Consider the following 144,179-nt stretch of genomic DNA (forward strand, 5'->3'; position numbering starts at 1 on the left):
CAACTTTTCTTGAGCTAATTTCGATCTGAAAAATATCACCAAAAATTCTCATCTTTAAAAATAAATATTTTACCATTTGGCAGTACCCTTGGGGACAAGTTCGCAAATTAAATACATTAATTAATCCTTCTGAATAAATCCAGATAGTTGAAATATGCCCCAGAGGACCAATTGTGGATTAATCCGTTGCTGAAAATAGTTCCCAACAAATGCATTTCATCTTCCTTTTGTGAAAGCTAATGACCAGTTGTTATAGAATAAAGACTGAACATGATATACAAACACACTGACTGCGGTCGGCTCCTTTTGCTTAAATTACATCAATCGGTCTGTTTGGACTTGCCTCTAGTGAGATAAGGAGGAATATTTGTCTTCCTTGCAACCAAGAACTCTATATTTTAATCTTTGTTTTGTTTTTTGTTCCGGTGTTTACACCTGTGTTGTTTTTGGCTGTGCTTTTCAAGGTCGTTTTCATGCTCCAAGGTCAACCGCCTGTCTAACATAGAGCTGCAGTTTGGCTGCTGCACCGCTTCCATCCGGTCTAATCGTCCAATCCCTGTAGAAGAGAAACCCCACAACAAAATACTTTAAACACATTTCCAACCTGCTCTGTGTCACTGCATTTAAAAGATCACTGTTTTTTAGCTTTGGCTTTGACTTGAAGTGAAAAGGTTGCACAATAGATCTGTGTCAACATTGTGTGTCTGGACACCATTCACCTCCTTTAACCAACAGCGATACCTGTGTTGAGACTTCGGTAGTTTGGGCCTAATTATTATAAATTATTATCAATTATATTTCACAAAATAAATATTTGATCAAATTAAAAGAAGGCTAGCGTGAAATCATTTGTACTGTATGTTAAAATATCCAATGATTTTTTATATATGTATATATATATATATATATATATTTAAAATCATTGGAAATGTTAGTCTTACAGACTTATTGTATGATCAAATTGTTAGGGAATATGACGAGTGAGTTATGCCAACACAAGAATGTCACATAGCTGTACTATTATACATAGCAGTATTTGTCATTACGTTGTACTGTAAAAATAATTTAGAGGGAAAAATGCAGGTTTTCTTCTATGTTGTGAATGTAAAACACAATGTACAGAGTCTAATTGTTTAACTACTGAATTAAAGTCTGGTGTGAACTTCAATTTGATGCATCTCCCATATTTGTTACGGCCCACAAGTTTATAACAGATATGCTAACTCACAAAAGATGTAGTTCACATAGTAAATGATCGATTCAAATCTCAATAAATTCAATTTGAACAGCATTGAATACTGAACTAAGCCTTTTCAATATGTTGTCCCTCTTGTCTTGTCTTGGTATCCTTTGGTATTTTTCAGAAACACAAACTGCAAAGCTGAGGTGGTTCGGGCATCAATTCGGATGCCTCCTGGATGCCTCCCATGAGAGGTTTTCCAGGTACATCCAACTGGGAGGAGACCCCAGGGAAGACCCAGGACACGCTGGAGAGATTATATCTCCCAGCTGATCTGGGAACGTTTCGGGATCCCACAGAGTGAGTTGGAAAGTGTTGCGGGTGAGAGGGAAGTCTGGGTCAGCCTGCTGGGTCTGCTGCCTCCGATGAGAATGGATGAATGGATGGATGGATGGACAAACTACAAATCTGTATTCTAACGTGGAAGAGAATAGATCTGCATTCTACTCATGATTGACCTGTTCAAGACACAACATACACCTGCAGTCATATTAATCCATGAACAATAACTGGGTCTGCAACAAATTAATGGTGTTGACAAAGTAGTAAGAACATTTGACAGAATCACCTTTTTATCAATTTAATTTTCGATCAAATGCATTGCAACTGAATTGAATTGGTAAACACACACACAAACATTTCTCAGGTCATAGTTCATAATTCAACAGTGACAGCAAAAGCTGAATAGACGGATGGATGGACCTATATACATGAATGACTGGATATGATTGCAACTACATTAATCTCAGATGTAAAAGATAAGTTTTAAAATACATTATTAATCATAATAATAATAGTACTGGAGTAAAAAGTATCGCTGGCTGCCTTGCAACAGGAGTGTCCTCCCGCCGCTAGGGGGCGCGAAGACCATAAGAGGGTTTGTATCAGCACAGAGCGGCAAACGTCTTTGTTCCGGGCAGCAGCGTGTTTGTAGCGTTGCACGCCTGAGGAGGACGTTTTGATGCAGACATAGTTTGTCTTTAACGGCTGTTCTTGTCCTCAACATGGTGAAATTATCTGCGGAGCTGATTGAGCAAGCTGCTCAGTATACTAACCCAGTGAGAGACAGGGAGTTGGATTTACGAGGTTAGTTCAAGTTCCTTCTTAACGTTGTAGCGTTAGGAGAATATATAACGTTAGCTTGCTCGGGCTTTACGCGGGCCTCACACCAAACTCCGTAAATAATTGTTTCTACTCTCTAATACAAGCAGCAAAAAGTTCGTGTAGGCTATTAAAAGTTACAAGTGGTCTACGAACTATTGTCAGCTATTTGTTAACTACAATGTACGGTCCAAAAGTAGCCCAACTAGCGTTAACGTTAGCCGTAAGCACTGTAGCTTTGCGAGTCAACGCTGTAGAGCCAGTAGCATCCTGCTGATCACCAACACTTCGTGAACTTTGGGGAAACACTTTATTGATTCTATCCAAGTTGTCAGTGTCGCAGAAGTGGCGTTGGCGTGGTTCATTAACGGGGTTTCCGGTGCTGTGCCGAGTTCTGTCTGCCCGCCGAGATTTGCGTGCTTCTCACGTTTAAAGTGACCGGAGTGACTTCCATTTCTCAGCAATGCTGGAGCAGTAACGCGTCCCCTGATTCAGCTTTTGGTTGTAGGAAGTTCACAGTCATGTCAAAATGGACCAAAATATTATGCGAAAATAATAGTTTTAGTTGTGTGATAGTTCTTACAGAAAACGCATGCAGTGACGATAGTCTTGACGCATGTGAATACCAAAGATGGTGACGGTGGTAACACCCGTGAACATCTGAAATGGATTTCAACAAATAAACCCATCTTTTTAGAAGAGTGTACAGATTAATCTGCTTTTGTTGAGCATAAAACACACATTGTTATCATTGGTTTGTCAGCTGCATGGTCCAAGCATGAAACTATCTGTAAAGATGACATAAACAACATTTTTTAAAGGATTTGACTGCCAGTTCACAGATGGGATTCACATTCACTTCATAATGTTATATAATGCTAAGCCGGTTTTGAATATATAGCCTACCATTGCAGAACAAATATATGCAACACTGTAACTTTGCAAGGCTCACAGCTTTAACCTTCGCTCTGCAAATAAAAGCCGTAACAGCATGAAAGGTTTTATTCATGACAAATGTATTGGTATTTTGCCTTTTTAAATCACTTCTGTATAGTTATCACCATAACTGCTATAGCATTTCCATAAAAATAATAGAAACCACTTGGTGTTCTATAAACTTGTCAGTCATACGCCATCATTGCCATCCTCATATCTTGATCATGATCTCTGGAAGAAAAAAAAAAGTACTCAAGGAGCATGAACAGGTTCCACCTCAGCTTTCTTTCTTTTTTCCACCTCCATAGGTTATAAAATTCCAGTGCTTGAAAATCTTGGAGCGACTCTGGACCAGTTTGACACTATTGACTTCTCTGATAATGAAGTCCGAAAACTGGACGGATTTCCTCTGCTCAAAAGACTGAAAACATTGCTTATGAACAACAACAGGATATGGTAAGTTAAAGCATCAATACAGATTTGGATTTTAATAATTTCAAGCTTTATTTTTCCGAACATGGTTGACCACAGGAAGGCTTACTTAGTCCGCTACAGGGCAAACATTATTACTGCTTTAACCTTGACAGAGGCAACGTAGACCAGGGCCACTACTTCCATTCTGGCCCTTCACAATAAAGAAACATAGCATTATCTGAACCTCTTAACCTATTTAGGGTCATGGGCGCTGCAGCCGATCCCAGCTGACATTGGGCGAAGGCAAGGCATCCTGGACAGTTCGTTAGTCATGCTCACATTCACACCTACGGGCCATTTATTTTAAGTCCAATTAACTTGAGCTGCATGTCTTTGGACTTTGGGAGGAAGCCGGAGAACCTGCTCTCACGGGGAGAATCAAACCCGGGCTTCTCTTGCTGTGAGAGATGCACATGATCCTAGTTGCATACCTGCAAATTCACCGTTTTGAACTCAAAATAGGTCATCCACGTGAATCGTGGAGATTCGAAGAGTTTTTGTTTTTTTGGGGGGGGTCACCTGGCCCGCTGCCGTTGAGATTGCAGTGAGACGCGGAGAAAAGTGTGAAGTGGTGCTCTTCGCAATGAAACATCTTTGATGGGACGTGTCGTGTCTCGGCCAATCAGCGTTCAGATGTCCACAGCGTTTGGGGGTTCAGGTTAGCTTGAATGTTAGCCCGCTACATCTACTCCTGTCACGCTGCACGGTGTAGCGATGCTAACAAAGTACCCGTACGTTAAACACGATGTGATTTAGCATATTTTTAGTCTCGATACTTCATTAAGAGAGCGATCAGAGCGCACGCGCTGCTCCGTGTCGAGCTGTCTGCGCACACTGCGCTGCGCAGCTCACAGCGAGAGAAGTGGCGGAGCTTAGAGACTTCGGCTTAAAAAATAAAAAGATGCCAGAAGTGAAATGTTTCAGTCTGTAAAGTTCTGTAACTCTCCAGCTGCTCATCCTGATGAACTGTGGATCATCTGGTCAGAGACTAACGGCCTCATAGTGATAATCAATGCTATGATGGAACCATGTAGTTTCATTCATATCTGGCTGTATTAATACTAATATTACTGTCATTTGTTAAGTGTTGAAAAAGTTGGTAAAAAGTGAACCATACAGATGTTTTATTTATTACTATTATAGATAAATATACCAGTCTCGTAATTATGGTACCATATTGTTTGTATGGTGTATTGAATTCTGGTATCGGGTATCATGGTATTTATGGCAGGTATGTAATATGTATAGAAGTTATAATATGAGTATCGTGACAAACAGGTAGAGACAGAACAGATTCAGGGAGAAGTCCATGAGGACTGTTCAGGCAACAAAAAGGAAGTTGGTTCATGAATGACTTTAACCATATTATATATAATGACAATGTATATTTGTTATTACTATCATTATAGGGCTGAGTCAGAGCGGAGAACCTTTTGTTCTTAAACTGTTTATTATCATTATTTAGATTTGTGGTCAGAACAATAAAATGACTGTAGTTGTGGTTCTAAAAGCTTTGAGGCTTCAAACAACGTGGATGTGGTGTGGTGAAGAAGAAAAAAAGTCACCTGCCCCCCCCCCCCCCCCCCCCGTTGTCACCTTTTTCACCCCTGAGTTTGCAGGTATGTAGTTGGACTCCTGTTGTATGTGCAAGTGGACCGTCACAAGTCAAGCTTTCTATTGACAGTTGCCTGCCTTCCTATATCTGGTGAATGCCCTTTATTAACGAATGGGTTAAATGTGACTTCACAGCTATTAACAGGCGGGGCTAACATGCATTATTTGAGTTTCATCGAGAGAAAAAATGCTGCCGACACACTGTACAATTAGATCATGCTGTGCGTGCGCTTTGCGAGATGGCTGCCTTTTAATGAAGTACTGCCTTTTGTTTAAATTGGTCACAGTATACTTGACCAGCCAGGAAATGGCTGTATGCTTGTAACTTCATGGAATGTTTCTCCAGTCGCATAGGTGAGAATCTGGAGCACTGTCTGCATAGTCTGACAGAACTGGTTCTCACAAACAACAACATTCAGGAGCTGGTGAGTACATTTCAGGACCATCTGGACCCATCATTCATGTTTAGAGAATATAAACGTGCGATCCAGAGTAGAGTTTACTGCTCACCTCTGCCAGCAAAAAACGGAATATGTTGCAATAGCATTCTTTTGTTGGTGTTACACTTCACAAGTGTTATATTTCTCTATTTTCTGTTTTTTAAGTATATTTAGTTGTCCCTGTTTATTTAACTAAGTCAGATAGTAACGAATACCCTCTGTATGTTTAATGTGACCTCATAGTTGGTAAAATACTATCAAATGCTGTCCATAGTGTTTTTCTGAATCAATATTGTTTTCATGTGTAGGGTGACTTGGACCCGCTGGCCACAGTAAAGACGTTGAGCCTTCTCAGGTATGATCAATATATGAACCCGGGTAAATCCCGAAAGTGAACACGCCTCCAGTACCGCTGTGGCCTTTCCTGGCGAACTGGAGTTTTTGACTTAACCGTTGCTAACAATACCAGAAAGTAGTCTATACCAGTAACTTTACATGATTATTAAACATTAATTCTCACAAACTTCAACATACACACCTTTATCAGTTAGTATACTTTTTTTATGAATTTATTAAATAATGATTATCTGCTTCAAATGTATTGCCAGAAAGCAAATTTTACAAGATTAGACTGATGGCATTATATTTTACCCTCACACGGCTATGTTGTTACTTTGATCTCTTGGTTTAGTTGCTCCAACTTCCTAATGACCACAAAGTGAATTTAATTTTGTCTGCAAAACAAGACAAACCCGTATTCACGGGGGTTTAAGTGAGGAGAGCCGGTGCTTCTTGGGTGGCCGTCAAAACCGTCACCACTTAATATGGTTGGCAGACAGTCGCTACGACATGCCACCGCAGTGCTGGCTGTCTTCATCTGTCAACAAATATAATTGGGATATTGAATTGTCTTGTGCACTGCTGAATTGTGATGCATGTTTGAAATAATCCTAAATTCCCAGCTTGCTAAGGAATCCAGTCACAAACAAGAAGCATTACAGGCTCTATGTCATCAACAAAATCCCACAGATCCGTGTGCTCGACTTCCAGAAGGTCAAACTTAAGGTATGTGCATGGAGCAGGCATGTTTGGCCATGTGAGATACAGGGCTGCTGACCGTTTTCAGTGAAACTGTTGAGGTGCAAGTCAGATGAACTGTATTGGTGACGGAACAGTGGTATTGCCTTTTCCTTTTCTAACATTACAGTGGTTATTAACAATGTTTTGAACTCTGTTCTAACCTGTTGAATGTCTAAAGAAGTTCCGGTGAATTGTACGTCTCCTGGCCTTTCCCCCCTTGGATGAAGCTCGGTCTGTACTTCATGAGGGTCTTCACTTTAACTATGTGATATTGTTATAGGAACGCCAGGAGGCAGAGAAAATGTTCAAAGGCAAACGAGGTGCTCAGCTTGCAAAGGATATTGCCAGGAAAACCAAAACGTAAGATGAAAGTCTGTGTTGGACAGCAGCTCCTCAGAATCACTGGATCCTGGCTGATGGAACGGGTTAATGTAATGTGTCGCCACCCAAACATCTGTGATCAAAATACACAGTGATAAACAAATACACGTTTACTTCACCTACTCCTCCATCCCTTCCATCGTGAAGGTAATAATCTATATTACGGGGGCTGTCGCCTCCCGTTGCGCCTGAAGTCAGAAACGTGCCCACAGTGTTGCTCAGGACTGCTGTCCGCGGACAATGTATCAGTTTACCTGACTCAAGAAAAGATACTATACATGAGACGACTACATTGGTTGAGAGGTCTGAGAAGCCCATCTGTGTCCATGTCGTCTAAACGAGGTGTGTCCCTTTCAGATTCACTCCTGGAGTGGCAGCACAGCTTGAGAAGAAGAAGACGGGCCCGTCTCAAGCCGATGTGGAAGCCATCAAGGTTCAGTTTGTCGCTTGAAAAATGTTGGCAATGTGTTTTTTTGGGGGACTTGATGTTTTTAGTGTTGAACTTGACTTTCTATCCCTCCATCGTTGAAGTTGTCACAGAATGGTTTGGAATTTAACAAAAGAGCAGATTAATCTGGAGCTTTCAATCACGTTGCTCAGAGAAGTTAACTGAAAGATGTTGGATATAAACTTCGCTGATCGTCCACTCACTCCTGCTCGATGACCTTTTCTTAGTACATGCTCAGAACAATTTTAGTCTGACGTCCATACAGCCAGAGAGCGTTCTTAATCGGTAGCAATTATAGAAAAAGGCTATTTCTTTTTACGACAACAGTGGAGGGAAGCGTTCCTTTACCACGTTACTTTTACTGCGATAACTAAAATGATGATGGGAAGGGACGTGTTGGCTGTTAGCAAGTTTAGTTACGACATCACATCACACATAATACTTCATGGCTTTCGGATTTAACCTCATTCACTTCACACTTGTGTCAAACCTCCAGAAATACAGTTCTCCTAAAACTGATTTAATTTCAACCAAACGCTCGTACTGAATGTCACCTTCCATATTTCTCTCGTTCTTCTTGCTGGTGCCTCACGTTTTATTTGTCTGTATCTTTATTTTTTTGGTTCTTCAGCCTCTAAAAATGTATTTCTGGGTTCTCGACCGCGTTGGTACTTCATCCAACCACACAGCAGCTTTTAGCCATTTCTCTGTGACCTGATGGCATCTTCATAACTGCACTCTTAGTATATATGGTTTATAGATAATCTCTGTTTTAGGCTGTGCCCCGATATTTATATCCATCATATTTTTACAAAAATGAAAACTATTCGATTTAACTTATTGATTTGTATGATTATACCATTGTCATTTTGAAGCGAGATTAGTCTTTAGAAAGTATTTGGCTAGTTTTCATTTATACATTTTTCTATAAACTGTTTGCAGAGTTTTTAAAAATGATTAATTCTAGTTTATATTAATTGATTTTATTTACTGACTGACATTCAATGAATGTGAAGTTGCAGATTCCCAATGAGATCACTTTAATTTTGAAGGCAGTGTTGGGCTGCTTTTTGTTTGAACTCAGTTCCTACTACTCCATCTCTAGCTTGACTGTAAAATGATCCCTGAACCGTATTAGTAATACTTAGTCAGACCTCGTCAGCTGAGAGTAACATGAGTCTGTTTGCGTTTCAGAATGCCATCGCTAATGCTTCGTCGTTGGCCGAGGTGGAGAGGTTGAAAGGGATGCTGCAGGCTGGTCAGATCCCAGGACGAGAGCTGAGACAAGGTCAGTGCTGATCAAAGACGACACCAGAACTCTACTGGTGCCGTAGAGCCGGGCCCTGCAACTACTCTGGGACCACACGCACGGGAATGAATCACAAATGAGTCCCTGATATAGTTATTGTTTAAAAAAAGCTTATGCTTGGTCCTCCACAACAGAGTTTGGACTTGTTTGCAGTTAGGACCGATTGAGAGCTTTAAGGGCGGTTTAGATGTTTGTCCCCAGTAGCAGAGTAGGAAGTCAAAGTATTAGGAAACAGACTAAGATGTGTATTTGCGAGATTGAATAACGGGCACAGAATAATTTTGTTACAAACTAGGCAGTGCAACTTTCTGGCTCTGTTTAGCAAATATTCATACTCCTATATTCCTCAAAACACGACTATCAATCCACTGAGTTCAAGTGTGTGTAGTTCCCCCAATGTATACAGGCTTTACTGCCTTGTATAGTCACGTCAGTTTTATTTATATAGCCCAAGGTTACAACTCACAAATTGGACTTTGATCGCCGCAGCAGACGAGAGAAAAAACCCTCTTCACCCTTGCCATTAACCCTACCATGGAAAAACCCCAGATGTCAATATAATATGTCCTCAAAACGTGTAAATGAATGCGACCCAGAGAGGCCATGAAGTCATAATTATTAGGCTGATGGATCTAGTAGTAGGTGAGATTTGCCATTGACGGACACAGAGATGCACACACACACACACTCAAGCTCACTTTACAAAAATACATGATCTCCTGGCAGAGATGATGAAAATAATAAGATAACGCCAACTTTAGTTTCATCCGAACTTGTATTCTTAATATTGTAATTTGAGATTCATAGATTGATGTTTATGTTATTTTGTCAAATCAGATCCAGCTGAGGAGGAGGAGGAGGAGGAAGAGGAGGAGGAGGAGGAGGAGGAGCAGCAGCAGCAGCAGCAAGTAGAGGAAGACACTGCACATATGGATGGAGGTTCTGTAGAGGAGATGAATAAGGGTCAACAACAACAACAACAACAGGAGGAGGAGGAAGAGGAGGAGGATGAAGACATGGAACAAGAGCCACATGTTAATGGCTCCTGAATACCTGGAAATATCTTTAGTTATTTTCTATGTTGTCATTTGTTTGAGTTGAACATACCCATACCGGAGCTTTTATTTGGTAAAATCCAATCCATTAAAGTTAAATTTCTAATGTTACTGTCCAGATTATTCTAAACTGTCTGGACATTCCCAGCTGAATGCGGTCCATCTGTTTGCCAATGTCCTGTGTTTTGTGTTCGGCATCGCACTTCCATACAGTTGTGGACTCCAAAGGATTCAATATGGTAGCAATCAAAATGCTAAAAGCTTGGCTTTGACGTTTAGTGACTCGTAGGAGCACGATTCAGAGATCGCTGAAGCCTACATTTCCCTAAATGCAATTCAGAGCTTCGGTTTGTAATGTTCTGGCTGGGACCTTTGGAAGTTGTCTTGCTTACAACATTAAATCAGTAATTTTATTTAATTGTTTTTCACAGATTAGCAATTATGAATCCATTAATGTCCAACTGTAAACACATTTCTACAACACCATTGCGGGTTTTTTTTTTCATAAATAAAATTGTTTGCACAATTCTTTGTGGATGGCTTTCTTTTTTTCAGCATTTACACCGTTGAAACTGAGTGTTGTACATTTGGACAGTAGGATTATATCACACTGCAAAACTGCTTAATCTAAGACCGGCTGAGTCAATAGCCATTCAAATTCAGTTTATTTTTTACAATTACAAATTAGCCTCGGGAGGTCTTTAACAATCTGCACATACAACATCCCTGTGCTTTGAACTCGCATCAGATCAGGAAAAAATAAAACCATTGTACAGAAGGAATCATTACAGAGTTACCACACATTCAATGAGTATGACATTAATTATACATAATTAGTAGTAGGCATGGAACACGATCCAGATTTACATAATCATGAAACAGAAGCATATGGACCCTATGAGACGAAGTCACTTTCGGCGTTTCTCAATTCAAAGTACACGACTACAGACTTGTGTTCTTTTGGAGTCTGGTCTTGGGAGTCCAGACTCCGGAGGACGGGAGGACGGTCTTTCTGCGATTGGAACAGCAGCTGACTTGACGTCACCACATCAGCTGTTCTTGCTCCTGGGTTTACTCTAATTATTCACTGGAAATTATGTTTTACAGTCAAATAAACAAAACATCCTAAAATTACATTCCGTGACTCAACAACAGTAGTATTTATAAAAAGTCAACTGTCAGTAGTTTATTTTCTCCTCCGCTACTGTTTCCGGTTGCTGGTGAAATGCATTCTGGGATATCGGCTGGCCAGAGTACGCACAAATCTCCTCTGATGCATCCTCCGGAAAGTGGGAGGATCAAGTCACATCCGGGCATTTTGACCGTGCTTTGCGAGAAGCGAACTTTGAATTGGAACATGTACTCGGGCTGAGACTGATGACGTTTCACGAGTCACGAGGACACAAGTGGAGGAAAGTACGCACAAGTACGCATATTGAGAAACGCCGTCCGTCTGCCTCCCGGACTGAAAGTAGACGCTGGTTCCATAAAAGAGGAATAACTAAGGATGGGTCAAATGCAGAGAAGAATTTCCCCACGAAGATGAATAAAAGTGTACAATTTTTTTATTTACTGCTCATAGCACTAATATAGTTATACATACAGAATTGTTCTTTTGCAAGGATCATGTTTTATAATTTCCGATACAATGTAATTAATGATAATATGTATAATGATTATTACATTGTGCTCGAGCACTATTAAAATCCATCACAAGCTGGTTCTAACTTATAATTGTCCATTGTTTACTTTAAGTAAAGTGAAATCAAAAATTAAATATATACAGATCAACATACTAAGTTACAGTGGTGGGCCGTCAGGGCCAGCAAGGCCTTCTCTGCTGGCCTAAACATCATCAGAATATAATTTTTTTTTGAAATAAATGTTCCCACAAATATGTATTAAATTATTCCCCAGAGTAAGAGTTATACTCTTCATTTCATAGCTTTCCTCTTGGTTGCACTGCTTCCAGCCCCAGGTTGAGATTTGGAGGGCTGGTCTTTATGTTAGATCTTTTATCCAATCATATTCAGCCATCGTGTGTTGCCAGGGGGCTAAAATCTGCCCTTAGGCATTCAGAATCAACATTGCGGGCGCTGGTAGCTTAAAGTGAATGGGAATGACAATTTTGTGTCAACCAATCAGCTTTAGAGTTGGCTCCTGAAGGCCAGCTAGCTGGCCCCGGAACCGGCACAGGAGCAGCTAGCAGGCGTAGTGCGTGCACGTCTTTTGATTGGATTACCAATATTGAGAGGCGGGGCCTATGGGCAGGTATATGCAGAACCTCAGAACTAGGAAACTGAATTTGATAAACGAATTAATTCGCGTACTACTAAGCTGTTTTTTCAACCCACAATGGCGGAAGATATCGATTTGGTCGAGGATATAATTATAACGCCATTCTCAAGACGAACTTTAAGACCGACGCCGACGCTACAAAGCCTGTCACAGGCGGGGAAGGGGTTCGTTAGCCACTTTCAAAGTTCCAACTCCGAGCGCTATCAATGGCTCAGGCTCCGAGAAGCTCTGCACACCGGACTGCTGGGAATGCCTATTATTTGCAAGTGATGGATTTGGTGTTTGGAGCCACACTGGCTTTGCAAACTTGAGTTGTCTAACCAAGGCAGCAACGAGACACCAAAGTACGACTCGGCACTTACAAGCAATGGTGCTTTGAAAACTTTTGGGGACACCCGAGTGGATCTACAGATCAACGAACACGCGCGCAGGGCAACCAATCTGCACAACGAAAAGGTGAAGAACAAGAGGGACATATTGAAAAGACTCATTATTGTGTCATGTGTTTGGGTAAACAGGAACTTTCATCTTCATCATCACGGTGAAACTGCTTTGGGTGACACTGCGCTGTTTAGTGAACACACTGTAAACAAAGTTGGACTTAAAGTTTAAAGTTTGTGGACCAGAAATGGATAGAAGACGAATATTAATATAACTCTGTTGCACTCGACTATGTTCTTTCCTATTAGTTGAACTGTACTGTATTGTACTCTTCCCCTGTAATTATCTGAATAAAAATGTCAATTTCAAGGTGACTCAACGCCTGGTTATCCTGCGTCTCTGTCTAACTGTATAGTCTCTAGAGCCATGGCATCATAATGATAGTAATAAGAGGTGGATTAATTCGGGTGGGACTGTGTAGGACCTCACTGAAGCCCCAGGCCCACGGCACGCCACTGCTAAGTTATAACATTACTTATTAGAATACAGTCAAGAGGGGGGGAAAAGATATCGCCTCTGGAACAGTCTTATAGTTTCCCGCGGTACTGGAACGCAACACGACGACGACACGTCACTGTTCATGACTTGCGTTAGCAAAGATGGTTGACACGGGGAAGGGTTCCCAGCACGGCATGTAACTCAGGAGGCGATAACGTTTGCTGCTCAACGCCGGATATATATATATCATAGTTCTACAGGATATTCTAACAGACGGCGTTACTGAAATGGACGATGTGGAGATCACAGATGTCGAAGAAGAAAACTCGCCTTTTCTGGTGGAGAAGGCACCCCTCGACAACCAGGATCTGAGTTCCGTGAGCCTGCTTGGTAACGTGACATGATAATTAAGATAAGAGCAACTAACAGTTTAATAAATGATGCAGTACTTGTTATTTAACGAGAGATAAACTACTAACTCACTACGTATTTAACTCACGCTAGCTAGCTGTAAACTACTAACGCTACGTATTTAACTAAGCTAGAGGTAAACTGCTATCGCTACATATAATTTCACTAGAGGTAAACTACTAGTCAACTAACTACTAGCTGGAAACTACTAACGCTACGTATTTAACTAGTGGTAAACTAAAGTGTGTTTTGGTAGTTAATCCTTGTAGTTAGCTAGCTACGTTATTTGTTTTGAACGTCACACTCAGGTTGGTAAAGACGTGCAGTCTCATGAGGTGACGTAACGTTACGTCTTCTACCAACTCGTTACTGCGAGAAACATAGTTGTATCTATCTAATACTATTCCTCCACACTCTAGTCGGTGTATATGTACAGTATCTCAAACAGCAATACAGGATACATCTTTATTGTGATTATATTGATTATTATAATAATATATGACCGTTTAAATATGATTATCTTTATGGGTTCATATCATCAAAGGAGCTGGAAATAGTCCTAGTTTTATTTGTGAGTGACTGTAGTTTCTCATAACTTAACCAATATATTTTGTCATCAGTTTTGTTTTAGAAATGTGATCTGGGTTATTAAACCCTAATTGTAAATATTCTCGCACATGGCATATAAAGAAAGCTGTTCCTGCCTCCAACAGTAGGAGAGCTTCTGTCCCAGTATGGATGGTACCTGCTGGTTGGGACTGTTGTCGTCTACCTGCTCATCCAGTATCTGAGCAAGAGGATATCCAGCAGGAGCTCCAGCAGCTCACCCGAACAAACACTGCAAGGTCAGCACCAGCACCTCCCGGGACCTGTTGACATACATACCTGCTCCAAAGGATAAATGATGAGTCAAGGGCCACAAACACAATCACACTCATATGATGGTTCAGTAGAAGGCTATATCATTTCATCTGATGGATGCATCTGGTATCTACTGTGGTTCCAGTCTAGGTCTGCAACAACAAATCAATTAAATTGATTGAAATCGATTTATAACACCAGGAATTCACTTTTTATTGTAATATGTTTTAAAACCAACACAATATATGTTCACTGCATACCAAATTAATGAGAGCACGCAAGGCCCGACTTCCTTCTAATGATGGGTTTCTGACGTAACATTTAGCATTTCATTGAGTCAGTTATTATTTTGTTAAAAATATGATTTCTTTAATATGCCATAAACTAAGATGAACCTCGACAGCTGCAATGTTCCATAGCAGAGACCGTTCCCTCATCACAAACACTATATTTTCACATCTCTAAAATTTTAAATGTAAAGGTTTAACTGTCCTCAACAATTTCTATGACACCAGATAAATGGAATGTGAATCCAAAACATGTCTGTGAAAGGTTGTGTGTTCTAATTTCTACTGTTTAAAAAAAAAATTCTCATAAAGATGCAGCGTTGGTGGCAAAAAGACAAGAAGGCATGGAAGCTTCTCGCATGAAGATGCAACAGGAGCTTGATGCCAAAGCTGTAATCTTCAAAGAGAAGCAAAGACAGGTGCCAGAGTGAAATAAATAAAATTAAATGTTTGAAAGAGAGATGGTGTCAGACCACCTAAATGTGTTGTATTCTGTAAACAGCAAGAAGAAGAGAAGAGGAGGCAGAAAATCGAGCTATGGGAGAGTATGCAACCGGGAAGAAGTTTTAAAAGCGGCAAAACGTCTCGGGTGAGTTTAGTCATCGAAAGCTTTATTCTTTTATTACAGTTCTTTTAATCTGAAGCCTTGCTCAGTCTCATGTTTATTCCTTCAAACTGTATTGATTAGTATTTTGTGCACTTGTTGTAGTATTGGGGTTTCAGAATAATGGGCCTGTCAAGCAATGGCATGACACCACAGGAGGTACTAAGGAAACCTAGAGCTGAGGGAACATAGAGCTGAGGGAATTTATGGGCTGAGGGAACGTAGAGCTAAGGCAACATAGAACTGAGGGAACGTACTGGCTGAGGCAACATAAAGCTGAGGGAATTTATGGGTTGAGGGAAAGTAGAGCTGAGGGAACGTAGAGCTGAGGGAACGTACTGGCTGAGGCAACATAGAGCAATGTGTTTACGTGCAAAACCATGACTCAGTCCCTGCTGGCATCTCATCAAAAATGCCAAAACATAAAAGCTGTTCCGTGTTTTGAGGACTTTCAAAGTGAACGAGACCGACATGACATCGCATAGTGTTGGGTGTCAGCAGGTTTAAGATCCATTCGTCCTCTGATTCTCTGAGATTTCTTGTAATAGTAATCAGTGTAATTGATCACTGCTTTAGAAGACTGCTTGGGTATGAGACTGTGATTTGGTCAAAGGTTGTAAAGAATGTTAAGTAAGGCTAACTACATGAGGTCGGAGTCCCTGGCTGTAATATCTGATGAATGCATATCTGATGAATGTATATCTGATGAATGCATATCTCTGCAGACCACCGAAGAGGCCGACTCATCAACGACCGCGTCCAAACCAAAGTCGGACAAGAAGCCACTTCGCAGTGAGGGTATGTACGTCACATGACAGCAGCTGGAGCACAGTCATAACATCACTGCGTCATTTTAAACTATACGACATCCCAATTGTGATCAGGTCATCTTTTGTGTTTATTAACATAAAAGCAAACGATTCAAATGATTAGGAAATAAAAGATTGTAATTTTATTGATTTACAAATTATTGACATTAGTAGTGATACTAATGTGTTATAAGCTGCTTGGAGCTTGTGTTAAGACGATAATCAGGTCATTATTCATCTCTAATATCTGTTGTACATTAATATGAAAACATCTCCTTCAAACAACTGGATTTATGTTTCGTACAAACTACATTTTACAAAATGACATCATGATTACATTAGCATTTACTTTCAATTAATATTTACTGAACAGATCATAAATGCATTATAATGTAACTCAATGTAACCTCCATTAACATCAGTTGTTGGCATATACTGTATATAATAAGGGTGCCACGTCACCGTGACCCTTTTTTTTTTTTTTTTGCGGTCAGACTTGACACGTGGGGGTGACGCCAAGAAATTTTTATGAGACCAAAATGTTAGAATTAACTTCCATGAAGTGAAAACACGATGTGAACGAGTTGCATCAACTCATGTACAATATTTCACATAAACGTTAACATGAAGCTCATTGTCATTGGGGTCACAGTTAGAACATAAACTCTGTATGGTATATCTCAACAGAACAGCACTCGACACACACACACACACACACACTAAGAGTAACTCCAGAAGTGGGCTCTGTTCGACCTGTAAACACACACCTGTCTGTGTACAGATTGTAAAGCCCGAAAAGGCACATTTGTGATTTTTGAGCGACAAAAAATAAACTCAATTGAATTGATCCTCCAACAATGATGTCACAGTGTAGGAGGACACTGCTGCAGCATTAGCAGTTAAAAATAAAGTGTGTGTGTGTGTGTGTGTGTGTGTGTGTGTGTGTGTGTGTGTGTGTGTGTGTGTGTGTGTGTGTGTGTGTGTGTGTGTGTGTGTGTGTGTGTGTGTGTGTGTGCGTGTGCGTGCGCCAAACGTGTTCTTACTTACGATGGATTGGTTTAGGCTGCTTGGCAGGACATGACGCAGATAACAGATTCTTCAGTCAGGCCATCAGGCTGCTGAACAAGGACTGAGACCCTCATTAACACTATACACCAGAACATATTCTGTGAATATCTATGGCCATGGTGTATATTTTATTACATTGTTTTATATATATATATATATTGTATGTATATACATATATATATTGTCTCAAAAAAGTGTATATTTTATTACATTGTTTTATATATATATATTGTCATGATGTATATTCTATTATATTGTTTTATATATATATTGTTAATACTTTCTTCTTTTTTGTGTGGATATTGTATAGTTTATTCTCATTCTTATTCTTTTTTTAGTCTGCTACTGCTGTCGGGTGTTTTGCACATAAGAATTTCACAAACCGATTATACTTGTATAAAAGGGGATGTGACAATAAAAACTTGAAACTTGAAAGTTGAAATTTGAAACTTGAGATTGATGATTTTGGTCATAAGCAACAGATTCTTCTGATTCTCGTCTCTAGTGAGACATTTTCTTCAGTCTCAAATATTTGTATGCTTCCTGTCTTGTGCCGGTCACACGGAGAAGTCGTCAACATGCTCTCAACACACAATGAGCATTTCTATTCATCCATCTTAATCTTAATCTTAATTTCTCCCACCTGTGTTTCAGACTACAACCCCTTGACCGGACAGGGAGGAAGCTCCTGCGCCTGGAGGCCTGGCAGGAGAGCGCCGTCATCTGGTGGATGAGGGTAAAGAGGGTCAGAGGCGTTGGTCTGTTTGACCTCTGACCTCTGACATCCTGATGCGCACACTGACTGACTAAACCAAGCTGCCAATATCACAAACCCTAAGATATATCACCAATATGTTATATTAGTTTTTTAAACCTGCTCCATATTTCTAGTGGGTGTTGATCAGTTGGCTTCATTAATTGCATCTCTCCCGTTTTCAACTGTTATTTACTTAGTTCACCTTCAAAGGGATTCATTAATGTGGGCGTTGAAAGCTTGTAATGACGCCATTCCTGTAACCGGTGTGAAACCAGCAGGTTTGGCTGATGAAGTTCTCAGTCGGTGTGTTTTTCTTCTCATATATTTTCATATTTGTACCAGCAGAGCTATCGAGTTGATGTTACTACAGTAGCTGCTGGTGGACATGACAAGATCTCGTCCATTCTGATGATGTAGTTAACAGTTTGATCAAAATGTAAGACGGGTATGTCTAGACTGTATACGCATATTTGTAGTCAATAAAGATATGCTCCTGGGTATTTGTGTTTGTATTTGTCCAGCTGGGAACTCCACAAGCATTTCATAGCAAGTAATTCATATTTGTTACCGTGAATTCTTGGAAAGGATCCAAGAGAAAAATAAGGTATTCGGTACTAATTACTGAAAGTACAATTTTGTGTTGAATTCAAACGACATGCTAGTGTCACCTAGACGGACTTGTATCAGATCAGATTAGCTGAACATGAAATAACGATGCAAATGTATTTCCTTAAAATATTATTTTGTATTATAAATTATAGACCCATAATTAGTTTGTGTACAGGGCCAACAGGTGTGTAGACGACATGGCCCTTCACTTCCACTTCATCCTCCAGAACCTACGTCAGGATCCTGTTTGTGGACTTCAGCTTACGTTTACTGTTATGCACCATTTAGGAAGCCAAATGTATTGTATGTGTAATGTACTTTGCAATAAACTTTACCGCTCAATCAGAAATATAATTCTGATTCTGAGCAGTCCCCTCTTCTGTTATATAAGAATGCTCTGAGCCCATAAACAATGCAGTGTTGGAATGAAGGGGCTTTTTAAAGAAGTATCAGGCTAAGTGTTATTGTATTTTCCTCTTTCAATTACTGCTCATGGAATTTGAATCACAAGTAAATATTTTGGTATTTATATTTATCTATTTGAATAGTGACAAAAGTCAAATCTGTGATTACTTGGCCTGAAGTCATTTCATGTACAGCAAGTCTTCCGTAATTGTTCAAAGAATATATGATCTTCAAAAGTGTTTGTGCAGTTTAAATTATTCTTCAAATCAATGAAGGCTACAAAATAAATCAAATAATGAAAGTTTTTTTTAATGCATACTTTGTATTTTGTATGTGTTTTCTGATGTTTTCTTCCAACTTGCCATTCAAGGGAGGGAGAAGATGCTGGAATGAACCGTGGTGAATATCCACTGAACATGTGACTTGGTGGAGAGTAGCGAGGAGTCCTCTACCTCAGTCGCTCATGCAATAGTCAAAACTGATGTTTTCATTTTACTTCAAACAAAAGAGTCGTGAATTATAAAATGTGTATAACTATGTACACACACTCACATACACTGTATGCAGAAAGAAATCAAAGGGAAACAGAAATGCTTAGTCTGCAGTAAAATCTTTATTAATAAGATATTTGTGGGTTTATAATCTAATCAAGCTACAACTAAAAAAGTGTTAAAAGTATGCTAAACATTAGACATGAATACAGGAATTATGTGCAGATGATGTTGATATTGATTCATGTACGACTCATCAGTGTTCATGCTCATTACATTACAAATGGCATAAGCTCGTCAGGTTGGGTCTCATCTCCTGCGTCGATGTGACTTGACGTTTGACATCTCGCTGCCGACAGAACATTCCGTCTTGTGGCACGCGCAGGAGTCGATGTGGATGTAGGTGTAGGTAATCTCCGTTTTGTCAGCGCAAGTGAGCTGGACCTTCCTCTCAGATGTAGCCTCCTCCTGGCAGCAGGAGCAGGTGTGCTGCAGGGATCCCATCTTGGTAGAGTAGCTGATGAGAGAGAAAGGGCGGTGTGAAGAAAGGGAAAAGAGAGAGAGGTGAGGAAAAGAAGAGCGTTCGAATGTAGGACTGCAGAGCTACAATGTTTAGAAGGTTCCTCCATGCGGTCCTTATATGATATGAACAACATTTATACACAACTGAGATTTTTTTTTTGCAATCTACTTTCAGTATTTATAAGTTTGGATGATTTAAAGGAGCACTCCAACAATTCTACAAATAAAGAGCAGTCTTACAGCTGGTGGTTCAGACTACTGTGCTGTCGTACATTGTGTTCTACGGCTCTGGGGGAACTTTATTAAGTCTAATTAACAACCTCTGTCATAGTGATGTCATCAGGCCTGGAGAATTGACATGTAAGCCATCTAATTGTATTGTTTATATTTCAATTAACATATTTTTTTGATTTTCTGTGTGTAGCATGGGGAGGGCAAACACTACCTGTTATTGTCCTCGTGCAAATAATACATAATTGACAGCAGTCAATTATATAAAAAATGAAATATCAATAATCAATAGTCAGGATACCTCTGGCCTCTTCTACACTTATAAAGGCCATTCTTTTTGATTTATTTAATTTAATTCATTTTTTTCATCTGTGTCTTAAAATTCCCCTTTTATGTGCTAAACGTACAACTGAAACACAAGATAAATAAGTAAAAGACGTGAGGGGTACTCACTAGGCGTAGGTGCGACATGCTCCATTACAGGACGTCACATTGACCCGTTCTTTGGCGTGGCAGCCCTGGTTCTCCAGGTACACGGTCGTGGTGGATACGTTGCATGACTGACCCTTTGGAATACCTGAGGCCGGCAAGAGAAACATGTTGAGAGGGGAAAAGCATTTCATTCGACCTGATTCACAGATCATCGTATCAAGAGAGCTCAAAATGCTGCAAACAGACACAAGAGAACAAAGAAACATCTTCGCCAACGAGACGACACACAAAAAGAGATGTTTGCCTCATAAAGATGTCGATGTTTTCTTGTGTCGTCAAGTCAGTGGAAATGTTTTCCATTTGCTTTTGTTGTGCCTAATTTCAGTGCTTTGAGCTCTCAGGGCCACCGAAGATATGTTAATATCAACTGAAAAACAATTACGCATGGTGTTCTTGGGGGTCAATCCCAATGCAAAAACAAACTGCAGAATAAATGAAGAGGCACATCTCAACCTTAAGATTTGGTGATCATTTCTACAAGGCCCATTGTATGACACATCCCTTCATGCATTATTCTGTCTTATGACCAAGACATATTGATTATTAAAAGCTCTAATGGGCATAATGTGTGTGTGTAACCAGAGAGAGAGGAGAGTGTGGTCAGGCCACATGAGCGTGCAGGTATGAAAAAGTCATGGAAGCAATACATACAGACACGGCAGCATCCGTCTGGAGCTATGGTCTCTGTTCTCTGTAGGAGACACACATTCACATCAGCATCAGCATTCATAATTCATTTGGTAAAAATCCGCATTACACTGTGTAGCAGCTCCATGGCCACTACCCGTGGGTTTCCCCCCCCAGCACCAAGGATCAGCCCGGAACCACGAGGTTTGGTTGAAAGCCATCATTTATTAGTCAGCAAACAACGCACAAGCAGACCGCAAAACCTGCGCCTCTGCTCACTCTTCCTTCCCTCCAGCTCTGCTGCCCTTTTATACAGGCAGCATCGGCTGCTGACTGATTGCCAATCAGTCAGAGCAGCTGACTGATTGTCAACCAGCCAGCAGCCGAGGCCAGATTGGGGACAGCTGCCACAGACTGCAGGTCATGCCATCAGCAGTTATCAATGTGTGTGTGTGTGTGTGTGTGTGCAGTCACCGGTATGCATTCTTTGGGGTCGTAGAGAGGACAGACGATCTTGGCCTCTACCGTGATGAATTGATTATCGATCTTCACACACTCAAACTTCACACAGGGATTATTATCTTCAGGGGTCCAAAAGGCACCAGGCTAAAGAAAAACATAACAGAATTTCAGATCAGAGCCACGATCATCTCCATATGAAGGTTTTTGGATTGCTCCTGAGCTCTTTTACCTCCCTGAGAGACTTTTGAGATTTGGTTAAAAATGGAGCCCACGAATTTAAGAAAGAAATGTTAACATTTTGATACCAAGTGCATTTTCATCTGATTGTTTTTCTTTTTTGTTGACTTTTAAAGACGCTAGATAGACGTTAGTCTTCTGGTAGTGTTTGTTCTCCAGCATACTTTGGGCTGACTCTGCTGATACAACTGAGAGCGTCACAGGCCTAATGTTCCTGGTGAGGCAGCTGAAGCACATGTAACCTCCTCTTTCATTTTTCCATATCGTTGTCTGGTCTAAAATGTGTTTTTTCTTTCTATTTCTGACTGTCATCAAATGAAGATGCACTTGATTAACAAAGGTAATCATCCCGTCGCCATCAGGGTGATTTGCAAAGTCTGCACTTCCTTAACATAAAGTACATTTAAAAAGAATAAAAGTTGAAATGAGACTACATTTTTTTTAAACTGTAGCATTATTATTGTATTTAAACGACAGTAGAGCTGTGGGAGACCGTATAGATATATCCAATGTAATCGCTTTTGCTCTCTCCCACACCACACACACACACACAGTATACCAACCGCTAATGTGTTTGTGGAGTTTGACAGCGTGACGATGCAGCTGGTTTGGACACACTTCCCACAGCACTGACCAGCGACGGTCTGATACTCATGACCCTGAATAGACACACAAAGACAAACTTAGCATACAAACAAAATACAAGTATATAAAACCAGCACAAGCTCTGGATGATATTTTATTCTTTCTAATTGAACAGTGTGTTAATGTCAGAATGTGGATTCAGGGTAGATGTCAGCATATTGTTGAGTTTACAGAACAGCTCATATTTTCATTACTTCCGACGGCACTAAATTGCCAAATCTAATCCGCCTTGAATAATTTGTGTTGTTGAAAGGCTAAATCTGTATGCGTGCACTAGTGCTTCAAAATGTCCCTACAAGTGAGCGCGAACCACATTTAAGCTTTAAACATTCTGCAGGTCATGATTTTAGGGTCTTATGGGAGTCTTTTGAAATAGTGACCTGAACCATGGTCAATCTGTCTCCCACTGGAACTTGTAAAATGATCTCTCCTTAAGTAGTTTTGAGCTCTTTTATATGATGTTGCGCAATTCATGTGTTCCCATATAGATGTAATGCTTGATGTGTGCTTGAGTTTGCTGTTATTTTCTTATTCCCAGCAGACTGAAAAAAGAGGTCAGTTATTATGGGCTAAAGTACGAGCTACATAAATATTACCAGTGTTATCTTTTGATAATAAAAAAAGTGAAATGAATGTGTTAATAAGCAGACTGCAAGAATAAGCTTCTGAGTGATTAGGGAGGGAGGGTCAGAGGGACTCATCTTACCAGAGGGCAGTGTGTGTCACATGGTGTTGGCACACACTCTATTATGTGGAATTGGGTGCTTGGATCTGTTTGTTCACTACAACTGCATGTTTCGCATGGCTTCATGATCACCAGGTCTCCAACCTGATGGACAAGGTAAACATGTCAGAACAGCTACACATACTCCTGCTCAGGCACGTGCACAGATAGAGCCCTAGTGGTGCTCAAGCACCAGCCCCTTTGCCCTGGATGAGTAAAGTGCCCTTTTTGCTGGAGACACATTTTTTTAATTCATCCGTATTTAAGAATAAAAGTTACTCTCTCTGTCATCAAGTCCCCCCAAATGTGTTTTAATATCCGACGGGGCATTTATTTGAGTTCTTGTGAGAATTTCGCTCCGACCCGTTCCGCGGCGCTCACGAGCCCCCCCTCCTCTCCCTCCCCCGCCGCGCCCCTCCCTCCTCCACTTCCTCCTCCGCGCAGTGCTCCTCGCGGCACCGAACGGGTGCACCTCCTTCTCCTCTGACCCGCAGCATCAGACACACAGGTCATGACGGTGTTTGTCCCCTGACGTTGTTTTGTGATAAATCAACGACAACATTAGTGCTGCTGAAAACATGACGTCACAACTGGTCCGACGTTTCCTAAAAAAATAAACAAACAAAAACTCCGTGATTTCAAAGCCTCGTCCAGCTGTTTACTGACGTTAGTTATGTTTAGAGAATAGAGAGAGGGAGAGAGGAGGAGGAGAGAGAATTCAAGAGAAAAGAGAGAGAGGGAGAGAGAAAAGAGAGAGAAGAGAGAGAGAGAGAATTCTTATTCCATTCTATTCAACAGGGGCTAGTCTAGGATTTGCGTGGCCAGACTGAAAAAAAAATCATAAGGCCTCTCTTGTTCAGAGGGCCGGGCCAAATGTGGAGGCGGGCCGTATCCGGCCCGCGGGCCTTAGTTTGAGGACCACTGCTCTTGGCTGTTGATGTCTATCAATATCGCTCATTTTGAAAATGACGTCAGAGGGCAATACGGATCCGTATCAGACAAGGAGGGCAATACGTGGCCATTAGCCAATCAGAACGCTTTTACTGTCATTGCTATATAATAATTCATCTTTATTCATAAAGAAAATGTAAGCTAGCTGTCTGATGCATGGACGGATTAAGAAACCACGGCCCCCGCAAAAAAACAACATCGCTAACAAAACAGTCCGTATGGAACTACGGATCGTATCATATCAATACAAAGTTAATAACAGAGACTTCACGCAAAGGCTCTGGCTTAGGGGCCCCCTGAGCTCCTGGGCCCCTGGTGCCGGTAGGCTCGTTCGGTAATCCATCCCTGAGTAGGACGATTGGGGCCCTGTTACTGACATGAATGACTTAAGCCTAGCATATACCGGCTACGGCGCATCGTGTCATATCATCATATTCATATCAATACAATGTTAATAACAGCGACGTCACGAGCTCATGGGCCCCTGGGCCTGGGCCCGGTAGGCCTGTTCGTTAATCCATCCCTGGTCTGATGCTGCCCAGAGGAAACGCAGTTCGAGGACAGCTCCATCAGTGTAATGCTGCTAATGCTTCAACTCGGTCAGAATTTTTTTTTTGGGCATTGGGTGCCCTTTTTTTTGGTTTGAGCACCTGCCCCCCAAAATGTCTGTGCACGTGCCTGCTCCTGCTTATCAGCTCTCAACAGATTTAGTGCAAACATGTAGAGCCTGTGTATGCCTGTAGGTGGCAGTAAAACAGCATTGTCCATTTTAATGGTCATGGGTTATGGCCAAATTGTTTTCATGTAAATCTAAAAAAACATGGGCATGAACTGTTCTCCATTACCACCAGTTAGTATGTCTAGAAAATGTGATACAAACACATATTTTCGATGACATGTGTTTTCAGTTTGACGTGTTCGATGTGAGGTCTCACCTGATATTCATTGTTCTGGAAAACGCACACATTAGGTTTAACCACTGTGAATGAAAGAGAACAACCAAACATTTTTAAATATGATGCAACAATCAGTGGCAAAAATGACACCTGATTCTGCAGTGACAGTAACATGCACAAGCATCGCACACTTACAGCAGGTGACAGTGGAACAGCAGGCTCCCATAGTGATGTGCACAGTGTAACCAAGAGGACAGGTCGGCGCAGCAGGGCACAGCGTTGCATTACACTCTGTTGAAGGAAGGAGGGAATGGTAAATGGTAAATGGAGTGTACGTGTAACGCGCTTTTCTAGTCCTCCAACCACTCAAAGCTTTTAAACTAGTGCTGTGAAAAATAACGCGTTAACTCAGTTAATTCAATTACAGGTTTAACTAGTTATTTTTTTTAACGCATTTAACGCATGCGCAGAATGAGCTTCCAATCCGTCTGTTGTTGGTCGTCGGGACGAAAAAAAAGTCACTTTATCTTATGATGTGTATGGTTAGGTGTATGAACACTCAGTCTATGCATGGATGTTTTGTCAGGTCTTCTCTGTGTATGGAGAGCTGTCTGCACACATACACCACTTTTAGATTAGTTTTAGATCTAGACATGTTTCTTGTTTCTGTTTTGTTTTGTTTTAGAAAGGCCTGACCAGGGACTGGGGTTGCAAATTAGCCAATTGGCTAGAAACCTTCTGTATCACATGTACACTTTGTGTAATAATGTGCGCTGCTTTGTCCCTGACAAATAAAATTTAAAATAAAAATAAAAACTTGCAAAATGAGCTTCCAATACACCACTTCAATCTGAACTATGTCCGCTCTCATGCAGACGGTCGTGCTGTTCATCGGTAATGATCCTTCCGCAGGTTCACCTACGGAAACCTTGTTACGAATTTTACTTCCTGTAGATCAGGGTCTCAACACGTCGATCGCGACCTGCCAGTCGATCGCGGCGTAGTGTTGGTAGATCGCATGACATTAAAAAGATTGGCCCGCCCCCTGATATGTTCTCTATAGCAGTGGTTCTCAAATGGGGGTCCGCGTACCCCTGGGGGTACGTGAAGGCACTCTAGGGGGTACGTGAGATTTTTAAAATCTATTTAAAATTAGCATCCATTCAAAAATCCTTTAAAAATAGTTATTTAATAAATATTCAATAAAACACAAGTGTAAGTTCATAAACTGAATTGTATATTTAGTAGGCAATTTAATTTAATTATCCTAAAAACCCAGAGTCTCCCCCATATCAGGATGGTTTGACCCAACGTGGCACACGCTAACGGTCATGACCCGTCTATCACTGCCGGCTTTTAAACTCAAATAATGAAGTCGTGGTTGAAGCGTAGCAGCAATGCTGCTGAAAACACGGAGGGACAAGTGCCAAAGAAGGCCAAACCAGAGCCGGCAAAATCCCGTCAGTTTTCAGACGACTATGTTTTAATGGGATTTATGTCCACGCAGCGCCTCCGCTCCCATAACGCGCACTACGCGCTGCGCGTAGGGCACCAAGTCCTGAGGGGGCACCACAAAATAGAACACGAGATATATTTAATCGCTCAGCACCCCCCCCCCCCCCCCAGCATCTGCACGAACGCAGCGGCCTCAATGACGGGCAGCGCGAGAGGACTCATAGCGCGCATTAAAAAAGAAAACCCCGACATGAAGTGGACTCACTGTGTCATACACAGGGAAGCGTTGGCGTGCAAGAAAATGAGCCCTGTGTTACATGACGTTTTGAACGACAGCGTCAAAGTGATCAACTTCATAAAGTCAAGGCCACGCAATGCACGCCTGTTTCGCCGCCTCTGTGAAAACATGGGAGCTGAACACACAACACTGCTGCTGCACACAGAAGTACGCTGGCTCTCTCGAGGGAGAATACTCAACCGGCTGTTGGAATTACGATCTGAAGTACACACCTTTCTGATCGAGCACAGGTCTCCCCATGCCACCTTGTTCCAGGACACAGACTGGCTTGCAAAGCTGTGCTATCTGGCAGATATATTCAGCAAACTGAACGAACTGAATGTGTCTCTGCAGGGCAAGGAGACCAGCATTTTAAACATGTATGACAAGGTGGGTGGCTTCCTGAAGAAAGCAGAGCTGTGGAGAAGGTCCTCTGCAGAGGGAGATTTCACTTGCTTTCCCCAGGTGGATGCTTTTCTCTCTCGTGAGGATGTGGACAGAGCTCCAGTCAAGTCGGTCATAGTGGGACATTTGAGCAACGTGATTAAAGATTTTCATTCCTACTTTCCTGACATGGAGGATAAATCTGTACAGCTGGATTGGGTGAGAAACCCATTTCTCTTGTCTGAAGCAAACAGAAGCAAACTACCTGTCACTTATCAGGAAAAACTCCTGGAAGTGTCATCTGACCGTGGCCTCCAGATTAAGTTTGCCACATCCACACTCACACAGTTTTGGGTGTGTGAAGCAGGAGCACCCTGACCTGGGACAGAAAGCTTTGGAGCAGCTACTGCCCTTTGCCTCCACATATTTATGTGAGGCCTCCTTCTCTGCAATGACTGTGATCAAAACAAAGCAAAGAAACAGACTGTGCCTGGAGAAGAGCTTAATCACAGCAGTGGCCTCCCTGCCACCAAGACTGATAAAGATCCTCAGTGAAGCACAAGCACAAGTTTCTCATTCAAATGTAAATGCTAAAGCATTCAGTTTAATGCAATGTTCATTGTTGACAGTTTAATAAATCCGACACTGATGGCTGTGTATTTCTACTTTTTTTTTACCAAAGATTATTTGCGCTGGTTAGGGGGTACTTGGCTGAAAAAAGTATTTCACAGAGGGTACATCACTGAAAAAAGGTTGAGAACCACTGATGTCATGTGTACAGAATGAACAGCGTTACCGAGTTACAACACATTCAATGAGTATGACAGATTGTTCGGTGTGAGAAGACAGAAGAACTGGCGACGAGTGGAGGGAGAACTGAGTTACATATACTGTGGGGCTTGATGAGTGAATGGGGTTGTATGTGTGCAGGTTGATTGGCAGCATGAGGCCACATCCAGACAGACACACACATACACCTACACACAGCACAAACGGGGGACCAACGAGAAACACGTGAATGGAAAAACAGACTGGATACTATCGGAGGAGGGAGAGGTACAGCAGGGACCATGATATACAGTCAGACATTATTGACACATCACAAACAGAGCGCAGCAGAGTTGTTTGTATCAAAGGTGGACCACAGGATGCATATCCTGGATTGAGGGAGCTGAGTCACTCAGGATTATTTACGCACCGGGAGACATCAACATAAATCAAATATTCCTTCATAATTCCTTAGAGCAGGGACGTCAAACTCATTTTCACCGTGGGCCACATCAGCCTCATGGCTGCCCTCAAAGGGCCGGTTGTAACTGTAACGCGGTATAATTGTAACCACTCCAGAATATATTATTAAATAACTGTCTTTGTATTAGTTTTTTGTTTATTCAAGTGCACTGATATACATGTATAAATATATATGCAAATGTATTTAGTATTATAAAATAAAACCATTTAATTTAATTATATTTATTTTAACCCACATTACTGTATCTAAGATCAAACACACATTATTACATTAACTTTGTTCAAAGCTTTTTTGTCACAGTTGACCAAGACACAGGTGGGACCAATCAGGGGCGGGGCTGACACTGATGAGCATAGGAGACAGGTGTGATGACAGGTGAAAACAATCAGGAAGCCTGGAATGAGAGAAAGCGAACATAAATGACATGAACCTCTCTAGCATATCTGTCGGTGCACAACAGTACCCCCCCCTCTAGGGCCAACTCCTGATGGCCCAGGCTGATTGTAAAAGTCGTGGATAAGAGTCTTGTCTACGATAAATGAAGCAGCTATCCAGCTTCTAGCCTCAGGACCGTAACCCTTCCAGTCTACCAGGAATTGCTTGCCCCTCCCCCTATTACGGACCTCCAGTAGTTTACGGACCTTGTAAACGTCACCCCCTTCAAAGAACTGGGGCGGTGGAGGGGGCTTGGAGGCGGGAACAAGTGTGCTCTCACACACCGGCTTGATTCTACTAACGTGAAATGTTGGGTGCACTCTCAAGGTCCTGGGGAGTTGCAAGCGTACCGACGCCGGGTTGATGACTCTGGACACTGGAAACGGACCCACAAATCTCGGAGCCAGTTTCTTTGAGGCGACATGGAGTGGTAAGTCTTTGGTAGAGAGCCAAACCTTTTGGCCTGGACTGTAGGAGGAGCGACCCTGCGATGAACGTCCGCAACAGCCTTCATCCGAGCTGAACTTGGAGAAGAGACTGGCGAGCACCAGCCCAAACTCTGCGACAACGTCTGATCATGGCATGTGCCGATGGAACCATCACCTCTTCCTCGTTGTTAGGGAAAAGTGGAGGCTGGAAACCATTGACACAATGGAATGGAGAGAGACCTGTGGCCGCCGTAGGAAGGGTATTGTGGGCAACCTCGACCCATGTGAGGTGGTCACTCCAGGTGGTCTGGTTCCGGGAGACAAGACAACGTAGCGTAGTCTCTAGTTCTTGGTTCAGGCGCTCCGACTGTCCATTTGACTGAGGGTGATATCCTGATGACAGGCTGACGGTGGCACCTATGAGTCGACAAAACTCTTTCCAGAAGGCGGAAATGAATTGTGGACCCCTGTCGGAAACAATGTCATTAGGGAATCCATGGATCCTGAATACGTGATTCATCATGACCTCTGCGGTGACTTTGGCAGAGGGTAGCTTGGTCAATGGGATGAAGTGAGCCATCTTTGAAAATCGATCAACCACTGTTAGAACCGTAGTCTTGCCTCTGGATGAGGAAATCCTGTCACAAAATCCATCGAAATGTGTGACCAAGGACGATGGGGAATCGGCAGCGGCTGGAGCAAGCCCATCTTAACTTGAGATGAGGTCTTATTACACGCACACACCGGACAAGCCGCTACATACTCGGCCACATTTTTCTTCATGGATGGCCACCAGAAACGTTGTTGAATCCTGAACATTGTTCTTGCTACTCCCGGATGGCACGAAAGCACAGATGAGTGAGCCCAGTGGATGACCTTGGAGTGAAGAGCCTCAGGAACAAACAGCAGATTGTTGGGACACTCGCTAGGCGCTGGATTCATGACATTTGCCTCTTTAACGTCTGACTCCACTTGCCAGGAAAAGGCTCCGATCACCCGGTTAAGTGGAAGGATGGTCTTGGGCTCTACCGCAAGTGGTTCGGGATCGTAAAGACGAGACAAAGCATCGGGTTTTGATGCTGAGCAGCGGGACGAAAAGAGAGTGTGAAGTTGAATCTACTAAAGAAAAGTGTCCACCTGGCCTGACGGGAGTTGAGACGCTTAGCCTTTCTTATATATTCTAGATTCTTGTGATCTGTCCAGACTAAAACGGTTGCTCTGCACCCTCTAGCCAGTGTCTCCATTCCTCGAGGGCAGCTTTTACAGCTAACAATTCCTTGTTTCCCACGTCATAATTCCGCTCTGCCGTTGTCAACTTCCGCGACAGGTAAGCACATGGATGCATCTTGTTGTCTTCTGCAGAACGTTGAGACAGTACTCCTCCAATTCCCTCATTGGAAGCATCCACCTCGACCATAAACTGGCGCTGGGGATCTGGAATGGTGAGTATGGGAGCTGATGTGAATCTATCTCTGAGAAGTTTGAAAGCAAGATCCGCCTGGGGTCCACTTGAAGGAACCTTAGGAGAAGTCAGAACATGCAGAGGAGCAGCAACAGAACTGAAATTCCTAATAAACTTCCTATAGAAGTTAGCAAATCCTAGGAACTGCTGAACCTTTTCCTGGAGTCTGGTGTGGGCCACTGGGATACTGCACTGACTTTCGCAGGATCCATTTGGATATGATTAGGTGAGACTATGTATCCTAAGAAAGACACCTCTTCTGTGTGGAACTCGCACTTCTCTGCCTTGACATATAGCTGATTATCCAGTAGTTTCTGCAAAACTTGGCGGACATGGTTAACATGAGATTTAGCGTCTGGGGAGAAAATCAGTATGTCATCCAGATACACAAACACTGAAATATTCAAGAATTCCCAAAACCTCATTCACAAAAGCTTGAAAAACAGCGGTGCATTGCACAGTCCAAAAGGCATTACCAAGTACTCATAGTGACCATTCTGAGTGTTGAATCAGTCTTCCACTCATCCCTTGTTTTATTCTAACCAAGTGATATGCATTTCTTAAATCCAACTTGGTGAATATCTTGGCCGTTGAAGCAGTTCAAAAGCAGATGACATGAGTGGCAGAGGATAGCGGTTCTTCACCGTAATGTCATTTAGTGGACTGTAGTCTATGCAAGGTCTCAGAGACCCGTCTTTCTTTCCCACAAAGAATCCCGCTCCGGCTGGAGGCGATGAAGGACGAATAATCCCTGATTTGAGTGAAGAGGAGATGTATTCATCCATTGCTGCTCTCTCAGGTCTCGAAATCGAGTAAAGTCTCCCTTGGGAATGGGGCTCCGGTAAGAGATCAATGGGACAGTCAAAATCTCGGTGAGGAGGTAGCGACAAGGCTTTAGACTTGTTAAACACTTCTTTTAAATCATGGTAACAGGAAGGTACCTTGTGTAGATCAGGATAGTCAGGGTGATCTATAATGATCCTACTAGAGTCTGTTGGTGCATTAACAGGTTGCGCAAGTTTACACCTGCCCTTACAATCCTCTCCCCAGTCTATAACTTTCCTGAAGGCCAGTCTATGTGAGGATTGTGGATCTTCAGCCAAGGAAACCCCAAAATAATCGGGTGCTGAGTCGACTCAAAAATATGAAATTGCATGCTCTCAGTATGGTCCTTATTTATAGTAATCCGTATGGGCTCAGTGCAATGGGTAACTGTGAACAACAAGCGGCCGTCTAAGGCACTGGCACTAACAGGATGAGATAGCGGGACAGTTTTTATTTTTAGCTGTTTGACTAGGCCCCAGTCTATAAGGCTTTCGTCAGCCCCTGAGTCTATTAACACACCCTGGTCAATGGTCTGATTGTTAATACAAATGTCTACCTGAGTAACAGGTCGAGGAGGAAGTCTGCGGAAACTTGCTCACCAGCGCCCTCCTTTTGACTGGTGAGCACGATCTTTTCCCGGGCATGAAGCGAGTTGATGACCCGGCTGGCCGCAGTAGAAACAGCAACCCTCCCGTAGACGGCGCTGCCTCTCCTCCAGAGAAAGCCTGGTTCTTCCAAGCTGCATGGGTTCACCGGCGCCATTCGGAAGTGTACTCCTCTGATGGTCCGGTAACATGAGCTGGAAATCCTCCGCTGGCGGCGCGACCCTCCGAGGCGAATTCTGGAAGCTGGGAATAACATCTCGGTTGCGTCGGCGCTCCCTCTCTCTTTCCCGAAGACGGTTATCGTTCCGGATGGCCACAGCGATGAGGTATTCCAGATCCCGGGGTGTATCCAGTGGTGCCAGCTGGTCCTTTATCGGTTCGAAAGTCCTGTCATGAAGGCGTCACGAAGAGCGGAACATTCCATCCGCTGTCCGCTGCTGCTGTACGAAACTCGATGGCATAATCAACCACCTGACGGTTGAGCTGACGTATTTGAAACAGTCTTCTGCTGGCCTCCGTAGCAGGCGATGAGTGGTCAAAATCGCCTCATAGTCTCTATGAAATCGGCCAATGAGTAACATAGTTCGGTGTCTCTAGACCATTCTGCAGTAGCCCAGGCTGCAGCTCTTCCCGTTAAATGAGACACAATAAACGCCACTTTACCATGCTCAGATAAAAATGCTGCTGGGTTGTGTTGAAAATGCAGATCACACTGTACCAGAAAGGCTCTGCAATTCGAAGAGTCTCCGGAAAATCTCTCCGGAAGAGCCAGCCGTAACGGGAGGAAACAGCCTGACCTGGGTCGTCAGCTGGAGTATTGACAGGCAAATTCTCAGCTGTGGATGACGTCACCAGAGGAGCAGTCTGTTGATGAGTGAAAAATTATTCATTTGGGCAACCAGTTGTTGCATCTGTGTAGATAATTCTTCCTGAACCCGGCCTGGCGTCCTCTCAGCTCTTGTATTTCCGGCTGACTTTGTCCAGTTTTTCCTCGTGATGAAAAATCGTCACGCCCTGTACCGACAGAGCGGCGTGAAGCGTTCTTGGGTCGGCTGGGTCCATAATGTGGTCAGTTCGTTCTGTTACGAGCTCAGACACTTAGGAAGTAGGACCCAATTGCACGACCGGAGACAGAGATAAAGTATTTGTAAGTACTTTATTTTTCGGTTCTGCAGTGAACAAAATGAAAGCGCTCACGTAGTGAGGATCAAAACTTTTCAAGAGCACAACATAACCCGACCTGATCATGGCAAAAGACCAGACGAACTGACAAGGAACACTGGGAGACAGGGGAATTTAAGCACATGGTAACAAGACACAGGTGGGACCAATCAGGGGCGGGGCTGACACTGATGAGCATAGGAGACAGGTGTGATGACAGGTGAAAACAATCAGGAAGCCTGGAATGAGAGAAAGCGAACATAAATGACATGAACCTCTCTAGCATATCTGTCGGTGCACAACATGGTTCTCCACTGGTCTGGGGCAGTGGTCACTGGTCTGGGACAGTGGTTCTCGGTCTGGCCAGTGGTTCTCCACTGGTCTGGCCAGTGGTTTTCAACTGGTCTGGGGCAGTGGTTATCCACTGGTCTGGGGCAGTGGTAAATCGAGGAACATTTTCAACTTCTCAAATGTATTTAATGAAAAGATGGTGCAGTTTGAGCCTAAAATATTTCAGAATATCACAACAAAACTAGTTAGTAACATTTCCTTCTACAGTCAATTATAAACCAAGAAATGAATCTTAAGGACACAAGGTAATACAAGATAAATAACTTTTAAGTGACTTCAGACTTTAAAAAAATACCAAACAGTGCTTTCATGCTCAAACATGAAATAAACATTAACATTAACTTTTCTTCTGATTATATTATAAATACTGAAAACCATGAAGCAGCACTCACTTCAACCTTAGCGTATCACTGACATCAGGCACGTGCACAGATAGAGCCCTATGTGGTGCTCAAGCACCTGCCCCTTTGCCCTGGATGAGAAAAGTGCCCTTTCTGTATTCATGTCAAATACACATTATTGTGGTCGTTATGCTGCGGTTTATTTTTTCTGTTTTTTAGATGTGAGACGGGAGTCCGGCTGCTGGGAGGCGAGGAGGCGAGGAGGCTGGAGGCGAGGAGCTTCCAGACGGACTCTCCAGGAGCTGGTGGACGAGATGCTCATGTCTCCTGTCCTCAGCCTCCAGAGGACGTCCATTCATGCTGCTGAGGTCCAGCGGTTGTGGAGACGTCCTCCTCCATGTTGTCTGTTCTTTGGTTTTGTTTCAATGTTCTCCATCCAGTTAGGAGGTTGGTATAAAAGCATAATTTCATATACTGCCGGGGTTACTTACTTTCCTATTTTCTATTTTTGTCAATGAAAATCTTGTAAATATAAATGATGCATTGCTTTCGTTGGATTATTTAGAGTGAAGATATATGTTGGTATTTGTTACTGATGGTTGCCAACTGACATGACACATGTTGACGTTTTGCCATGTAGGATTTTTTGTACGATAAAATATCTTTGTGGTCCTTTAAGCTATTTTTGGCAAAACACAAAACCAAAATATAATTTTTGGTTTAATCGTTTACCCGTTATGAAGATGAAAAATGAGCACTGGCGTAAACTAACAATATAGTACTGACATTAAGAATCAACACAAAGTAAATATTAAAACTATAACAATGTAGTGCATACGTCTCAACCATTAAAGTTGATTTATAATCCAATATGAACATCATAACAGTGTTTGCTGACCCAGTAGTTCTTAATAAAAAGACATATTTAGATGTTGTTGTACATTTATTTATTAAAATCAGGAGATAATCTAAATACTGTACTCAGTTTACATGAACATACAGTATTCCATGTGACAAATGAAAGAATTATTATGTCTTGTTCAGGCTGAAGCGTCCATCTTCTTCACAGCTGCTTCCTGTGCGGGCGGGGGGCGGGCGGTGTCAGGGGGCTGGGTGGACGGGCAGGGGTGGGTGGGGGGGGGGGGTCCTGATTGTACTTGTTCAGTGGTCTGCTGAGGGTGACGGGTTGGTTGACGTCCACCCTCAGCTGGGAGTGAGACAGGAGTCGTGCCCTGTGAGACACAAACACTAGAGATGAATATGTTTGAACTGAACTACACGACCTTTACATTATTGTGTTGGATCTGGCCTCCAATGATGGGCTCGTATTACTGATACTTCTGTAGTCTGAGTGAGGGATTACTTACTCCGCCCACTAAAAGAAAGGCACCTGGTCCTGTAGTCTTTCATCCTTCTCATGTGGTCCTCCCTCGTCATCTTCTTCGTCATCGTCAAGGAGATCCTGGAAGTTGCTTCTTGTGTCACAGCAATCGAGACCTAAATAAAAAACGTGGAGACTTTTCTTAATGTTAGTAAGTATAACCACGCCAACCAGCCTTCCCCTGCCAGGCGCGAGGGAAGGCTGTCTGGCACTTTATCGGTCCTGCCGAGGCAGTCGGGCGAGTCCTCATCCCTGCTCCTCCTGGTGGACTCTTCTGGTTTCTGGGGGACTGGGGCCGGAGCTTCTTCAGGACGTTCCACAGCTAAAGAGAGGGTGAGAGGAAAGGAATAACCAAGGACAGATACGGGAGAACATTCCTCATTCATCATCGACTGAGTGTCACTTTTCACAAAATATGTTTTTCCCCAAATGTCCTGTCAACATTCTCAAACTTAAAACTCAAAAAGTTTCACCTATTTCTAAACTGAGAACACTTTCATGTATTTAAGGGGATACATTAATAATATAAATGCTAAATTAAATATAGAAATGATCTTACCTGCACAGGTATGGTTCAAATCACAGCCCGGTCGCTTCAGCAGGGGCTCGTCCTCGGTTCTCGGTCGTCGGAGGGCCTTCCTCAGGGTCTCAGGTCTCTCGTAGTCCGGATCTCGTGTAGTTCTGTTCGCGAACAAGTTTTGTTTCCAACAAAAAGTCTCAAGCAGTGCAAAAGTCTCAGAGTTTCCTTCACAGGTTTGGGTTCACAGGAGGGTTCGCAGGTGAGGTCCGCTCGTGTCAAAGTCCAAAGTGCAAAGGGGAGAATCAGAACGTCCGCGGCCTTAAATACCCTCGGTCCGGTTTCCATGGCATTGACTGACGGGCGTGCGTGCGTGCGTGCGATTGAGCAATACAGAGAGACACATTAATTATTTCCCCCATATTTTTAAAATATATATTTGATTCATGCGAGTTATTATTATTATTATTATTATTATTATTATTATTATTATTATTATATTATTATTTATCAGTGATCTGTTGCTATTCAGTTCAGCTGTATGAGCTGTAAAGCCAAATGGATGAGATATATTATATTATATATTATTATCTTATTATTTAAGAGGGATCATTTACAGTTAAAACATAAATGTCACCATTTGATGCACTGCACCAGATTGTAGTTTCAGATAATTTGCCTCTGTAGTCTCTTGACAGACGATAACACACATAAAACAATAACAGTACTGCAGCAGTATATGTAAGAAGAAAAGAAAATTCACACAATGCGAAGCTACAGTATAGAGAACATTAAAAGTAAATATAATATAACATTTGTTATCGTGGAATATTGTAGATTATAATGATGATCTCGTAATTAATCACGCAGCATATGGAGCCTTATTATTTGCTTTAATGTGTTGCACATCTACTTCTTCTTGATAATTGGCAGATGGATGAGCAATAGATGACGCGGGCTTGCAGGTGTATGGTCTTCCGACTAAACTACTTCATTTATTTGACAGCTTTTCTTTTCCCCTCTCAACTTCTTGAAACTGTTAGAGAGGTTACATGATTACTGTCCATTATTTTTTTTTGTAAAGTCTTAAGAACATTTCTGCTTCTTCTTTAAACAAATAATGTATTCTTTTATTTGGAAATATTGACAGGTACATAACACAGGAAACATTAACTGATATTTCCATTGTTTATCATCTTTTTGATGAAATATCATATAACAAGCCCACTCCCCCACCCCTCCCACTGTATACACCTAGAGTACAGGACATAAACAATACATACAAAGAGGTCACCTCATTTCGCCGAGCCTGACGTATACGCACACACCCATCTGGAACATCTGGATGTAGACACAACTGCACAGAGTCAATAACCAGTATCACACAATTATATATTATTTCAGCTGACACCATCTTACAGTGGAGCTCTTGATTATTGTTTCCACAAAATATGTTCAATAATTAATAATAATTTTTCAAAATGTGTTTGTTTCAAAATGACAGCTGTAGTACATGCATTATCAATGTCACCCTGCACTGTATTACAGTGGAGCTATTGGATATTGTTTCCATAAAATATTTAAAATAATTGATAACAATTATTTAAGATGAATTATTTTTCAAAATATCAGCTATAGTACAACAAAGGGTGGCTCATTCAATTCAATTCAATTCAGTTTATTTGTATAGCCCAATTTCACAAATTACAAATTTGTCTCGGAGTGCTTTACAATCTGTACACATAGACATCCATCCCCCAAAACCTCATCACATCGGACGAAAAAAAAAACCTTCTTAAAAAAAAAAAAAGAAAAAAAGGGAAGGAGAGAGGGAGGATCCAACAGGATGGACAGAGATGGATGATGTAATGTGTGAAGAAGGACAGATTGGACAGAAAATAAATTAAATACATAAATACATTCAATGAATATGTAGTTCATAGTAGGCATATTCATAGTGCGATCCTCCACGATCCATCAGATCCATCAGGGTGGGGGAGTGGGGGGGGGAGGACAGGACAGTGGCGTGATCATGAGCAGGTTCCACGACAGGGCGATCCATCACGATCCAGGAGATCCATCCGTCAGATGGGGTCGATGACCCCATGGCGTAAGGAGTCAAAGGACTTCGGGGAAAAGCAGAGTCCGAAACGTAAGCAGAGTTATTGAAAATGTGATTGAGATGAAAAGAGAAAAAGAAAATAGGTACTCAAGAATCCCTACAGCCCCGGCAGCTATAGCATCCTAGCGCATAATATACCAGCAGCATTCATTCAGCAGGAGCTGGATGTCAAGAGGAAGGTCTTAAGTCTACTTCTCTCTCAAAAGGAAGTCTTCTACTCTTAAATTGTGACTGCTGGGTGTCTGCCTGTGTCTGCCTCCCGGCTGGAAAAAAAAAGGATTCTACTTCATTCTACTTTGGCTCTAAATCATTTTTCTGTTGCATTTACTGGCGTAGCTCTCTATTTAGTGCAATATAGTGCGACAGTCATGGAGCGGTATGAATGAGCACAAGCAAGTTAAGATCAGATTTGAAAGATATTTTAGAAGTTCTTGATTTTAAGTGAAGAAGTGAGTTAGCTAGTGATGTGATTGATTGATAGTGCTTTTGTTGATTGTTTGTGCACATGTGATCTTGATTCTCTTTGGACTGACTAAGAGATTAAGAGAGCGACACTGCACCTGAGAGGGACCTAAATCCAGTCTCGAAATGTGAAGCTTATAAACCAATTAACCATCTTTTTTTTAACTCTGTTGACGAACTTTTTGAGTGAAGATTTGAAAAATTTTTGAATGAAAGAGATTTTGAAATTTGTTTGTTATACGATGATCAAAGAAAGGAAGGATCAATCGATACAGTAACGAAGGAAGGTGCAATGTGGTCTCTGAGACAGTATCAGTGAATGGACATCTGTCACTCAGGGCAGGCATGTCATACTAGGATGATTAAATTTACATTTTTAAGTTAATTGAGTTGCATCATCAAAGTTACTTACATTTTTGTTTTTGTTGTCTTTAAGTTGCGCTTGAATTTCAGTTTTGGTTTTATTCTTGTTTTATGTCTTTAATTAAACAAGTTGAGTTACATCAGTGCATGATAATATGGTTGTTTGTCATGTTTAAGGTAATAAGGACCAAGGTAAGGTAAATAAAGTAAGTTTCCCAACCGCACAACAAGGAATCCGTGATTAACGTTTAATGGTTGGTCGCCAAAACACAATAAAATACAATCAAACCAAGTCAGGATAAATGAAATGCCAAACAAAAAGTGGTAATGCCAATCGAATGCTCATGATCCAGTCTCTGTAAATGGATGTCAATGTCATATATTCAATCGACTGCTCAGTCTAACAAGACCAGGACAGAGAGTCATATTTAGAAGGTCACATGAGAGGGTCGTGGGGTCATTGTAATTCACTCATTGATGTATGATATAAGTTATTTCAGCCGACACCATCTTACAGTGGAGATATTGAATATTTTTGGAATATGTGTTTCCTGGATTGCACTTTGCAGACGGTCCCTGGGCTCAGGTCTCACGAGAGAGGGCGAGAGCAATCACAGTAAGGGCGAAATCCCGCGTGCGGCACTGCCACCAAGTGGCAGTCGTCAGCAGGGCGCAGCAGCTAGTCAGTGAGGAGGTAATCAGCAGACGGTGGGTCGGCCAGACGCGCCTGCGGGGTCCGTGTACGTAATGTTATTTCGTTTTTTCGTTTCATTCCAAATACGGAATACGGAAATCACGTGGTTTTTTCGTTTTCCGTTTGAAAACCAAAAACGGAAAAACGGAATACCACCTCCGTATTTCGTTTCTGCTGTCTGAAACCAAAAACGACAGAACGGAAGTGCTTAAAATGAAGTCAAAATAAAAGCCAGTGATACATGCCAGTGATACATATTCGTATTAACCTTAGAAGAATATTAATTAATCAATATAAAGAATAAATAATTAAACGGGGATATTTTAACGATGCAAACACATAGCAGGGTAATGTTAGAAGAATATTAATTAGTCAATATAAAGAATAAAGAATTAAACCTGGATATGTTAGCGACAGTGGTGACGACGGGAAGTTTAATATTCATGTAGCCTACACAGCATGAATCACCTTCTCACTTAATCGTTGCATTGTTTGATGCAACACAGTTCCTAATATAGATTAATCAAAGTAATGTTTCTGTGCAGAGACTATATTTCCACCGCAGAGTAAACGGTTCACCTTTATACCGCTAGATGGCAGTATACCTGTTATTGATACATATGTATTTAATGCCGTTTATTTCCTCTGATATTTATGTCCATGGTTAATTTCCAGCATAGTTGTATACATCATGTATTTACTTGTTTTATTTGGGTCATTTTGGAACTAAACATTCCCACATGGAAGAGTGAGGATATGATGACCACGAGGCAATACATATTGACAATTGAAAAATAAAGAGACAGTTGAGTTTTTCTTATTAAGCAGCGTTCAGTTAGCACCCAGTCACAGCACCACCTGTGCTTCACCTGTAACCTTCATTACTACATCATCATTACATCAACGGAATGGGGACACGTTTTGTTTTGTTTTCGTTTTATGTTTATATAGTTATATGCATGTGTGTATGTATAGTGTGTGTGTTTATATGTATATATGTGTATATGTATACGTATGTATGTGTGTATATATATATATATATATATATATGATTCTTTGAAATAAGTTTTTTCGAGAAATCATAGGTTAGGGCACTTATAAGCTCGTTAGCTTCAGCCTCGACCCTTTCGGTCAGCCACTTTCTTCATTTGTTGAATTATGAGTGTTGTATATTTTGCTGATTGAAATAAACTAAATCATCATCAACATGTAACCTGTTCTGTTGTGACTGCTGTCTTACTCCTCTGACTACATCACATCATAATATTATATTTTATTATTATGCTATGCTTACTGTGAAGCACTTCGTTAAACCCTCTGTTTTTAATATGTGCTATATAAATAAATTGGATTGGATTGGATTGGATCATCAACATGTAACCTGTTCTGTTGTTACTCTGCAGTCTTAGCCCTCTGACTACATCACATCATCATCATGTAGTACTTTGGTCTCCAGAAGGATGGAGCTCTGTGTTGTGTGAACATGTGTGAACATGTTCTGAGGAGTTGACTCCATGAGTTATTGTATCAGACTGAAACATGGAGAGCAAAGCTCCTCTCACATCTCTAAGATGTCTCACATAGTTTATAGTAGTGATTGTTAGGAGTTGTTGTCTGTGTTTAGCCGTATGGCTATATCTCTGCATGTACATTTAGATAAGCCATATTCAGCTCAGAGCCTTCTTTAGCTCAGAGCAACAGGCCATGGCCTTCTTTAGTTTAGAGCAGCAAGTCATGGCCTTCTTTAGCTCAGAGCAGCAGGTCTAGCTCAGAGCAGCAGGTCGTGGCCTTCTTTAGCTCGGAGCAACAAGTCATGACCTTCTTTAGTTTAGAGCAACAAGTCATGGCCTTGTTTAGCTAATAGCAACAGGTTTAGCTCAGAGTAGGCCTAACAGGTCATGGCCTTTAGTTTAGAGCAGCAGCTCACATGTAGCCTACTTATATCTGATCCAATGACATCTGCACACTTCTAGATTAGTAAAGAAAGACAATCTTTGGTATTTTCTAATTCTTTATGTCAAGCACAAGTTAACTACTCCCTAAAAGAGGAAGCCTTCAGAATTAGTGGTAGCATTGCATTAGGATTACATTCCTGTATTTGAATTGTATTGCTGGATCTCAATTCCTCTGATTCTTCCATCTGCAGTTAATCTGCTCGCATGATTTACATCATCAAAGTTTTGCCTTCCAAGAGCTGTTCCAAATGAAAAGTGAATGTCAGATGTATGAACCGTCCTGACTGAGCTTCCACTGAAGCTTTATACCTGCTACAAGCTCAGGTCAAAATGGTGTTTAGTATTATGTGATTTATAGGTTGGCTCAGATTGTTTATCATTGATGTTTGTTCCTGCTGTTTGATTGTCGTGCTCAGACATCAGCTGTGTTCTTAGTGAAGCAATAGGTGTCAGATTGACATCCAAACTGAGGGTGTCAGGGTCCTTAAGCTTCCCTTCATAAACAAGCGAGGTTCCCAACCACATAGGGGTCCTCCTCCAGTGGGAAATCTTCACACTGGGTCCAAATCTGTGATACCCGGCTGTCGGGGAGACCGACTTATTAGCCTGAAACAAGTGATACAATGGTGGCTAATGTATGAAGTTATCATGGCTTCACCGCCCTAAACCGGCTGCAACCGTCTTGTGTGTGTATATTTTGGGGTGTAAGTTTGTTACCTAGGTCAGAGGTCACTGAACAAGCTATCTTCCAGTGCCTTACTCACACTGGCAGGGGGTCAACACACCGTGTCACTATCAATAGTTGGTGTTACAGGTCCAGACTTTCCCATTACAGATTAAAAATGAAATTCGTGCCAGACTTTGAAGACAACAGAAGTGTTTATTCAAAAAGAAAATATTTCTCCCTTTAGACCCCCAACATTTGAAGAAAAGAAAAAAACATTCCGTCAGTTGAACCAATTAAAAAGCACAGACAATAACAACATAGACACACAAAAAAACATCAGCGTTGGCAATTTCTCCTTGAGATGTCGATGAGGCCTTTGAGTCCATCTTTGAACGGTTGTGGCAGATTATTCACTGCATTGTCCAGCAGTACACTTGTATCAGGGCACTGCAGAGCAAATTCCCTCACTGCAGCTTCCTGGTCCTGTAAACTTGGAAATGGGTTGGTGCCAAAGTCTGACACTCGTGTCAGTGAGCCCACTTCCTGGTCGTACCAGTCTGCAGCCACAGATGCATTTGGCAAAAGGTCTGTCGACAGCTTATTTGGGCATCCATCTCTGGCCTAGTAATTTGGTATCCCCTCCTGTAATAATAATTCAATGTGGCTGTCACAACCATGCCATGTATTGCAACATGCTCCTTCTAGTATTTGATTAAACATGTTTAAGAAACATTCAAGAGTAAAACATTTTGAAAATAATTATTCACATTAAAAAAGGCTTGAAAGACCAACCCGAAGACATACCAGGAATCCTGTGTGCATTCCATGCTTGCACAGTTCGGTTAACACCGATCTGGGCCAACTGGCATGTCAAAGATGACACACAGAACCGAGTCATCTGGTCCTCCATGTCTAGCTCCTCCTGATCCACCAGTTGGACCAATGCAGCTTTCAACGGGTAGTTAACCCGGTTGTTGATTTCTGGCCAGATTCTGTCGATTCTGTGATTCTGTCATTGCAAAATAGACATTTTCAGATTCTTGATAAACAAATATTTCCCCGCCCCCCCAGACTAACTTACTTTCACACATTTCAATATCTTCAGTTAACCATTCTGAATAATTAATGAAAGTGTGAAATAGTTATTTAATTACATGTTGATTAACTGTGTTGCATCAAACAATGCAACGATGAAGTGAGAAGGTGATTCTTGCTGTGTACATGAATATTAAACTTCCCGTCGTCACCACTGTCGCTAACATATCCAGGTTTAATTCTTTATTCTTTATATTGACAAATTAATATTCTTCTAACGTTACCCTGCTATGTGTTTGCATCGTTAAAATATCCCCGTTTAATTCTTTATTCTTTATATTGATTAATTAATATTCTTCTAAGGTCAATACGAATATTTATCACTGGCTTTTATTTTGACTTCATTTTAAGCATTTCCGTTCTGTTGTTTTTGGTTTCAGACAGCAGAAACGAAATACGGAGGTGGTATTCCGTTTTTCCGTTTTTGGTTTTCAAACGGAAAACGAAAAAACCACGTGATTTCCATATTCCGTATTTGGAATGAAACGAAAAAACGAAATAACATTACGTACACGGACCCTGCGGCGTGTTTGCGCAGACGTGACGAGTCTGCGACGACTCAGTGCCCGGACAGCGGAAGAAATCAGTTTTATGATCATAGAATGGAGGAGCTGTGATTTAGCTAGATAGATAGCTAGCGAGACAGATATAAAGATAGTTACACAGATGGATAGATAGATGGATAGATAATGAGTGTCTTTTTGTAGACGTATACTTACAATATGCCATAAGATCTTGCTGTACATTACTGCTGTACTATATTGAATATTGTTTTGCTACTATTACATTTCACTTCTTAATATATTAGACATATATACCATAATATGTATAATGTACCAACCTTTTTTTAAATAAAAAATGAATATATATTTTCCCATGTCATGTCATACTGTTATACGACCATTATGAAACTCTACTTTGAGGAGACGACACTGTTACGTCTTAGCTAATCACTGGAATATGTTGTCCACCAGGTAAACATGCACACCTCTCTTAAGTGTGACAGTGCTCAGAAGTGCCAGTAGTTGTCAGACAACTCCAACCACAACTCCACGTTTACGTGGAGCGTGGTTATATCTGGATCCGGGTCCGACCCAACACCTACTGCTATTAACATATTAGTTGTTAGTTATTACTATTAGTTGTTAGTTATTACTATTACCATTGGCAATACCCTTACTTCTTCTTCTTCTTCTTCTTCTTCTTCTTCTTCTTATCATTTTATTAGTATACTATATCCACTGCTGCTGGTATTTTTGGTCATTGTAACTTTTTCATCCTGCCTGCTACTCATAAGAATAACTCCTGTCGTATTCATTGAATGTGCTGTAACTGTTATGTTGTTCATCTATTGTACTTGTGTCCACCCCGATGATGGGATCCTCCTCTGTTGCTTTTCCGAAGGTTTCTTCATTTTTTCTTCACGTTATTTGTTTTTAATGTGAGGGTCAAAGGTCAGAGGATGTCGTTTGTGTACAGATTATAGTCGATAAGTGCCAAGCTTCAACAGGACTGCCACTAGATGTCAGTTTATTTGGAAAACATTTTTTGTAAGGTTCTGTGATGCTTGAGTTAGGTTTTGTTTTTGCAGAGTGTGTTCATTTAGGAAATTAAATGTAAACAATATAAAAAGTGCAAAAGTGCAACATATATGTAGTGTATATGAAGTGGGCGAAGTGTATATAAAAGTTATCTGCTTCATCCCGGATCACACCTCTCTCCCGTTGTTCAGCTGGAGTTTGGCCTCCAGCTTCCTCTTGTAGGAGTCCATTGCCCTGAGCTTCACCTTCAGGTCGCGCTGGACTCACCTGAGCTTGTCCATGTACCCAGACCTGAAGGTTACTTTCTTTATATTAAGGAGAGCCTTCAGGTCAATGGTGATCCATGGTTTTAACAAGATAACATGCTGAGCTGACAGAATGAAACATAAGAAATTTAAAACATATTTTTTTAAATGACACCGCAGTCACATCAACAAAAAAAGTGGTTTGATAAATATCAGTGGAAGTTCAATTACTGAAAAAAGGTGAATGAAAAAGGAATGGCACACTCTGCTGACTAGTGGCAATCATCTGACAACTACTGGCACTTATCTGACGAGTAGTGGCACCTTCTTGACTTCTGCCCCCCTAGTGGTGGCATCTGTCTGACTACTGGTGGCAAGTCTCTGACGCCTCATGACACTTCTGGCACTGGCACTTCTAGCACTGGCAGCTCGTGGCACCTACCGACACCAAACTAAATATATATTTATCTATTAACTTGTATTTAAAAAATACTAATTCTAAAAAGGGGCCAAAATTAGTTTCCTCCTTAACTTCTTGACCCCCGCTAATCTATCTTCTTTTCCTCTCCGTTGAACTGCATGCGTGCCCACGAACCAATCACAGCGTAGGTTAATTTGACTACTTTCATGGGCTTCCAGAAGGCCAGAAGACCTCAACAAATACACCCAGTATGTCAAACTAATGATATGATTGGTTAAAGATTATGTCAATCAACGATAAGTTCGCCATGTACTTCAAGCAGGCTGTACTTGTCTCGGCCTGTGTGACGGCCTGAGATGAGCTGCTCTTCTTCCATAGAGCAGTGGTTCTCAAATGGGGGTCCGCGTACCCCTGGGGGTACGTGAAGGCACTCCAGGGGGTACGTGAGATTTTTTAAAATCTATTTAAAATTAGCATCCATTCAAAAATCCTTTAAAAATAGTTATTTAATAAATATTCAATAAAACACAAGTGTAAGTTCATAAACTGAATTGTATATTTAGTAGGCAATTTAATTTAATTATCCTAAAAACCCAGAGTCTCCCCCATATCAGGATGGTTTGACCCAACGTGGCACACGCTAACGGTCATGACCCGTCTATCACTGCCGGCTTTTAAACTCAAATAATGAAGTCGTGGTTGAAGCGTAGCAGCAATGCTGCTGAAAACACGGAGGGACAAGTGCCAAAGAAGGCCAAACCAGAGCCGGCAAAATCCCGTCAGTTTTCAGACGACTATGTTTTAATGGGATTTATGTCCACGCAGCGCCTCCGCTCCCATAACGCGCACTACGCGCTGCGCGTAGGGCACCAAGTCCTGAGGGGGCACCACAAAATAGAACACGAGATATATTTAATCGCTCAGCACCCCACCCCCCCCCAGCATCTGCACGAACGCAGCGGCCTCAATGACGGGCAGCGCGAGAGGACTCATAGCGCGCATTAAAAAAGAAAACCCCGACATGAAGTGGACTCACTGTGTCATACACAGGGAAGCGTTGGCGTGCAAGAAAATGAGCCCTGTGTTACATGACGTTTTGAACGACAGCGTCAAAGTGATCAACTTCATAAAGTCAAGGCCACGCAATGCACGCCTGTTTCGCCGCCTCTGTGAAAACATGGGAGCTGAACACACAACACTGCTGCTGCACACAGAAGTACGCTGGCTCTCTCGAGGGAGAATACTCAACCGGCTGTTGGAATTACGATCTGAAGTACACACCTTTCTGATCGAGCACAGGTCTCCCCATGCCACCTTGTTCCAGGACACAGACTGGCTTGCAAAGCTGTGCTATCTGGCAGATATATTCAGCAAACTGAACGAACTGAATGTGTCTCTGCAGGGCAAGGAGACCAGCATTTTAAACATGTATGACAAGGTGGGTGGCTTCCTGAAGAAAGCAGAGCTGTGGAGAAGGTCCTCTGCAGAGGGAGATTTCACTTGCTTTCCCCAGGTGGATGCTTTTCTCTCTCGTGAGGATGTGGACAGAGCTCCAGTCAAGTCGGTCATAGTGGGACATTTGACCAACGTGATTAAAGATTTTCATTCCTACTTTCCTGACATGGAGGATAAATCTGTACAGCTGGATTGGGTGAGAAACCCATTTCTCTTGTCTGAAGCAAACAGAAGCAAGCTACCTGTCACTTATCAGGAAAAACTCCTGGAAGTGTCATCTGACCGTGGCCTCCAGATTAAGTTTGCCACATCCACACTCACACAGTTTTGGGTGTGTGAAGCAGGAGCACCCTGACCTGGGACAGAAAGCTTTGGAGCAGCTACTGCCCTTTGCCTCCACATATTTATGTGAGGCCTCCTTCTCTGCAATGACTGTGATCAAAACAAAGCAAAGAAACAGACTGTGCCTGGAGAAGAGCTTAATCACAGCAGTGGCCTCCCTGCCACCAAGACTGATAAAGATCCTCAGTGAAGCACAAGCACAAGTTTCTCATTCAAATGTAAATGCTAAAGCATTCAGTTTAATGCAATGTTCATTGTTGACAGTTTAATAAATCCGACACTGATGGCTGTGTATTTCTACTTTTTTTTTACCAAAGATTATTTGCGCTGGTTAGGGGGTACTTGGCTGAAAAAAGTATTTCACAGAGGGTACATCACTGAAAAAAGGTTGAGAACCACTGCCATAGAGACTCTGGAGGTGAAATTCGATTGGATAAAAGCTCCCGTTAAAATAAATCGGCCTGGAAGCAGCGCTGCCGGATGGAAGCACAACAACAGAGGATGACAATAGTGCAATAACAAAATAAAAATTCAGAAAATATTCTAATTATAATATAATATATTTTTTAAAATTATAAAATAGCTATAACTTTGTAATTATGTTTAGGCCTTCCGAGAAGGCTTAGAAGGCCCGGACGGCCCGCCACTGATATATAGTTGTACTGTGGTGCCATCCATAGTGAATTGGCTAACATGCCTGCAAAACTGTTAAAGTCTGTATCGAACATGAATCACTGAGACTTAAATGTCTTCACAGTTTAAAAACCAACAGCTAAAGTGCCGACATGATCACAAAACATTTCATCTACTGACCAGGCTGAATGACCTCAAGATGAACTCATAAAGGGGAACCACAAAAACCAGCTACATTCATTTGACAGATATAGTTATTAGATACTTTTCAGATCAAGATTTGACAAACAACACATGTGATTAGTGTTTAAATATGATTCTGTGTTTTAGATTTAATTACCCAGGGTTAACCCCATCTCTCCCCAATGACAGACAAACACAACCCTGTAAAGATGATGGAACGATGGATGAATAGATGGAAGACACTCTAGTGATGGTCAGGTTTAGACAACACAAGACTTGATTCATTTCAGGTTGAAAACGTATCCACCACCCAGCGTTCCTGTAAGAATGTCTCACTACTTCATGCACTGGACAGAAATAATGGCAATAAGTATACATTTTGACAGACATGTAAAAGCTTCAAAATTTATCTTAGGGGAATTAACCGATACATATTTTATATTGTTGAACAAAACTTTAAAATGTCTTAATCTTGTGGTAACTAGAGGCCATACTTCAGAGGTATAACCAAAAATCCATAAATAAATAAACTACTATATTCACATACTGTATATATACAAATATTCCTGTTTCTGCCTTTATTTCGAAAAAGACAATATTGCTAATAATCTCTTTACAATTGAATATCTCATTATTTTATCCATTTACATGCACAGTGCATATTCTGATTAATGACCCAATGCCCAATCCTCATTACTGGGGCTGGTGAATCTCATGTCGGCACCATTCTCGGTTGTGTTTGGCGAGTCGATGCCTTGTTTGACTCTAGGAACACACGTCTAAGTCCTTTATAATGCTTAAAAGTAGGTGTGTTTCTACTGCCGAACCACAAATGTGGGATTTTCTTTTGGGCACTAAAACTATTGATTAGTTTGCAAATTTGTTAGAGCTGGTAGTAAACCCCTCATGATACACATATTCCGAACGCATTGTATACCTGTCCAAAGAATACTCCTCAAACATAAATAATATTCCCGTATGCCACATGTCTTCGTTATAAAATGTTCTATTTGAATAAGGCCTACTTCAGAATATAGAAAAATGATATGTTGACATGAGCCAAATCAAATTCTGAATATTGTCATATTCAGAATAATAGTGAAACATAAGTTTGCATGTAAAACCTAATCATTGACTTCAAAACAAGAAACCAGAAGTTAGGAAACACTGACTCATCTCCATGCACTCTTTTGTACTTGGACTACTGTGCTGGCGAGGCTGGTGCTGTTTCCCTGGTGCTGATCAGCCTCTGGTTGTTTCACTCCTGGGGTTTCGCTCTTTCACCAGCACCACTCCTGCTAGACAAACAGCGACACTCAGCATCGCCCAGAGCTATCAGTCTAACCGGATACTCTGATAACAGCTCATACACCACACATTTAGCTTATCTCCCTCGCATGCCAAGAGCAACCAAATCTGTGGCTTCTGCATTCCAGAACAAGTAGTCTTTCGACTAGTTGCAGTTGAACTAAACATAAAACACCATTTTACATAAAGTACACTGGTGTTTGATCTATGGTGCTGTATTTTGTCAGTAACTGCAACATATAGAGAGGGACAACTCCATGAGGTGGAACAAAATCTTTATCCAGCGACAAATGGCGCGGCACCTTTCCAAACAGTGGCAACTGCAACATTTTGAGCTTGCTTTGTCTTCCAGTTTGGTTTTATGCACCACAGGGCTACTTTCATAGGAATAAACAAGAGCTTGCCTCCAATGCTGCATCCAGTTCACTGAAGCCATTTTGGAACTTGTCGTTCATTACATTTAGGTCTTTTCAGGCTAATTTTAGCAACAAAAGAACTAAAACTCCTTCGTTGTTGCTTTGGAGCATGACGTGCGCACATTTGATGACGGATTCAGGATGAGCGTTAACTGTCCAACAAGAATTATATTGTGAGTGAAGTGAAGCAAACATCTGCGGCAAACATGCTAATGCTAACTATCAGTCATCTAGAAGAATTCCAAGAGATGTGCTGCAGCTTTATTTCGGTGTGCCTTGGTGAATAGTAAATAATTCGCCTTAGTCTGTCTGTAACTTTCTTGGTATGGTTGTACTGCGCGGTCTGACCGTCTTACCCATTGATAGCCCTACATCTTGTGAAAGTAAAGTCCAATCAATTGTCAATGTTGCCTTTTCATTGAATAACTTTTTCTTTTTTTTCATTCCTCTATGAGTCCTTACTCATTTTAAATCTACTTGTCATGTTGCTGAACGTTGAGAAACTTTGTAAATATACACTACTGTTCAAAAGTTTGGGGTCACTTATGAATGTCTTTATTTTTCAAAGAAAAGCGCTGTTTTTTCAATAAAGATAACATTAATCAAAAATACACAGTATACATTGTTAATGTGGTAAATGACTATTCTAGGTGGAAATGTCTGGTTTCTAATGAAATATCTCCATAGGTGTATAGAGGCCCATTTCCATCAACTATCACTCCAGTGTTCGAATGGTACATTGTGTTTGCTAATCGCCTTAGAAGACTAATGTCTGATTAGAAAACCCTTGTGCAATTATGTTAGCACAGCTGAAAACAGTTATGCTGGTGATATAAGCTATACAACTGGCCTTCCTTTGAGCTTGAAGTTTGAAGAACAAAATTAATACTTCAAATATTAATCATTATTTCTAACCTTTTCAATGTCTTGACTATATTTTCTATTCAATTTTCAATTCATTTGATAAATAAAAGTGAGTTTTCATGGAAGACACGAAATTGTCTGGATGACCCCAAACTTTTGAACGGTAGTGTATAAATACTAAATACACTGCAGTTTGTGTTTGGAGTTCAAATATATATATATATATATCTTTGCAAAGGATGATAAATCGTCTCACGGAGCAGAGTTACAGATCGTATCACTGATAGGTTCAGCACAAAAGAAATGAAATTGAGCAAATTTGACTTTTAGAGATCCCTGACCACATTTTTTTTATCAAAGCAGCTGGTTTACAAGGCTCCAGACTAAATATTTTACCCACCGTTCCCCCTCCATCATCGCCAACTCGCCCACATCACACTTACATCTTAATGTTTACATATAGACACTTACACCTTATTTTGTATCAATACGAAATCCAATTAAAATACAATCTGAGGATCCACTACTGTACTGTTTTTAATTGAACAAGGGTTAAAAAAAATACTATATTACCTAATAATAATATTTCTTTTATTGGTTAGCAAACATTTCCACTAGAATCCTGTTCATGATGCATGGTGTATTTGACGCATCATTATTGAAATATCATTATATTCATCATTTCTGTCATATTCATTAAATGATTTGTAACTCTGTACACATGACATGACATCTCTTGCTTCTGTGCATCCCGGAGAGGGATCCTCCTCTGTTGCTCTCCTGAAGGTTTCTTCCCTTTTTTCCCTGTGAAAGGTTCTTTTCAGTTTTTTGGGAGTTTTTCCTGATCCCATTGGAGGTCAAAGATCCATGATGTCATATGTATAATAATTCAGATTTCTATAGCGCTTCTCTGAGACGCTTTACAGGGGACAAGAGACAAACAGAACAAAACAAAAAGAAAGCAGACTGTAAAGCTCTCTGAGGCAAATTTGTTATTTGGGGGTGTTCAAAACTAAATTGAATTAAATTGAATATACATGTCCATGTTAGAGTTCCTGTAATATTACTGTACAATTTTTTATGAATATTCTAAAGCAATTTAAGATGACATTACTTCTCATTTTCAATAACTGGTGTTGGTGCTGATGAGGCTGATAGAATAATGAGTTGATGAAGCTGATGGATCTGATGAAGACTGGGCAGAGATGGGGAGCTGGAGGGGAGCATAACAGAAGCATGAATGAACTGAAGGTTGAGAGACATATTTAAAAGAGACAGCAGTGGCTAACCATGTCATTGTTTAGTTGTGCTTATTGGATAGAGGAGACCAGCGGATCTAAACAAGTGGTGTCATGATTGACAGCCCCAAACAATGACGGCAAGTAAATAATCAGTGCATGCGTGAGAAGTGATTGGCAGATGTATGACAAATAAGTGACGGGCTTTCAAGAGTATGGTCTTCTGACTAAACTTACGCTATAGCTTCATACGTGTAATACGTTTGGAGTGTGTTGGTGCACGAGGTCAGAAAGGTATGAAGGGGTTTAGGGTTGTGAAGGGCTTTGTAGGTGATGAGGAGAATCTTGAACTAGATTATTTGATGTATCGGGAGCCAGTGGATGTTTTGGAGGAATGGGGTCATGTGATCTCTGGTGCGGGAGTGGGAAAGCAGACGGCAGCTGAGATCTGGATGTAGTTTGTTGATGATTTTGGGAGATTTGCCAGAATAGAGGGAGGGGCGTGGAGGGGAGTAGACGGGCGATGTTTCATTAGAACTCTTTTTGTCCTGTGATGGATCTGAATCTGGATTTATATGGTTAATATCGTTGGATGGAATCCAGGTAGGTTTTGAGTTGGTAGGTAACAGTGCGTTCCATTATTTTAGAAAGAAAAGGGAGATTAGAGATCTAATCAATGTCACCAACGACCTCCTCCTCTCCTCTGATGACCACTCCCTCAACATCCTCATCCTACTGAACCTCAGTGCAGCCTTTGACACCATCGAATACTCCATCCTCCTATCCCGTCGTGAGTCTTCCCTCATTACTGGCTGGATGCCAACTTCCTCAAACTCAATAGCGCCAAATCTGAAATTCGCGGCCCAAAATCACCAAACAAATTGCACCACAACTTCTCTCTCTTCATCGATGGCACCTGTGCCTTTGGTGTCATCTTTGATCCAACCTTCTCCTTTGAACTCCACTTTAAGCATATCACAAAAAATGCCTTCTTTTATCTTAAAAACGTCGCCCACCGATAACCCTCCCTCTCCTCTTCAGCCGCAAAAACATTCATCCTCGTCTTCATCACCTCTTGACTGGACTACTGCCACAGCTTCCTGTATGGCACATCCACCAAAATCATCAACAATCTACAATATATCCAGAACTCAGCTGCTCGTCTCCTCTCCCACTCCCACACCAGAGACCATACCACCCCACTCCTTCAAAAGCTCCACTGGCTCCCGATACAGCAAATAATCCAGTTCAAGAGTCTCCTCATCACCTACGAAGCCCTTCACAACCCTGAACCCCTTCATACCTTTCTGACCTCCTGCACCGACACGCTCCCACCTCAGATCTGCAGACGCCAACCTCCTTACCCCCCTACTTTATACAAACATCAGACCTGGGGGACAGGGCAGGGTCTTCTCCATTGCTGCCCCCTCCCTCTGGAAGTCTCTCCCCATCATCTCAGACATGCTCCGTCACTCGCCACTTTCAAAACAGTACTAACAAATTATTTAATTAAATCTGCTTTTATGTTGTGTCATCTCTCTTCTTTACCTTGTTCTAGCTTTTATTGTTTCTGTCTTTACTATCTAAAGTGCCTTTGAGTACCTTTTAAAGCGCTATACAAATAAAATGTCTTTTTAATATTATTTCTTCTTTCCAATGACAGGTCTGTGTGTCAGGTGGGAACCATTCTTTAAGCACTTAAGTAGTATGCACTAGCTGCTACTTAAGACTGGCTGCTGCTGTAACAGTGCCAATGTTTACAAGTTGCATTGTGTTGCTAACGCACAAGTGAGAACAGAGAACAATAGAGGGAACAGGGTTGTTTTGATTAATGATTATGTTCACGTCACTGAGATTGTTCAGGAGTGAGGTTAATTCACTCTTTGACCCTATGCCAGCCTGACGTAATGACCTGAGGTAATGACCAGACCCAAAGACCTTTAATAAACTTCACTGGAATGCAACAATCTTATAAATACATGGAGCTCATTCAGAGTCTACAGAATGTATACTTGGATTATTTGGATTAATAATATATACATTTAGATTTTTTGGAATGTGAATCTTTGAGAAGTTTTAAAGAAGGTGTTGTAGGTACAATGGGTGAGAAAACATTACGATAGTCACATTTTCAGAATTAAATCTGTTTTCTTGCACACAAGATCACAGTCTCTATCACAGCGGATCCCTATTCAAGTGCAACGATGATGGAAAGAGCATTTGGCCTGTGATTATTCACCTTATCTTTTCATGGTCCAACCCTATGTCCTATAAGTATAATATTATTGATACAATACTAAGTTGTATTGCAAATGACATCTTGAAGAAAACCGACTAGACTGCTATGAGTTGTTGTCTTTCAAGCCAGTGCTTATGGAAAGCTCTGTTGAGTCATCTTGGCTTTTCTCTGTTCAGAATAAGTGGCAGAATGCATAACTGTACACCTATCCGGTGTTAGCACTGACTTATTGGCAGTGTCTATGAAACTATTGACCTCGTCGCAATTTAATTTGTGAACCTGTTGCAATGCATTTGATTGAAAATGAAATTGAGAAAACGTGATTCTGTCAAATTTTCTTACTCCTTAGTCAACACTATTACTTTTGTTGCAGACCCAGTTATTGTTCATGGATTAATATGACTGCAGGTGTATGTTGTGTATTGAACAGGTCAATTATGAGTAAAATCAGATCTATTTTTTTCCACGTTAGAATTCAGATTTGTAGTTTGTCCATCCATCCATTCTCATCGGAGGCAGCAGACCCAGCAGGCTGACCCAGACTTCCCTCTCACCCGCAACACTTTCCAACTCACTCTGTGGGATCCCGAAACGTTCCCAGATCAGCTGGGAGATATAATCTCTCCAGCGTGTCCTGGGTCTTCCCCGGGGTCTCCTCTCAGCTGGAAAACCTCTCATGGGAGGCATCCAGGAGGCATCCGAATTAGATGCCCAAACCACCTCAGCTTTGAACAGCTTTTATAGTTTGTGTTTCTGGAAAATACCAAAGGACACCAAGACAAGAGAAGAGGGACAACATATTGAAAAGGCTTAGTTCAGTATTCAACGCTGTTCAAATTTAATTTATTGAGATTTTAAACGATAATTTACGATGTGAACTACATCTTTTGTGAGTTAGCATATCTGTTATAAACTTGTGAGCCGTAACAAATATGGGAGATGCATCAAATTGAAGTTCACACCAGACTTTAATTCAGTAGTTAAACAATCAGACTCTGTACATTGTGATTTACATTCACAACATAGAAGAAAACCTGCATTTTTCCCTCTAAATTATTTTTACAGAACATAGTAATGACAAATACTGTTATGTATAATAGTACAGCTATGTGACATTCTTGTGTTGGCATAACTCACTTGTCCTATTCCCTCACAATTTGATCATAAAATAAGTCTGTAAGATAACATTTCCAATGATATACTGTATATACTGTATATATATATATATATATATATATATTTATATATATACATATATACACAATCATTGGAGATGTTATCATACAGTACAAATGATTTCATGCTAGCCGTATTTTAATTTGATCAAATATTTACTGTGTGAAATATAATTTCTCAAAAAAAGATCCAGGTCAGACGACAGGTGTTGCATTGTTGAGATTAGGCCCAAACTACCGAAGTCTCAACACAGGTATCGCTGTTGGTTAAAGGAGGTTAATGGTCCAAACACACAATGTTGTAACATTTCCGGTTGACTCAGAGCTATTGTGCAACATTTTCACTTCAAGTCATAGCCAAAGCTAAAAAACAGTGATCTTTTAATCTCTTTGCTTTTTTTTAAAGCCCCTCGGCTACTATCAGACAACAAAAATATGCCAATGGGTGGTAAAATTCATATTGTAAAACTACATTATTTGTCTTGTCATTCACTAACATTTTTGACGAGGTTATCATCCAGGTCGAGGTACGATATGTATTCTTCAGAACAATGAGCGAACGAATGAGTGAGCGAGGGGTATCTTGTGAGGAATTGCAGAGGTGGTGGAGCAAACTAGAGAGTGAAACCAAAGTTGTGAATCAGAAGTCTGAAGAGGAATACCATTTTATGTTCTCATTGTTTCACAATGGTTATTTTGTACAAATAAGCATATCCACCTCCTCCCAAACCTGCGTGAAGGTCTACAGGTACCGGGTTTTGAATGAATGCATTCCAAGACATCCTGCTCTCTCTGTGTCTGTCCCCTATTTTTGTTGTTGTTGTTGTTGAAATGGTTTATTTAATAAGGGACAGTGCACATTGATAAAAACATTGCAGTAAATGTGCCAGAGTTAGCCAAGAGGCTATTTTTCATCTGTAGTCCCAATGTTGCTGATGTTAAGAACAAACCTAAAAACATAAGATTACAAATACAATCTACAGATAAAGCAAATAAAATAAGGGAGAACAATGTTAAAATGGACAGAATAAAAACATAATGTCAGAGATACAACGTAAAAGCAGACAGACTAAATGTGATATATAACTATCTTAGCTGGCTAATCTTAGCTTCACTGCATCTGGCATTTTTTGCTTCCTACCGTTAGCCGATTAAGTATTTTACAAAGGGCAAGCTGGTTATTATGTAGCCAACGGTCAAAATAAAATATAGAAACAGATTGTTTCAAATACGATGAATGATTCACATCCAATGACTTCTTCAACCTGTGACTGGCCCAAAACAGCTGTCCCAACATGCTTTGCAACCACCTTCACTGTATCGGTGCCTAAACACACCACTGCAGCAAGCCTTCATGACTTCAGTCCTGGTGCACTCACCCCACCCCCCTAGTTGCTTGTCTTGGCTAATGTCAAAACCCACCCAGACTGGACGCCCGTCTACCACCAAAACAGGTGTACTCAGCTCTCCCCACCTGGACAACAACAACAACAAAAACAACCACCATCTGAGAAGGCTGAGAATGCAATGACATATACATGGGTCAAATATCTTCATCGAGTTCACAGGAGACACAACTAGTTTTGGCCTCATCAACAACAATGATAACCAATATACAGTGCGGAGGTCCAGCACCTGGCAGCGTGGTGCACTGACAACAACCGTACTCTCATGACCAAGAAGAGCTCCTTGTGCACTTCAAAGGTGGCAAACGCACTTCCATCTGTATCAACAGGACAGAGGTTGAGTGTGTGTCGCCAGCTTTAAGTGTCAGGATGTCCACATCTCCAAGGAATATAGTTGGACCCTCAACACTTTGACTCTAGTGAAGAAGGCTAATCAGCTTTCCTTCTTCTTGAGGAGACTGAAGAAAACCACTGTCGACACAGATTGTAGTGAACTTCTATCGTTGCACCATTAAGGACGTACAATATATATATACTTTATTAGGCACACCTGTTTAATTGCTCGTAACGCAAATAACTTATCAGCCAATCGCATGGCAGCAACTCAATGCATTTAGGCATCTCAATGTAAAACAACTTGCTGAAGTTCAAACTGAGCATCAGAATGGGGAAGAAAGGGAGGTGAGTGAGAATTATGTGACTTTTGAATGTGGTATGGTTGGTGGTGTCAAAAAACTGCTGATCAACTCAGATTTTCAAGTACAACCATCTTAAGGGTTTACAAAGAATGGTGCGAAAAAGAGAAAATATCCAGTGAGTGGCAGTTGTGTGGAAGAAAATGCCTTGTTGATGTCAGAGGTCAGATGAGAATGGGCAGCGTGGTTAGAGATAATAGAAAGAGGACAGTAACTCAAATATCCACTCTTAACAAAAAAGGTATATGTAGAATCTCAGAACGCACAACACGTGGAACCTTGAAGCAGATGAACTCCAGCAGCAGAAGACCCCACCAGGGACAACTCCTGTCAGCTGCTCGACAGGAAACTGAAGCTACAATTTGTACAGGCTGACCAAAATTGGACAATAGAAGATTGGAAAAACGTTGCCTGGTCTCGATTTCTGCTGCAACATTTGTAGGTAGGTGCAGAATTAGATGTAAACAACATTGAAGCATGGATCCATCCAGCCTTGTATCAATGGTTCAGGTTGGTGATGTTCGCGCTGCACTCCGCACGCGTAACACCGCCTTTGACTCCGGGAATATGGCGGAATACAAAAGAGCCCGCTACGACCTCCGTAAGACCATCGGCTCTGCCAAGCGGGAGTTCAGGAACAAGGTGGAGGAAAAGCTCAAGAGCCATGACGTGAGAGGTGTGTGGAAGGGGCTACAGACAATCACGGACTTCAGAGGGAGAACCAGCGGTGAAGAGAACTCCTCTACCTCCCTCCCAGGCGAGCTAAATACATTCTTTGCTCGGTTCGGCGTGACGGCAGCCCGCCGAAGGCAGCGCTGCCCGAGGAGACCAGCCTGCTGATCATCTCAGAGGCTGACGTGCGCAGAGCCTTCAAGCGGGTGGACATCCGGAAGGCGGCAGGTCCCGACCACATCCCGGGCGCGCCTCAGAGCATGTGCAGACCAGTTGGCAGGAGTCTTCGCAGACATCTTCAACCTCTCCCTGTCCCAGGCTGTTGTTCCTGAGAGCTTCAAGATGTCCAGCATTGTGCCTGTCCCCAAACTCCCCAAGGTAACCTGCCTGAATGACTGGAGACCCGTAGCCCTCACCTCGATTGTCAGTAAATGCTTCGAGAGGTTGGTCAAGGACTTCATTTGTTCCATGTTGCCTGCCACGCTGGACCCATGGCAATTTGCATATCGTCAAAACAGATCCACCGACGACGCAATTGCCATGGCACTTCACACCGCCCTTTCCCACCTGGAGGGGAGGAACTGTTGTGTGCGAATGCTGGTTGTGGACTACAGCTCAGCGTTCAACACTATTGTTCCCGCCAAGCTCGACACCAAGCTCAGAGGTCTAGGCCTGCACTCTACCATGTGCAGCTGGATACTGGACTTCCTGTCGGGCCGCCGCCAGGTGGTGAGGATGGGCAGTACCACCTCAGAGCCGCTGACCCTCAACACGGGAGCCCCTCAGGGATGCGTGTTGAGCCTCTCCTCTACTCCCTGTACACCCACGACTGCACGGCCATGCACAGCTCCAACGTCATCATCAAGTTTGCTGACGACACAACAGTGTTGGGGCTGATCACCGACGACGACGAGACAGCCTACAGGGAGGAGGTTGGATCACTGGTACAGTGGTGCCAGGAGAACAGCCTCGTCCTCAACGTCAAGAAGACAAAGGAGCTGATCGTGGACTACAGGAAGCGGAGAGGAGAGCACACCCCCATCTCCATAGACGGAGTTGCAGTAGAGGGTCAGCAGCTTCAAGTTCCTCGGCGTGCACATCTCCGAGGACCTCACATGGACCACGCACACCACTCACGTGGTGAAAAGGGCCCAACAACGCCTGTATTTCCTTAGGCGACTGAGGAAATTCAACATGGCCCCCCGCATCCTCAGATCATTCTACTCCAGTACCATCGAGTGTTCTGACAGGTTGCATCACCGTCTGGTACGGGAACTGCACCGCCCTGGAGCGTAGGGCACTACAGAGGGTGGTGCGGTCGGCACAGTACATCGTTGGAGGTGAGCTTCCCTCCATCCTGGACATATACACCAGGCGGTGCGTGGCCAGGGCCAAACGGATGATGAAAGACAATAACCACCCCGGCCACAAACTGTTCACCCTTCTACCGTCAGGCAGGCGATACCGCAGTATCAAGTGCCGCACAAACAGACTGAGGACAGCTTCTTCAGTCAGGCCATCAGGCTGCTGAACAAGGACTGAGACCCTCATTAACACTATACACCAGAACATATTCTGTGAATATCTATGGCCATGGTGTATATTTTCTTACATTGTTTATATATATATATATTGTATATATATATTGTATGTATATACATATATATATATATATTGTCTCAAAAAAGTGTATATTTTATTACATTGTTTTATATATATATATTGTCATGATGTATATTCTATTACATTGTTTTATATATATATTGTTAATACTTTCTTCTTTTTTTTGTGTGTGGATATTGTATAGTTTATTCTCATTCTTATTCTTTTTTTAGTCTGCTACTGCTGTCGGGTGTTTTGCACATAAGAATTTCACAAACCGATTATACTTGTATAAAAGGGGATGTGACAATAAAAACTTGAAACTTGAAACTTGAAACTTGGTGGTGGCCTAATGATGTAGGCTAGGGGATGCTATTATGTCAATGTGGACCAAAATCTCAGAGGAATGTTTCCAACACCTTCTATACTACGAAGAATTTAGGCAGTACTAGCAAAGTGTACTAAATAAAGTCTCTCTCTCTCCTCCTCTATATATATATATATATATATATATATATACAGGACTGTCTCAGAAAATTAGAATATTGTGATAAAGTTCTTTATTTTCTGTAATGCAATTAAAAAAACAAAAATGTCATGCATTCTGGATTCATTACAAATCAACTGAAATATTGCAAGCCTTTTATTCTTTTAATATTGCTGATTATGGCTTACAGCTTAAGAAAACTCAAATATCCTATCTCTAAATATTAGAATATCATGAAAAAGTATACTAGTAGGGTATTAAACAAATCACTTGAATCGTCTAATTAACTCGAAACACCTGCAAGGGTTTCCTGAGCCTTGCAAAACACTCAGCTTGGTTCAGTAAACTAAATCACAAGTATGGGGAAGACTGCTGATCTGACTGCTGTCCAGAGGACCATCATTGACACCCTCCATCAGGAGGGTAAGACACAAAAAGAAGTTTCTCAAAGAGCAAGCTGTTCACAGAGTGCAGTTTCAAAGCACATCCACAAAAAGTCTGTTGGAAGGGGGAAATGTGGCAGGAAACGCTGCATAACCAAGAGAGATGACCGCAGCCTTAACAGCATTGTGAAGAAGAGTCGCTTCCAGAATTTGGGGGAGCTTCAAAGACAGTGGACTGAAGCTGGAGTCCAGGTATCAAAAGCCACTGTTCACAGACGTGTCCGGCAAATGGGCTACAATAGCCGTATTCCCATTACTGTCCTCGATTGGCCTGCCAATTCCCCTGACCTGAACCCCATAGAGAATTTGTGGGGTATTATGAAGAAGAAGCTGAAAGACACCAGACCCAACAATGCAAATGAGCTAAAGGCCGCTATTGAAGCATCCTGGGCATCCATAAACCCTCAGCAATGCCACAGGCTGATTGCATCCATGCCACGCCGCATTGATGCAGTAATCCGTGCAAAAGGATTCCCAACCAAGTACTGAGTGCATTAATGGACATTTTCAAATGTTTGATTTTGTTTTGCTGTTATAAATCTTTTTTTTTACTTGGTCTGAGGAAATATTCAAATTTTATGAGATAGGATTTTAGAGTTTTCTTAAGCTGTAAGCCATAATCAGCAATATTAAAAGAATAAAAGGCTTGCAATATTTCAGTTGATTTGTAATGAATCCAGAATGCATGACATTTTTGTGTTTTTAATTGCATTACAGAAAATAAAGAACTTTATCACAATATTCTAATTTTCTGAGACAGTCCTGTATATATATATATATATATTGTTGTCTCAGTACCTGTTGTGCAATGAAAAGAAACTTGAATCTGATCCGATCTAATCTAATCTAAGAAGCTAGTGTTTTTGTTTTACAGAACATTTTATGAAACAACAGGATTCAGAAAGCATGACTGAAAACAATTGCGTATTTGTGTTGCTTTGTAAATGTCTGGGCTACACCCATGATGCTGTGCTGTACGCAGATGACCCTCTTAAAGCAGCTTCATAATCTCATTTGAATGAATTGTAAAACAATACTAATGGATCTATAATGACTTTCCATTCATGTTGAGTAACTTTCTATTGTTGCGGATGACTGACAAGAAAAACAAAAGACAAATTCTGTTAATCACTCAGACATTCGAACACACCTTGATTGGGTTTAATCTTTTTGCCACTTGAGTCAAAATATGATAAAGCAAAGCCAATAAAACACTGAGGAGTATAAGCCTTTATTTATCTTTAGTTAGTGTTCCATAATTGGTCATAAGGATGGAAAATTATTTCCACAGGTAGAAACCAGATTTGTTATGTGTGTTTCCTCTTCAAACCTTGAATAATGCCAAAGATGTTTCCTTAAGCTCTGAGTCTGAAAATAAAGAACTTTTGCCTTCCTTCTCACTGATCATTGCCACAGGTAGAAATGCATATTTGCGTTTGAGTTACAGTTCTAAACTAGAACGGGCACTCGGTAGAGCGCATACCTTCGCATATCACAAGATCGGGCATTGAATTATGAACATTTTGGCATTGGATAAGAATTAACTGCGTTATGGTAAAAATAAGATATTGACCTTTTCATGACCTTGACCTTGACCTTTGACCCGATCGATCCCAAAATCTAATCAAATGGTCCCCGGATAATAACCAATCATCCCACCAAATTCCATGTGATTTGGTTTAATACTTTTTGACTTATACGAATAACACGCACGCACGCATACAAATACACGGCGATCAAAACATAACCTTCCGCATTTTCAATGCGAAGGTAACAATGGTTATCCCCAATTCGTAAGGTTCCTCTCACATTGCAGTTGATGTTTCGAAAGGGATAGTTTAACCGAATTACAAAACAACACGTGATGTGTCTCAATGCTGATTTTTGTGTAACTGTGTGGGGTAAAAAATCATAAGGTAAAAAAATCTCAATCACTATGATACTATGAAACACCCGGGGGGATCAACTTGCTAAAAACATGCAAAGCCAAGCTAGGACTCGCCAACCTTGTGTTTTAGGGACGAGCCGCTGTAACCCCTGAGCCAGTCAGCCCTGGTAGTAACAGTTTTGAACTTGAATATGGATACAGAAAGTTATCAAACTGTTTGATCAAAGAACACATGATTTGGACCAAGTAAAAACACAGCGCTAACCTGGCTGTAATTGTAGACATGGATTTGGGGAGTATAGGCTGTGGCCTTTACGTGATCGCGTGTATCCATCACAGATTTAAGGTGGACATCTGTGTGCATGCTCTGTAACCTCGCCCTTCATATATCAGTTGTTGTAAGCGTAGTGAACCAGGGACAAAGGAAATAAATGAAACAAGCAAGAATGGCATTCATGAATCACCACGTCAAGCAATGGAATTGCCACTCCCTCACCTGCCACATTAAGACCTTGCCCCTTGCTATAAAGAGCTGGACCTCCCTTCCATCTTCCTCAGAGATCTTGTTGAGAAGCAAATGGCGATGGCTAACGAGTGGCTTCTATGGCTGACCGTGTCTGCTGTCGTGGCGGCTTTGCACACCGGTACTTTAACTACACTCTATTCGGCAGCCTATCAAATATGACAAATGGGACTATGAGCAGTTCAAATGTTTATTCATGCGCTACGGCCTTATTTTTAATTTTTTTAATTTAGCATTGAGATTTGGTTATTGATGAATTGACAAATAACTTGACAAATATCTCTCATTACTTTCAACAGAGGCAAAGTCGGCTGTGAACGTCTTCTCCTCCATGTCCCAGACTTCTGAAAGAATAACAGGTGAGCTTGTTGGTTAGCAGCTGTAAACTGTTCCTTTATGAAGGCAACGTGAGAGAATTCAATCATGTAAGTGAAGGCCTGTATAAAGTATGGCCACTGTTGTGGTGTCATGTCCTGTCTTTTAGGCGTTAGTCCCATCCACAATGGCCAGATTTGCAGTACGTGGGGCAATTTCCACTTCAAGACCTTTGATGGAGATATTTTCCAATTGCACTCCACTTGCAACTACATCCTGACCTCTTCATGCCGGAGCGGTTACAAGGACTTCAACATCCAGTTAAGAAGACAGGATGCTGGTGGCCAAAACACCATCAACAGCATCATTATGAAGCTGGAGGGTGTAGTGGTGGAGCTCTCTGAGGGCTCTGTGATCGTTGATGGAGAATTGTAAGTTTACCCTTAAAACTTTAAGCCCTTTCCACTGTGCCTGAGTAATGTGATTCATTATGCTGGATGGCACATATGGGTCATGTTTGTTAATATATCATAAAAACATTGGATTGCAGTGATGACATGATTAGTTGCCATGGCAACTTTAGTATGTTACCATACATATCTAATGTTTTAGGCTTTGTTTATAATGCTTAACGGAACCTGAACTTGAGAATCCTCCTTTGCTTAAGCAGTAGTCATTAGGAAGGCACTACACAGAAGTTATGGGCAAATACTATTAACAATCTAACGTTGGTTCTTGGAGCCTAAGTAAAAATAATGGCCAAAACAATGTGACCTCTATCTTTCTTTTTGCAGAGCCGCCCTACCATTCAGTCAAGGAGGAGTGCTCATCGAGAAAACTCCCACCTACATCAGAATCAAAGCAAAACTGGGATTAGTTGCTATCTGGAATGAGGATGACTCTTTTCTGGTAGGATCTTGGATCTGTAGAAAAACCTGTTGTGACGGTTATTGTAATGTCAATGTCAGACTTGGAGAATGTGACTAATGCTGCGCTGCCGATTCTAGCTCCTGCTCAAGGTGATGCTCTTTGTTCTCACAGGTGGAACTAGACCAGAAGTACAAGAACCAAACATGTGGTCTTTGTGGGGACTTTAATGGGGTCCAGCTCTTCAATGAATTCTACAGTCATGGTACACTTTGTCCCACTTTAACAAGTCCGTCAGTGTAGATGCGGCCACAAAGATGTTTATTCTTTAAATTATTCAAACAGGTGTGAAAATAACCCCAGTGGATTTTGCTAACTTCTGGAAAATGGATGGTCCAACTGAAAGCTGCTCTGACTACACACTGGAATCGACTCAAAGCTGCAGCAACTTGGTGAGGCTTCACCCAGTTATATACGGGATGTTCTACGCAATACTTTGTGGCAGTCCCAAATTTCTAAGAGGTTGGCCCCCATGTATTGTGGTGTCAGTGAAGGCTGAATGCTACTGGTTTCATCAACCGCGTGCTACCGATGGCGTTTCCTCTGAATTGGGTAGTAAAGTAACAAGACTGACACACATATTTTGAACATAAAGTTTGTTTTGATGAGCTTATCTTTAATCTGAATAGTACCATGTGTTACATTCAGTCAGTGTGAACATATCTCTCCCTCCTTATGAAATAATTCTAAATCCGTTTTTAAATCCAGTATTGTTTAAACTAATAACAATAAAAACCGGATGAGCAAATCAACAAAATAATGCTTTATATAACTACTACAGGTCTAAAAGTGGTCATGCATATATATAGTTGGACTCAAAGCTCAGTGCACTAAGCTAGACGACAACGTTTCTGTGTTAGCAGAAGGGCTAAATAATCACCTGCCCCCACCTGATCATACATTAGTTTTCAGTAATTCCACGAGTTGGCATTGATAATATGTGTGGCCTTTGTTACGATTGTGACCGATTTGATGCAGATATGTTTCAGATTCTTTCCTACCGAATAATACTGTCCTTCCTCTGGCTCCATTCCCGCCTGTCCTGTAGAAACCTCTGTGCGAGCCGCTCCTCACAGGGCCGGCCTTCAACAGCTGTTACAGTCTGCTCGACCTCGCCTCCTTCACTTCTGCCTGTGTTACGGACCTCTGCAACTGCGCCAATGGCATCGATGGACCCGCTGACCCATCCTGCCTGTGCAACACTGTGTCAGAGTTCTCCAGACAGTGTAGCCATGCCGGTGGAAAGCCTAAAAACTGGAGAACCAAGGAGCTGTGCTGTGAGTAGACTTATTTGACTTTAGATATTGAATATCTCATTGCTATGAGGGCTCGTCTGCCCTGTCTGCACCTTTGTCCCCCAAAAATTACATTCCGATTAAATAAATCCAAGAAAAGGCCAAATTATAAAAAATGCCGTCAATGCTGAAGTTTGTAAAGTAAGCATAATTCGAGAAAGCTTATCAGTACTAAGAGGACTCAGAATGTTGCACCCTTGGTGTCTTTGGTTTGGATATTACATTTGGATGTGTTCACATTTATATGTTGCAGCAGTTTTCTGCACCATAATATTTTTAGGAGGAAAAAAAAGGAGTTTATATTACTTAGTATTGTGATTAAAGATATTATGAACTTTGACGTAGAGCTGTGGTTCTCCAAACGGGAACAAGCAGGACCAACAATCACTAACATTATCTCCTAACTTGCTAATTTGGAGCAAACTAATGGGTGTGTTTGTTGAAGAGACTATAATGTACACTTTGATATTAATATGTTATTTAACACACACTTACACAGACCTGTCCGTCGTTAACCAAACACTAAAGTCAGTGTTAGTAAGCTGAATCATAAAACACAAGGCCATTCATAACATGAGGTCAACCACACCCCCTCCCCAAGCTTAGGTGTTCCGTGGCAGGAGGGGGTGGCAGGCGATTGAGGGACTGGAACCCTTCCACAACAAGGACGTTTGTGTGATTACATGCTCTGAATGAGAGTCGGAGAGGTTACGTAAGTCAAGTGGTAAAAAAAACATCTGATGTGTATTCACAGGGAAGTCATGTCCCTACAACATGGAGTACATGGAGTGTGGCAGCCCTTGTGCCGACACCTGCTCCAACCCCGAGGCCAGCCTCACCTGTGACAACCACTGTATCGATGGATGCTTCTGCCCCCCAGGTACAGCAGAGTAACACACACACACACACACACACACACACACCTACACACACACACACACACACACACACAGTGTTAAAATACAGTGGTTGTTTGATCCCTTTCAGGCATGGTTTGGGATGATTTAAATAGAAAGGGTTGTGTCCCAATGAGCGCGTGCTCCTGCAGCTACAACAGCAAGATCTATGGACCTGGGGAGTCCTACTCCAGTCACTGCAAAAGATGGTATGATATAGTGTGTGTCAGTATGTCTGCATGTTAGAGGACCATTACACATTGTGGAAATTGCGTTAGTTTTACAGAATAATTACGGTAAGTTGGTTTTAAGTCAATTTGAGGATAAAACACCAACTTGTTTACATATATATATATATAAAATCATGAGTGTCCAGTGCAGAGCTACAGAAGCTCCCACAATAAGATGAACTTGTGTGTGTGCTGACAGTGTGTGTGAGAGTGGACAGTGGACGTGTACGGAGGAGAACTGTCCAGGAATGTGCTCTGTGGAGGGCGGGGCTCACATCAACACCTTCGATGGAAAAGACTACAGCTTCCATGGGGACTGCTCCTACGTCCTGGCTAAGGTAGTTCACACACACACACACACACACACACACACAAACACACACTCACCGTGTCACCATGACTTACAGTACGAACCTATTGCATCTGTCCATCCTGGAGAGGGATCCTCCTCTGTTGCTCTCCTGAAGGTTTCTTCCCTTTTTTTCCCCCTGAAGGGTTATTTGGGAGTTTTTCCTCATCCAATGTGAGGTTTTGGGGCAGGGATGTCTATGTGTACAGATTGTAAAGCACTCTGAGACAAATTTGTAATTTGTGAAATTGGGCTATACAAATAAACTGAATTGAATTGAATTGAATTGAACCTGTGTGCTGCTATCTGCAGGTATGTTGTGTCCATTCAGCAGTTGTTGGATAGTTGTGCATTTGTGTGTTTAGGACTGCACTGGAGCCCAGTTTGTGGTCCAGGTACAACTGGTGCAGTGTGGACTGACTGACAGTGAAACCTGCCTCAAGTCTGTGACCTTGGGTCTGTCTGGAGGGGCTCATGTGAGTATGATACACACACTAAACACTATTTACTTCACTTTTTTTTATTGGAAAAATTAGAGCTTGGAGTGTTTTCAGCAGATCATTTGTTTATTAATGTTTCAATGACATAATAAAAAATAAAATGTCAGCATTATTTCGTAAGGAAATGAGCAAAATATATCAATACTAGTTGTGGTCTTCACATCATCATATATTATCTTCACATCATCTTCATACAATCAAGTAGTTTACTGTTGAATTATGTTTTTCTAACATTTCTGCACACAATAATCGTGTAATCTTTGAACTAGATTGAGTCTATCACAGTGATTATCAATCCCACTTTTATGTTTGAATCAAAGGTGTTATCAGAGGATCTACATTGTCGAATGCAGCACATATAATAAGAATTATAATACAAAAAAGATGAAAATAATTAAATACAAATACTATAATAAATGAAATGTTCAATGTAACTGTCTTAGTTTGAGAGAGCTGCATGAATGATGCTTAGCTCTTTGAACACACCCAGAATGTAAAGATGTCAAAACTAACATCTGGCCTCCTGTCATATAAAGGTGATCACCATCCAGCCCAAAGGGAAGGTTTTTGTGAATGGGATCTACGCTCAGTTACCTTTCTCTGCTGGTAAGAGACTCTCTACTACACAGTCTTCTCCTCTGTCGATCTTCTCTCTCTCCGTCAGACACGTATAAAGGATAGTGTTCCTGAATTATAACAATATACAGGGTATTTTTCAGTGTCGCCAGGCCCCAAACTATGGTATCTGATTTCTTCTTTTCTATACTTCTTTCCATCTATGAAGTGAAACCCGTGGGCTTGACGGTCCGGTCACACACGGCTGTCCTGGTTGACGCTGGAGTTAAATCTATTGAGAACATAGTGAAGGGTGTGAGGTGGTGCATGGGCAGAAACCACGTGCACAGCTTTGTTCTTCAATATCTGGCAGCCTCGATTGTCAATTCTGATGAACATAGTTGTCAGTGGCTGTGGGTGGGAAGCTAATAAGGACCACTGTCCTGGTTGCTGTACTAGCAGCCTCTACTGGAGAGTATGTGTTAGTGCCAGTTTGTGTCTGAAGTGATGAATTTCATTGCTGATGAGGAGTGGCTGGAGACATGTGAGGTCACTCTGTCTCTGTCACCTCTCTAGAGCATGCCCATTAAAGGGAAACCCCGCACAATTAAAAACATGTATACATGTTATTTCTCTGGTCTAAGATAGTTATATATATATATATATTAGTAAACATGAACACTCTCTCCCAAATTCAATGTGTGATGTCATCAAGGTTAAAGTGTGAAACTGCTCCAAAGACAGTGAATTGAATCTTCGAGATGAAATCTCCCGGGGGAATGTTCTGACTATATGGTACATGTTCTGTTTCACGACTGAGGATGCTACAATGGAATTAAAGAATAAAACACATTATATTGGTAAACAAAAATCACTTATTCCTCATCTGTGGATTAGCCCCAGACTTTTTAAACATGATGAAATCACACATTGGAGTTAAATTCTCTGCTTTCTGGCTTTGATAGAGAATATCTCATGTTCAAAAATATTGATCAAACTTACCCAGGCCATGGTAATAACGTATTGGAATTCCTCATTTAGGTAGTGTTCTGCCTAAGATGGTAAATAATTGCAAAATTAGTAAATAAAACACATTTTAAAAACCTCACCCAAACCCTAACATGCATATTAGAATGAGCTCAGTAATACCCCACTTCATCAGCATCAATAATCAACATCCAGTTGCTGTTTCCACACAAGTCTCCCCACCAGCTCGACATCTTTACTGCAGAACCAGCAGCATTTCATTGTCTTCTGTCTTCTGGAGAAATGATACATTTCAGTTTCAATATGCTTTAACTGTGCGCTGTTTTTCTAACTACTTGATGGGCAGGTAGTCCATTCCGTGTCCTCCCTTTCACTCTTCTAGCACACTCCCATCCTCACCCTTTCTCTTAACCCACAGCTGGGATCTCCGCCTTCAAAGCGTCCTCCTTCTACCTGCTGGTGCAGACGTCTGTCGGTGTTCTGTTGGAAGTGCAGCTCCAGCCAGTCATGCAGCTCCACGTCACAGTGACCAGTGAATACCAGTCCAAGACCTGTGGTATGTGGACTAAAATGACCTGTATGTGCTTTCACACTGGAAGCATCCCTCAGAGAACTGACACAGGGATGGTGTTATAGATCTCTATTGGTTGTTGCAAACAGTGAATATGTGAATACATGGGTTTGGTAAACAAACACAACTAATCCAGAAGTCAGGCATCCATGTGGAAAGAAAGTCAGTGTTATAACATAAACATAACATATCCATCTAAGGAGGAAAGTGGAAATAAACTGTCTGAAGATAAAGTAATAAATGTGTACAATACTATAACCATGAGTGTTAAAAGTTAGAATAGATTGTGACATAAATACAAATTAATACTAAATACTAAAGGATGTTTTAAGTCAAAGTATAATACTGATTATAATTTCCATAGCTGAAATGCATCATACTGTTACTGTTCTTTAGTGATACATTATATCAGGATACACATTATACGAGTATTTACAAAGCATTACGCCGTTTTTAGTTTGATGTTTTTTCAATATTTCATTGCTAATTTAACATAATTAATAAAAGAATGGCAATTTGGGAAAAACTGCAAAACCCAAGTGCTTTAAATGTAGACAATAGTTTCTCTGGAGTCACGAATAGATGCTGGAGCCCATGTGACTGACCTGGTAAACATGAGATGTGAGAGAGGACTCACAAGATGACAATTTGCCGCTTGCTTGACATTACCGTGATGGTGTCCACCTGCAGGTCTGTGTGGGAACTTCAACAGCAACCAAGCTGATGACTTCCTGAAGCTCAGTGGAGTTCCAGATGCCACAGCAACCGGTTTCGTCAACAGCTGGAAGACACATGCTGCTTGCCCCGATGTGAAGAGCAACTTTGAGAAGCCCTGCAGTCTTAGTGTGGACAACGGTAGGTCTGACTCATTTCCATTCTGTGTTATCACTGTGGGTTGTTTGGATTGACTGATGTTGGGCTTTGTTTGTCAATGACAGAGAAATACGCCCAGCACTGGTGCTCCATGCTGAGTGACCCCGAAGGAGTGTTTGCCTCCTGTCACTCAGAGATCAGCCCTGACTCGCACAAAGAGGTGAGGCTCACAGCTACAGCTCAAACATATATATATATATGGACAAGACTCCAGACCTTAAAGGCATGACCTCGCACTGCACTGATTTTTAAAAATCTTCTCTTATCACAGAACTGCATATATGACTCCTGTAACTGTGAGAACAGCGAGGACTGCATGTGTGCTGCGGTCTCCTCCTATGTCCATGCCTGTGCAGCTGCAGGAATCCAGATGAGCGGCTGGAGGGAGACCATCTGTGGTGAGAGTGCAGAGTCATTGTAAAACAGAAGAGTCGAACCAAACAATTGGTTTTCAACGTCAGACAGCTTCTTTCTGAGAACAAATGTGTAACAATTCAATTAGCTTAATAAAAGAGAGAGAGATGTGACAGATAGATCACACAAATACAGCTTCAACTCAGCCTTCATAACACATCTTAATATGAATCAATTTCATGACTTTTTAGGGATGGGATATAGAAATAGGCGGAGCTGGTACTAAAAGATGCAGCTCAATGTACATGGATATGAATATATGATCTTGGCTTTTACAGTACGCCAGGTATTTCATAAAAGTTCCCATTTGCCCCATTGGATTGGATGACATTTTGTGTCATCCCTGAGTGCAGGAACAGTCATCAAATATTTTAAACATAAGAGAAAATATTGTGAATTTGATTTTTTAAATCCTCTGATACTCATCGTTTGATATGCATTTGGCATATAAGAAGATGAATGAACAATTAGGATTAAACCAGGTGTTTAAATGAAGTCAGAGTCTCACAGGTGTTCACTGGCTCTGTGGTCTGATCTCCTCAGGGAAATATGCCAGCTCCTGCCCCCGCAGCATGGTCTACTCCTACAACATCACGGCCAGCAGCCACACCTGCCGCTGCATCAGCAGCTCCGACCTCAGCTGTCACTTCTCCTTCCCGCCCATCGATGGCTGTGTCTGTGCAGAGGGAACCTATCTGGACGACGCTGGGAAGTGTGTCCAATCTCACGAGTGTCCCTGTTATGACGAAGGCTCCGTGGTGCCCGCCGGACAGGTGGTCAACAGGGACGGGGTCATGTGGTATGTACATGATATATTGCACACATTTTTATTAGTTATTACAGTGATATGTATGGAATTCAGAAGGTTCAAATGAGTGTACTTTACAGCTTTTATCTGACTCTAAAAGCCCAAGTCATCTTTTGAATCTTTACTCCTTTCGTGAATATTTGTTATTCCTCTTATTTGTGATAAACTGGAAATAGGACTGTTTAAACAGTGTGCTGCAAGGATATATATGTTAATGTGTTGATTGTTTTCATTTCTCCCCTAGCACCTGTAAGGAGGGCAAACTGAGCTGCATTGGGAAGTTATTTGCACAACCATGTAAGTTACACTGCAGTTGATAATTATCAAGTGTTAAATGACTTCCTGATAGTATCTATCAGCTGTCCAGCTGTGACAGTTTAAAAGCTTGAGTGGAGGTGGTGGCCTGCCCTCATAGCTAAAATGTTATAACTGGAGAGAGGGATCCTCTTCTGTTGCTCTCCAGAAGGTGTCTTCCCTTTTTTGGGAATCTTTCCTGATCCAATGTGAGGTGCTGGCACAGGGATGTTGTATGTGTACAGATTGCAAAGCCCTCTGAGGGGAGTTTGCAATTTGTGATTTTGGTCTATAGAAAATAAAGTGAATTAAATCGAATTTTAGAACAAAATCCATTTCAAATATGTCTTTTCTCAGTGTCCTGTGCTCCTCCCATGGTGTTCTTCAACTGCTCTGCTAATGGTCCGGCTGCAAAGGGAACTGAGTGTGAGAAGAGCTGCAACATGTTAGATCCGTCCTGTGTGAGTCTGAAAATACTGATTATTTGTTTAAATCTAGATGACATATTTGGATAATCGGATTTTTGAGATAAATTCAAATATTTTTTCTGCTGGTGCATGGATGAAATATTTGGTGGTGAAAGGTAAGTACGACGGGCTCCAGTGCATTGTCTCGTCACGTGAGGAAATAGAGACAACTTACACACATATTGCCCAGAAATCATCATTGCATTAGCTATTCCTTTAATTGAATAGTATTGTACAGTTTTTGCTTAAAACGCTTACATTTATGTAGAATACGGATTCCATGTGATAGATTGCTATTAACTATTGGCACCACTTTCAAAAGAATGTACATTTCTCTTTGAACACAGTCAACCCCCTCCCCCCTTCTCCCCCCTTCCCTCCTCATTGGCCCCGTGGAACCTACACATTTTATATTTTGCCCGTGCTGTGGATTGTAAATATGATCTATTCTGCAGGTGACCACGGCGTGCGTGTCCGGCTGTATGTGTCCATCTGGGATGGTGCTTGACGGTGAAGGCGGCTGCATTCAGCCAGAGGCCTGTCCCTGTGTTCACAACGGTGTCTCTTACCAGCCTGGACAAACCACCAATGTGGACTGCAACACCTGGTAGGTATATTACAAGCAGAGTGAAACTATTTAAAACAATATGCATTATTTTGTAAAGAATGAAAACAGCAGCAAAAAAACAACTCAGATAATATGGTCGACATCTTCCCATTAAAAACTTCAACTTTGACTGATGTTTGAGCACCAAACATCATGATGTAAACACAGAGTCCACCTCCTCTCGGCCCACCAGAGTCCTAGTCCTAATAGTTTGCCCATCAAGTGCTGCTTGATCCTGGACCACGATGGAGCCAGGTTTCTGTAAAGATGTGAGCTCAGTAATCATCAGCATCACATTGCTGGGTTCTCCTGAAGTCTCATTACATTCATTTTATTTTCCTGCAAACAGGCATCAGCCAGCCAGGAGCATGCCGAGTAGTGGAGTTGCTTTAGGTCCTAGCTGGACTAGCTTAGCTTCCATCTCAGATCTCCTCCCTCTCCTCCCTGCAGCAGTTCGGTGGTGTTTGGTCCAGCAGCTCTGGCTCGGTGGTCGGCTCTGGGTGGTGATCGTTTCATGTTGTGTCTTTTATGATAAGCCTGAAGCAATCTAATGCATATCTGTTCACAGCACTTGTAAAGACATGAAGTGGGAGTGCACGACCAAACAGTGTGATGGAACCTGCTCGGTCTATGGCGCTGGACACTACATGACTTTTGATCAGAAGCGCTACACCTTTGATGGCAGTTGTGAAAGCATTCTCACTCAGGTATGAACACACAATAGTTGTTGAACCGAGTCCTCTGTGAGAAACTTCCGTCATCATTTTTGACACATGCATACTCCTGCTGGATGCTGGTATACTTTAGTTATTTGGCTTGGAAGAGAGTCATGTAATATGAAGTGCTCAGGTCATACATTAGAAGTCAATCATTAACTGTGACCTCCATGGTTCAGGACAAGAGCTTAGGTTTCATTAAACAATGGGGGAAGGGTGGTGGGACCAGGACATTTTCAACACTTCATTTCTTGCATTCTGGTAACTTGTTCTGCACTAATTGTTGGGAGAAAAGTCTTTGTACGTGTGAAAACAATAACAAATCGGGTGTCAGGCAATCTGTATCTCTCTCAAATGTGTATTCTCCTGTCGATCAACTTTTCTTATTTAAATATCTCTGCAGAGTTAACACACATGATTTACTCTTTCCACCTCTTTTCTATCTTTTGTTTGGGAAAAATAACTTCTTCAGAGTATTGTGAATCCAGTCTTTCTTTATTAAATGCTACATGAGTGAATAGTTAAGCAGAGCCACTAAAATTGATGATTAGTGTTTTGAATATATGTGTGTACGTGTGTGTCTTCCTCAGGACTACTGTGGCAATGCTACGAGTAATGGAACCTTCAGAGTGCTCACTGAGACTGTTCCATGTGGAACAACAGGAACCACCTGCACCAAGAACATCAAGATCTTTATTGGGGTAAACAGTCAATATAAAACATTTCGGCGTTGTCATGACTCAAAATAAACAGCTGACACCAAGCTGAAATTCAAGATAAAATCCCATAGGTACACTGATTTGGTGTTTCTCGTGTTGAGTTAAAGATTAACCAGACTTGCGTTGTAGAGAACGTTCGGCTCTTATTCACACTTGGTGTTTCCACACAAAAAGACACAAATGTGAATATGCCGACTCAAACCACTTGATTTGTAAGGGGCACCATATTCATGGGATGCAGAAAAAGAGGAGCTCCTTATATTATATCTGGATATAATGTGAACACTGGCTCCAGTGACATTTTCTGAGATGTTTTCTATGAAGTTGGGATGTGAAATGTTCAGTATCCTGTCAATGTCTGTCTTTTTTTAGGATGCAGAACTAATTCTAACAGATGGAAGCTACCAGTTGGTTTTGGGGGGAAATGAAGAAACAGTTCCATTTCAGTACAGCACTATGGGCATCTACCTGGTAATTGAAGCCAACAATGGACTAATTTTCATATGGGACAGGAAGACCAGTTTGTTCATCAAGCTCAGCCCAAAATATAAGGTAACCCTGCAAAATATAAAGGATTTGGGGGATTTTAATGTGACTACAATTGATTTTATTTTGACAGCAAAAGGCAAGTTCTGATATATACATTGACCAACATGACATAAGAGCTCTACCTTTTCAGGGTCGTGTATGTGGACTGTGTGGCAACTATGACGACATTGCAAATAATGACTTCACGACAAGATCCCATGCAGTGGTTGTCAACCCACTGGTGTTCGGTAACAGCTGGAAGAATTTGCCAAGCTGCCCCGACGCTCACAGCATCATCAACCCCTGTACAGCCAACCCACACAGACAGGCCTGGTCCCAGAAACAGTGCAGCATGATACAGAGTGACGTCTTCACAGCCTGCCACTCCATTGTAGGTTGTTATTAAATTGAAACTCTTGCATTTTCAGGTTAAAAGGTCAAATTTGTTCGGAAGAAATCACGTAACCTAATAGGCAGATTGCCATGAATTAGCAAATGGTTTTGTTTATTCTACTTAAGGATAGAAACCCCATGTGACTATTGTAAACATAATTTACCTAAACACCGAAATGTGTATTTTCTTTCAAATAGTCTGAACCAAGACATCTTGTGGAAGCAAAACCGACCAAAATCAAAACAATTCATCAGCGCTAGAAATACAATGTTCCCTTCATACCCTTTTTACACACATTTAAGAACAAAGTTATTATTTGCATTTGCAAGTATCAAAAGTAAAATTATTCATTGCCCTCTTTCAGTGTTAAATTATTATATATATTTATTATTTGATCATTATTTGCAATACAGTAACATTTATGCAACATTTTGTTGTTGTAGTTAGTTGAGGGGAAGTTTTGTGAACAACAATTTGATATACTGTTGCATTGTTTCATCTCTGAAAAGTGTAATATATTGTATAACCTGTTTTTTTGTAAGCTAATCAGTGACTCTATATTTTAGGTAAATGTAGTGGAGTACCTGCGTTTAACTCATTAGCGTATCTTCTTACTCTTCCCTGTAGGTGGATCCGGCTCCATTCTATGATGCATGTGTGTTTGACTCATGTGCTTGTGACACGGGTGGAGACTGCGAGTGTTTCTGCACTGCTGTGGCTGCTTATTCTGAATCCTGTAATCAAGCTGGCATCTGTATACCATGGAGAACCCCAAAGATCTGTCGTGAGTAACCGAGATGAAACATTCCATTTCTAAAAGCAACAATAAGTTCATTCAGTACATCTGAGTTCAAATAATTTTTTAGATAAAGGGAGAGAAAAGTAAATGAAATCTGTCATAACTTGCATCGATAATGTATCAAATATAACCATCTGTTATCAGTGATAACTATATGTCTTTCCTTAGCCTTTTAAAGTTTAAATATTAAATGATTGTTATCCATTTTGAGATCCAGGTCCCATATTTTTCAAACTTCAGGAGTGAAATAGGATATTTTCTAAAACTGAGCAATACAATATATTTATCATTCAATGTACTTCTATTTTCAAGAAGTTAGACTTTCTTTTAGAGATTACAGTTCTTAGGTCTGTATTTTGCAGTAGATAGTACAAAGAATGAATACAAATAACTACGAAGAAAGCAGACATAAACCGCTAGTCTGGCTCTGTTTAAAGGTAAAATAGTCCTGAAGAGTCCAGTCTGGTATATGCCTTTACTAAGTAGTATTTTTTGTACAGCTCTTTTCTGTGACTACTACAATCACCCTGGTGAATGTGAATGGCACTACAAGCCATGTGGATCTCCTTGTATGAAAACCTGCAGGAGCCCGTCAGGAAGATGTTCTACAGAAATACCTCCACTAGAAGGTATGCCACAATATGAGGTTTTAAAAATTGACCTAATCTCCAACTAAATAAATTCAAGATTACACATTAACTGGAATTTTTTCATTGGCTGTCTTTTTTGAAGTTATATTGAAGAAGTTGCTTAATAATATTACTCGTTCAATGCCAAGTGAACACACAAAAAACACAGTCAACAGGTGGTGACAATGGTTTGGCAATAATAATGACAAGAAATGAGGAACCAATTTCTTGCAATGAGTGAACAGCCGTTTGTTTTTCAATTAGGTTGCTATCCAAAATGTCCTACTGCACAAGCATACTTTGATGAGGACAAAATGACATGTGTTTCGAGAGAACAATGCGGCTGCTACGATACAGAGGGGAGACACTATAATAATAATGAAGAGGTGCCAACAACTGAAAACTGTCAAACATGGTAGGTATTGCATTTATCACATGTCCCAAACAACAAGATATAACTTTGTGACAGGGGAAATTAAATGGAAATTACTCAAAACTGACAAATATATTTCATATTTTCTTTCTTAAAGTACATGTTCAACGACCATCCAATGCCATTATGATGCTCAAGGTATGCAAAGACTGAGAGACATTGTGGGTTCTAAAAGTACTAACTTTTGTTAATGGTTAATAATGTTAATAATATATTTCTCTTTACAGCCTGCACTTGCACATATCATGGAAACAAGTATCCCCCTGGCAATACGATCTATAACACAACAGATGGACATGGGAACTGCATCACAGCAGTATGTGGGAATAATGGCACCTTGGATAAGAGATCATATCCATGCCCAGAAACTACTCCGACAACCCATATGCCCAGTACAACCACAACAGCAGCCAGCCCGTCTTCAAGCACCTTTGTTTTCACATCAACCACACCAGGTATGTGCAAAGTATTCATTCTGGAGTCATATTTAGCGGTATACTGTAAGATGTACTACATAACCAACACATATATTATTTGTGTCCACAGAGCAATCTACAACACCTCAAATTTCAACAATAATTTTTACGACTGAACATTTTACAGTAACACCTTGTCAGGAAAATGTATGCACCTTTTCACAGTGGATAAGTGGCGACTACCCAACCTATGGTTTTGGAGGTGGGGACAATGAAACCATCAAATTCATCATCCAGAAAGGATATAAAATATGTCCAAAACCAGTGGAAGTAGAATGCAGGGCTAAAAACTATCCCGATACACCATTAAATGACTTGGGACAAAAAGTAACATGTAATATGGAAGGACTTCTGTGTAGGAACATTTTACAGTATCCCCCGATATGTTTAAATTATGAAATTAGGGTGAAGTGTTGCCAGACGATGCAGTGCAGCACAACACCAAAACCTACTGTTACTTCCTCAACAATACAAACTAAAATACCTTCTACGAAGACCAACACACCCTTTATCACATCAGAAAAAACAACAACTCAAACACAAACAACTACAACGACTAAAACCTCTCCCACAACTTCGACCACAATTAAAACACATACTACAACTCAACAACCGACAACGACACCATCAACTCTTTCCACAACAGTTCCAACTACAACACCTTCAACTACGCCAACCTCCACAACTTCAACCACAACAGTTCCAACTACAACCGCTTCAACTCCGTCAACCCCCAAAACTCATTCAACAACAGTTCCAACTACAACACATTCAACTACACCAACCACCACAACTCCAACTCCTTCCACAACAGTTCCAACTACAAGCGCTTCAACTACGCCAACCACCACAACTCCAACTCCTTCCACAACCGTTCCAACTACAACACTTTCAACTACGCCAACCACCACAACTTCGACCACATTTGAGACACCAACTCCGACACCCTTCACTACACCTCATTGCCCTGAGGGAAACAATATGACATGTGGTTGGTCAGGATGGATTAATCTTGGCAAGCCCACACCAGGCCCTGATGGTGGGGATAATGAATCAATCCAGAAGATAATCTCATCTGGTCATCTTGTATGCTCTTATCTTGAAGACGTTGAGTGTCGAGCTGCTTCTTACCCAGACATGTCCATGTCACTGGTGGGTCAAACTGTGACTTGCAATAAAGAGGTTGGTTTCAAATGCATCAACAAAGAACAAGGGCTTCAGCAAGAGTGTTTTGATTATGAAATCCAATTAAAATGCTGTGGGTGTCCAGGTCCATCAACTGCTTCAACTCCTTCCACAACAGTTCCAACCACAACCGCTTCAACTCCGTCAACCCCCAAAACTCATTCAACAACAGTTCCAACTACAACAGCTTCAACTCTGTCAACCCCCAAAACTCATTCAACAACAGTTCCAACTACAACACATTCAACTACGCCAACCACCACAACTCCAACTCCTTCCACAACCGTTCTAACTACAACACCTTCAACTATGCCAACCACCACAACTTCAACCACAACAGTTCCAACTACAACCGCTTCAACTCTGTCAACCCCTAAAACTCATTCAACAACAGTTCCAACTACAACACATTCAACTACACCAACCACCACAACTCCAACTCCTTCCACAACAGTTCCAACTACAAGCGCTTCAACTACGCCAACCACCACAACTCCAACTCCTTCCACAACCGTTCCAACTACAACACCTTCAACTACGCCAACCACCACAACTTCGACCACATTTGAGACACCAACTCCGACACCCTTCACTACACCTCATTGCCCTGAGGGAAACAATATGACATGTGGTTGGTCAGGATGGATTAATCTTGGCAAGCCCACACCAGGCCCTGATGGTGGGGATAATGAATCAATCCAGAAGATAATCTCATCTGGTCATCTTGTATGCTCTTATCTTGAGGACGTTGAGTGTCGAGCTGCTTCTTACCCAGACATGCCCCTGTCACTGGTGGGTCAAACTGTGACTTGCAATAAAGAGGTTGGTTTCAAATGCATCAACAAAGAACAAGGGCTTCAGCAAGAGTGTTTTGATTATGAAATCCAATTAAAATGCTGTGGGTGTCCAGGTCCATCAACTGCTTCAACTCCTTCCACAACAGTTCCAACTACAACCGCTTCAACTCTGTCAACCCCCAAAACTCATTCAACAACAGTTCCAACTACAACACATTCAACTACGCCAACCACCACAACTCCAACTCCTTCCACAACCGTTCCAACTACAACACCTTCAACTACGCCAACCACCACAACTTCAACCACAACAGTTCCAAGTACAACCGCTTCAACTCTGTCAACCCCTAAAACTCATTCAACAACAGTTCCAACTACATCACATTCAACTACACCAACCACCACAACTCCAACTCCTTCCACAACAGTTCCAACTACAAGCGCTTCAACTACGCCAACCACCACAACTCCAACTCCTTCCACAACCGTTCCAACTACAACACCTTCAACTACGCCAACCACCACAACTTCGACCACATTTGAGACACCAACTCCGACACCCTTAACTACACCTCATTGCCCTGAGGGAAACAATATGACATGTGGTTGGTCAGGATGGATTAATCTTGGCCAGCCCACACCAGGCCCTGATGGTGGGGATAATGAATCAATCCAGAAGATAATCTCATCTGGTCATCTTGTATGCTCTTATCTTGAAGACGTTGAGTGTCGAGCTGCTTCTTACCCAGACATGTCCATGTCACTGGTGGGTCAAACTGTGACTTGCAATAAAGAGGTTGGTTTCAAATGCATCAACAAAGAACAAGGGCTTCAGCAAGAGTGTTTTGATTATGAAATCAATTAAAATGCTGTGGGTGTCCAGGTCCATCAACTGCTTCAACTCCTTCCACAACAGTTCCAACCACAACCGCTTCAACTCCGTCAACCCCAAAACTCATTCAACAACAGTTCCAACTACAACACATTCAACTACGCCAACCACCACAACTCCAACTCCTTCCACAACCGTTCCAACTACAACACCTTCAACTACGCCAACCACCACAACTTCGACCACATTTGAGACACCAACTCCGACACCCTTAACTACACCTCATTGCCCTGAGGGAAACAATATGACATGTGGTTGGTCAGGATGGATTAATCTTGGCAAGCCCACACCAGGCCCTGATGGTGGAGATAATGAATCAATCCAGAAGATAATCTCATCTGGTCATCTTGTATGCTCTTATCTTGAAGACGTTGAGTGTCGAGCTGCTTCTTACCCAGAAATGTCCATGTCACTGGTGGGTCAAACTGTGACTTGCAATAAAGAGGTTGGTTTCAAATGCATCAACAAAGAACAAGGGCTTCAGCAAGAGTGTTTTGATTATGAAATCCAATTAAAATGCTGTGGGTGTCCAGGTCCATCAACTGCTTCAACTCCTTCCACAACAGTTCCAACCACAACCGCTTCAACTCCGTCAACCCCCAAAACTCATTCAACAACAGTTCCAACTACAACACATTCAACTACGCCAACCACCACAACTCCAACTCCTTCCACAACCGTTCCAACTACAACACCTTCAACTACGCCAACCACCACAACTTCGACCACATTTGAGACACCAACTCCGACACCCTTAACTACACCTCATTGCCCTGAGGGAAACAATATGACATGTGGTTGGTCAGGATGGATTAATCTTGGCAAGCCCACACCAGGCCCTGATGGTGGAGATAATGAATCAATCCAGAAGATAATCTCATCTGGTCATCTTGTATGCTCTTATCTTGAAGACGTTGAGTGTCGAGCTGCTTCTTACCCAGACATGTCCATGTCACTGGTGGGTCAAACTGTGACTTGCAATAAAGAGGTTGGTTTCAAATGCATCAACAAAGAACAAGGGCTTCAGCAAGAGTGTTTTGATTATGAAATCCAATTAAAATGCTGTGGGTGTCCAGGTCCATCAACTGCTTCAACTCCTTCCACAACAGTTCCAACCACAACCGCTTCAACTCCGTCAACCCCCAAAACTCATTCAACAACAGTTCCAACTACAACACATTCAACTACGCCAACCACCACAACTCCAACTCCTTCCACAACCGTTCCAACTACAACACCTTCAACTACGCCAACCACCACAACTTCAACCACAACAGTTCCAACGACAACCGCTTCAACTCCGTCAACCCCCAAAACTCATTCAACAACAGTTCCAACTACAACACATTCAACTACGCCAACCACCACAACTCCTTCCACAACCGTTCCAACTACAACACCTTCAACTACGCCAACCACCACAACTTCGACCACATTTGAGACACCAACTCCGACACCCTTAACTACACCTCATTGCCCTGAGGGAAACAATATGACATGTGGTTGGTCAGGATGGATTAATCTTGGCAAGCCCACACCAGGCCCTGATGGTGGGGATAATGAATCAATCCAGAAGATAATCTCATCTGGTCATCTTGAATGCTCTTATCTTGAGGACGTTGAGTGTCGAGCTGCTTCTTACCCAGACATGTCCATGTCACTGGTGGGTCAAACTGTGACTTGCAATAAAGAGGTTGGTTTCAAATGCATCAACAAAGAACAAGGGCTTCAGCAAGAGTGTTTTGATTATGAAATCCAATTAAAATGCTGTGGGTGTCCAGTTCCATCAAATGCTTCAACTCCTTCCACAACAGTTCCAACTACAACTGCTTCAACTCCGTCAACCCCCAAAACTCATTCAACAACAGTTCCAACTACAACACATTCAACTACGCCAACCACCACAACTCCAACTCCTTCCACAACCATTCCAACTACAACACCTTCAACTACGCCAACCACCACAACTTCGACCACATTTGAGACACCAACTCCGACACCCTTAACTACACCTCATTGCCCTGAGGGAAACAATATGACATGTGGTTGGTCAGGATGGATTAATCTTGGCAAGCCCACACCAGGCCCTGATGGTGGGGATAATGAATCAATCCAGAAGATAATCTCATCTGGTCATCTTGTATGCTCTTATCTTGAGGACGTTGAGTGTCGAGCTGCTTCTTACCCAGACATGTCCATATCACTGGTGGGTCAAACTGTGACTTGCAATAAAGAGGTTGGTTTCAAATGCATCAACAAAGAACAAGGGCTTCAGCAAGAGTGTTTTGATTATGAAATCCAATTAAAATGCTGTGGGTGTCCAGTTCCATCAAATGCTTCAACTCCTTCCACAACAGTTCCAACCACAACCGCTTCAACTCCGTCAACCCCCAAAACTCATTCAACAACAGTTCCAACTACAACACATTCAACTACACCAACCACCACAACTCCAACTCCTTCCACAACCATTCCAACTACAACACCTTCAACTACGCCAACCACCACACCTTCGACCACATTTGAGACACCAACTCCGACACCCTTAACTACACCTCATTGCCCTGAGGGAAACAATATGACATGTGGTTGGTCAGGATGGATTAATCTTGGCAAGCCCACACCAGGCCCTGATGGTGGGGATAATGAATCAATCCAGAAGATAATCTCATCTGGTCATCTTGTATGCTCTTATCTTGAGGACGTTGAGTGTCGAGCTGCTTCTTACCCAGACATGTCCATATCACTGGTGGGTCAAACTGTGACTTGCAATAAAGAGGTTGGTTTCAAATGCATCAACAAAGAACAAGGGCTTCAGCAAGAGTGTTTTGATTATGAAATCCAATTAAAATGCTGTGGGTGTCCAGTTCCATCAAATGCTTCAACTCCTTCCACAACAGTTCCAACCACAACCGCTTCAACTCCGTCAACCCCCAAAACTCATTCAACAACAGTTCCAACTACAACACATTCAACTACGCCAACCACCACAACTCCAACTCCTTCCACAACTGTTCCAACTACAACACCTTCAACTACGCCAACCACCACAACTTCAACCACAACAGTTCCAACGACAACCGCTTCAACTCCGTCAACCCCCAAAACTCATTCAACAACAGTTCCAACTACAACACATTCAACTATGCCAACCACCACAACTCCAACTCCTTCCACAACCGTTCCAACTACAACAACTTCAACTACGCCAACCACCACAACTTCGACCACAATTGAGACACCAACTCCGACACCCTTAACTACACCTCATTGCCCTGAGGGAAACAATATGACATGTGGTTGGTCAGGATGGATTAATCTTGGCAAGCCCACACCAGGCCCTGATGGTGGGGATAATGAATCAATCCAGAAGATAATCTCATCTGGTCATCTTGTATGCTCTTATCTTGAGGACGTTGAGTGTAGAGCTGCTTCTTACCCAGACATGTCCATGTCACTGGTGGGTCAAACTGTGACTTGCAATAAAGAGGTTGGTTTCAAATGCATCAACAAAGAACAAGGGCTTCAGCAAGAGTGTTTTGATTATGAAATCCAATTAAAATGCTGTGGGTGTCCAGGTCCATCAACTGCTTCAACTCCTTCCACAACAGTTCCAACCACAACCGCTTCAACTCCGTCAACCCCCAAAACTCATTCAACAACAGTTCCAACTACAACACATTCAACTACGCCAACCACCACAACTCCAACTCCTTCCACAACTGTTCCAACTACAACACCTTCAACTACGCCAACCACCACAACTTCAACCACAACAGTTCCAACTACAACCGCTTCAACTCCGTCAACCCCCAAAACTCATTCAACAACAGTTCCAACTACAACACATTCAACTACGCCAACCACCACAACTCCAACTCCTTCCACAACCGTTCCAACTACAACACCTTCAACTATGCCAACCCCCAAAACTCATTCAACAACATTTCCAACTACAACCACTTCAACTACGCCAACGACCATAACTTCAACTGAAACACCTCCAATTATTCCAACCACAAAACTCTCCACCACAATTGAAAGAAGTACTACAACGACAGCTACTTCTACTATCACTACACCGACCACAACTGAGCTACCTGTGATAACAGGAGAAACTTCACATCCAGCTACTCTGCCAATCATTTGTCAATGCTTTCATAATGGTACAGCTTTCAACCCTGGTAAGTTCACATAACTAAATATAAGTTTTTTAACCAAATTTGTTTTGCAATTTAGCCTTATCTATTTCAGTCACCATTGTGGATTTCAAAACACAACACATAATCTATGTTGGCATTATGCATTTTACATTCAGCATGTTTTAAACCATCCAGATAGTGTTATTGGACAATTAATGTAATCGAAAAATAAAGTTTAATTTCTCTGAGTAAGTATGGGGACATCTCTCCAACAGATGCAGGGCAGGAAACATGAGTCAGGTGATCAGAAAGATTAGAAAGACAATAGACTAACCCCTAATAAAAGGTGACTAGTCTATATAGGCTACTACAATTTGACCCCTTTCATATTGATAAACGTCATGACATTTATTTTGTAGATGGAGCAAAAGGGGAGGCAGAATAATTAGCTAGATGGTCTCCGGAGCTTCCACCTGCTCTTTTCTTTTCAAAGGTGTCTCTTAGAAGAGAGCTGTGTTAGATATAGGGTGTGAAAGAATAGCTAGTATGCAAGTTAGCTAGCTAATTAACCAACTATTAAATGAATCTATCATTCATACATTCTTGTTACAGTTTAAGAAATGTAATTGCTTTTTCCAGATAAGTGACAACTCAAATAATTTCCTGGAACCAGTTTGGTATGAAAGCAAGGCAACATTTGCAAGCTAGCTTAGTAGCCAGTAGTGCACAGTTAATTTGTTAATTCCACAATGCTTTGATGCTACACTGGCTATATAAAATAAGCCGTACAGCGAGCCATCCCTCATCTGTATCTTACATTACAATTTTTTCATTCACGATATTGTTGGAAAAGATGTGTTTTTAGTTTGCGACGGAAGATAGACGGTAGAGAATTTCTGCAAACAGTCTTGACTTCATTGAGTGTTTAGCTTGCAGTGATGAAGCTACAAGCCGTTTGCCAGATGCATGTATCCATGTGATACACAGCAGGCCTAGAAACTGCATACATCTGTGTGAAATAGATAGCCTCTGTAATCAATTAAATCACATTGTGATATATGACATTTGGTCCTCCTATGTTTCAAAAATGTTCCTGTGTCTAACTTTCAGGTTCCAATGTCTACATTGAGACAGACAATGATGGCTACTGTTACATAGGACACTGCAATGACAGTTGTCAAATTGTACCCACACACCAACCATGTCCACCTACGGTCTGTGTTACAATACATGGTGTAAAACAGGTACATATATTGTTTTATTATTCCATACATATTTAACTTGCAATTGTTAAGGAGTATTGCTCAATCTTAAAAATGTGACTATTACATTTGCTTTGCTTGACTAATGAAGAGAGTATTTCATATATACCAGCCTTCTCTTTGTTCTATAATTCCACTCTATTGTTGTCTTCATAGGAGGGTGAAAGTTGGGAGGAACTCTCCAACTGTAGTATAGGAACATGTGAAAATCAGCAAGTTACCTATACAAATATAGTTTGTCCAACTCTAAAACCTTTAGTCTGCGCAAATAATTTCCCTGCAATTAAAGTGCTGGATAAGGATGGATGCTGCTACCATTATGAATGTGAATGTAAGTCTGACCACTTAAAACCAATTGGTCTGCAATATCCTAAAGTGGAACAAGTAAAAGTATTTTACCTGCAGCAATGTATTATTTTTAGTTATTTAAATGTTAGTTATTATTTCATTAATAACTACAGATATTGTGTCTCAGATGATACCAGATTACTTGAAATGTTATTTAAAAAATATTGTATTTGTGTCATGTGAAGGTATCTGCTATGGTTGGGGAGACCCCCATTATGTCACCTTCGATGGAACCTACTATGGCTTTCAAGGCAACTGTTCCTACTGGCTGGTGAAAGAGATCAAGCCCAAATACCACTTCGGTGTTATGATTGATAACTACGACTGTGGTGATGGCGTGTCCTGTCCTCAGTCAATCACCATGTTCTATCAAAGCTACAAGATCTTTATTACACAGAAGGATATCAATGGCAATGTCACAAATCAGGTATTTAAAGCCCTATTTACTTTCTCCTTTTTTAATTCAAACTCTAGCAGTAGGCCTTTCACAACGAAATCTGTAAATGGTTATTTCTGATTTTCATATCACGTTTTCTTTCTTTCTTTTAGATATTTGTGAATGACAAGCGTGTAAGTCCTGCATACCAGAATGATGATTTCCGCATTATCACCACTGGCATTGTTACAGTGCTTGTCATCCCTAAAATACAAACCAAGATCACCTTCTCAGGGCTCATTTTCAGTATCTACCTGCCCTATTCTGAATTTGCTGGCAACGTCAGGGGACAGTGTGGTGAGTCCTGCAGTAGAAAGGAATACGATCTTCCTGTATGTTGAGTTTGAACAGCAGTTGATGAATTCCAGGCTTACCATTTGAATATGTTGTGAAGTTAATCCTTATAACATATATAACCTATTGTACATATTTGAAACATTCCGCAATCAATATGATTTATAATGAGGGTTTCTCTAGGCACGTGTGACAACAACCGGACAGATGACTGCACGTTGCCCAGTGGCAACATAGATCCTTCATGTCCTGATATGGCACACGAATGGCAGACTAATGACAGTTACTGTGAAAAAGTTCCACCGACACCAACACCAACAACGATGCCGACGCCGACACCTGATACCAGCAATAAAACCATCTGTGAGATTATCAAAAGCAGGTAAGAGGAACAGGAAAAAACAAGCAAGACATTGGAAAGGACCCTTGCATTGGAAAAGGAAACTAGCATATTAATGTGACATATGAGTGTTGTAATAGCAGTTTTAGCGTAAATAACATCAGAGTAATAATATAAAAAGGATAACATCAGCAGTGTTTAAATGTTACAATAATGCTAATATAAACCGTAGTACAGTTGGTGACTGTGGCTCAGTGGTGGAGTCGGTAGTCCTACAACTAAAGTGTCTCTATTCCATGTCCACATCCCAAATTGATAACGAAGGCTGTGCCTGCGGTGTGTGAATTGGTATGAATGATCAGATAGTCCTGATGGGTAGGTGGCACGTTTCATGGTAGCTCCTCCCATCAATGTATTCATGTGTGTGTGAATAAGTGAATGACATATAGAGGAAAAGACCTTTGAGTTGTGGGAAGACTAGGAAAGTGCAATAGAAGTATAGTTCACTTACCAAGTCCATTTAATGTAACATAAATGCTATTAATAATAAGAGTAGTAGCAATGAATGTCAGGCAGGGCCATGGTAGCACACACAACCACAGTCCACAGAAACCTTAGAGGTGAGAAAGCACAAAGTGCTGAGTAAAGTATAGTGCAGAGTTGGCCAGGATCTCCAGCAATCTACTGCAGTTTGTTGTGCAGCCTGACAGCAGCAGGAAGGAAGGACTTGTGGTTCCTCTCCCTCAGACACCGGGGAGGAATCAGCCGGTGGCTGAAGGAGCTGTGCATATCATGCTTATCATGTTTTTGCAATACCAGACATTAGCAGAAATCTCTGAAACAGATGTGAAAATGTTTTAGAAATAAACTGGGCTAGCATCAGCCTGAAAGAGAACTGAACACATACTTCCTTCATTTTAGTGCTCTCCAGTTCACCAATTTTCATCAAATATGTTCACCCAGGAAACCACTGTGTGTGTCCCATGTGAAACCAAGCCAACATCGACTTGTTTAACCCTTGTGTTGCCTTCGGGTCATTTTGACCCGATTCAATATTTAACCCTCCTGTCGCCTTCGGGTCAATATGACCCGATTCAATGTTTAACCCTCCTGTTACCTTTATATTTACAAACATATTTTACCCTTGAGGTCAATATGACCCCAGCTATTAAAATCTCCAGAAAATTATTAGAATTAATATTGTTTTCCAAGTTTAAGTGTGAGGTACTTTATGTTTGTTTGTTGACTCCCGAAAGAACACCGACATTAAACATTGAATCGGGTCAAATTGACCCGAAGGCAACACAAGGGTTAAACATATAGTTGCAAAGGTCTCGTACTCAACTAATGCAGTTATGTAACACGCATACTTATTTTACATATCAGACTGTCAGGCCTGGACTAAAGTGAGGACTCAGACGCAGAGAAATAGAACGTATAAGCCCACTTTATTGAATGAGGAGTGACCAAATAAATGGGCTATGGAAAAACTCACAAAATAACTAGGGCCTGGCAAGATAACTTGCGAAAGAAAAAAACGTCCTGATAATGACCATCTAATCGAAACACAAAATCACTCCGAACGGGAGGACAGCAAAACGGCTTACCAATAAAACAAAACGAAGCTCAACTAGAAACTTTACAAACGAAAAATCGTAGTTATTGTAACCCAAACCACATTCCTAAGCCTAACCAAGGAGTTTTGTAGAAACCAAAACAACTAAGACTACCTACGTTGAATATATATATATATGCATTTTTAAAAAGCACAACACGTTTCATATGAACACAAAAGTGAGCCAAATAGAAATTAAAGGATTAAATCAGAAGGTCTTATCATGTTTTTCAATACCAGACATTAGCAGAAATCTCGAGTAAATTCTGAAACAGATGTGAAAATATTTTAGAAAGAAACTGGGCTTACATCAGCCTGAAAGAGAACTGAACACATCCTTCCTTCATATCAGTGCTCTCCAGTTCACCAATGTTCATCAAATATGACTGTGGCTCTTTCAATCACCGTTGTGCTATCTCTGAATAAAGCCACAACATCATTTAAATAACAGACATATCTCTCTGAATGCAACATTACTTTAACAGATATGTGAACTGTTACAGATTACATGGTAGAAAAGGCCCTACTATTAGACAAGCTAGAATCCAGCTTTGAAACACACTTGCCATGTAACCCATTCCTGGTTTAGTCACACGTCATGATAATGTATAATGATGCATTGTGTAAAGTATCCATAATGACTGTGAATCCCATGTTCCTCAGTGTGTTTGAACCGTGTCACAAGATCATTGACAGCATTCCATTTTACAAGGCCTGTGTGTATGACATCAACCACCTGCACATTCATCACATTGGCTGCACCAGCATAGAAACCTATGCCGATGCCTGTGCTGAGGCTAGAGTGTGTATTGACTGGAGAAGTGAGACCAAAGGAGTCTGTGGTATGTAACCAGAATATGTGATGTTAAAGTCAAGCAATATTACTATTACTTATCATTTAACTAAAAAACATGATGTGTTCTCTCTTCATTTCTTAATAGATTTTAAATGCCCAAGTCCCAAAGTCTATCAGGCCTGTGGCCCTCAGGTGGAGCTGACCTGTGAATTCTGGTACAGTAGTTTACCAACACATTGTTGTTGCTCATTTCAGTCAATCCATTTTCATTCATATATGGTTTGATGTACATAGAACATCACGGTGTGGCCTTCACATAATATACTGTTGTGTCTGCAGGTACAACCAGAAATTCGTCTTTGCTGTCAATGAGTTCAGTGTAATGACAAGCATGGACTTGGAGGGTTGTGTTTGCCCTAACGGAACCCACCTCCTCTATTCTGGCTCTGATGAATGTGTACCCACCTGTGGTAAGAACAGCTAGTAGCACTGCACGGCAACAGCTCTGTCACATTTAAGAGTGTGCAGCAATTTGTTATGGCCTTTTGTGACAAAGTCAAAATCCTGTTTCTTATTCTATCATTATAATCACAAGTTTATAGACACAGTTAGTATGCTGGAGTGAGGAGGAAAGTACAGGTCAGCGGAATCAACTGCTAGCTTTCCATTCTGTCTGTGCACTGACATACAATCCAGTTTTCACACCCAGTCCTGAGAAAGAGGGATGGTAGATTCTGGAGGGATGTTTTTGTCCTTCACCGTTTTGCATAAATATCAACGGTCCTCTTTTCTTATGGTTAGTTAGATTACACACATACACTTGTTTCTGCTTTGCTCTATGTGTCCCCTTTAGTATGTCTATGTACAGTATATCTAACTTACGGTGGAGCTCGACTTGTAATGATTTAGCAAAGCTGAGACATAAACTACTTCATGCTTTATATTTTTCTCTTCATAGAAATTTGTGAGCTGCCAAATGGAAAATGGAAACTGGTAAGTGCTCTGTCTCCAATCCCTTTTGCCAGTACAGATAGCATACCTCCTACCATGATTTTGCATAAACATTGTGTCCTCAGGCCAATTCGACATGGATAGAAGGCTGTCAGGAGTATACCTGTGAGGAGCACACACTGCAGGTCACCTCCCGTCATGTGTCCTGTCCAGCACAGCCTTCCCTCAGCTGTGACCAAGAGGGTCAGGTCAAGGTCACTGACACAGTTGGCTGCTGTGAAAAGGAGAAGTGTGGTAAGTGAGCACCAAGAAGGGAGCAAATCCTAATATGGTAGTCAATATATTCTGTATTCATTAAAGTGTCCATAAAAGTAGAGTCTAAATTAATAAAGCAATATTCACCCCTTTAAATCGCTTCCCATCATACTGTATACCGTACTTATCTCATAATCCAATGATCTTTTCTTTTTGTAAAACAAGATAGGAAGTGTGCTTATGTGAGCTTGTTCTGACCAATATCAAGCAATAATATTATGACCTCCATGCATCAATCAATCTGCAACTTTTACCAACAAGAGAGGTGTGTGTGTGAGGAGCCACAGTCCTCTGGTTATGAACCAGTTATGGAAGCAGCCGGAGTTCTAATCCATTAACTGTCTGTGAATATTTATAACCAGATATATGGAACATTTGAGAAGATGAAATGGGACGACTGGTGTTTAGAACTAGATTACATATGGCAGGTAGTTGGCAGGTAAAAAATGGGATAAAAGCCTGAGATGTTGTAGGTACAGTATAGTTATTACTTTATAATTACAGAGATTACCGCAACATGCTCTTTTCTTGTCTGTTGTGAAAACCTAGACCCTTTTAAACCTTAATAATGACTTATTCCTCAGTGAAAGAGCTACTCCGCTGTTTTTATTTACTAGTGTGAACAATCCCGACTGTGGCTCAGGGGTGAGCGGGTCGTCCTTCACTCAGAGGATCGGCTGTTCGATCCCCGGCTCCGTTAGCCCATGTCGATGTGTCCTTAGACAAGACACTTCATCCCAAAATGTCTCTTGTAGCTGTTCTACGGTGTGTGAATGTGTATGAATGTCAGTTAGTCCTGATGGGCAGGTGGCACCTTGCATGGTAGCTCCTCCCACCGGCGTATGAATGGGTGTGATTGGGTGAATGATGTGTTTAAAAGCTTTGAGTGGTTGGAGGACTAGAAAAGCGCGTTACACGTACACTCCATTTACCATTTACCATTCCCTCCTTCCTTCAACAGAGTGTAATGCAACGCTGTGCCCTGCTGCGCCGACCTGTCCTCTTGGTTATACTATGCACATCACTATGGGAGCCTGCTGTTCCACTGTCACCTGCTGTAAGTGTGCGATGCTTGTGCATGTTACTGTTACTGCATAATCAGTTATCATTTTTGCCACTGATTGTTGCATCATATTTAAAAATGTGTGGTTGTTCTCTTTCATTCACAGTGGTTAAACCTAATGTGTGCGTTTTCCAGAACAATGAATATCAGGTGAGACCTCACATCGAACACGTCAAACTGATGTGTTCTATAACTGACAACACATGTCATCTAAAATATGTGTTCGTATCACATTTTCTAGACATAATAACTGGTGGTAATGGAGAACAGTTAATGGCCACGTTTTTTTAGATTTACATGAAAACAATTTGGCCATAACCCATGACCATTAAAATGGACAATGCTGTTTTACTGCCACCTACAGGCTTACACAGGCTCTACATGTTTGCACTAAATCTGTTGAGAGCTGATAAGCAGGAGTATGTGTAGCTGTTCTGACATGTTTACCTTGTCCATCAGGTTGGAGACCTGGTGATCATGAAGCCATGCGAAACATGCAGTTGTAGTGAACAAACAGATCCAAGCACCCAATTCCACATAATAGAATGTGTGCCAACACCATGTGACACACACTGCCCTCTGGTAAGATGAGTCCCTCTGACCCTCCCTCCCTAATCACTCAGAAGCTTATTCTTGCAGTCTGCTTATTAACACATTCATTTCACTTTTTTTATTATCAAAAGATAGCACTGGTATTATTTATGTAGCTCGTACTTTAGCCCATAATAGCTGACCTCTTTTTTCTGTCTGCTGGGAATAAGAAAATAACAGCAAACTCAAGCACACATCAAGCATTACATCTGTATGGGAACACATGAATTGCGCAACATCATATAAAAGAGCTCAAAACTACTTAAGGAGAGATCATTTTACAAGTTCCAGTGGGAGACAGATTGACCATGGTTCAGGTCACTATTTCAAAAGACTCCCATAAGACCCTAAAATCATGACCTGCAGAATGTTTAAAGCTTAAATGTGGTTCGCGCTCACTTGTAGGGACATTTTGAAGCACTCGTGCACGCAGACAGATTTAGCCTTTCAACAACACAAATTAGTCAAGGCGGATTAGATTTGGCAATTTAGTGCCGTCGGAAGTAATGAAAATATGAGCTGTTCTGTAAACTCAACAATATGCTGACATCTACCCTGAATCCACATTCTGACATTAACACACTGTTCAATTAGAAAGAATCAAATATCACCCAGAGCTTGTGCTGGTTTTATATACTTGTATTTTGTTTGTATGCTAAGTTTGTCTTTGTGTGTCTATTCAGGGTCATGAGTATCAGACCGTCGCTGGTCAGTGCTGTGGGAAGTGTGTGCAAACCAGCTGCATCGTCACGCTGTCAAACTCCACAAACACATTAGCGGTTGGTATACTGTGTGTGTGTGTGTGTGTGTGTGGTGTGGGAGAGAGCAAAAGCGATTACATTGGATATATCTTTACGGTCTCCCACAGCTCTACTGTCGTTTAAATACAATAATAATGCTACAGTTTTTGTTGTTTGTACTTTGTATATAATGGCATCTCCACAGCGTAAAAGACAGAAGTAGATCCAACATTATTACTACATCATAAAAATGTAGTCTCATTTCTACTTTTATTCTTTTTAAATGTACTTTATGTTAAGGAAGTGCAGGCTTTGCAAATCACCCTGATGGCGACGGGATGATTACCTTTGTTAATCAAGTGCATCTTCATTTGATGACAGTCAGAAATAGAAAGAAAAAACACATTTTAGACCAGACAACGATATGGAAAAATGAAAGAGGAGGTTACATGTGCTTCAGCTGCCTCACCAGGAACATCAGGCCTGGGACGCTCTCAAAGTATGCTGGAGAACAAACACAACCAGAAGACTAACGTCCATCTAGCGTCTTTAAAAGTCAACAAAAAAGAAAAACAATCTGATGAAAATGCACTTGGTATCAAAATGTCAACATTTCTTTGTTAAATTCGTGGGCTCCATTTTTAACCAAATCTCAAAAGTCTCTCAGGGAGGTAAAAGAGCCCAGGAACAATCCACAAACCTTCATATGGAGATGATAGTGGCTCTGATCTGAAATTCTGTTATGTTTTTCTTTAGCCTGGCGCCTTTTGGACCCCTGAAGATAATAATCCCTGTGTGAAGTTTGAGTGTGTGAAGATCAATAATCAATTCATCACCGTAGAGGCCAAGATCGTCTGTCCTCTCTACGACCCCAAAAAATGCATACCGGTGACTGCACACACACACACACACACACACACACACACACATTGATAACTGCTGATGGCATGACCTGCAGTCTAATGCGGATTTTTACCAAATGAATTATGAATGCTGATGCTGATGTGAATGTGTGTGTCTCCTACAGGGAACAGAGACCATAGCTCCAGACGGATGCTGCCGTTTCTGTATGTATTGCTTCCATGACTTTTTCATACCTGCACGCTCATGTGGCCTGACCACACTCTCCTCTCTCTCTGGTTACACACACACATTATGCCCGTTAGAGCTTTTAATAATCAATATGTCTTGGTCATAAGACAGAATAATGCATGAAGGGATGTGTCCTACAATGGGCCTTGTAGAAATGATCACCAAATCTTAAGGTTGAGATGTGCCTCTTCATTTATTCTGCAGTTTGTTTTTGCATTGGGATTGACCCCCAAGAACACCATGCGTAATTGTTTTTCAGTTGGTATTAACATATCTTCGGTGGCCCTGAGAGCTCAAAGCACTGAAATTAGACACAACAAAAGCAAATGGGAAACATTTCCACTGACTTGACGACACAAGAAAACATCGACGTCTTTACGAGGCAAACATCTGTTTTTGTGCGTCGTCTAGTTGGCGAAGATGTTTCTTTGTTCTCTTGTGTCTGTTTGCAGCATTTTGAGCTCTCTTGATACGATGATCTGTGAATCAGGTCGAATGAAATGCTTTTCCCCTCTCAACATGTTTCTCTTGCCGGCCTCAGGTATTCCAAAGGGTCAGTCATGCAACGTATCCACCACGACCGTGTACCTGGAGAACCAGGACTGCCACGCCAAAGAACGGGTCAATATGACGTCCTGTAATGGAGCATGTCGCACCTACGCCTAGTGAGTACCCCTCACGTCTTTTACTTATTTATCTTGTGTTTCAGTTGTACGTTTCTCACATTAAAGGGGAATTTTAAGACATAGATGAAAAAAATGAATTAAATTAAATAAATAAAAAAGAATGGCCTTTATAAGTGTAGCAGAGGCCAGAGGTATCCTGACTATTGATTATTGATATTTTATTTTTTATATAATTGACTACTGTCAATTATGTATTATTTGCACGAGGACAATAACAGGTAGTGTTTGCCCTCCCCACACAGAAAATCAAAAAAATATGTTAATTGAAATATAAACAATACAATTAGATAGCTTACAATTGTACATGTCAATTCTCCAGGCCTGATGACATCACTATGACAAACAGAGGTTGTTAATTAGACTTAATAAAGTTCCCCCAGAGCCGTAGAACACAATGTACGACAGTACAGTAGTCTGAACCACCAGCTGTAAGACTGCTCTTTATTTGTAGAATTGTTGGAGTGCTCCTTTAAATCATCCGAAATTATAAATACTGAAAGTACAGATTGCAAAAAAAAAATCTCAGTTCTGTATAAATGTTGTTCATATCATATAAGGACCGCATGGAGGAACCTTCTAAACATTGTAGCTCTGCAGTCCTACGTTCGAACGCTCTTCTTTTCCTCACCTCTCTCTCTTTTCCCTTTCTTCACACCGCCCTTTCTCTCTCATCAGCTACTCTACCAAGATGGGATCCCTGCAGCACACCTGCTCCTGCTGCCAGGAGGAGGCTACATCTGAGAGGAAGGTCCAGCTCACTTGCGCTGACAAAACGGAGATTACCTACACCTACATCCACATCGACTCCTGCGCGTGCCACAAGACGGAATGTTCTGTCGGCAGCGAGATGTCAAACGTCAAGTCACATCGACGCAGGAGATGAGACCCAACCTGACGAGCTTATGCCATTTGTAATGTAATGTAATGAGCATGAACACTGACGAGTCGTACATGAATCAATATCAACATCATCTGCACATAACTCCTGTATTCATGTCTAATGTTTAGCATACTTTTAACATACTTTTTTAGTTGTAGCTTGATTAGATTATAAACCCACAAATATCTTATTAATAAAGATTTTACTGCAGACTAAGCATTTCTGTTTCCCTTTGATTTCTTTCTGCATACACAGTGTCTGTGAGTGCGTATGTGTGAGTGTGTGTACATAGTTATACAAATTTTACAATTCACGACTCTTTTGTTTGAAGTAAAATGAAAACATCATTTGACTATTGCATGAGCTACTGAGGTAGAGAGGACTCCTCGCTACTCTCCACCAAGTCACATGTTCACAGTGGATACTTTGAACAATTACGGAAAACTTGCTTTACATTAAATGACTTCAGGCCAAGTAATCACAGATTTTACCTTTTTGTCACTATTCAAATAGATAAATATAAATTATTCAAAAATATGTACTTGTGAATTCAAATTCCATGAGCAGTAATTGAAAGAGGAAAATACGATAACACTTAGCCTTATACTTCTTTAAAAAGCCCCTTCATTCCAACACTGCATTGTTTATGGACTCAGAGCATTCTTATATAACAGAAGAGGGGACTGCTCAGAATCAGAATTATATTTCTGATTCTGATTGAGCGGTAAAGTTTATTGCAAAGTACGTTACACATACAATACATTTGGCTTCGTAAATGGTGCATAACAGTAAACGTAAGCTGAAGTCCACAAACAGGATCCTGGCGTATGTTCTGGAGGATGAAGTGGAAGTGAAGGGCCATGTCATCTACACACCTGTTGGCCCTGTACACAAACTAATTATGGGTCTATAATTTATAATTCAAAATAATATTTTAAGGAAATACATTTGCATCATTATTTCATGTTCAGCTAATCTGATCTGATACAAGCCCGTCTAGGTGACACTAGCATGTCGTTTGAATTCAACACAAAATTGTACTTTCAGTAATTAGTATATTATTATTAACGATAAAATAAAATGCAGTTTAGTAGAACTTCAGTCGTGTACTTATTGTTTTACAATGACGTATGAGCTTTTTGAGGACAATTGTATCAGCCACAGTGGGGTTATTTAATATCAAATGATGTGTGTGCCTCCACCTTAACCTGTGTTCATTACCACACATTCAGCTGAGCCCATAATTTAAGAAGCTGTGTGAGAAGTCTATCACATCCATATATCCTGTTTCAAGTTTACTTCCCAGCCCTGAGTATTTGCCCAAGACTTGTTGGATGAATGTCAGAAAGATCATAGCAACGCTGTGATGATAGAGCAGCCAAACACGGCACTCGCTGTCACACACAGAGTCACAGACAAACACTCCTAGTGTGACACAGTGGGCGAGGCGGTACCACACAGCACACATCCCCATCAGATCGTTCTTTAGCCAATTAGTCTTTACTTTAAGCATGATCTAGATAGACTAACTAATGAAAGCAAATTCTCAACACCAAATAATTAGAGTGTAGTTGTGAAGGACAAAATCACATATGTATATGTGTTAAATTAATAAATAAAAATTAATTTCACTTGAGGCCTTTTAAAGCTGAATGTAGTACATGTAGTGTACAATACCCATGTAGTTTACAATACTCATGTAGAGTACAATACTCATGTAGAGTACAATACCCATGTAGTGTACAATACTCATGTAGTGTACAATACCCATGTAGTTTACAATACTCATGTAGAGTACAATACTCATGTAGAGTACAATACCCATGTAGTGTACAATACCCATGTACTGTACACTACCCATGTAGAGTATAATACCCATGCAGTGTACAATACCCATGTAGTTTACAATACTCATGTAGAGTACAATACTCATGTAGAGTACAATACCCATGTACTGTACACTACCCATGTAGAGTATAATACCCATGCAGTGTACAATACCCATTTAGTGTACAATACTCATGTACTGTACACTACCCATGTAGAGTATAATACCCATTTAGTGTACAATACTCATGTAGAGTACAATACCCATGTACTGTACACTACCCATGTAGAGTATAATACCCATGCAGTGTACAATACCCATTTAGTGTACAATACTCATGTCGTGTACAATACCCATGTAGTGTACAATGCTCATGTAGTGTACAATACATCATCATCTTAGATGATCGATGACTCCACCTGCCTCATAACAAATGTTGAGTCCACGACAACAGCATATTGTAGTGTATGATTAAGGTGGACAAATGGCCCTGCCTCCTTCTTTGTGCCTCCTTCCTCAAAGGCCTGGCCTCATTGGTTCGGCCTCCTTCACGATACCTCTTGCCTGGTGGGCCGGCCTCCTGCCTCCGTGGCCCTGCCTCCTGCCATGTCCCTGCTGATGCCCCCCTCCTCCTTCTGTTTCATGGATTGTGGAGCTGTGGATTGTGGTCCATGCCTACTACTCATTATTTATACATTTCTGTCATATTCACTGAATGTGTACACATGACATCTATTGTTTCTGTCCATCCGGAGGGAGGGATCCTCCTCTGTGAGGTCCTCGGACAGGGATGCCGTATGTGTACAGATTGTAAAGCCCTCTGTATAAATATATAAAAAACTAAATCCACATTCAAGATTTATACTCTTGCACGGCATGACATTTTCTGTGTTGTCAGTGTTACTAGAATGGCTCATAGGATTGACATCTGCGGGCTGGAATCTGCGGGCTGGAATCCGTGAGCGGGTGTGGTCATCTGGGTCGGCAAGGCTGAGACCCGGGGGGACCGAGGGGGAGCAGTGGGACTGAGGCTGTCAGGGATCAAGTTCGTCGTAGCAGTTGTTCAATTCAATTCAATTCAGTTTATTTTGTATAGCCGAATATCACAAATTACAAATCTGCTTCAGAGGGCTTTACAATCTGTGCACTTACGACATCCCTGTCCCAGGACCTCACAGTGGATCAGGAAAAACTTTCACGGGGGAAAAAGGGAAGAAACCTTCAGGAGAGCAACAGAGGAGGATGCCTCTCCCCGGACGGACAGATGCAATAGATGTCATGTGTACAGAATGAACAGCGTTACCGAGTTACAACACATTCAATGAGTATGACAGATTGTTCGGTGTGAGAAGACAGAAGAACTGGCGAGGAGTGGAGGGAGAACTGAGTTACATATACTGTGGGGCTTGAGTGAATGGGGTTGTATGTGTGCAGGTTAATTGGCAGCATGAGGCCACATCCAGGCAGACACACACATACACCTACACACAGCACAAACGGGGGACCAACGAGAAACACGTGAATGGAAAAACAGACTGGATACTATCGGAGGAGGGAGAGGTACAGCAGGGACCATGATATACAGTCAGACATTATTGACACATCACAAACAGAGCGCAGCAGAGTTGTTTGTATCAAAGATGCACCACAGGATGCATATCCTGGATTGAGGGAGCTGAGTCACTCAGGATTATTTACGCAACCGGAGACATCAACACAAACCAAATATTCCTTCATAACTCCTTAGAGCAACACACGTCATGTTTACATCCGAACAATGTGGCCTATTGTATACAACACACACCCACACACACATCCATCCATCCAGGTTTCATGTCTTAAAGTGCTAGTTGGTTTATATATTTAAGATACTGAGTTTGGGGAAGGTGAAAGAAACTATGTTTCAAGTCTGTAGATCGGTGCTTCGATCCCTGTGTGTGTCCTTTTGCAAGACATTTAACCCCAAATTTGAGTGGTCGGAACACATAAGCGGCGTTATCCAAGTTCATCGACCATTTACCATGTTGGGTGAACAAGCTGCTCGGCGCAGTGATAGAAGTGATGATTGGATAACAATAATAGTAAAAGGTTATAACCATGTTATAACCATGTATTTTATATGTAATTGACAACCACAAGGAATATATCTGGAGATGGACCTGCCTTACACACACACTCTCTCTCTCTCTCTCTCCCTCCCTCTCTCTCTCTCTTTCTCTCTCTCTCTCCTCTCCACCTCTACCTATATAAAGCGATTCCTCCTCCAGGTGAGCACTTTCACAGTGGGTCAGTCCTCAGGAACAAACATGGGGACCATAGGACTTCAATCCACATCATGGATCATCTACCTGACGCTGGTGGTTGGCTCACTGACTGAATCTGGTGAGTGATTACATGAAAAATGCTTACAGCTTCACAATTATTGCATACAGTATGATTGGACGGTATGAGCAGAAGTTAATATTAGTGTAAGCTGAAGGAAAGAAAACAACATACATTAAGTTGAATTGAGATATTTAACATCTTGTTTCGATAACTTCTACATTTCCTTCATATTTGTCTGCAAATTATAATAGATATTGTTTTATAATAAAATAATACTTTAAAAAATCTACAACAGTGCATTTGTGCCCAAGTGAGGCACTGACTCATGTGATCTGAATAGAATTCATTTAACATGTTGCCTCCACCACTCATATTGACTTTAATGACTTACATTAATTTAACTCAATTCAATTCAGTTTATTTTGTAAAGCCCAATATCACAAATTACAAATTTTCCTCGGAGGGCTTAACAATCTGCAGACGTACGACATCCCTGTCGAAGGACCTCACATCAGATCAGGAGAAACTTCCAAGAAATAGAAACAACTTTCACTGGGGAGGAAAAAAGGGAAGAAACCTTCAGGAGAGAAACAGAGGAGGATCCCTCTTCCCAGATGGACATAAGCAATAGATGTCATGAGTACAGAAGGAATCATTACAGAGTTATAACACATTCAATGAGTATGACTGAGTGTAGTAGGCATGGACCAAGATCCAGACCTCCACAATCCATCAGGCAGATGGAGGTAGAGAGGAGGAGTGGGCGGGGCATCAGCAGGGCCATGGCATCAGACCCAGCCAGGTCCAATGGACCCTATGAGACGTGCAGTTACAAGACTTCGGGGAGGAAGCAGAGTTAGTAATGTACAATAGAGAGATGAAAAATTCATCCATAAGTAGAGAGAGAAGAGGAGAGAGGTCCCCCAGCAGCCTATAAGCATATAGCAGCATATCTAGGGGCTGAACCAGGGCAAAACTGATTCAGCTCTAACTATAAGACTATCAAAGAGGAAAGTCTTAAGTCTACTCTTAAATGAGGTGACTGTGTCTGCCTCCTGGACTGAAAGTGGAAGCTGGTTCCATAAAAGAGGAGCTTGATAACTGAAGGCTCTGGCTCCCATCCTACTTTACAGTATCTTGCCGTTTATTGCATTCCTGTTTTTATATTTTGTAATGAAATGTTAAATATACCAACACAACCACAATATATATTAATTACAACCATCAAAGTCAGAAATCCAAAATCTCAAGTCAAAATAATGTCTAACACTTCAAACTAACTCTGACTGACCGAGCAGATGGTTTATCGAGGATAACGGGGCGGCCAATCACATTTCAGGGGTGTCCTATGCTGCTATTTACTGAGTGTACGCCTCAGTGTCAGAACAAGCTGATACAGAACATCTGGTACTCACTGTGGGAAACATTTCTAAATATAAAATGCATTATTTATTCTCTTTACTACAGTAACCATCACTCCTACTCTACAGATACTAAGCCTAAGTTCAGGTAACTGCAAATTTCCAAAATATATTTTTGGTCAACTCTTCATGTCAGTTAAAAAGATGTTTTAACATGTTATTATTGTGTTGTAGCTGATGTAAACCACATCGGCCAAGTTTGCACGACTTGGGGAGAATATCACTGGAAGACCTTTGATGGAAATTTCTTCCAGCTGGCCTCAAGTTGTAACCATGTAATGGCCTCCCAGTGTAAGGAGAACTACGAACATTTCAACATCCAGATGAGGCGTAAGTTAGTCAATAATTTGCTCAGCATCAGCACCATCCTCATGATGTTTGAAGGAACAGTGGTGGAGATCTCCAAGAACTCAGTGATCGTCGATGAAAAGACGTAAGTTAGTCATGCATCTCTGAGACACTGTACCGCATATGTTCCATATTACACCCTAAGATCTCTGTTTTAGATGTTTTAAATATTTACATCCGGTATGTTAGTATTAGGGCTGCACGGTGGTGCAGTGGCTAGCACTGTCACCTCACACGTTTGCACGTTCTCCTCATGGCAGAGTGGGTTCCCTCCGGGTTCCCCGGCTTCCTCCCACAGTCTAAAGACATGCAGCTCTGGTTAATTGGAGACTCTAAATGGCCCGTGGGTGTCAGCGTGAGCGTGCATGGTTGTCTATCTGTTGGGATGAGCCCTGAAATAAATTGGAGACCCGTCCAGCCTTCGCACAATCAGCCGGGATCACTCCAGCGCCTCTACGACCCTAAATAGGATAAGCGGCTTGGATAATGGAATGGAACCATACTATTAATTATTAGAAAGATGTTCTTTACTTTGAAAACAGTAGTTCGACAAATTGTGTTACTAGCTTTCAAACACATGCCTCAGAGGATAGAGGTTGCTTAGAAGTCATGGAGATAGTTATCTTTATAAACTAGTGTAATACAATTTAAAGCTTTTAAAAAAGCTAATAAATGGACTAATAGTTTAGATTATTCTGCCTGTTTCCAACCAATTATCTCTTTATTGTTGCCAGCTGTCTTTAACGGAATTCCACAGTGTTTTAGGTTTTTCAATTCTTTCCCAAGCCGAAAAAGATTAAAGATACCAAAAATCCTTTGACTACAAAAGGACTATCTTCACCCATCTTTATTAATGTATTGATTTTTTTACTGAATATGTTATATCATCATTCCAATAATTCTGGTGACAGTTTTGCTCTTTGAACAATTATCTCAATCCTAATTAAAAAGCCCCAGTTACATGTTTGAAGTCTTGAATTAATATTATCCATTCCAATGAGCAGCTTCCATCTTTGTCAATTTTGTATTGTATTTATTATCTTCTTGGTCGATTCTGTTTACTAAAGTGATTATCACCAACGTTGCTTTACATGGAAGTAACATGATTTAGATTCTTACCTGTGTGTACTCGTACCCCAGGTACCTCACATGAACATATTGTGGGAAAGCAATAACTTCTCTGTCCAGGTGTTTAGTCAAGAAGACAAATGGATACAAAAAGTTTCACCTGGATTCACAACACTGTGGAATGCTTCTTTTAATAAACACAAAGCTGATTGGATAAATATTAGTGCTGTGAAAAATAACGCGTTAACTCAGTTAATTCAATTACAGGTTTAACTAGTTATTTTTTTTAAACGCATTTAACGCATGCGCAGAATGAGCTTCCAATCCGTCTGTTGTTGGTCGTCGGGACGAAAAAAAACACGTCGATCGCGGCGTAGTGTCGGTAGATCGCATGACATTAAAAAGATTGGCCCGCCCCCTGACATGTTCTCTATCGCACGTCTTTGTTCTTTTATTAAACTAAACGTCTGTTGTTGATCGTATCTCCACAGCAGCATGTCATTTCTGTCTCTTCGCGTTGCGTTAACACTTATCGATCTCCGTCTCGCGCGCCACAGAGCTCCGTGCGCGCGCATCGGACCGAGCAAAAAAAAAGTCACTTGTCAATCTGTCCACCTTTAGATTGTATCATGGTGGAGTTAATGGTTGACAAACAAGAGAAAAATTTTCTGTTTAACCCTCCTGTTACCTTTACATTTACGAACATATTTTACCCTCGGGGTCAATTTGACCCCAGCAATTAAAACCTCCAGAAAATTATTAGAATTAATATTGCTTCCCAAGTTTAAGTGTGAGGTACTTTATGTTTGTTTGTTGACTACCTAAATAGCCCTTTAAATAAATAAAAAAGTTGATATTTCTGATATGTTTGACACAGTGAAAAACAGCCTGGGGTCAAATTGACCCCAAAGAACACCGACATTAAACATTGAATGGGGTCAAATTGACCCGAAAGGTAACAGGAGGGTTAAACATTCTGTTTAGGATGAAGATGTATTAATGTTCCATATGGAAGAAAACTGCTAAATAACTGCTGAGTTGCAGCACCATTGTATAGAAGAATGTATAAATGTATATATCCGTCTTTTGTCATAAATCTCTATGTTCTCACAAAATATACCGAGAATATCGGTAATATGTGATTAATCATGATTAATCCACAAAAACCTGTGATTAATCCGATTTAAAATGTTAATCGTTTCACAGCCCTAATAAATATACATGCATATTTTCATATTAGTGTTTCTATGTGATGGTGATATGTTATCATTAGTCACAGTAATCTATTAACCTGAATTAATTAATATTATAAATATTAAGATTTAATTATATGAGTTGGTGTATGTTTAAGGGTCACTAAAGGTTATACTCACAAACTCTGAGAGCCTCATAACTTTCACGGTACATTTAGTTATTATTTTGTCTTATTTGAATACAACTTCCTGTCAGATGTTGCTCTCTGTCTAATGTTCAAAATAATTCTCTGTTTTTGCTGCAGGGTGACTCTGCCATACATCGTATCAGGGCTGACTGTCATGGAAACCGCATTTGATATTAGTATTGAAGCTAAGATGGGAATTAAATTGGTCTGGAACCAGGACAACTCCATGGAGGTAGGTAGCACATCCTCTCATATGTACACACGTGTGTCCTGTTTGTGGTCAAGTGTATGGTCATGGAGTTTTAAACACGGTGGGAATAGGACACATTGTGAGCCTGCAGGATCCAAGTTTTTTTATTGTGAAAAGGATATGGCTGAAGTTATTCTATCATTTCATTCATCACATCCCTTTTTGCCGCAGAACTTGCCGTAGTGTTGCACGTGGGTGAGCAGCAGTCCAAGCTATTTTATAGAAAAGTCAGACATAATTGCCACTGATACATAAAACTCTTACGGAGTTAAGATTAACCATGTATCGTGGAGTTAACACAAGGAAAAACAATATATGCTCATTTGGTCAACTCCACATCGTTTTAGTTTGAGCCATGAGAGGCGGAGCTCACACAGCACACGAGTATGACCAACGTAAATTCCAAAATGGATTACATAGAAATAATTATGAGTCAAATGTTCATAAATTACATGTTGACATCTTAACAACCTGCTTTGAATGATTAATGATATATTAAATGTGCAATAACAATTGTTTGATTGGGGCATGTTCACAGATTGAAATTGATAAAAAATACCAGAACCAGACATGTGGACTCTGTGGAAACTTTGACGGCATAAAGAATGATTTAATGAAAAACGGTGAGGTTCTTTTTCTTTGTACTCATCAAACTATCTCACTCTCTCTCACTGTGTATTCATTAATATTAGCCATGTACCATCTAATGGAAGTGTCCCAAAAATGTATTGTGTCTCTTTGGATATCTCAGGAATCGAAGTGGATTTTAAGATAATTTGTTTACACTGATCAATAGAATGAATGCTTTGATATAAAAATCAGTATCACGGTATAAAGAAACATACATACAAAAAGGAGACACTTTTGGCAAAGGCTGCAGCTGTTTCACTTCTTAGGTGTACTTGGTTGATGCTGCCATGACACCATGTGAGCATTTCTACATCCCATCTGTCATGATAAGTCATGGATGTCGAAGAGAGAGAGGACCCAAACGCCGACATATTCTGCAAAAAACAATATTTAATTTCAAAGTACTAACAGGATGACAAACACGCGGACCAAACAGTACGAAGCCACACTGGGAATGAGACGAACAGGGTTTACATACACAGGCAGGCGGAGGTGATTGGACAACGGGGAACGAGACACAGGTGAACACAATGAGGGCAGGACCAGCAATCACACAGAAGGAAACAATCAGGACCAGGGCAGACAATCACAGGGAGACAGACGACACAAGGACTTCAAAACAAGACACACGACACAAGACGAGACACAAACTCCAGATCATGACACCATCATCCCATTGTCTACATCCCATCAGTCCCATTTTAATGTTCAGATTTTTATTTTTGGAAGCTCACTAATCTGCATTAAAACTTCTACATTCAGCCGTGTTTAACATAGTAAATCTCCATTCAAGTTAAATAATTAAAGTATCCATCCACCTGCTTGGTTTTATACATTTTAACATTATTTTAACCAATTTTTACTATGACATTAAAGTTTCATTTTTTTATTTTTTTTATCAGTGTACTGATAAAGTGTTTTTAAATCCTTAAAACACCTATTATGATTTGATGAAACCTCAAAACAGGGGAAAAAATACATCATTTATAATTACTATTATTTACTTAAACAGAACAATTTCTGACAGAATATTTAGCTCTACGGATAAATACACACTTACAAGGTTGAAGGTCTTCGAGCTAATGACTATTTCCAGATATTTCAATAAATGCTGACTTTTGTTTGACTTTTTGTTTAACTGAACATTTTTAAATACTTGTTTTAACATATTCCCCCTTTCACTTGAAATCTTGAACATTCCCAAAAAGGGGGAGCAAATTGCATTAAATGTTTTTATTGAATAATCAAAGTGAATATTGTTGTGTGACTGCCCTCTAGGAGCTGAGCTGTCTGTCAAGGAATATGCTGACACCTACAATGTGAATGAGCCAACAGAGATTTGTGAGGAGATTGAGCTCAGCGAAGTCCCGAGCTGTGGCGAAAAGGTAACAAAGTCACGTCTGTGAAGAATGATCAATCAATCAATTAAACTTGTATTACAGACTCAAGGCCCAGATAGTACAAAACATTGAAATATAATAAAATACATACAAAATCACAAGTAAAAAACAAACAAAGAACTACACATGCTTTATAAATAGACAGCTATACCAGTATCTCCACAGCTGGGACTGATATCGTGTAGTGCTGAAGTTTATATTTGATAAAAACATTATGATCTCATTTTCGGAGTCATTAACCCGGCAGATACATTTCTACATTAGATTTCTTAAAACTGCTTTGAATGTATTGACTCCTGCAGCCCCAAACATCTCACTGGTACTAGTCCACCTCGGTCTCTTCAACAGTATTCTCATGGCATCATTGTAGGCCACTTGCAGCCTCCTTAGGCTTGCTTTTTTTTGTAGTTAGACCAATTCAATTCAATTCAATTCAGTTTATTTGTATAGCCCAATTTCACAAATTACAAATTTGTCTCGGAGTGCTTTACAATCTGTACACACACATCATCCCTGCAACAAAACATCGACCAGGAAAAACTCCCAAATAACCCTTCAGACCACAAGTCTGCCGTGTACAGAGGTGTACAATACGCTTTAAACAGAGAGAATACATATTCAGAGAGAATGAGATACCCCACACTTTCTTATCTCTGCCAAAATTGAAAAGAACCACCGAGGCAGAAAACGTAGCTTTTAAATAATTCATTTTATCCGTGATGACATTTGCTCACCTTATTTGATCGAATAGTTCAAGAACGGTTGGTTATTACACTTTTAACAAGGTAACACTACAACACTTAATTGTACCATTGATGGATTTTTTTCCCCCCAGGAATTCTGTGACGAGATCTTCTCCGGCCCTTCATTCAGTAGTTGCCAGACCCTTCTGGATGGAGAATCCTTTACAAAAGCCTGTATGGCTGACATGTGCAACAGTGAAAAAAAAGATTACTCTTTCCTCTGCAAAACCATCACAGAGTACTCCAGACAGTGTTCCTATGTAGGTGGCAACCCCACCCAATGGAGAAATGCGACATTTTGCGGTAAGGGTGATCCAACTAAAGATGGCGTACATGCACTTCACTCACTTTTGTGTTTTTGCTGGTTTCTGGTACATCAATATTAAAGTGTTTGTCTCCACAGACAAGCCATGTCTATACAACATGGTCCACATGGAGTCCAGCAGTTCATGTCCTGACAGTTGCTCCACGCCTCAGGCCAGCCAGACATGTAACAGCCACGACAAAGAAGGCTGCCAGTGCCCTGCCGGTACCCACACACATTTAACACTTCAGTGTTTACACCGTATGGAAGCAGACACAACCACAATCATGTCTCATGACAAGTACTTATAGTCATATCTCCTTTATTCCTCAGGAATGGTCTTTGATGACATTAGTGGCCCTGGCTGTGTTACAGTGGACAAGTGTCCATGTGTGCACAACAACAACATCTACAAGTCAGGAGAGTCCTATTCTTCCAGCTGTAGAACCTGGTAAGATTAAATATGTACAGTTATGGGACAACTACAGATACATTGCAATTAAATGCATTCAACATACACAGCGGTAAAATACTCATTATTTATTTCTGTGTGTGTGTGTCTGTCTGTGTGTGTGTGTGTGCTGACAGTGTGTGTCAGAATGGAAAGTGGGCGTGTACGGAGGAGAACTGTCCAGGAATGTGCTCTGTGGAGGGCGGGGCTCACATCAACACCTTCGATGGAAAAGACTACAGCTTCCATGGGGACTGCTCCTACGTCCTGGCTCAGGTAGTTCACAAACACACACACACACACACACACACAGACACACACTGGACCATCAGAAGGATGGGGCGATTGATAAACCAACTGCATATATGCTGACAGACACATCATCATGCTGCATGATATGATGTGATGTATTATTGAGTATTCAATTCAATGATGTCCTGAAACACATCCTGTGTATGGTTGGTATTTATTTGACACCCGCTGCCATTCTTTCTGTCCTTATTAAAGTCCCAATGTGTGTTGCAGCAAAGTGATGGCTTATACACTGTGCTGGTGGACCTGGTCAAGTGCGGTCTTGATGACAGAAGTACCTGCCTTAGAGCTGTAACTCTGAGTCTATACAACAGTTCTGTGGTAAACTCCAGATGCAGACACACACACACACACAAACACAAACACAAACGCAAGATACACTGTTGAACAGATCCATGTCGAACTTGCAACTACTTTTCTATTTTGCATTGCATTTTGTTTGTAGTTTCTGTGGTATTATAGTTTTGATGGTTTACCTGATCATATCAAATGTGTGTGTGTGCAACCCTCAGAGAGTTATTTGCAAATACTGTTGGATTACTGTTGTATATCATCAAAAATGTGTCTTTCCATCTGTCAGGTTATTCAAATTCATGCAACTGGGCAGATCTACGTGAACCATATTCTTTCTCAGCTTCCTCTGTTTACATGTGAGTTACTTCAAGTAACATGACAGAAGACACGCACAGACACGTAAAGGTTTTTTTTCAACAAAAAAGGGGTCCTGATTCTTTTCGTCAAGTTATAGCCCTAACTAATTTACTGCAAAAATTACAACATAAATAAAAAGTTATGGATTTGCATTGATGCGGTAGATGCACATAAATGAACAGACCCACATAACAATCGAAAAATATGAATATGAGGACGGCTACAATCCAACATACAGATATTGTAAGCTTAATATTAACATCTCAAGCAACACGTTTGTGAGGCTTTGATTTCTTTCACTGCAGCGGTAGTCAGAGCCTTCAAACCGTCATCCTTCTACATCGCCATCCAACCCAATGTGGGCATTCAAGTGATGATCCAGATGTCCCCGGTGATGCAAATCTTCCTCTTAGCTGACCCTTCGCTCAAAGGAACCATCTCTGGTATGCCTCGACATTATTGTCTTACTGCGTGGAAATCGCCTCCAGTACTTACAAATACCAAGCAGCTATACTCAGTAAAAGTAACACTTCACGGGTTGTTTAAACATTTGTATCTGTGTCACCTCGCCCATCAGGATTGTGCGGGAACTTCAACAACAAAATATGTGATGACTTCAAGGTGAATAGTGGGCTGGTGGAGGGCACCGCATTCGCGTTCGCCAACGCATGGAAAACTAGAGCCAGCTGCCCCGACATCACAGCACGCTTTGGACACCCCTGCCAACAAAGCATCAGCAAGGGTACAGACTCTGCTCAATGTCTTGTTACTTCACATGGAGTAATGTTTATCATATCATATGAATGAAAAGAACCAACCATGCTATTTTCATGCAAGTGATTCATTTCTGTATGTTTCTCTGTCTCAGATCATTATGCCAAGTACTGGTGCTCCAAAGTAATAGATCCTCAAGGAGTGTTTGCTCCTTGCCACTCTGTCATTAGCCCCAGTGTATTCCATGATGTAAGTCTGCACACACACACAAAGCTGTAATGACAAATAAACCAACGTATTGTCGCCGTATAATGTGCCTGCTGTGTCGCCTCACAGAACTGCATGTATGACAGCTGCAACTGCCTGAAGGCTGAGGACTGCATGTGTGCCGTGGTCTCCTCGTATGTCTTTGCCTGTTCAATGGCAGGAATCCACATCTCTGACTGGAGGTCGACCGTCTGCGGTAAATAAAACACCAAGGATCATTTTGTATTCCTGCGGTAATAAGGAGGAGCTGCGTTTTTATGAGATTCCAGGAAATTCTTACCGTGTTAAAAAGGGCCATGGGTGCAATTACACCAATGTGATATCTGTAACAATTTACACGCGTGAAAAATGGGGTTCATTTAATTCAATTTAGTTTATTTGTATAGACCATTTTCACAAATTGCAAACATTTAGCAGATAGACTCTCATGCTAAGACTCCGTTCGTCTCTCCCCCACTAGGCAAATGGGGTACATCATGTAAAGCAGGTACAGTGTATGCGTACAACATGACCAGCTGCGGTCGTACCTGCCGTTCCCTCAGCCAACCGGACTACTCCTGCAAGACCAGCTTCACCGCGGTAGACGGCTGTGGCTGTGCCGAGGGAACCTACATGAACGAGGAGGGCGTTTGTGTGCTCCAAGATCACTGTCCCTGCTACGATAAAGACATCATTATTCCTGTTGGACAGACTATCAGCAACTACGGCTCCACATGGTAAAATAAATAATGTGTAACCATGTCCGCAGCGGGCTATTATGGGGTCATGTAATAAACACTCAACAGTTTGCTTCAGAGTGAGTTGTAAATTGAGAATATGTTCCATTTTAGGGGTTCACTAACCAAGACCATGGCAAGAGCGATATGAGTTTACAGATGTTTTATTGCGAGATGGAACGAGAGGGTTGACTTAAGGAAGCGGAACGGGCTCGGGAGATGAAGGGATGTCGGGGAGAAGGAACGAGAAGGGTACGGGGGGTCGTGGAAAGAAGGTGGGAGGGGTGCAATTAGAGTCCGGCGGCAGGAGGGAACGGTGGGGGTGGAGACTGGTGGGTGCTCCGGCGGTGCAGAGTCCCCCGTTGCTCCAGTGGTCCTGTGAGAGAGAGAAATAGGAGGGAAAGAACGAGGTCGGGGGGGTCGGGATGTTGGAACTGAGTCGAAGCGGAAGTGAACGGGTTCGTTGCGCTTAAGTACTTAGTGCTCGGGTAATTGGTCGAGTTCAGGGCGTGGTCTTCGTTCCCGAATTAAGTTTCATAAAACACCATTAATACAGGGTTTACATTTTACACTTTGCATTCAAGCGCTCAACTAAAAAGAAGGACAGTGAGTGTTGTGTACTCGATAGACAATGGGGTGTTATTTCTGGGAGCGGCACTGCAATGGAAATAAGCTAGAAGCTCGCTTAGAACGTTAGCGTGCTGAAATCAGCCGAATAGCACTAAACGCCGCGTGCAGCACGGCGCTCATGTTGCACGTCTCTGGTCATGAACCCAAAGTATTGGACGCATTGAAATGTTGACCAAAAGTCAGAGGATCACCATATATATATATATATATATATATTAAAATTCATATTGAAGGGTGACACTGATGTCTATATCATATTTTTATATCACATTTTTATCCGAATTGTTATCATTCTATTAATTCTGTCAACACAATGTATGATTTTAATGTACCAATACATAACTAATATTGAATCACTAAAAATAACACTTGGTTAAACAAACGGGGACAATCAAAGGTCAAGCTAGAGCACATTTTAGCCAGTCTGCATCACCAGAGTACGTTATTAAAAGGGATACAGAATTGTATTGATGGAAAAAGAAAGATTTTGCGATGCTTGCTGATGATATAAACTCTTTTACTTGTTGTCACAGCGTCTGCCGAAAAGGAGCTCTCAGCTGCACAGGAGGGACACATCTAGAAAGTAGGTTTCCACATATGGTCTTACTCATCATTCATTTGTTTTTATATGAGACACTTTTTTCTCCCAAAATACAGTGAAAGGTGGATGTGATTATGCAAATGATATACTCACCAATACTCTTCATCTTGAATTTGTTATTTATTACCCAGCGTCACCAACATGCCGTTCCCCCATGGTTTACTTTGACTGCACCACTCTTCAACCTGGGGCCACTGGGACTGAGTGTCAGAATAGCTGCAACACTCTGGACATGGCTTGTGTAAGTACAGCATAGCACATACACACACACGCACACACACACGATCTGGGTCAGGATATTAAAGCAAAACATACACGTCTATCCTGATGCCATGTACACACATCCTCCCTCCATGGTGCAGGAGGAGCTTCAGGCTGCATTTTACAGTTTAAAATGTGTTTGTCTTCTCTTACCGTCACTTGATGATTTTATCAGTCACACCCAACAGTAAATTAATTGAAACGATGCCCTTGTACACTTACCTGGGTATATAAAAACACATGCTTTTATTTAATTTACACATTACTAATCTAGTTAGGAAGCTCAAAGTTAAGATTTGCTTTTATCAAAAAAACATCTTTCTTTTCCTTCAATGCCGAGACTATACTTGCGTAAGTTACTTTTTTCTTCTTCTGTGATTGGTAACGATGACATATTTTGTAAGCATGCAGCCTCGTCCAATTTTGTTTACATTCAATACGCCATGCATATCTGCATTTTATTAAAAATGGAAATACCCTAACTCACCCATTGCATTATTTAGGATTAGGTGGATTGGACATCAGTATTGACACATGTTAGATAATGGTCCAGTTTATTTCTGTGCCCTGTAACAGCTACGCTCTTCCAAGATCTTGCATTTCAATTTATTATGTTACCATTTTCATACTACGCACCATGGGCATGGAATAATTTCATGGCATGTGGATTTTATTATTGTAAGGCGACTGTGAAAACAGCTGTTCTGTTTAATGCATGTTGTACATGTTTTTTTTTAATTGTCCTGTAATTTTGAATGGCTGCTAACTTGGCCCAGGTCCCTATTTTATAAAGAGATTTTGATCTCATGGGACTTCTTGGTAAAATAAAGGTAATACAAAACAAATCCCATACATGCACAGGCCTTGTTTGGTTCACTATTTTTACCCTCCATTTTGCCGGTTACAGATCAGCACAAGCTGTAGATCTGGCTGCATGTGCCCTGATGGCCTGGTGTCAGATGGAGCAGGAAACTGCATCAACGAGACCAACTGTCCATGTCAGCACAATGGGAAAGCATATCAGTCTGGGGAGACAGTGACTGTGGACTGCAACACCTGGTTTGTACTGCAAACACACACACACACATACACACACACACACACACACACACACACACACACACACACACACACACACACACACACATACACACATACACACACACACATTACACAATTTACTGCAAATGTCTCCCGTAGCTGTTCCTACCCTGAGTGAATGTTAGCTCCTGCTGATGTGCAGGTGGAACCGTATCTCCTCCCATCAGTGCATGAATGGGTGTAAATGGGTGAATTATGTCATGTAGTTTTAAAGCGCTTTGAGTGGTCAGAAGACTAGAAAAGCACTATATATAGGTCCATTTACCTTTACACACACACAGACACAAAGCAAAACTTTTCCAATTTACACATTTTATCCAACTAAATGAATAAATATTAATACAAAATATTCTTTAAGCATAATATTTTATGTATTATATATTGAATATTACATTGATTATACATATGTAATGACATTTCCTCTACTAAGAATGTTATGATAATAATTACAGATAATTTTGCTGATGACACAGGCGTAAATCTCCTAAAATGCAATGAATGTTCTGGGCAAGATTACAAGATTAAAAGTGTGTCTGGTGTGTGTTTTCACAGCTTATGCAGTGGAAGGAAGTTCACATGCACCACCAATGTGTGCGATGCAGTTTGTGGGATCTATGGCGATGGTCACCACATCACATTTGATGATAAGAGATATGACTTCAGCGGAGACTGTGACTACACACTCCTTCAGGTAAAGGGACAGTTGGAAAGATGTACAATGAAAACATGTGTTGACCTTTGGTTTCCATTGTGACAGCAGATGTGTGTAAGTGTATTTTAGGACTAGGGTTGGATACCGGAAACCGGTGCCAATGTGGGACCTAGAATATTTTAACGCAATTAACGCAACTTTGTTTACTTCCGGTGTGCGTTGAAGTTTTTGCACTTCTCTGAGTGTCAAGCCGCGGCAGTCCGCCCCCTTCCTCCCGTCTGCTCCTCGATATTCACAGAGAAACAGAGGGCGACGTGTCGGTGACGCGGGGCGGAAGGTGCAGGTGACTTTTTTTTGTGCTCCGCTCGATGCGCGCGCAGACTCGCCGGCATGGAGCTCTGCGGCGCGCGAGACGGAGAGCCGAGAAGAGTGACCGACACGTCGAGACAGAATGACATGCTGCTGTAGAGACAATCAATAACAGACGTTTAGTTTAATAAAAGAATAAAGACGTCTTGAAGAAAAGAACCTTACATTACTTCTGCTGTAATCTGGCGCGATAGAGAAAATGACAGGGGGGCGGGGCCTCACCCTGATAGAATGGTGGGGGAAACACTGGGATGTGTCACATGCAAAAGCCTTTAAAAGGTGAATTTACATTTTTTTGTAAAATCGAGAAAATGCCCCCAGCCTCCGGAGGGTTAACGTGACACATTTGAATGTCAGTCAGTTTACCAAGGCCACTGGTTCTGCTGTTGTTCAATGTTCAAGATGACAGGACCAATGGGGTCTCTAATACACCTTTTGTTACTAATCTGGATGTTTCACTGAAGAAACAATTCATCATCCACGATATTAAATACCTTGCTGACACTTTATAGGTAGGAGCCTCTTTGAAAACACAGCTCTGTGTGAAGTTTTGTCTTTAAAAAAGAATACAATTAAACAAGTGTCTAAAATACACGCTGTCTGAAGGGATTACTCGTTCATTTCGAAGATTTAGTCTTTAGAAGAAAAAAAAACTTTTAATCGCGATTAATGAATTTCAAAATGTGCGATTAATTAGTTCATTTTTTTAAATCGATTGACAGCCCTAATATATATATATCTGTTGTTTGTCAGTGCTCCATGATAACGGCTTCGACAGGGAATATGGCCAAAGAGGTTTTTAATGTCCTCATTGTGCGTTTTAAAAAAAAGAAGTATTGGTTCAGGCACCATTTAGGCACCGGTATCGTTTTAAAAGTACCGGTTTAGCACCGGTATCATAAAAAACCCAAACGATACCCATCCCTATTTAGGACCTCCATCTATGTTGTCAGAAAAACAAGAGAGGAGCAACTTATGTATCTGTCTACAGTAATAATTATTCTACCACATGGATAACAAATATCTGATTTCATGCTGCACACAACTTGAGCAGTTTTCCACACAAAAGCAGGACTCTTAAAATTACATACCTTGCTGAGGAGTGTGTGTGTGTGGGGGGGGGGGGGGTGCAGCCTGTTCTCTGCAGCTCTTTATACAACAGTTAACTGTGGATGTTGGTCCAGTTACCTAACTCCTCGGCAAAGACTTAAAATCATCCACTGACCAAAATCATCCAAAATATCCAGTGGCCGTCTTTTGTAGAAATACTTTGGGTGAGTGATCGTAGTGACACACACATTGCATTTCCTGCTCTCAGTGTGTCACAAGCAGCTACAGGAAATTAGCAGTAAATTAATCCAGCACTGATACAGCTACAGAAGAATGAACAGTAAACAGAGAATATCCAGGACATAGAATTGCGCCTCAGGCTTCGTTCTGCAATCTGAATGCTGTAGGGGGACAGTGGAGCCCGCCACTACCAGTAAAAACTACTATAGAGAGGTATTTACTGAATGTAAATACAGTGAATGATTCTTGAAGGAAAATGCAGAGTAGTGACTGGTAATGAGTTCTGATTTCATGAAAAATTTATATCTTGCTGTCCAGTAATTGCAGCCTGTGTGTATCCTTATTCAGGACTACTGTGGCACCAACCAGAACGAAGGAAGCTTCCGGATTATCGGTGAGAATATTCCATGTAACACAGGAGCCACCTGCACCAATAACATCCGGATCTTCCTGGGGGTAAACACAACACAAGTACACTGTGCACATGTTCTTTCCCAAACACTAAAGCAGAATATTAGATTAATATCAATGTTGAGGTTCGACAAGAATTGTGGCTCAAATGATAATCACGAAGACTGGGACCAATCATTCTTTTATGATTGATGAGCCTTATAATACTTTTAATAAGCATTACAATTATGTATTGATTGGGTGAAAAAGCAAAATAAAGTTAAACTAAACTGGTATTTTACTTAATTTTTTACCATTGGAGACACTTTAAAACCAATGATGATATAATCCCATGGTAATGCTATGATGCCGATTGTAACACTTTATATCCTGGACGTGTGCAGCCTGTGCGAACAGTCCCATCCAATGACACTGACAATAAGACGTGGCCTTGCTTTTGACATGCAGTCAGATTTGTATCTGCTCCTTCAAAAAGAATAATGCAGTTGCTTCCCATGTATTTGGGAAGCAACATTCTTTTCACATCTTAGCATGCAACTATTCATGTGCAAACTAAAAGAAGAACCCTAGACATGATTTACTGAGTAACTGATTACTTGTTCAACCTCACTGAGCTGGTGCACTAATACAATGCTTGTTTATTTCATGTTTATGCCCACAGGATAATGAATACCAACTTAAAGATGATAACTTCCAAATGGTTAAGGGCAGTGGCCAGGTGCACCCTGATCAGTTACAGACGATGGGTCTCTACCTGGTGTTGACGATCAAGCCGGGTCTTGTACTCATGTGGGACAAGAAGACCAGTCTTTATATTAAACTTGCCCCGGAGTTCCAGGTAAACAATCATGTCTGCATGTCTTCACTGACAGCTGGCTTTTTCACAAAGCATATTGGTTAGAGCAATTTATGCACATTGTCATAAGAATTTTCCCAGACAGGTGAAGACATTTTGTTCTATGGTGCAACTTTTATTAATCACTATGTGATTCACACGTTAATGAACATTGAATGGAATAATTGTAATGTAAAAAGGTTGCTGATAGTATTTAAATCACAAAGAATCATGCAACTAATGCATCAGCAACTCGACTCCACTTTTGGGCCTCTTGTAGCTGATTGTTTGGCTTTACAACGCCTTGGCACGGCTCTCAATAACCCAGAGAAAGTTAGGGGTTAGCTGGTTTGCATCTAGCGTAAGAACAGGATGTTTTCCTCAGGAGCTGGCAGAGAAAAAACAAAGAAAAGAGAGTGATGACTGGACTTATATGTGCCTGGCAGTTTAAACATGACAGCATTATCTTTATGTCTGCTCACACACTGACCATACAAGTATGGACTATGATAGTGTTTGTTATGATGTTAAGGGTAGAAGTATATTTCAGTTGCAACAAACAGATGTGTTCCTCTGTATCAGCTCTATCACTACAGTAAACTCATTGGGTTCCTCTCTCTCAGGGCAAGGTCTGTGGTATGTGTGGAAACTACGATGGCAACAGTAAGAATGAATTCACCACACGCTCTCAGGAGACGGTGACAGACGTTCTAGAGTTTGGTAACAGTTGGAAGGTTTCAACCAACTGCCCAAAAGCCGAACTGCTCACTGATCCCTGTACTTCTAACCGCTACCGGGCAGCCTGGTCCCAGAAACAGTGTAGCGTCATCACCAGTGTCACCTTCCAGAGCTGTCATTCACAGGTAACTACGGTGACAGCATCATACTCGGCGCAAATATATGCATTGTCACTTTAAATGCCATAGTATGTGAAATTGAATGAACAGAATTGTTTTTCTCCATCTATTAAACTGCTCATTGCTCGGTAGTCTGCCCATCCACCGGTTTATTTAAAACAATGGTCTGAAGCAAGAAATATGAAACAATGCTTTTTTGCCTGTAATATTAATATTAGCACAGTTCGTGATTACAACGTTGTCACCATTGTTACAACTACAACAACATTTTTGTTTTTCTCAACATAATTTCTCCTATTAAACAGTACATATTCATGTCTTCAAGGTTGACCCAGGTCCATACTATGACTCTTGTGTGAGGGACTCTTGTGGTTGTGCCACTGGTGGGGACTGTGAGTGTCTCTGCACTGCTGTGGCTTCATATGCCAAAGCTTGTAATGAAGCTGGAACCTGTCTGAAATGGAGAACTCCTAAGCTGTGCCGTAAGTTTGGTCACAATCATACAAGGATAATATGAGCTGTATGTTTTATAACTTGTTTTAGCCAAAAGAATCAAAGTTGTTGGACAACACCAACTAAGATATACTTATTTTGTCTCTTGCAGCTATTTTCTGTGACTATTATAACAAACCTGATGAATGTGAATGGCACTACAAGCCTTGTGGAGTTCCCTGCATGAAGACATGTAGGAATTCTTCGGGAAAATGTTCCGGCCTCATCACTGCCCTGGAAGGTACAGTACATTCGAGAGATATGTTGGCATGCCATCTTCTTGACAAGAGGTTCCAGTGTCGGATTTCTAGGACTGATTGACCTAACCCAGACTAAAACATTAATATTGTCCAGAAGTGTTTTGATCCTGTGTCTACACATAGGTTTGCCAGAGCCACCATATTCAGTACTGCTCTTTTGGCATTTCCATGGTCGATTATTTTTCTTCCTGATTTTTTATTTACATTTCTGATGGATATTATTATTATTATAAAAAATGTTGTGAGTTAGACCAACACGTCAGAGGTTATAGGCTGTATTAGCCTAACTTTTTATTTATTTGGCTTAGTTTGTTTACCAGCGTAATGAATCTGTCTTGAAGGTCTGTAAATAATAGTGCTGTGAAAAATAACGCGTTAACTCAGTTAATTAAATTACAGGTTTAACTAGTTTAAAAAAAAAAACGCATTTAACGCATGCGCAGAATGAGCTTCCAATCCGTCTGTTGTTGGTCGTCTCGAACCAGCAGCATGTCATTCTGTCTCTACGTGTCGCGTTAACACGACTCCGATCTCCGTCTCGCGCGCCGCAGAGCTCACTTGCACCCGTCAACAACTCTTCTCGGAGCTCTTGCCTGTCTTGAGAGCCCTGTAAATGTATATATGTGATTAATCATGATTAATCCACAGAAACCTGTGATTAACCTGATTACAATTTTTAATCGTTTCACAGACCTAGTAAATAAGCATTAAGTTACTCTTTTCTAAGTTTGACCTTAACGCCACTGATCAAAACCAAAGTATATGTAGGTAAACCCTGATGATTTCAATTTTTTTTGTATAAACACCTTCTGGAGACACATTGAGAACAGCAACATTACTCTGTTTGAATGTGGATTTGAATGAGTGAATGCTTGCTTGCGTTTGTGGTGCACTTTGAGTGGTTGCTAAGACGAGAAAAGCACGACATGAAGGCAGTCCATTTACGCTTTAACAGTATATTCTAGTCTGCATACAAATGGGATGTGGAGGATAATTACACTTAACAATTACTACTTTATATATGACCCTTATCGAACCAGTTAAAATCAATTGAGAACCAATTCTCATTTGCAATGGACATGGCATTCTAAGAATAGGAGATGTGTCTCTGAAATCCTGCAAAGTCTTTGATTTTAGGGGGTTTCTGTGAAGGAAGAGGAGTTGGACATTGAGTCAGTCAGTGACCCATCAGTTTAAGAGTGTGTCTTTGTGTGTGCGTACGTGAATTAGCGATTGAGGTCAAACTATTTCGCTATATTTTTATTTCTACTGAGGTTAACCCATTTACTATAATGGTGTTGCAGGCTGCTATCCACAGTGTCCCCCAACACAGCCCTACTTTGATGAAGACAAAATGACCTGCGTTTCCAAGGACCAATGTGGCTGCTATGATGACAAAGGAACCCATTACACCATCGGAGAAAAGGTTCCATCGAACAACTGCTACACTTGGTATGTCTCGTACAGAGTATTCATTGTCAAACAAAACAGTCTTTGTAGGCACTGATATAGATACAACATATGGACATATATGAGAAATATTAAATTTTTTGAGTGATTACATCCTTACATTTAGCATAAGGCATATTGACAGACCAATTGCAAACACATGTGCTAGAGGTCATTATCAAGAGCAGCCGGATGTGGACCCCTCTGTGTGGAGTTTTCATGTGTGGGTTTTATTCCGAGTTCTCTGTATTCCTTCCACAGTCCCAAGAGATTAGGTTATTTGGTGACTCTTAATTATATGTGAATGTGAGTGAATAGTATTCTGTATCTGTGGTTACATCCCAAGTCTCTTAATGGTTGTTTGTCGGATCAGCTTTTGCATTTGCTAACAACTTGCAAATAGAAAGGGTGTTAAACCTTTGTTTTTTAATTCCCTTACTCTTCCAAAATTAAGGCAATCTTTTGGGATAGCACAATTAAAATGAATTGAATTCATAGGCAATGTTTTAAATTATATTAAATAACTGAGGTAGGATGATTAAATTTAAATAAATTGATTTTGTGCAGGCCAAAATCACAAATTACAAATCATCCTCAGAGGGCTTTACAATCTGTACACATACAACATCCTCTGTTCCAGGACCTCACATGTAAAAGGTAAAACTTCCCCAAAAAAACTATAACAGGGAGAAAAAGGGAGGAAACCTCAAGGAGGGCAACAGAGGAGGATCCCTCTATTAGGATGTACAATAAGTACAATAGATGTCAAGTGTACAGAATGAACAACATAACATAATTACATGTTCAATGAATATAACAGAAATTATTCATATGAGTAGGCGTGATGAACAAGTTACAACAAATAAAAATAGCAGCAACAGTGGATGTAATATAATTTTTTTCCTGATCCGATGTGAAGTCCTGGGACAGGGATGTCGTATGTGTACAGATTGTAAAGCTCTCTGAGGCAAATTTCTAATTTTTGATGTTGGGCTATATAAAATAAAAATAAAAAACTGAATTAATAAAAATGATATTAGAAGGAGGTGTCGGGCAGGACTAGGGTCCAGATATAACTATGATCCATGTAAACAGTAGGAGATAGAGAAAAGTGGGCATCAGCAGGGCCCTGGCAGGAGGCAGGAGGCTCCAGACATAGCCACGATCAATGAAAACCTTTGAGGCGAGAAAGCACAAAGTCTCCGGGGAAGAAGCAGAGTTAGTAATGTGCATTGATGGGACATGAATTCATACAGAAGATAGAGAAGAGAGTATCATAAGATGTCCCCCAGCAATCTTAGTGGAGGTTCACTCTTCTGAGTGACATCATAATTGGACCACATTGGAAGGGAAAATGGATGAGATCCGCCTTGAGATGCTGAAGGCGCTGAACAGTGCTGGGATGTCATGGCTGACACGACTTTTCACTGTCACATGGGGGTCGGGAACAGTGACCATGTACTGGCAGATAAAAAAAAAAGAAGGGGGACCAGAGAGTGTGCTCGAACTATCGGGATATCACACTACTCAGCCTCCCGGGGAAAGCTTATGCCAGGGTGCTGGAAAGGAGGCTGCGACCATTTATCGAACCGTAGATTCAAGAGAAGCAGTGCGGATTCTGTCCAGGTTATTGAACGGTGGAGTAGCTCTCTACCTTTTAATGGGGCGACTGAGGCTCAGTGGTGAGCAGGGTCGTCCTTCAATTAAGAGGATCGGCAGCTCCGCTATCCCATGTCTCTACATCTTCCGCCGGAAACTAAAAACACATCTTTTCCGACTATATTTGGATTAAAACACAGATTAGCACTTCAGTGGCAATTAAATGGCTCTTATTATGGTACTTTTGTAGTTCGACTATGTTGAGGAAATGTTACTTTCTGTATTCTTGTTGTTCTTAGTTTGTACTCTAGGTTGAATACACTTATTGTAAGTCGCTATGGATAAAAGCGTCTGCTAAATGTAATGTCATGTAATCAAATGTTGATTAAGTGTCCTTGGGCAAAACACTTAACCCCAAAATGTATCAGCTCAGCTATAGCTCAGTAATGAAGAGCTGTTTGATTTTGAAGGACTGTAAACTAAATTAAACAAAGAGGGTTGGCACCATGATAAAAAGCTACGGATTTAAAATCTGAAAATTCACTACAAGATACAGTACACAAGGTAACAATCTATATAAATTAAAGTCAACCCCAACCCGTACACCGAGTAATCGTGTTTCCCGACATTTCTGGTGACCAGCCAGATGATGTTAATATCATTTGAGATTGTAAAGTCATTGTAAATTAATGACTTTAGATTTTAGAGCACTTTTCAAGTGTGTGGGAGTCAAGTGTTCCATCAGGGAGAAAAATGGCACACACATTTAATTAGGAGCATTTACTCCATGCTGAGTAGATTTTGTATGGACCGAGTCACCAGGCTGGCTGGATGTCCAATGACAATTAGGGTACAGTCTGTTGGAAATATGAATAGAAGAAAGGGACAGAAAACAGTGAATGGTACGTAACTGCTTTTGGTTAACAGGGAGAGAATGAAGAAGAGCGAAGGCAACGTTTTATGTAAATGATGAGATGCAACATGTTTCCGGGGCTCAGCTTTTCAGTATTTGGAGCACATATGTAACTAGAGTGTTCTTCTAGCTTCCACTGATAGGTCCAGTTATCCCCCTCAGTATTTACTGATCAGCTCTTCTACAGACATATTGCTCTGTCAATTAAAACCAAAAATTCCCTTCCTCTGAGTGAGATTTGCTTGTGGCATGTATAATACTAAAAGGTCAATGACGTGACGACTTGTTCCTTATATTTTAAAGCTCCTGTGATGTCCTTGGAATAGGGTGCAGTTACGATGTGAACTGTAAGTACACATACACACTGACTTTTTACAGTAAATAGTTTTTGTATGAGAATACACGGACACACACACACACCCACAGAAACACACAAAACGTTGAAAAAATGTAAAACATGATCTCTCTCGCTCTGCAGCTTGTACATGCTGTGTTAATGGAAACACCTATGAATATGGGAAAACCATCTACAACACCACGGATGGCCTGGGAAACTGCATCACAGCTAAGTGTGGGGCCAATGGGACCATAAGCAGAAGCATGTACGAGTGCATTACTACTACCACAGCAGGGCCTACAACTACTGCCTTTGCATTCAGCACAGTTGAAAAGACAACTTCAGGTAAGAAAATATATTCAACAAACAAAATGTTATTAATTTCATGTTCTTCAAATCTGGGAGGAATGTAATTAAAATGACGAGAGAAAGAAAACGTGTTTGGATTTCTAAACAATATACTAATTGTGGACTGTATCTCATTTCCCAACCACTGAAGTACCATCAGTAACGACTTCGGGAACGACAGCAACACCTTCAGAAACAACTGCAGAAGAGCAAACTACAGTGAGTGCTGGGACAACTGCAGTACCAAAAGTCACCACTGGTCCAGTGACAACTTTGACAACGAGTGTTGTACAAACTACGACCACAGTGCCAGGTGTCACAACAACAGGCCCTGAAACCACAGTTGTAACATCAGCACCTTCTGTTGGCACCACAACCACTGAAGTACCGTCAGTATCGACTTCGGGAACGACAGCAACACCTTCAGAAACAACTGCAGAAGAGCAAACTACAGTGAGTGCTGGGACAACTGCAGTACCAAAAGTCACCACTGGTCCAGTGACAACTTTGACAACGAGTGTTGTACAAACTACGACCACAGTGCCAGGTGTCACAACAACAGGCCCTGAAACCACAGTTGTAACATCAGCACCTTCTGTTGGCACCACAACCACTGAAGTACCGTCAGTATCGACTTGGGAACGACAGCAACACCTTCAGAAACAACTGCAGAAGAGCAAACTACAGTGAGTGCTGGGACAACTGCAGTACCAAAAGTCACCACTGGTCCAGTGACAACTTTGACAACGAGTGTTGTACAAACTACGACCACAGTGCCAGGTGTCACAACAACAGGCCCTGAAACCACAGTTGTAACATCAGCACCTTCTGTTGGCACCACAACCACTGAAGTACCGTCAGTATCGACTTGGGAACGACAGCAACACCTTCAGAAACAACTGCAGAAGAGCAAACTACAGTGAGTGCTGGGACAACTGCAGTACCAAAAGTCACCACTGGTCCAGTGACAACTTTGACAACGAGTGTTGTACAAACTACGACCACAGTGCCAGGTGTCACAACAACAGGCCCTGAAACCACAGTTGTAACATCAGCACCTTCTGTTGGCACCACAACCACTGAAGTACCGTCAGTATCGACTTGGGAACGACAGCAACACCTTCAGAAACAACTGCAGAAGAGCAAACTACAGTGAGTGCTGGGACAACTGCAGTACCAAAAGTCACCACTGGTCCAGTGACAACTTTGACAACGAGTGTTGTACAAACTACGACCACAGTGCCAGGTGTCACAACAACAGGCCCTGAAACCACAGTTGTAACATCAGCACCTTCTGTTGGCACCACAACCACTGAAGTACCGTCAGTATCGACTTCAGGAACGACAGCAACACCTTCAGAAACAACTACAGAAGAGCAAACTACAGTGAGTGCTGGGACAACTGCAGTACCAAAAGTCACCACTGGTCCAGTGACAACTTTGACAACGAGTGTTGTACAAACTACGACCACAGTGCCAGGTGTCACAACAACAGGCCCTGAAACCACAGTTGTAACATCAGCACCTTCTGTTGGCACCACAACCACTGAAGTACCGTCAGTATCGACTTCGGGAACGACAGCAACACCTTCAGAAACAACTGCAGAAGAGCAAACTACAGTGAGTGCTGGGACAACTGCAGTACCAAAAGTCACCACTGGTCCAGTGACAACTTTGACAACGAGTGTTGTACAAACTACGACCACAGTGCCAGGTGTCACAACAACAGGCCCTGAAACCACAGTTGTAACATCAGCACCTTCTGTTGGCACCACAACCACTGAAGTACCGTCAGTATCGACTTCGGAACGACAGCAACACCTTCAGAAACAACTGCAGAAGAGCAAACTACAGTGAGTGCTGGGACAACTGCAGTACCAAAAGTCACCACTGGTCCAGTGACAACTTTGACAACGAGTGTTGTACAAACTACGACCACAGTGCCAGGTGTCACAACAACAGGCCCTGAAACCACAGTTGTAACATCAGCACCTTCTGTTGGCACCACAACCACTGAAGTACCGTCAGTATCGACTTCGGTAACGACAGCAACACCTTCAGAAACAACTGCAGAAGAGCAAACTACAGTGAGTGCTGGGACAACTGCAGTACCAAAAGTCACCACTGGTCCAGTGACAACTTTGACAACGAGTGTTGTACAAACTACGACCACAGTGCCAGGTGTCACAACAACAGGCCCTGAAACCACAGTTGTAACATCAGCACCTTCTGTTGGCACCACAACCACTGAAGTACCGTCAGTATCGACTTCAGGAACGACAGCAACACCTTCAGAAACAACTACAGAAGAGCAAACTACAGTGAGTGCTGGGACAACTGCAGTACCAAAAGTCACCACTGGTCCAGTGACAACTTTGACAACGAGTGTTGTACAAACTACGACCACAGTGCCAGGTGTCACAACAACAGGCCCTGAAACCACAGTTGTAACATCAGCACCTTCTGTTGGCACCACAACCACTGAAGTACCGTCAGTATCGACTTCGGGAACGACAGCAACACCTTCAGAAACAACTGCAGAAGAGCAAACTACAGTGAGTGCTGGGACAACTGCAGTACCAAAAGTCACCACTGGTCCAGTGACAACTTTGACAACGAGTGTTGTACAAACTACGACCACAGTGCCAGGTGTCACAACAACAGGCCCTGAAACCACAGTTGTAACATCAGCACCTTCTGTTGGCACCACAACCACTGAAGTACCGTCAGTATCGACTTCGGGAACGACAGCAACACCTTCAGAAACAACTGCAGAAGAGCAAACTACAGTGAGTGCTGGGACAACTGCAGTACCAAAAGTCACCACTGGTCCAGTGACAACTTTGACAACGAGTGTTGTACAAACTACGACCACAGTGCCAGGTGTCACAACAACAGGCCCTGAAACCACAGTTGTAACATCAGCACCTTCTGTTGGCACCACAACCACTGAAGTACCGTCAGTATCGACTTCGAACGACAGCAACACCTTCAGAAACAACTGCAGAAGAGCAAACTACAGTGAGTGCTGGGACAACTGCAGTACCAAAAGTCACCACTGGTCCAGTGACAACTTTGACAACGAGTGTTGTACAAACTACGACCACAGTGCCAGGTGTCACAACAACAGGCCCTGAAACCACAGTTGTAACATCAGCACCTTCTGTTGGCACCACAACCACTGAAGTACCGTCAGTATCGACTTCGGAACGACAGCAACACCTTCAGAAACAACTGCAGAAGAGCAAACTACAGTGAGTGCTGGGACAACTGCAGTACCAAAAGTCACCACTGGTCCAGTGACAACTTTGACAACGAGTGTTGTACAAACTACGACCACAGTGCCAGGTGTCACAACAACAGGCCCTGAAACCACAGTTGTAACATCAGCACCTTCTGTTGGCACCACAACCACTGAAGTACCGTCAGTAACGACTTCGGGAACGACAGCAACACCTTCAGAAACAACTGCAGAAGAGCAAACTACAGTGAGTGCTGGGACAACTGCAGTACCAAAAGTCACCACTGGTCCAGTGACAACTTTGACAACGAGTGTTGTACAAACTACGACCACAGTGCCAGGTGTCACAACAACAGGCCCTGAAACCACAGTTGTAACATCAGCACCTTCTGTTGGCACCACAACCACTGAAGTACCGTCAGTATCGACTTGGAACGACAGCAACACCTTCAGAAACAACTGCAGAAGAGCAAACTACAGTGAGTGCTGGGACAACTGCAGTACCAAAAGTCACCACTGGTCCAGTGACAACTTTGACAACGAGTGTTGTACAAACTACGACCACAGTGCCAGGTGTCACAACAACAGGCCCTGAAACCACAGTTGTAACATCAGCACCTTCTGTTGGCACCACAACCACTGAAGTACCGTCAGTATCGACTTCGGGAACGACAGCAACACCTTCAGAAACAACTGCAGAAGAGCAAACTACAGTGAGTGCTGGGACAACTGCAGTACCAAAAGTCACCACTGGTCCAGTGACAACTTTGACAACGAGTGTTGTACAAACTACGACCACAGTGCCAGGTGTCACAACAACAGGCCCTGAAACCACAGTTGTAACATCAGCACCTTCTGTTGGCACCACAACCACTGAAGTACCGTCAGTATCGACTTCGGGAACGACAGCAACACCTTCAGAAACAACTGCAGAAGAGCAAACTACAGTGAGTGCTGGGACAACTGCAGTACCAAAAGTCACCACTGGTCCAGTGACAACTTTGACAACGAGTGTTGTACAAACTACGACCACAGTGCCAGGTGTCACAACAACAAGGCCCTGAAACCACAGTTGTAACATCAGCACCTTCTGTTGGCACCACAACCACTGAAGTACCGTCAGTAACGACTTGGGAAACGACAGCAACACCTTCAGAAACAACTGCAGAAGAGCAAACTACAGTGAGTGCTGGGACAACTGCAGTACCAAAAGTCACCACTGGTCCAGTGACAACTTTGACAACGAGTGTTGTACAAACTACGACCACAGTGCCAGGTGTCACAACAACAGGCCCTGAAACCACAGTTGTAACATCAGCACCTTCTGTTGGCACCACAACCACTGAAGTACCGTCAGTATCGACTTCAGGAACGACAGCAACACCTTCAGAAACAACTACAGAAGAGCAAACTACAGTGAGTGCTGGGACAACTGCAGTACCAAAAGTCACCACTGGTCCAGTGACAACTTTGACAACGAGTGTTGTACAAACTACGACCACAGTGCCAGGTGTCACAACAACAGGCCCTGAAACCACAGTTGTAACATCAGCACCTTCTGTTGGCACCACAACCACTGAAGTACCGTCAGTATCGACTTCGGAACGACAGCAACACCTTCAGAAACAACTGCAGAAGAGCAAACTACAGTGAGTGCTGGGACAACTGCAGTACCAAAAGTCACCACTGGTCCAGTGACAACGACAACGAGTGTTGTACAAACTACGACCACAGTGCCAGGTGTCACAACAACAGGCCCTGAAACCACAGTTGTAACATCAGCACCTTCTGTTGGCACCACAACCACTGAAGTACCGTCAGTATCGACTTCCAGAACGACAGCAACACCTTCAGAAACAACTGCAGAAGAGCAAACTACAGTGAGTGCTGGGACAACTGCAGTACCAAAAGTCACCACTGGTCCAGTGACAACTTTGACAACGAGTGTTGTACAAACTACGACCACAGTGCCAGGTGTCACAACAACAGGCCCTGAAACCACAGTTGTAACATCAGCACCTTCTGTTGGCACCACAACCACTGAAGTACCGTCAGTATCGACTTCGGGAACGACAGCAACACCTTCAGAAACAACTGCAGAAGAGCAAACTACAGTGAGTGCTGGGACAACTGCAGTACCAAAAGTCACCACTGGTCCAGTGACAACTTTGACAACGAGTGTTGTACAAACTACGACCACAGTGCCAGGTGTCACAACAACAGGCCCTGAAACCACAGTTGTAACATCAGCACCTTCTGTTGGCACCACAACCACTGAAGTACCGTCAGTATCGACTTCGGAACGACAGCAACACCTTCAGAAACAACTGCAGAAGAGCAAACTACAGTGAGTGCTGGGACAACTGCAGTACCAAAAGTCACCACTGGTCCAGTGACAACTTTGACAACGAGTGTTGTACAAACTACGACCACAGTGCCAGGTGTCACAACAACAGGCCCTGAAACCACAGTTGTAACATCAGCACCTTCTGTTGGCACCACAACCACTGAAGTACCGTCAGTATCGACTTCGGGAACGACAGCAACACCTTCAGAAACAACTGCAGAAGAGCAAACTACAGTGAGTGCTGGGACAACTGCAGTACCAAAAGTCACCACTGGTCCAGTGACAACTTTGACAACGAGTGTTGTACAAACTACGACCACAGTGCCAGGTGTCACAACAACAGGCCCTGAAACCACAGTTGTAACATCAGCACCTTCTGTTGGCACCACAACCACTGAAGTACCGTCAGTATCGACTTCGGAAACGACAGCAACACCTTCAGAAACAACTGCAGAAGAGCAAACTACAGTGAGTGCTGGGACAACTGCAGTACCAAAAGTCACCACTGGTCCAGTGACAACTTTGACAACGAGTGTTGTACAAACTACGACCACAGTGCCAGGTGTCACAACAACAGGCCCTGAAACCACAGTTGTAACATCAGCACCTTCTGTTGGCACCACAACCACTGAAGTACCGTCAGTATCGACTTGGAACGACAGCAACACCTTCAGAAACAACTGCAGAAGAGCAAACTACAGTGAGTGCTGGGACAACTGCAGTACCAAAAGTCACCACTGGTCCAGTGACAACTTTGACAACGAGTGTTGTACAAACTACGACCACAGTGCCAGGTGTCACAACAACAGGCCCTGAAACCACAGTTGTAACATCAGCACCTTCTGTTGGCACCACAACCACTGAAGTACCGTCAGTATCGACTTCGGGAACGACAGCAACACCTTCAGAAACAACTGCAGAAGAGCAAACTACAGTGAGTGCTGGGACAACTGCAGTACCAAAAGTCACCACTGGTCCAGTGACAACTTTGACAACGAGTGTTGTACAAACTACGACCACAGTGCCAGGTGTCACAACAACAGGCCCTGAAACCACAGTTGTAACATCAGCACCTTCTGTTGGCACCACAACCACTGAAGTACCGTCAGTATCGACTTCGAACGACAGCAACACCTTCAGAAACAACTGCAGAAGAGCAAACTACAGTGAGTGCTGGGACAACTGCAGTACCAAAAGTCACCACTGGTCCAGTGACAACTTTGACAACGAGTGTTGTACAAACTACGACCACAGTGCCAGGTGTCACAACAACAGGCCCTGAAACCACAGTTGTAACATCAGCACCTTCTGTTGGCACCACAACCACTGAAGTACCGTCAGTATCGACTTCGAGGACGACAGCAACACCTTCAGAAACAACTGCAGAAGAGCAAACTACAGTGAGTGCTGGGACAACTGCAGTACCAAAAGTCACCACTGGTCCAGTGACAACTTTGACAACGAGTGTTGTACAAACTACGACCACAGTGCCAGGTGTCACAACAACAGGCCCTGAAACCACAGTTGTAACATCAGCACCTTCTGTTGGCACCACAACCACTGAAGTACCGTCAGTATCGACTTCGGGAACGACAGCAACACCTTCAGAAACAACTGCAGAAGAGCAAACTACAGTGAGTGCTGGGACAACTGCAGTACCAAAAGTCACCACTGGTCCAGTGACAACTTTGACAACGAGTGTTGTACAAACTACGACCACAGTGCCAGGTGTCACAACAACAGGCCCTGAAACCACAGTTGTAACATCAGCACCTTCTGTTGGCACCACAACCACTGAAGTACCGTCAGTATCGACTTCGGAACGACAGCAACACCTTCAGAAACAACTGCAGAAGAGCAAACTACAGTGAGTGCTGGGACAACTGCAGTACCAAAAGTCACCACTGGTCCAGTGACAACTTTGACAACGAGTGTTGTACAAACTACGACCACAGTGCCAGGTGTCACAACAACAGGCCCTGAAACCACAGTTGTAACATCAGCACCTTCTGTTGGCACCACAACCACTGAAGTACCGTCAGTATCGACTTCGGGAACGACAGCAACACCTTCAGAAACAACTGCAGAAGAGCAAACTACAGTGAGTGCTGGGACAACTGCAGTACCAAAAGTCACCACTGGTCCAGTGACAACTTTGACAACGAGTGTTGTACAAACTACGACCACAGTGCCAGGTGTCACAACAACAGGCCCTGAAACCACAGTTGTAACATCAGCACCTTCTGTTGGCACCACAACCACTGAAGTACCGTCAGTATCGACTTCGGGAACGACAGCAACACCTTCAGAAACAACTGCAGAAGAGCAAACTACAGTGAGTGCTGGGACAACTGCAGTACCAAAAGTCACCACTGGTCCAGTGACAACTTTGACAACGAGTGTTGTACAAACTACGACCACAGTGCCAGGTGTCACAACAACAGGCCCTGAAACCACAGTTGTAACATCAGCACCTTCTGTTGGCACCACAACCACTGAAGTACCGTCAGTATCGACTTCGGGAACGACAGCAACACCTTCAGAAACAACTGCAGAAGAGCAAACTACAGTGAGTGCTGGGACAACTGCAGTACCAAAAGTCACCACTGGTCCAGTGACAACTTTGACAACGAGTGTTGTACAAACTACGACCACAGTGCCAGGTGTCACAACAACAGGCCCTGAAACCACAGTTGTAACATCAGCACCTTCTGTTGGCACCACAACCACTGAAGTACCGTCAGTATCGACTTCGGGAACGACAGCAACACCTTCAGAAACAACTGCAGAAGAGCAAACTACAGTGAGTGCTGGGACAACTGCAGTACCAAAAGTCACCACTGGTCCAGTGACAACTTTGACAACGAGTGTTGTACAAACTACGACCACAGTGCCAGGTGTCACAACAACAAGCCCTGAAACCACAGTTGTAACATCAGCACCTTCTGTTGGCACCACAACCACTGAAGTACCGTCAGTAACGACTTCGGAAACGACAGCAACACCTTCAGAAACAACTGCAGAAGAGCAAACTACAGTGAGTGCTGGGACAACTGCAGTACCAAAAGTCACCACTGGTCCAGTGACAACTTTGACAACGAGTGTTGTACAAACTACGACCACAGTGCCAGGTGTCACAACAACAGGCCCTGAAACCACAGTTGTAACATCAGCACCTTCTGTTGGCACCACAACCACTGAAGTACCGTCAGTATCGACTTGGAACGACAGCAACACCTTCAGAAACAACTGCAGAAGAGCAAACTACAGTGAGTGCTGGGACAACTGCAGTACCAAAAGTCACCACTGGTCCAGTGACAACTTTGACAACGAAAGTGTTGTACAAACTACGACCACAGTGCCAGGTGTCACAACAACAGGCCCTGAAACCACAGTTGTAACATCAGCACCTTCTGTTGGCACCACAACCACTGAAGTACCGTCAGTATCGACTTCGGGAACGACAGCAACACCTTCAGAAACAACTGCAGAAGAGCAAACTACAGTGAGTGCTGGGACAACTGCAGTACCAAAAGTCACCACTGGTCCAGTGACAACTTTGACAACGAGTGTTGTACAAACTACGACCACAGTGCCAGGTGTCACAACAACAGGCCCTGAAACCACAGTTGTAACATCAGCACCTTCTGTTGGCACCACAACCACTGAAGTACCGTCAGTATCGACTTGGGAACGACAGCAACACCTTCAGAAACAACTGCAGAAGAGCAAACTACAGTGAGTGCTGGGACAACTGCAGTACCAAAAGTCACCACTGGTCCAGTGACAACTTTGACAACGAGTGTTGTACAAACTACGACCACAGTGCCAGGTGTCACAACAACAGGCCCTGAAACCACAGTTGTAACATCAGCACCTTCTGTTGGCACCACAACCACTGAAGTACCGTCAGTATCGACTTCGGAACGACAGCAACACCTTCAGAAACAACTGCAGAAGAGCAAACTACAGTGAGTGCTGGGACAACTGCAGTACCAAAAGTCACCACTGGTCCAGTGACAACTTTGACAACGAGTGTTGTACAAACTACGACCACAGTGCCAGGTGTCACAACAACAGGCCCTGAAACCACAGTTGTAACATCAGCACCTTCTGTTGGCACCACAACCACTGAAGTACCGTCAGTATCGACTTCGGGAACGACAGCAACACCTTCAGAAACAACTGCAGAAGAGCAAACTACAGTGAGTGCTGGGACAACTGCAGTACCAAAAGTCACCACTGGTCCAGTGACAACTTTGACAACGAGTGTTGTACAAACTACGACCACAGTGCCAGGTGTCACAACAACAGGCCCTGAAACCACAGTTGTAACATCAGCACCTTCTGTTGGCACCACAACCACTGAAGTACCGTCAGTATCGACTTCGGGAACGACAGCAACACCTTCAGAAACAACTGCAGAAGAGCAAACTACAGTGAGTGCTGGGACAACTGCAGTACCAAAAGTCACCACTGGTCCAGTGACAACTTTGACAACGAGTGTTGTACAAACTACGACCACAGTGCCAGGTGTCACAACAACAGGCCCTGAAACCACAGTTGTAACATCAGCACCTTCTGTTGGCACCACAACCACTGAAGTACCGTCAGTATCGACTTCGGGAACGACAGCAACACCTTCAGAAACAACTGCAGAAGAGCAAACTACAGTGAGTGCTGGGACAACTGCAGTACCAAAAGTCACCACTGGTCCAGTGACAACTTTGACAACGAGTGTTGTACAAACTACGACCACAGTGCCAGGTGTCACAACAACAAGCCCTGAAACCACAGTTGTAACATCAGCACCTTCTGTTGGCACCACAACCACTGAAGTACCGTCAGTAACGACTTGAAACGACAGCAACACCTTCAGAAACAACTGCAGAAGAGCAAACTACAGTGAGTGCTGGGACAACTGCAGTACCAAAAGTCACCACTGGTCCAGTGACAACTTTGACAACGAGTGTTGTACAAACTACGACCACAGTGCCAGGTGTCACAACAACAGGCCCTGAAACCACAGTTGTAACATCAGCACCTTCTGTTGGCACCACAACCACTGAAGTACCGTCAGTATCGACTTCGGGAACGACAGCAACACCTTCAGAAACAACTGCAGAAGAGCAAACTACAGTGAGTGCTGGGACAACTGCAGTACCAAAAGTCACCACTGGTCCAGTGACAACTTTGACAACGAGTGTTGTACAAACTACGACCACAGTGCCAGGTGTCACAACAACAGGCCCTGAAACCACAGTTGTAACATCAGCACCTTCTGTTGGCACCACAACCACTGAAGTACCGTCAGTATCGACTTCGGAACGACAGCAACACCTTCAGAAACAACTGCAGAAGAGCAAACTACAGTGAGTGCTGGGACAACTGCAGTACCAAAAGTCACCACTGGTCCAGTGACAACTTTGACAACGAGTGTTGTACAAACTACGACCACAGTGCCAGGTGTCACAACAACAGGCCCTGAAACCACAGTTGTAACATCAGCACCTTCTGTTGGCACCACAACCACTGAAGTACCGTCAGTATCGACTTGAACGACAGCAACACCTTCAGAAACAACTGCAGAAGAGCAAACTACAGTGAGTGCTGGGACAACTGCAGTACCAAAAGTCACCACTGGTCCAGTGACAACTTTGACAACGAGTGTTGTACAAACTACGACCACAGTGCCAGGTGTCACAACAACAGGCCCTGAAACCACAGTTGTAACATCAGCACCTTCTGTTGGCACCACAACCACTGAAGTACCGTCAGTAACGACTTCGGAAACGACAGCAACACCTTCAGAAACAACTGCAGAAGAGCAAACTACAGTGAGTGCTGGGACAACTGCAGTACCAAAAGTCACCACTGGTCCAGTGACAACTTTGACAACGAGTGTTGTACAAACTACGACCACAGTGCCAGGTGTCACAACAACAGGCCCTGAAACCACAGTTGTAACATCAGCACCTTCTGTTGGCACCACAACCACTGAAGTACCGTCAGTATCGACTTCGGGAACGACAGCAACACCTTCAGAAACAACTGCAGAAGAGCAAACTACAGTGAGTGCTGGGACAACTGCAGTACCAAAAGTCACCACTGGTCCAGTGACAACTTTGACAACGAGTGTTGTACAAACTACGACCACAGTGCCAGGTGTCACAACAACAGGCCCTGAAACCACAGTTGTAACATCAGCACCTTCTGTTGGCACCACAACCACTGAAACGTAAACACATGAATCACACCTCAGTTTAACAAATTATAACAAACCTTGAAAGCAAACCATCTCAACGATGATGACAATGGAATGAACATGAACAAGCACACGATGCTCACACAGCAGCCTACACATGCTAAGCATTAAAAACAATTCAAAAAAATATCATTAACATTCTGAAATAGAAAGAAATTATGAATAAAATAATGATGTATTAACAATAACAGTAAACACAATAGACATAAACACAGACACTTCAAACCATACAAGAATGAAACGACATCAAAGACAGCATGACACCACAGACAACTTCCAACTCACCATCAACACGAAGACCAACAGACACGAGCACATACCGACACAGGTACATCGCAGTGGACACACGCGAACACGTACAGTACAAACCTAACACAGACGTACACCTGACGAACAGACAAACTAACTGAAGCATGACACACTAACATACAATACATGACAAATCACACGCAACAGTCGACACTGTCACACAAACCTGAGACAACTCAGTGACGAAACACTGCTGCAGACATAAACCAGCATACATGAACACAGCAAACCATGACACACTCGACAACTAGAAGAACTCAGAACTCGGACAACTGACACTGACACAGCAGTGACATGACATGTACACTGACACAGCGTGCACAACCCTGACTAACAATGCACGATCAACACTGAAACAAACAGTCAAGGCATCGTCAGTATACCAGACATGCAAGTAAACCATGACAGACCGACCGTAACACTTGAAACGAAGACACGACTGAGAACAACACACTAACAAGGTCATCACTACCAGACACTGACACACAGACGCAACCAGACGAACACGACCTGAACCAGACAAACAGTCGAACCACGTCGCGTACACTGCAACAGCAAACCAACACTGAAGCAAACGTGACACATGACACAACTGAGCCATGAAACCAAGGCAAACATAGATCAGTCAGCAATGACAACATAGCATACATGACAAACACCTGAAAGAACAGTGACACGATCCACAGCTGCAAACACTGACAGTACTGGCACACGACAACATCAATAACACAGCCGCAACCAACCACACTGAACAACACATGACACTAACAGATGCGACAACAACACCACTGCACACGACAATTAACACGCACGACAGAGTACAAGACACGTGAGACAGCAGACAACAGCTAACCCGAGAAACTCAACAGAACAGACGACTAGTTCACAACGCGAAACACCAGTTGACCAGCCAGAAACACTCTACCGACAATGACTAACAAGCAGTCAAACCGACAACAAGAACACAACAGTACAGCACCAGTGCACCACCAGTGACACAAGCTCCACACGACCAGCTAAACACTCAGAAATCGAACGCACACATCCTGAGAACTCAAGGAACACGTGTACAACCGGCGAACAATGAACAACTCACACACATGTGGCAAAACACCACTGAAGCACAACTGATGAAGCAGACACACTGACAAGTGCAAACCAGACAACTACACACAGACCCTACACTAGAAACACTCGACAGCAGAGCAACAGTCAGACACAGTGCACGCAACTACACTGCAGATCAACCTGAACCAGTGTACACAGCACCCACCACTGTGCAGACAACCGAACAGCACAGCGCAACTGCACATGCAGCATCAGTCACACACAGAACACGCAAGACACCGCACAAGGACAAACTAACCTAGACATCAAGACCCAGAACTGCAAAGCAACATGACCTATGACCAGACCATCGCAGTCAACGACACACTGTCAACATGACAGCACTACATGACACAGACAGCACACGTGACTACTGCAACATGCAACCGAAACAGTGAGACACAGGAACACGCAACCTTGACAACGCAGAAGCCGAAAACTCACACTGAAACAATACAAGACACTGTCAAATCACACCCAAGTGACATTCACATGTTAACAAGCAGACAAACACAGTCGACACAAACTCAACGTGCACCACAACCATGAGACCATACAAACACTGAACAACTCATGAAAACACCACAGCGGAACACAGCAGTCGGGCAAGCAGACAAAGCTACATGCAACATTAGAACACGTAGACAACACAGTCAGACACTGACAACTAAGGCAAACCGAGACCAAACACTTCAGCAGCACTTGTTACACCACACATACAGTTGACAACACAGTCAACACAGCATCTGACATTCACAAACCGTGACGTGGAGCAAACACCTAAAAACCATGCAAATCAACCATGGCACAAACGACACTCTACATCAAGTGACAACAACCAAGCACCATGCAAGACACTGAACACTCTAAACACGCACTCGTTGCACACAACCCATACACACCAGACCACACGGAGCACAGCAACACTGAACAACAACTCAGCGCACAACACGACAAACTCGAAAGCACAAACAGAACCATGAACAACTACACTGCACACAACACAGTCCGTGTCACAAACAGACTAACAGTTGCACACACAGCCCAAGTCTACAACACCTGAGCACATCACAGCACCTCAGTACACCACAACACGAACCAAACACTGAGAACACGCACCCAAACAATCAAGCACTGGCAGGACAACTGCACACGACACAATCAACAGACGGACAGAACACCCTGAAACAGTGCAAAACACTTGTGGACACACCGTTGAAACACACACGGCTGAAACACATCTGAAAACACTACACACGAAACAACACGAAACGCAGTACATCGACAAGACAACCGACAACAATCAACGAGACTGAGAAACTCGGACAACCGGTTCACAACACACGCCAGGACATTTACACACATGTTAAACCACGTACATTGACACAGTCGCACACACACCACACACCCGTCAAACAACTGCAGAGCAAACCAAGAAGCAAACTGATACCGCACAACTGACAACACTCAGACAGTTACAACAGCTCAGCAAGTGGACAAACAAGGCCCAAACCCATGTAACACTGACCACGTGACATTCACACAGTCGTGACCAACCTGAACACACTTTGAAACACAGACACACAACTCAGAAACTGGAGAACAACACAAACACTGGCAACAGCAACAACATGTGACAAACAACCACAGCCAGGTCAACAACGGCAGAAACTTGAAATCAACACTGGTGACCACACAACTGACCAACGCAACGGACCTCAAACACTAAACTCACAGACTTGTGACACAACAAACACGTCAGAACAACACAGAGTGGACACACCTAGCACAACAGGACACTGAACAAGCTTGAACACCAGGGCAAAGTGACAGCAGACAAACCGACGACTGTACAACTGACACACCCGTGCGACAACTACAACGCGACAAATACTCACAGGGCAACGCACAACAAAACTGATCACACTGCATACAAAATCCTGAACCACAGCACAACACCCTAACAGTGACAAACCACTGAAGTACCGTCAGTATCGACTTCGGGAACGACAGCAACACCTTCAGAAACAACTGCAGAAGAGCAAACTACAGTGAGTGCTGGGACAACTGCAGTACCAACAGTCACCACTGGTCCAGTGACAACTTTGACAACGAGTGTTTTCCAAACTACGATCTCAGTGCCAACAGAAAACCCAGAAACAACAGTTGTTGTAGTCACAGAAACAACACAAACATCAACTGTTGTTACACAACCTGTTGTTTTGAACACGACTGTAACTTCAGCAACAACATTTAAGGGTACAACTTCCATCGGCCCAATAACACAGACACTTCCAGGCAGCACGACTTTTTACACTACCAGACCAGCCGGATCCACAGTTGTATCTACACCACCTCTCTTAACCACAACTGCAACGTTATGTGCCTGCATTGCCAATGGGACTGTACATTATCCTGGTACGTGGTTTTTCATTTTCCCTTTTCACATTTTCCTTTTTTCCCTCATCTAGGGTCCCAGCACAGTATCCTTTTTTCTTTTTAAGATTGTCTTCTTTATTATTTTTTTCATTTACATTTCTAAAAGGGAATTATTCCATCCTAGATTCAGAACTTCACTTCTAAAGCTTTCTTTTTTCTTTTCTATTATGCTTCATGATTTTAACATTGGATCAAACAGTAAACTTCCGTCCACAACACTCTTTTTAAGTTACACACAGAATCGCATTAATTTTCATGCAATTTGTATTCAGTCTCCTAGAGCAAGGCAGGTTTTTCACTTCTGTTAAAAAAAATCATGTGCAAACGTCTTTTGTTTGATTTCATTTGTTATGACTGTCTTTGTAATGTTCATAGGATCCATAGCCCAAGACATTTTCAGCATTAATGTGTTACCCTGTTTTGCTTTTTACATACTAACACTGTCAGGAGACTTGTGGCCCATTCATGCCATCTTGTTTTTCATTCATATATAAGTAGTTCCTGAATAACTTTGAATCCAGGACTATATTGATTATGATGACTAAAAACAGACTAGGAGATAATCCATTAATTAATCAATAGATAATGATTAGTTCACAAATATCTGCAAATCCTCCGAGTCACACATTTTCCATTAATCTTCATTCATTGAAATTGTCGGTAAAGTGCTGCTCAGTGGTGGTTGGTGCAGCATGTACTGAGCTGTGCAGAATTGTACACATGCTTACACCACTGGAATTTAATGAGTGAAGAGGTCTTCTTTCATTCAGTAACAGTTCAGGAACTGAATGAAAGAGTTACAGACACATAATTGCTGTACAATAAATGACCTTGCCAGGATCATATATGATACCTAAATGTTTTAATCTTACATTGCAATTTATACAATAACTTATAATAATAAGAAACCACAGTAATAGGAAAATTCACATCACTCACACAGGGCATGAACAAGTTTAACATTGCAACAATTTATCCTTACTTTGTTTGTCTTTGTTGTCAGAGTTGAAGCTCACGGCTGACCTAGAAAAGACTACCAAACATTCTCTTTTGTTTTGTTAGGGTTTGGGTTACAGTATACAAAGGCAATGAAAGTATTTGTTTGCTTTTTCTCTAATATCTACTCTCAACAATAAATAGTTATGATGTGCTGCTCTGTGGCCCCCAAGTTGTGCGACTGTTTCAAATCCAAAGAAATTGACAGCCCACCAGCTACCTGGATTGGAAACACACAACGTCAGAATAGTGATACATTCTTTTGAACAACCTGGGCACTACAAACTGGGGCTAGAAATGATCACGGCTTAGTCTGCCTACGATATCTCAGAGTTGGTTTTACAAAATAGATTAATCCTAGTTCAGTCTCCTTTTTTCTTTTTTTTAAGCAAGGCTGATTTAGGTATAAACACCCTCTTAATATTTGTATTTGGTGCACTAAACTTATAACTTCACTCTTATTTTCACAGGGGACTTGGTGTACAATAGGACTGATGGCTTAGGCTGGTGTTATGTTGCATATTGCAATGCATCTTGTAAAATTGATGTAAAATCCAGTCCATGTCCCACAACACCCGGCACAACTACCACTGCAACTATTTCCAGCACTACTTTCTCTCCATCAACAACTACCATCGACTGCAATGATGCAAATTCAACAAGAAAGGTGGGATATAGATCACATATTTGTATTCATGATTGTGAATTGAATTGTTTCTAAAAAAGCATTTTATTTCACCAGTATCTACTTTGTGTCCAGTAAATGGTCTTGTACGTGTATAGCGCTTTAACATTACAGGTCATCATTCACCCATACACAGCCATCCATACACTCGATCATTAACATGACATAATGTATGTAATAATATGAAGACTAAAAAGGAAACTTTTTTCATTCCCAGATTGTCAATGATACATTTTTCCTGTAAAACAATCCATTCTAACTGATTTAACTTCAAAAGCAATTTCAGAGAAATCTACTTCCAGCACTGGCACTATGGTGGTTTTTTATACTTGAATTGTATTAATCATTATTATACCAAATGAAATCATGCACTATAATGTACGTAAAATGTATGTCAGGACATATACAGTAAACTCAACTTGTAAAAAGTTTTCATCTGCTCGGAGCACAATATTGAGCTCTTGTGACGCAGAAATAAGTTTCCGTTTGAGGCAATGTATTTCTAATGTTTTAGAGCATCATGGAGGGGGATGAAAGTAGTGAATGTGATTGTCCATGATTTTCACAGCCTTCAACATGCCCAAGTATATTGAATGATAATGTGTTATTTCTGATCCCACCCTGCATCCTGGCCACACAATTACCAAAGGTGCATTTGAAAAGCCCCCAATGCACTGGGTTGAGGTGCAGAAAAAAGAGCACTGCATTGAAAATAATCCGTTGAATTACACATCATTTCCTGCATGATTTACTGCTTCTCAATACCCATCCAGCATGGAGAGTCCTGGAAGACCAGCCACTGCACCACAGCTACTTGCACCAATGGCCGGGTCACAGAGAAAACCACTGCCTGTCCCAAACTGCAACCACCCGTCTGTGTAAATGGACGCAAAGTCGTCGAAGTCTATGACAATGACAAATGCTGCTTTCACTATGAATGTGAATGTAAGTTTAAATGGAACCTTTCAAAACAGGTTTCCACTTTGTTTATTTTAAATGCAGAGCATCAAGTTTAAGGAGCCTATTTACATAGCTATGTAAATAAACATACTTAATAAAATTTACTATTTAGTGTAAAGCACTGAGGCGACTATCAACTAAGTCACTTCTAAATAGCTTCAGTAAAAGTAGTTTCTAAAGCAATTATCTCCCGAATAAATACCGTCGTCAGTGTTATTTGCCATTAAACAAACATAGCAATTGTGTTTTCTGCTTCTTCTAGTTGTTACTTTACGGTTTCTTCTCATCCTGCAGGTGTGTGCAGTGTCTGGTCTGAATACCACTACCTGACATTTGATGCAAAGCCATACAATTTCAAGGCGAACTGCTCCTACTACCTGGTCAAAGAGATTATTAATAAATATAACCTGACGATAATAGTTAATAACAATGACTGTGATCCTTCGGACACCACATTCTGTCCCCAGAGTCTTACTGTAACATACGGATCCTACACGGTACTTTTGACTCAATTGATGATTTCAGGAACAGCAACTAATGTGGTAAGCAACCAGACACTTTGTCAAAGACATTCATTATTTTTCGCGTTAGTAACACATTTCCTTTATTTTATTTCAGAGTACTTAATTAAGTGGTGTGGTGCATTGTAGAGTTATAACTCTTGCTGTGCTTCACAGTCTTCTCTAATGGGTTTTGTCACATTGTCCTACAGGTGTATGTGAATCAGAAACGGAAGTATCCGGCCTACGAAAATTCGGTTCTACAAATCACAAGCACAAATATGGTGATGACATTGGAGATACCTGAGATCATCACAAAAGTGCTCTATAGGCCATCCGGAATCATCATTGACCTTCCTATGTCTTTCTTTGGTGGAAACACTGAAGGACAGTGTGGTGAGTTAACAGAACATTGATACGTGAAGTGAACCTCATACGTGACACTTAGTTGGTGACAATTACAACCAGAGGACACGATAGAGAGCAGCCCGGGGCATCTATTGACACTCCACCGGCAGCTTGCAGTCTAATATATAGTACAGCTGAGCACTGACACTGAGAATATAGAAGTCAAAAATGTTACGTTATAAAATGATCTACATTCCACTTACTTGTAGTAAATCACTTGTTTCAGACACATGTGCAGGTTAGACGGTCCATTAGCATAATACATGTCAATAAAATTGCCATATAAGGCTTCATGTTCTGTTCTGTGTTTGGACAGGATCATCCAGAAAAATGTGTCAGAATTTTCCAACGATACTGAACTTTGGCAAATTAGCAAGTCATGATGATAAAACTATGGGGAACATAATATTGAGTTTAGAAATGCATATTAATATTAACGGTATACATGGTAACATATGGTGCAGGGGTGAGCTGATGGCTTGCTTGGGCCCCTCAGCTGATATACACATATAAAATGAGGTAATCCTAAATTAAATCTCTTTCCCTTTGTGAAGAAAGGCAGATTAACTCTTCAGGTCTTGAACACTTTATTGTGTTACATACCAGAAATTCTCTTAGATCGCTGATACATTCTATTTAGGAACATCTCTGTGATCGGGTTCTGCTTTGGCTTTAACCTCCGGCCTCATCTTTTCCAGGGACCTGTGACAACAGCCAGAACAACGACTGCCGTTCTCCAAACGGCCAGGTGGAAAGCTGCTCAGAGACTGCAGGCGACTGGTATGTCCCAGGTACACCCTGTGTCACCCCGCCTACCCCAGAGACTACTACAATCTCACCTTCCTCAACAACGGAGCCTCCTTGCAAACCTGACATTTGTGATATCCTAACCAGCAGGTGAGAGGAACAACAACATATTTTAAAGTCTTCACAAAACACCGTTTATGCAGTTTTGAGCACAAAACACAGGCTAAAAAAGACACATTTACTCCTTGACAGTTATATGTAGATGTCAACAAAGTTGTTGTTTTTTCAGACGCCTTAAATCTGGGATTTTGACTTTTTTTCTGCGGTTAAATATGGAATTTGGGATTTGAAACGGAAATGGAAACCCTAAAAAGTAGAACTGCACAATTCAATTAAGGCCTG

The 144,179-nt window shown here is 41.8% G+C and overlaps 7 protein-coding genes across 7 annotated transcripts in view; 5 read left to right on the forward strand and 2 right to left on the reverse strand.

Moving 5' to 3' along the window:
- Positions 1-2,149: 2,149 nt before the first annotated feature.
- Positions 2,150-10,606, forward strand: snrpa1 (small nuclear ribonucleoprotein polypeptide A'). The gene is made up of 9 exons (XM_056412023.1): positions 2,150-2,326; positions 3,586-3,733; positions 5,712-5,790; positions 6,114-6,160; positions 6,768-6,870; positions 7,166-7,245; positions 7,624-7,699; positions 8,909-9,002; positions 9,861-10,606. Exons 1-9 carry the CDS (start codon positions 2,245-2,247, stop codon positions 10,070-10,072), a joined length of 921 nt encoding a protein of 306 aa, XP_056267998.1. The 5' UTR covers positions 2,150-2,244; the 3' UTR covers positions 10,073-10,606.
- A 2,809-nt stretch (positions 10,607-13,415) lies between these two features.
- Positions 13,416-18,552, forward strand: selenos (selenoprotein S). The gene is made up of 6 exons (XM_056412025.1): positions 13,416-13,645; positions 14,380-14,511; positions 15,127-15,233; positions 15,317-15,403; positions 16,144-16,216; positions 17,950-18,552. The coding sequence occupies exons 1-6, from the start codon at positions 13,543-13,545 to the stop codon at positions 18,027-18,029; spliced, it is 582 nt and encodes a 193-aa protein (XP_056268000.1). The 5' UTR covers positions 13,416-13,542; the 3' UTR covers positions 18,030-18,552.
- A 1,107-nt stretch (positions 18,553-19,659) lies between these two features.
- On the reverse strand, positions 19,660-21,550 carry LOC130192232 (intestinal mucin-like protein). The gene is made up of 3 exons (XM_056412027.1): positions 21,454-21,550; positions 20,764-20,887; positions 19,660-20,074 (listed from the first exon to the last, which is right to left on the reverse strand). The coding sequence occupies exons 1-3, from the start codon at positions 21,530-21,532 to the stop codon at positions 19,867-19,869; spliced, it is 411 nt and encodes a 136-aa protein (XP_056268002.1). The 5' UTR covers positions 21,533-21,550; the 3' UTR covers positions 19,660-19,866.
- Positions 21,551-21,843: 293 nt separating this feature from the next.
- Positions 21,844-25,710, reverse strand: LOC130192231 (intestinal mucin-like protein). The gene is made up of 5 exons (XM_056412026.1): positions 25,540-25,710; positions 25,384-25,427; positions 23,480-23,602; positions 22,692-22,787; positions 21,844-22,035 (listed from the first exon to the last, which is right to left on the reverse strand). The coding sequence occupies exons 1-5, from the start codon at positions 25,568-25,570 to the stop codon at positions 21,859-21,861; spliced, it is 471 nt and encodes a 156-aa protein (XP_056268001.1). The 5' UTR covers positions 25,571-25,710; the 3' UTR covers positions 21,844-21,858.
- A 37,665-nt stretch (positions 25,711-63,375) lies between these two features.
- LOC130192219 (mucin-5AC-like) lies at positions 63,376-83,183 on the forward strand. Its single transcript, XM_056412010.1, has 30 exons — positions 63,376-63,473; positions 63,652-63,711; positions 63,837-64,098; positions 64,462-64,576; positions 64,709-64,799; positions 64,880-64,986; positions 65,643-65,871; positions 66,644-66,769; positions 66,877-66,994; positions 67,215-67,353; positions 67,730-67,840; positions 68,401-68,470; positions 69,825-69,962; positions 70,668-70,832; positions 70,916-71,010; positions 71,122-71,248; positions 71,808-72,063; positions 72,317-72,369; positions 72,724-72,827; positions 73,289-73,440; positions 74,009-74,147; positions 74,747-74,857; positions 75,248-75,427; positions 75,555-75,794; positions 76,425-76,581; positions 77,097-77,225; positions 77,490-77,640; positions 77,756-77,796; positions 77,886-78,113; positions 78,205-83,183. Exons 1-30 carry the CDS (start codon positions 63,407-63,409, stop codon positions 80,979-80,981), a joined length of 6,738 nt encoding a protein of 2,245 aa, XP_056267985.1. The 5' UTR covers positions 63,376-63,406; the 3' UTR covers positions 80,982-83,183.
- A 19,228-nt stretch (positions 83,184-102,411) lies between these two features.
- On the forward strand, positions 102,412-120,880 carry LOC130193231 (mucin-5B-like). The gene is made up of 25 exons (XM_056413681.1): positions 102,412-102,566; positions 105,048-105,162; positions 105,719-105,803; positions 107,089-107,195; positions 108,046-108,256; positions 108,357-108,482; positions 108,591-108,708; positions 108,846-108,987; positions 109,234-109,341; positions 109,601-109,670; positions 109,977-110,114; positions 110,249-110,413; positions 110,540-110,634; positions 110,722-110,848; positions 111,113-111,368; positions 111,483-111,504; positions 113,768-113,919; positions 114,514-114,652; positions 116,621-116,728; positions 117,345-117,521; positions 118,142-118,381; positions 118,701-118,857; positions 118,980-119,108; positions 120,432-120,579; positions 120,838-120,880. The coding sequence occupies exons 1-25, from the start codon at positions 102,412-102,414 to the stop codon at positions 120,878-120,880; spliced, it is 3,333 nt and encodes a 1,110-aa protein (XP_056269656.1).
- A 1,050-nt stretch (positions 120,881-121,930) lies between these two features.
- Positions 121,931-144,179, forward strand: part of LOC130193232 (mucin-5B-like) — a 28,128-nt gene continuing 5,879 nt past the window's right edge. Inside the window, exons 1-8 of the mRNA XM_056413682.1 lie at positions 121,931-121,970; positions 123,567-123,770; positions 139,035-139,460; positions 140,948-141,144; positions 141,936-142,107; positions 142,417-142,664; positions 142,835-143,018; positions 143,729-143,927. Coding sequence (XP_056269657.1) covers positions 121,931-121,970; positions 123,567-123,770; positions 139,035-139,460; positions 140,948-141,144; positions 141,936-142,107; positions 142,417-142,664; positions 142,835-143,018; positions 143,729-143,927 — 1,670 coding nt within the window. The remainder of the gene's footprint in view (positions 121,971-123,566; positions 123,771-139,034; positions 139,461-140,947; positions 141,145-141,935; positions 142,108-142,416; positions 142,665-142,834; positions 143,019-143,728; positions 143,928-144,179) is intronic.

Source organism: Pseudoliparis swirei, chromosome 4 (assembly GCF_029220125.1).
Source record: "Pseudoliparis swirei isolate HS2019 ecotype Mariana Trench chromosome 4, NWPU_hadal_v1, whole genome shotgun sequence".
NCBI lineage: Eukaryota > Metazoa > Chordata > Actinopteri > Perciformes > Liparidae > Pseudoliparis > Pseudoliparis swirei.

What these genes read in the sequence shown, in the direction of transcription:
- snrpa1 (XM_056412023.1), top strand. Translation starts at nt 2,245, where the DNA reads ATGGTGAAATTATCTGCGGAGCTGATTGAGCAAGCTGCTCAGTATACT. An exon ending in AAGACGTTGAGCCTTCTCAG is followed by an intron (nt 6,161 to 6,767) that starts GTATGATCAATA and finishes CTAAATTCCCAG; the next exon opens with CTTGCTAAGGAATCCAGTCA. An exon ending in AGGACGAGAGCTGAGACAAG is followed by an intron (nt 9,003 to 9,860) that starts GTCAGTGCTGAT and finishes TTGTCAAATCAG; the next exon opens with ATCCAGCTGAGGAGGAGGAG.
- selenos (XM_056412025.1), top strand. Translation starts at nt 13,543, where the DNA reads ATGGACGATGTGGAGATCACAGATGTCGAAGAAGAAAACTCGCCTTTT. An exon ending in AAAGCGGCAAAACGTCTCGG is followed by an intron (nt 15,404 to 16,143) that starts GTGAGTTTAGTC and finishes ATATCTCTGCAG; the next exon opens with ACCACCGAAGAGGCCGACTC. An exon ending in GAAGCCACTTCGCAGTGAGG is followed by an intron (nt 16,217 to 17,949) that starts GTATGTACGTCA and finishes CCTGTGTTTCAG; the next exon opens with ACTACAACCCCTTGACCGGA.
- LOC130192232 (XM_056412027.1), bottom strand. Translation starts at nt 21,532, where the DNA reads ATGAATGCTGATGCTGATGTGAATGTGTGTCTCCTACAGAGAACAGAG. An exon ending in AGACGGATGCTGCCGTGTCT is followed by an intron (nt 20,888 to 21,453) that starts GTATGTATTGCT and finishes TGCCGGCCTCAG; the next exon opens with GTATTCCAAAGGGTCAGTCA. An exon ending in GCATGTCGCACCTACGCCTA is followed by an intron (nt 20,075 to 20,763) that starts GTGAGTACCCCT and finishes CTCTCTCATCAG; the next exon opens with CTACTCTACCAAGATGGGAT.
- LOC130192231 (XM_056412026.1), bottom strand. Translation starts at nt 25,570, where the DNA reads ATGGGAGCCTGCTGTTCCACTGTCACCTGCT. An exon ending in TCCAGAACAATGAATATCAG is followed by an intron (nt 23,603 to 25,383) that starts GTGAGACCTCAC and finishes CTTGTCCATCAG; the next exon opens with GTTGGAGACCTGGTGATCAT. An exon ending in ACTCCACAAACACATTAGCG is followed by an intron (nt 22,036 to 22,691) that starts GTTGGTATACTG and finishes GTTTTTCTTTAG; the next exon opens with CCTGGTGCCTTTTGGACCCC.
- LOC130192219 (XM_056412010.1), top strand. Translation starts at nt 63,407, where the DNA reads ATGGCGATGGCTAACGAGTGGCTTCTATGGCTGACCGTGTCTGCTGTC. An exon ending in ATGAGGATGACTCTTTTCTG is followed by an intron (nt 64,577 to 64,708) that starts GTAGGATCTTGG and finishes TTGTTCTCACAG; the next exon opens with GTGGAACTAGACCAGAAGTA. An exon ending in ACTGAAAACTGTCAAACATG is followed by an intron (nt 77,641 to 77,755) that starts GTAGGTATTGCA and finishes TCTTTCTTAAAG; the next exon opens with TACATGTTCAACGACCATCC.
- LOC130193231 (XM_056413681.1), top strand. Translation starts at nt 102,412, where the DNA reads ATGGCCTCCCAGTGTAAGGAGAACTACGAACATTTCAACATCCAGATG. An exon ending in CCAACAAAGCATCAGCAAGG is followed by an intron (nt 110,414 to 110,539) that starts GTACAGACTCTG and finishes TCTCTGTCTCAG; the next exon opens with ATCATTATGCCAAGTACTGG. An exon ending in TCGAACAACTGCTACACTTG is followed by an intron (nt 120,580 to 120,837) that starts GTATGTCTCGTA and finishes TTCCTTCCACAG; the next exon opens with TCCCAAGAGATTAGGTTATT.